This window comes from Oncorhynchus tshawytscha, linkage group LG20, assembly GCF_018296145.1.
Source record: "Oncorhynchus tshawytscha isolate Ot180627B linkage group LG20, Otsh_v2.0, whole genome shotgun sequence".
In the NCBI taxonomy this organism is placed as follows: Eukaryota; Metazoa; Chordata; class Actinopteri; order Salmoniformes; family Salmonidae; genus Oncorhynchus; species Oncorhynchus tshawytscha.
This window is the reverse complement of record NC_056448.1, coordinates 37770127-37914305: the sequence shown is the minus strand read 5'-3', so window position 1 is coordinate 37914305 and position 144179 is coordinate 37770127. Positions and strand designations below refer to the sequence as shown.

The 144179-nt window shown below is 42.7% G+C and overlaps 5 protein-coding genes across 11 annotated transcripts; 3 read left to right on the top strand and 2 right to left on the bottom strand.

Annotated features, from left to right (window-relative positions):
* Window positions 1-13917: 13917 nt before the first annotated feature.
* Window positions 13918-18103, bottom strand: zgc:55461 (beta-tubulin family protein). Of its 2 annotated transcripts, XM_024381617.2 has the most exons (4): window positions 17943-18103; window positions 17568-17676; window positions 15318-15428; window positions 13918-15128 (listed from the first exon to the last, which is right to left on the bottom strand). In XM_024381617.2, the coding sequence occupies exons 1-4, from the start codon at window positions 17997-17999 to the stop codon at window positions 14068-14070; spliced, it is 1338 nt and encodes a 445-aa protein (XP_024237385.1). In that variant the 5' UTR covers window positions 18000-18103; the 3' UTR covers window positions 13918-14067. The 2 variants fall into 2 exon arrangements, with proteins under 2 accessions (XP_024237385.1, XP_024237386.1); XM_024381618.2 differs by lacking the exons at window positions 17568-17676; window positions 17943-18103 and adding an exon at window positions 15794-15889.
* Window positions 18104-28098: 9995 nt separating this feature from the next.
* glipr2 (GLI pathogenesis-related 2) lies at window positions 28099-60694 on the bottom strand. Its single transcript, XM_024381619.2, has 23 exons — window positions 60559-60694; window positions 51542-51568; window positions 50938-51147; window positions 49992-50069; window positions 49434-49622; window positions 49129-49221; window positions 48695-48907; window positions 47956-48033; window positions 47192-47419; window positions 40182-40394; window positions 39511-39588; window positions 38747-38974; window positions 34561-34587; window positions 33958-34167; window positions 33017-33094; window positions 32459-32647; window positions 32154-32246; window positions 31711-31923; window positions 31036-31113; window positions 30272-30499; window positions 29873-30091; window positions 29510-29587; window positions 28099-29201 (listed from the first exon to the last, which is right to left on the bottom strand). Exons 1-23 carry the CDS (start codon window positions 60575-60577, stop codon window positions 29035-29037), a joined length of 3234 nt encoding a protein of 1077 aa, XP_024237387.2. The 5' UTR covers window positions 60578-60694; the 3' UTR covers window positions 28099-29034.
* A 12532-nt stretch (window positions 60695-73226) lies between these two features.
* LOC112220054 (folylpolyglutamate synthase, mitochondrial) lies at window positions 73227-84942 on the top strand. Its single transcript, XM_024381624.2, has 15 exons — window positions 73227-73426; window positions 74516-74644; window positions 74735-74788; window positions 74930-74994; window positions 76042-76156; window positions 76742-76819; window positions 77304-77365; window positions 78459-78561; window positions 78798-78875; window positions 79280-79427; window positions 79579-79662; window positions 80020-80170; window positions 80333-80408; window positions 81845-81911; window positions 82371-84942. Exons 1-15 carry the CDS (start codon window positions 73283-73285, stop codon window positions 82751-82753), a joined length of 1737 nt encoding a protein of 578 aa, XP_024237392.1. The 5' UTR covers window positions 73227-73282; the 3' UTR covers window positions 82754-84942.
* A 125-nt stretch (window positions 84943-85067) lies between these two features.
* On the top strand, window positions 85068-116671 carry gpr107 (G protein-coupled receptor 107). The gene is made up of 18 exons (XM_024381625.2): window positions 85068-85236; window positions 85642-85764; window positions 85941-85991; window positions 86121-86212; window positions 91691-91839; window positions 92061-92092; window positions 94810-94866; window positions 94954-95064; window positions 95395-95528; window positions 96133-96208; window positions 96374-96447; window positions 96557-96674; window positions 96919-97049; window positions 97230-97273; window positions 101339-101388; window positions 102221-102304; window positions 104115-104233; window positions 115333-116671. Exons 1-18 carry the CDS (start codon window positions 85138-85140, stop codon window positions 115421-115423), a joined length of 1635 nt encoding a protein of 544 aa, XP_024237393.1. The 5' UTR covers window positions 85068-85137; the 3' UTR covers window positions 115424-116671.
* Window positions 116672-122850: 6179 nt separating this feature from the next.
* On the top strand, window positions 122851-143785 carry ncs1a (neuronal calcium sensor 1a). Of its 6 annotated transcripts, none has more exons than XM_042302624.1 (9): window positions 122857-123373; window positions 131348-131372; window positions 137155-137293; window positions 138069-138147; window positions 139171-139259; window positions 139521-139541; window positions 140613-140690; window positions 141142-141278; window positions 141728-143785. In XM_042302624.1, the coding sequence occupies exons 1-8, from the start codon at window positions 123310-123312 to the stop codon at window positions 141238-141240; spliced, it is 594 nt and encodes a 197-aa protein (XP_042158558.1). In that variant the 5' UTR covers window positions 122857-123309; the 3' UTR covers window positions 141241-141278; window positions 141728-143785. The 6 variants fall into 6 exon arrangements, with proteins under 6 accessions (XP_024237400.1, XP_042158558.1, XP_024237396.1 ...); XM_024381628.2 differs by having other exon boundaries at window positions 122859-123373; window positions 141142-141242; XM_024381627.2 differs by having other exon boundaries at window positions 122859-123373; window positions 141142-141260.
* Window positions 143786-144179: the final 394 nt, after the last annotated feature.

Sequence of the window (144179 nt, the reverse complement as noted above, 5' to 3'; positions counted from 1 at the left end):
GTCCCTGTCTCTCTCCCTCTCTCAAATTCAAACAAGCTTTATTGGCATGAGAAGAGCAATGCAAATTGCAATTTTGGCTGAAGCAAACCCAAAATAGATCAATCATACAAAGTTACAGTAAAAAATAAAATATGCCCTAATACCTTAAGAGAAGTTTCCATCCCTGTGTCCTATTAACAAGTCCTTTCGTATCTGAAGTACTGCAGTAGCCTACTGTAGGTGGTCGGGCCGAGGTGACAAAATCAGGCCATCTTCTTTCCACATTTCAGTGACATCTAGGTATTATAATACAGGAAATAAAGCTTAAAAGTTTTTGGAGCGATAGCAAATCTCCTTTACATCTTTCTCTCTGTCCGTCTGTCAGGTCCTCCCTCCTTCCCTCACTTTTTCCTCAGAGGAGGGTTGTACAGTAAATTGGAAGATGTTCGCATTCGTCTGAGTTATCATCCCCTTTTCTGTCCCTTTGCGACCTCCGCCGACCTCGGAGCAAAGTCGAAAAAGGTGGCCACCTAGGAGACGCTCTTCACTGAATCCAGCTGATATCATCTCCTCTGACATTTCCCCCTCCATTCTATCTGAAAAGACCCAGCCACTGACATTACAGCTAAGCAGCTCAAAAGCCCAGTCAAAGCCCAGTCAAATGGCTCTTTCTCAGACTGCTGGCAGGTCAGTCCCTCTGGGGACCCTGGCTGAGGAATCACATAAAGGGAGATATGACAGGAAGCGTCTGGGTCTCAGAGGCTCAGAGACATCGCGCCAAAGCAGGATGGGTCACATGTAACATTGGGAGACCTCAGTTGTCCATAAATATTTTGCTGTGTGCATGGTTTCATTGCTGTATGGTTTGATATAGAGATAGATAGGCCTTGAGCGGCCTATGTTTTGACTTCCGGTTTGACCATGAAAACAGTGATAGTTTGTACCAATTTATTCCCACTAGGTTGATAAGGGACTAGGGAGTTTTAACTGTAAAACAGACACGTGGTGTCAAATATAAAACATAGAGATGCATTATGTACTATTGTAGACAACAAACTAACCCCTCATTTTAGCTCTTGTATGTGTCCAAGCTTACTCTCTAACCCTTCACTGCCCCCTGGTGGGAAGAAACACCTGTTCGTCACACTATAGAGTTGAGGTCAATTCAGCAGGAATGTCTCCATGGGAGAGCAATTGACTGGAATGTTGATGGAATTGCTCCCAACCTTTTGACTGTCAGCACACTCACGCCTGAACGTCATTTAAACCCCTCCACTCTGCTTGTCTCCATGTATGAGAAAACTTATTAGAAAACAGCTCTAACTGTTTTCTAAATCTCGCTTTGTGAGGTAACATGCGGTTACCACGGTTACTTTGTCTTGTTTTGATGAACAGCATTAAAATCTGCATAAGTCTGAATATGTGCTCTGAGACGGCATGTGCCATCTCCACACGAGGGATGGAAGGAAAAAGGGATGGAGGGAGGGATGATGAGCCCTGATGGGCGAGAGAAGATCAGTGCTTCTGAAAACAGCACGGGTCATTTCTCCTCGCTTCTCCCTTTCATTCCTCCCTCTTTTCTCATGGTGGCGTGGGAGGGTTCATGAGATGGGCAGACCCCGCTCCCCCCCCCTCCCTGGAGACAGATGGAGCGTTCCACTAGAGCTCCTTCCAACTGCAGGGGGCAGAGCAGTGAGAGTGTGACTGACAAGCCGCTCCAGGGGAAAAGACAGAATAGAAGAGAGGGGAAAAATAGAAGAGAGAGGGGAAGAGGGCGAGAAGAAAAAGGAAAGAGGAGGTGAGAAAAGATGAGAGGAGTAAAAGAGGGGAGAGGAAGTAAAATATGTGAAGATACATACACACTTTCTTCATCCTTGCAGAGGTCATTCCCCTTCAACACCAGAATAAACTTGAATACCAGAATACGGTTTGAAAGACCCTCAACCAAATGTACCATCTCTGGGATAAGCCACATCCCACAACAACCATAGATAAAGTAAAACCACACTGCAGCCTTACTCAGAATGTTTGCATTCTAAAGACGGGTGTGGTTTCACGTCAATATCCAATGGCAATGTCCACAAGGGGAACGCTTGTTGGGAGTGTTGGTTGTATAGTAACATGTCTGCCCCTTCCTATACAGAGTGGACATTCCAAGTCAGTGGTCACTTTTAGAGCTAAAAAGCAAGCCGAGATCTACCGCTCAGATTTTATTATACACGACTTATACACGACACAACCTAATAAAAACGGTTCTGTAGGAATGAGGTTTGTGCAGTACACCTAATACATTATCACAGCATATTGGCTATGCTTGTCCTGACAATAATGTTCTTCTCAGACCATATTATATTTCAAAACACTAGCATTAATAACAAAATAGATCAGTTGTTGTATCACTTGCAAGGCACAGCTGAGCATAAATGGGGGAAAAAATGCTATTTTATGTTACTGGACCGATGGTACCTGCATCTGATGGTCAGTCTCAGCAGAGGGAGGGAGAGAGCAGCAGAGGGTCCGCCTCTCTGTTCAAATCAAATCAAATTGTATTGGTCACATACATGTGTTTAGCAGATGTTATTGTGAGTGTAGCGAAATGCTTGTTCTTCTAGTTCCGACAGTGCAGCATTATCTAATAAGTAATATCTAACAATTCCACAACAAATACCTAATACACACACATCTAAGTAAATGGAATGGAATAAGAATATATAAATACATGGATGTGCAATTTCAGAGCACACAGACTAAGATACAGTAGATAGTATAGAATACAGTATATACATATGAGATGAGTAATGCAAGATATGTGAACATAATTCAAGTCAATTTATTAAAGTGGCCAATGATTTCAAGTCTGTATGTAGGCAGCAGCCTCTCTGTGCTGTTCTCTCCTTTCCTCAGGTAGGACTGACCAGAGATAGGGGACACTGTCTTCCACCTGATGGTAAAACTTGAGTCGCACCACATTATTTCTGCCTCATGTACAAATTCATGTTGTTCCTCTGACCAGAGAAAATGAAATTTTCCTCGATATTAAAGTGAGACAGGAAGAACAAGCTGCTATTAATAAAAATGCAAGCCTATTGATACACTTAACTATTCAATCATTGCAGCTGCAGCGCAAGTGGAAGTAGGTAAAGCGCGTTTTAAGTTTTGTAAAAGTGTTGAGTAAAAACAGTGTTGGCAGTGCTGAATAATAAATGTAAATATTAACTAAATTGTAAAAACAGCAGCTCTTTGCTCTATTCTTTAGTCTTTCTGATCATGGTTTTAAAAGTTATTAGATATTATGTAGGCTAGTGTGAAACTTTGCTGTGGGATTCGTGGAAATTGTAGGCACCGTGATTTGAGCTATTCGATTGGCCAGAAATGTAGGCGCACTGATTCAGCTCTCCTGGTCTGCCGGGGAGGCAGAGTTTGTCCCGTCAGATAAATGAAATAGTTAAAAATGGGAACAGTTTTCGTATCCAATGGCCAGGGCTTCTGAATGAAGTGCACCTACCACAACAGCGCAAGACGAATAAAAAAAAATAGGAGTGCAAGGCTTTCGTTGGCTTTTCTACAGAAACGTTTGTTGATCGACTAGGAATGCCTTGCGAACAACCGGTTGGTGACCAATGTTCTATGTGAACCATGGTGCTATTTTGCTTTATCTACATTTGATTGAATTTGGGCGTTTATGCGCTATCGGAAACGGAGAACCCGAAGTACTCAATTTAATGGTTTAGTTTATACTGTGCTTCCAAGTGGTATCAGTAGGAAATTCAGATATCGTCGTGTACCCCTGGAGTTTCCTAGTTCCCGAGTAGCACAAGAACGCAGCATTAGCCTCAATGATTCTGATTGACTGAACAAGAGGGAGGTGGGTTTCAACCCGAAGGGATTGAAAGAGCAGTCTTCTGCCTGAAGCTCTGAGTGTCACAATATTCCCATCTTAATCTCCTACTCCCATGAGTCCCAATCTTGCAGTGACACCATGGGCATTTCAGTAACACTTTCTATCAACCAACTGTGTGTAATGCATTGGGAATACATGTATGCATTTATGTAGGTTAGTATACGGAGTTGTGAACTAGGATAACGCTTACAGTAAGCCTTACAATGCAATATATTGTTCCAGTTTTTTTAAATTGTTCCAAGTGTTAGGCTTTTTGTGTTTGCAAGATTTGGAGTGTATGACATTGCGCTGCATGTTTGTGTACAGTGTTCATATGTCTGAATGTTTGTGTACAGTGTTCATATGTCTGAATGTTTGTGTACAGTGTTCATATGTCTGAATGTTTGTGTACAGTGTTCATATGTCTGAATGTTTGTGTACAGTGTTCATATGTCTGAATGTTTGTGTACAGTGTTCATATGTCTGAATGTTTGTGTACAGTGTTCATATGTCTGAATGTTTGTGTACAGTGTTCATATGTCTGAATGTTTGTGTACAGTGTTCATATGTCTGAATGTTTGTGAAGCATCTGAAAGTGCATCAGTGTAAGAGAGGGTGCCTTGGACAACATCTTCTCTGTATGATACAGACGTCTGGCATAACACACACACACACACACTGAACCCCAGGATTTCGACAGCTCCAGTGCGGCAGGCCTTGATTGATGAGCCCATTCCAAATGTTTTTTCATCCAAATCAGTGGGAGTTTAGCTGCTGCACGCATTTTAATACCAAACAAAACATTAGCCTGAGAGTCCCTGGGCTGCTTCCCTCTCCACGGATTTCATTAGTCATCTCTCTGTGGCGAACAAACGCTCCGCATGGCTCCGGGACACGGAGGGGTAGAGATGGAGAGATGAGAAGGAGGAAGGGAGGAGGTATGGAGAGATGGAGGGCAGGGGGCCATTAGAGGATGATAATCTCCTTCTGTGATGCTTCACCGATAGGGAAAATCCCAGAAATATTCTGTGGAGAATGTGTTCTTCTTTCCTGGAGCTGGTTTCAACCTGAGTTTTGGTTATTGTTTTTCACCTCAGGACCTCTCAGTTGCTGTTTTGAGGAACTCTCTTGTTTAGCCAAACAGAGTGGTTCTCCAACCCCTATTAGCAAAGGGGCCACGGCTAATAGGGCAATTGTAGAGGAGGGCTTTGGGTTTATTTATTATTATTTATTTTTTTACTTTATTGGCAAGAAGCACAGGAACAAAGTGCCCTGCTTGATTCCAGTGTCTCCTGAAAATAAAAATTCAAATGAAATCTCGACCCTATTCAACCACTTCCACTCTCCCAACTCTCTTTGTCACTGTGGAAAGGACAGCTTCAGCCAGCCAAGCCTGGCATAATATGATAATATATGCCACTCCACCACACAAGCCGTACGTGTATGACTGTGTGTGCCCCTCTGGAGCCCCAAAAATAAAAAAATAAAGAATTATGTGTGGGTAATGGCTCATATGGCCCCAGACTGGGTTCATTTCAGCATAAACACGCTCATTCTGTCCCTACTGGGCTCTAATGCAATTACACCCCCACATCTGCAGGGGGCTCTCTCTCCTCTCTGTTGCCCCGGCCCCCGTTTTTGAAGGGGCAAGTCGGGGAGGAGGTGGTGGAGGGTTTGAGGCGGGAGGTTCGCGTTCACGATTCGCGGTTAATCAATCATCGCGCCGCCTTAATGACGTCCCGCTGCTCCCCTAATGTCTTCTGGCAGGGGCGGCCGCCGCTGGCTCGGAGCTCACGCAGGCACACATATGGCCGCCGCGAGTGAGTGACAGGACCCCTTTTGCGCGTGGCGCCCCGCACGCCGGATGCCATCAGCCACACACAGCCGCCGCCGGCAAGGAGTGAAACGGTGGAGAAAAAAGAGAGGAAAGAGAAAGGAGAGGAGAGAGCCTCTTGAGTCCTGCGTGCCTGCCTGCTTCGCTGGGCTCCACTGTCAAAAGTGAGGTGTCAAGAACAATGCAAGTAGCGCATGTGAGAGACTTAGCGTATTATCTCCAACTTCTTTTTGTAACACCCCGAAGAAGTGTGAGCTCAGTTCATTAACTTTTTCACAGAATTAGTACAGAATATTACATGATTACATCCTCAGAGAGACTCATTTTGTGGTTTCTTTTTCAGAAGAAACATGGGAAGATACTTAAAATGTACAGTACCAGTCAAAAGTTTGGACACAATCATTCCAGGGCTTTTCTTTATTTTCGACTATTTTTACATAGAATAATAGTGAAGACATCAAAACTATGAAATAACACATATGGAATCATGTAGTTAAATAAGTTAAATTAATCAAAATATATTTTCTATTTGAGATTCTTCAAAGTTGCCACCCTTTGCCTTGATGACAGCTTTGCACACTCTTGGCATTCTCTCAACCAACTTCATGAGGTAGTCACCTGGAATGCATTTCAATTAACAGGTGTGCCTTCTTAAAAGTTAATTTGTGAAATTTCTTTCCTTCTTAATGCATTTGAGCCAATCAGTTGTGTTGTAACAAGGCAGGGGTGGTATACAGAAGATAGCCCTATTTGGTAAAATACCAAGTCCATATTATGGCAAGAACAGCTCACATAAGCAAAGAGAAACGACACTCCATCATTACTTTAAGACATGAAGGTTAGTCAATGCGGAAAATGTCATGAACTTTGAAAGTTTCTTTAAGTGCAGACGCAAAAACCGTCAAGAGCTATGATGAAACTGGCTCTCATGAGGACCACCACAGGAAAGGAAGACCCAGAGTTACCTCTGCTGCAGAGGATAAATTAGAGATTACCAGCCTCAGAAATTGCAGCCCAAATAAATGCTTCACAGAGTTCAAGTAACAGACCCATCTCAACATCAACTGTTCAGAGGAGACTGAGTGAATCAGGCTTTCATGGTCGAATTGCTGCAAAGAAACCACTACTAAAGGACACCAATAAGAAGAAGACACTTGCTTGGGCCAAGAAACATGAACAATGGACATTAGGCCGGTGGAAATTGTGAGACGCAGAGTAGGGGAACGGATAATCTCTGCATGTGTGGTTCCCACCGTGAAGCATGGAGGAGGTGTGGGGGTGCTTTGCTGGTGACACTGACTATGATTTATTTAGAATTCAAGCCACACTTAACCAGCATGGCTACCACAGCATTCTGCAGAGATACGCCATCCCATCTGGTTTGCGCTTAGTGAGACTAGCATTTGTTTTTCAACAAGACAATGACCCAAAACACACCTCCAGGCTGTGTAAGGGCTATTTGACCAAGAAGGAGAGTGATGTAGTGCTGCATCAGATGACCTGGCCTCCACAATCACCCGACCTCAACCCAATTGAGATGGTTTGGGATGAGTTGGACCGCAGAGTGAAGGAAAAGCAGCATGTAGGAACTCCTTCAAGACTGTTAGAAAAGCATTCCAGGTGAAGCTGGTTGAGAGAATGCCAAGAGTGTGCACTGTCATAAAGGAAGCGGGTGGCTACTTTGAAGCATCTCAAATACTACATGATTCCATATGTGTTATTTCATTGTTTTGATGTCTTCACTATTATTCTACAACGTAGAAAATAGTAAAAATAAAGAAAAACTATTGAATGAGTAGGTGTGTCCAAACTGTTTACTGGTACAGTAAGTGTGTGACATTTAATCCTGTTCATGTACAAATGGCCCTTTTCTTTCACATTCCTTTAGAATGGTAGGTAGTGGAAAGGTTAGAGCGGGTCAAATCCTCAGGTCCGACAGGAGAATATGGTGGCAGTGAGCCGGTGATGGTTTCTGGCATCAATCTCCTAGATGCCGTCCTCTGCCGTTGTGCCCTTGAGCAAGGTACGTAATTCCTTTCTTCTCCAGGGATGCTGCACTGCTAACATGATTGGGCTCAACTCCATTTTTATTCATTCCATTTGAGAACAGAGTTCAATTCAATAATTGAATTAAAAAATGGCATTAAAAATCCTCATAAAAAATCAATGCAACTTTTTGATCATGGAAAAGGAATTTCAAATTAATCTCCTGAACTGACTACAGTGAAATGGAAACAACCCCACAACCAGAAAAGCAAATGACCCAACAAGAAGAACACCAACACTGGCATTTGTGAGCAGTGGGCATCATTTTCCATCCTGGCCTCTCTCATTGGTGGAGATAATCCATAGTGCCGTTTCCATGGCGAGGTAGGAAGAGGGGGATGTAGGAGGGGAGGGGAGGGTGGGGGGTACTCTTTGGTCGTTGGCATTTGCATGCAGAGGGGGTGATGGTAAGCCCCATCTGTCCACCGGAACGCTTCCTAATTTATGTTAGCTGTTGTTGTCGTTGTTGTCACTGCTCTCCACATCCAACATCCCTTCCCATCTCTCTCTCCTTCTCTCTCTCCTCAGTGGTAGTGACAGCAAAGTAGCTCTGGCACTAAAAGAGCAATCCATCATCCGTTTAGAGCTCCACTTTGACACCATGAGCAGAACAGTGTGTGTTAACACTGGGAAGATTAAAACTAAGGGGCCTCAGGTGATCGCTAGAGAAATAGGAGACATCTGATGACAAATAGACTCCCACATCTGATACTGTCAAAAACAGAAAAGTAGTGGTCAAGGTTTAGCATGGACTACTATATGTTTGTAACCATTTCTGTAGCCTGATCCCAAATCTGTGTCATTTCAGCTCCTTGTGTGCCAAAGGAGTGGCAAGCAGTGGAATGATGGTACAAACATAGCCTTGTACCAAGGCTACCATTTCTGCAGTTACCATGCATGAACCATCATTGCAGGTTGGATATTTTATAAAGGGAAATTACTGGTTTGTTGTGATACAGAAGAAAGATTTTGGAAGAACTTGTCAGGGATGTGTCTCATTAAGTATTACAATGTGATGGTCATTGTATTGAACAGTGTGTCATCGAAACATGCTCAAGGCATGACCGCACATCATAAAAATGTTTTTAAAGAGTATCTGTTGCTTTTTTTCCAGTGAGAAGGTGACTTCAGCTTAAACAACAGAGACTAAGGGCTCAATTCGATCTGTATCGCGACAGTTCAGCACTATAGCGAGATTGAAATTGAAGGACAATGTTCCCGCGTTTGCGGAGACTGCATTCACAGTAAACACTGCATATAGTGCATTCGGAACGTATTCAGACCCCTAGACTTTTCCACATTTAGTTCCATTGCAGCCTTATTCTAAAATGGATTAAACATATTTTTCCCCCTCATCAATCTACACACAATACCACATAATGACAAAGGAAAAACGGGTTTTTAGACATTTTTGCACATTTATTAAATATAAAAAACTTATATCACATTCACATAAGTATTCAGACCCTTTACTCAGTACTTTGTTAAAGCCCATTTGGTAGCGATTACAGCCTAGAGTCTTCTTGGGTATGATGCTACAAGCTTGGCACACCTGTATTTGGGGAGTTTCTCACGTTCTTCTCTGCAGATCCTCTCAAGCTCTGTCAGGTTGGATGGGGAGCGTCGCTGCACAGCTATTTTCAGGTCTCCAGAGATGTTCGATTGTGTTCTAGTCAGGGCTCTGGCTGGGCCAATCAAGGACATTCAGAGACTTGTCCCGAAGACACTCCAGTGTTGTCTTGGCTGTGTGCTTAGGGTCGTTGTCCTGTTGGAAGGTGAACCTTCGCCCCAGTCCATGGCCCTGAGCGCTCTGGAGCAGGTTTTCATCAAGGATCTCTCTGTACTTTGCCCCATTCACCTTTTCCTCAAGCCTGACTAGTCTCCCAATATCTGCTGCTGAAAGACATCCCCACAGCATGATTCTGTCACCACCATGCTTCACCATAGGGATGGTGACAGGTTTCCTCTAGATGTGACGCTTGGCATTCATGTCAAAGTGTTCAATCTTGGTTTCATCAGACCAGAGAATCTTGTTTCTCATGGTCTAAGAGTCCTTTGTGTGCCTTTGGCAATCTCCAAGCTGGTTGTCATGTGTCTTTTACTGAGGACTGGTTTCCGTCTAGCCACTCTACCATAAAGGCCTGATTAGTGGAGTGCTGCAAAGATGGTTGTCCTTCTGGAAGGTTCTCCCATCAACACAGAGGAACTCTGGAGCTCTGTCAGAATGACCATCGGGATCTTGGTCACCTCCCTGACCGAGGCCCTTCTCCCCCATTGCTCAGTTTGGCCGGGCAGCCAGCTCTAGGAAGAGCCTTGGTGGTTCCAAACTTCTTCCATTTAATAATGATGGAGGCCACTGTGTTCTTGGGGACCTTCAATGCTGTAGACATTTTTTGGTACCCTTCCCCAGATCTGTGCTTCGACACAATCGTTTCTCTGAGCTCTATAGACAATTCCTTCAACCTCATGGCTTGGTTTTTGCTCAGACATGCACTGTCAGCTATGGGATCTTACATACAGTACCAGTCAAAAGTTTGGACACACCTACTCATTCCAGGGTTTTTCTTTATTTTTACTATTTTCTACATTGTAGAATAATAGTGAAGACTTCAAAAATATATTTATATTTGAGATTCTTTAAAGTAGCCACCCTTTGCCTTGATGATTGCCAAGAGTGTGCAAAGCTTTCTCTCAACCAGCTTCACTTGGAATGCTTTTCCAAAATGTGCAGACGTGCAGTTGCAAACCGTAGTCTGGCTTTTTTTATGGAGGTTTTGGAACAGTGGCTTCTTCCTTGCTGAGCGGCCTTTCAGGTTATGTCGATATAGGACTCGTTTTTACTCTGGATATAGATACCTTTGCACCTGTTTCCTCCAGCATCTTCACAAGGTCCTTTGCTGTTGTTCTGGTATTGATTTTCACTTTTTGCACCAAAGTACGTTCATCTCTAGGAGACAGAACGCGTCTCCTTCCTGAGCGGTATGACAGCTGCGTGGTCCCATGGTGTTTATACTTGCGTACTATTGTTTGTACAGATGAACGTGGTACCTTCATGCATTTGGAAATTGCTCCCAAGGATGAACCAGACTTGTGGAGGTCTACAATTCTTTTTATGAGGTCTTGGCTGATTTATTTTGATTTTCCCATGATGTCAAGCAAATATGCACTGAGTTTGAAGGTAGGCCTTGAAATACATCCACAGGTACACCTCCAATTGACTCATGATGTCAATTAGCCTATCAGAAGCTTCGAAAGCCATGACATCATTTTCTGGAATTTTCCAAGCTGTTTAAAGGCACAGTCAACTTAGTGTATGTAAACTTCTGACCCACTGGAATTGTGATACAGTGAATTATAAGTGAAATAATCTGTCTGTTAACAATTGTTGGAAAAATGACTTGTGTCATTTTGTGTCATGCACATGTAACGGATGTGAAACAGCTAGCTTAGTTAGCGGTGCGCGCTAAATAGCGTTTCAATCGGGTGACGTCACTTGCTCTGAGAGCTTGAAGTAGTGGTTCCCCTTGCTCTGCAAGGGCCGCGGCTTTTGTGTAGCGATGGGTAACGATGCTTCGTGGGTGACCGTTGTTGATGTGTGCAGAGGGTCCCTGGTTCGCGCCCGTGTATGGGCGAGGGGACGGTGTAAAGTTATACTGTTATATTGGTGCCGTGACCCAAATAACTGGTTGCTGCGGAAAAGGAGGAAGGTCAAAAGGGGGGTGAGTGTAACGGATGTGAAATTGCTAGCTAGGGTCCCTGGTTCGAGCGAGGGGACGGTGTAAAGTTATACTGTTACACACGAAGTAGATGTCCTAACCGACTTACTAAAACTATAGTTTGTTAACAAGAAATTTGTGGAGTGGTTGAAAACAAGTTGAAAACAAGTTTTATTAACTCCAACCTAAAGTGTATGGCTTCAACTGTATATACTGTATTCTATTCTACTGCATTTAGTCAATGCCATGCCGACATTGCTCGTTCTAATATTTCTTCATTCCATTCTTTTACTTTTATATTTGTGTGTATTGTTGTGAATTGTTAGATACAACTGCACTGTTGGAGCTAGGAACACAAGCATTTCGCTACACCCGCAATAACATCGGCTAAATATGTGTATGTGACCAGTGGTGGAAAAAGTACCCAATTGTCATACTTGAGTGAAAGTAAAGATACCTTAATAGAAAAGGACTCAACTAAAAGTGAGTCACCCAGTCACTATTACTTGAGTTAAAGTATTTGGTTTTAAATATACTTAAGTATCAAAAGTAAAAGTATAAATAATTTCAAATTCCTTAAGCAAACCAGACGGCACAATTTTCTTTTTTAAAATTACGGATAGCTAGGGGCGCTCCAACCCTCAGACATAATTTACAAACCAAGCATGTGTTTAGTGAGTCCACCAGATCAGAGGCAGTAGGAAGGACCAGGGATGTTCTCCTGATAAGTGTGTTGATTAGACCATTTTCCTGTCCTGCTAAGCATTCAAAATGTAACAAGCACTTTTGGGTGTCAGGGAAAATCTATGGAGTAAAAAGTGCATCATTTTCTTTAGGAATGTAAGTGAAGTAAAAGTATAAAGTTGTCGAAAATATAAATAGTAAAGTACAGACACCAAAAAACCCGACTTTCAAGTATTTTTACTTAAGTAATTTACATCCCTGTACGTGACCAATATCAAGTGATTTGATTTAGAAAGCTGAGGCTGAATAAGTAGACGTTTGAAGGCAGAAGGATATGCAGATTTCACATAAAATAAATAAAATAAAACTGATTATAAACAGCCCAATCATAAGAACCCTACTCATTAGTCAATGAAACTTTAGGAGAGATGCTATTCTATTCAATGTCTTCATTATTCATTCTTGTCTGGAGTAGTTCGACATTGTGATGGCGCCATCTGCTGGATGTGGTCTCTACACTTCTTTGGGGCTGCTGCAGTCCAATTCTCTACTCTTCTCATAGAAATGTGCACTTGCTAACCCTACCGCAATGATTGATAAGGCCTTGGATTGGTATGCTAGAGCAAGGGAGTTTCTTACCCCAGTCCATTTGCTGACACATGCCAGATCTTACAACGCATGGATGGGAATTTTAAGTATCAGGTAACCACATATGTTACAGCAACCTGTCAGTCGATGAAATGGCACGCAAGCATTGGTTATTGCGTGCAACGTCGGAGCAGGGGCAAGTTCCTCTGCCCAGGCGTGTCTGACGCATGCCAGATCTTACAACGGCTGGATAGGTATTTTACTTATCTAACCACATATGTTATAGCAATGGTCGAGTACGTTCGACGTGGCCTGGTGCCCCAGGTGGGCGGAGTTGGCGCATTTTAGACTATTCCATTGGTCTATAAGAGAAATCTCCATCCACTCGGGGCACTGGGCCATGCAAAACGAACTCCACCAATCAGTCAGTCGATAACGTGGCACTCTACCTTCTTGCCTTTGTGCTGTTGTCTGTGCCCTATAATGTTTGTACCATGTTTTGTGCTGCTACCATGCTTCCATATTGTGTTTATACCATGTGGTGTTGCTGCCATGCTGTGTTGTGCCTACCATGTTGTCGTAGGTCTTTATGTCATGTGGGTTTTGTCCTATATTTTTAATTCCCCATCCCCACAGGAGGCTTTTTGCCTTTTGGTAGGCCATCATAGTAAATAAGAATTGGTTCTTAACTGGCTTGCCTAGTTAAAGGTTAAATAAATAAAGCAGGGGAACACAACCTAAAACTGACACTAACCTTAACCAAACCCAACTTTAAACTATTCTGAAATTAAATAGGGCTTTGCCCTGCAGCCATGTCCACTTAGTCTTCCTCTATGCTTGGACAGATAAAAAGCAATTGGCAAAATACCTGGAAACAAATACTAGGCAAGTTTGACTGTTGAATAAATATGAAAGCTTACAAGTGGTAACAATTCCATTTTTTTTTTTAAAGTTAAAATTATGCACAAATGAGCTAAAATCCACCCTCCAAATTAAATTATCACTCAATTTTTCAAGACTCAGTCAAATATTTTTTGCAGGTGACTCATTCTATAGTTTTAGCACTTTACAACCTTAAATCACATTTCTATGTGGAAGTGGACCATTTGCAATGATTGTACCTAAAGTGTGTTTTATAATTGATTTGAAAACTGAGATGGATTGACTTATATAGAGTACAGGAGACAAAATGCTATCAAAGTTATGCCTTTAATAGAGATTTGGTTCAAAAGTTGGAATTTGACAGCTTGAGAAGGCCACAGTGAAAAGGGACAGACAAGACAAACAGGACAATGAAAAATGTCAGTAAGTTATGTGAAGTAAGTACACATGACACATCTTTACGCCAGCTCCTCCTCTCCTTCCTCCTCAAACTCTCCCTCCTCCTCGGCGGTGGCGTCCTGGTACTGCTGGTACTCAGACACCAGGTCGTTCATGTTGCTCTCAGCCTCAGTGAACTCCATCTCGTCCATACCCTCCCCGGTGTACCAATGGAGGAAGGCCTTACGACGGAACATGGCGGTGAACTGCTCGGAGATGCGCTTAAACAGCTCCTGGATGGCCGTACTGTTGCCGATGAAGGTGGCGGCCATCTTGAGGCCGCGGGGAGGAATGTCGCAGACAGCGGTCTTGACGTTGTTGGGGATCCATTCGACAAAGTAGCTGCTGTTCTTGTTCTGGACGTTCAGCATCTGCTCATCCACCTCCTTCATGGACATGCGGCCCCTGAACACTGCAGCTACGGTGAGGTAACGGCCGTGACGTGGGTCGCAAGCTGCCATCATGTTCTTGGCATCGAACATCTGCTGGGTGAGCTCGGGCACAGTGAGGGCCCTGTACTGCTGGCTCCCCCTGCTGGTCAGGGGGGCGAAGCCCGGCATGAAGAAGTGGAGACGGGGGAAGGGCACCATGTTGACAGCCAGTTTACGGAGGTCAGCGTTGAGCTGGCCAGGGAAGCGCAAGCAAGTGGTGACCCCGCTCATGGTGGCTGACACCAGGTGGTTGAGGTCGCCATAGGTGGGCGTGGTAAGTTTAAGGGTACGGAAGCAGATGTCATACAGAGCCTCGTTGTCAATACAGTAGGTCTCGTCGGTGTTCTCTACTAGCTGGTGGACTGACAGGGTGGCATTGTAGGGCTCCACCACAGTGTCTGATACTTTGGGCGAGGGCACTACACTGAACGTGTTCATGATACGATCGGGGTACTCCTCGCGGATTTTGCTGATGAGCAGGGTGCCCATGCCCGAGCCTGTGCCCCCGCCCAGGGAGTGGGTGAGCTGGAAACCCTGTAGACAGTCACAGCTCTCTGCCTCTTTCCTCACCACATCCAAAACAGAGTCCACCAGCTCTGCTCCCTCTGTGTAGTGGCCCTTGGCCCAGTTGTTTCCAGCTCCACTTTGGCCTGCAGACAAACAAAAGAGACCAGGTCTTTTGACAACATATAGTAATGCCCCAAATTAATACAATATCAATACAATATCCATTGTAGCAATATTAAGACGCCTCTTCCTTAGGATGTAGTATTCATGAATACAAGTTGTTGGATCAAATATCATTCTCAAAATCTCAAAAGCAGAAAGCCAGGGCTCACCGAAGACGAAGTTGTCTGGTCGGAAGATCTGTCCAAAGGGACCCGACCTCACAGAGTCCATTGTACCAGGCTCCAAGTCCACTAACACCGCACGGGGGACATACTTGCCTCCTGCAAAGCAAAAGAGAAATGTTTGAGGCATTGCATTGCCCACGAAACCATGAACAACCACCAAATGCATTGGTCACTAATTTTCTAATCATGTTCAACCAGTGGTGTTACGTGCGGGAGCGCGATTATTATCAACAAAACAAAAATTTAATCAGAATTTCTCAACGTTTGTACCGACAGATTTAATATTATTATTGAATATGCATAAAATTATTTATAATTATTCACGTTTTACCGGGGAAATGTCCAAACGGCATCTGCATGCTAATCATTTGATCTCAAATAGTTTAATGGGAATATGCGATTAGATCTTCTTGAATTACTGTTTCGTGAGCAAATTAGAGTATATGGTATTAAACTATTACCATTGTATTTTGTTTCAATCAAAGCATAGGCAGGGCCAGATTAATGCAGGGGCTTACTGGTGCTGAAAATGTTCTTCCTAAATAAGGAAAAAAAAACAATATAAATATAAATATATATATATATATATATATATACACACACACACACAACAAAAAAAATTAAGACACCCAGTAAAATACTACTTGAGTAAGAGTCTAAAAGTATTTTGTTTTTAAATATACTTAAGTCAAAATCAATCAATCAAAAGTAAATGTAATTGCTAAAATATACTTAAATATCAAGTATAAATCATTTAAAATGTATTATATTAAGCAAACCAGAGCCTCATTTTCTTGTTCTTGTTCTTTCTTTGCAGTGTGCCAGGGGTACACTGCAACACTAAGATATAATTCCACCAGATAGGTCCACCAGATCAGAGGCAGTAGGGATGACCAAGGATGTTCTCTTGATAGGCTCTCCAGAGGATGGTGGTGCGGTCTGCACAACGCATCACTGGGGTCAAACTACCTTCCCTCCATGACACCTACAGCACCCGATGTCACAGGAAGGCCAAAAAGATCAAGGACATCAACCACCCGAGCCACTGACTGTTCACAACGCTACCATCCAGAAGGCGAGGTCAGTACAGACCGAGAGACTGAAAAACAGCTCTCTCAAGGCCATCAGACTGCTAAACAGCAATCACTAACTCAGAGAAGCTGCTGTCTACATTGAGACCCAATCACCTGCCACTAATAAAATGGATAAATAGTCACTTTATACAATGCACTCTAAATAATACCACTTTAATAATGTTTACATATCTTACATTACTCATATATACTGTATTTTATATCATCTATTGCCCCTTCCCTATGCTGCTCGGCATTCGCTCATCCATATACTTACATATTCTCATTCACCCCTTTAAACTTGTGTATTAGTAGGTAGTTAGATATTACTGTACTGTCTGAACTAGAAGCACAAGCATTTCACAACACTCCATTAACATCTGCTAACCATGTGTATGTGACAAATAAAATGTAATATGTGCACAAATTGAACCATTTTCCTGTCCTGCTAAGCCTTCAAAATGTAACAAGTACTTTTGGGTGTCAGGGAAAATGTATGGAGTAAAAAGTACATCATTTTCTTTAGGAATGTAGTGAAGTAAAAGTTGTGAAAAATATAAATAGTAAAGTACAGATACCCCAAAAACACTACTTAAGTAGTACACCACTGAAAATAGGCCTACTAATCATTATGCGATCTTACAAGACACTCGGACAGCGTAGTACATGAGTCCCAAGTCCATAACAAGCTGCTGAGGACAACCCCTCGTAGTTCTGTCTGTGAAGTTGTTATTGGGTGGGATTTGGTCCGCTCAAAGTGTGCGCAGAGCGCTTCGAAGTTGGACCAGGAAAGAGCTCGCCACCCAGCGCGTTTCCATACGCGGCCTAGTTTTGGGTATTTTTGTGGTAATTTAGTATTATAACGACCCTGGGTTTATAAATACAGATAACGACTACCGCTTGAGCATGATTTTGCAGCACGGTCGATCGCGCGCTAGACTTCGGGCTAGAAGGTCGACGGTTCGAGACCTGCCCCCTGCCTGTTTCATTACAGTATAATATATTCATTTTTTATCAGAATACATTTTCCAAAAATATTTTTACCAGCTTCGTGTAGGCCCCTATTCTCAAATTGAAAAAATGTGATCTAGCAGCACTACAACCCTATTTTGTTTAAATGACTAGAGAATATATAGAACTAGCAGGCTAATAGAGGACCTACCCGTGGCTTCATTGTAATACACATTAATTCTCTCCAGCTGAAGGTCACTGTCCCCATGGTATGTGCCAGTGGGGTCGATGCCATGTTCGTCACTAATCACTTCCCAGAACTAGAGGAAAGAAATGGAACAGGTGTTAGCTCCAACTCACATCCCATAGCCATCCATAGATATGCCAGCGAAGCAATTTGCAGGGAATGAATCAAATACAGAGCAATTACAATACAGAAAACGTGCGTATGTAGCCTAATAGTAGTAGCCTAGCTAGATCATTTATTTAGAACTAACATTAGATAGATAAATTACAGACAATGCAAGGCAGGGCTACGTTACTGAGCTTTAATGAAGGGTGAAATAGTCTGGAAAGTTGAACCAACCTTTGCTCCAATTTGGTTACCGCACTGACCAGCCTGCAAATGCACAATTTCCCTCATTTTGAGTGAATTATTATTTATTTTTTAAACAGGTGAAGTATAACTGCCGCTCTCGCATACACTCTGAAACAAGAAAGAAGTATACGCGATTCAAAATCCGAGGACTGATTTATAATCAGTGGCAACGGAAGATTATGAACGCTATTGGTTTAAACACCCGTCAATCATAGTACAACTCTTTCATTGGATAACAAAAGTTGATTCCTAGTTTTGATTGGCTCTCACGATATAGTAACCTGTTGTCAATGGTTACAGAAATGGAAACATTGGAGAGCCGATCATCTCTTTATGTTCGTGGACTTTGGGGATACTTTTGTATTCTTTGTAACTAGGAAAGCTTGCAGGTGGTATCATTGAATGCGAAGCTGGCCAACAAGGTTTATTGCTACACACAAAATGTAACCAAACAGCACTCAAGATTTACATTTTCATATAAAAACATGTTAAAAGTTTTATAAGGCTGCCTCCATTTCTTCACTTTTGAAACAATGCATTACATGAAACTAATGCTCGCTAGGTATAAAAATATAAGGTCATAGCAATTCATCATGGGATATGTTGGAAAAGAAAATATAATTTATGACTGGAATGACATTTAAATTGTGCCAGATATTATTATCTTTGTATTACCTGCAAATACATTGTGAAGTAAAAAATAGTAAAGGGGCTATAAAAAATACAAAAATTAGTCATAATAGGCTAAACTTATTGACATTGGTGGCTGCATTGATGAAATAAGAAGAGCAACAATAATGATTGAAAAAACATTCAAGTCCACTTGCATATATAATAATCATACATTTTATTTGAAATATGCTTTTGTTTTATTTCATATCAGAATTTCCCTAGTAGTTTTAAGACCAGTTATTTTCTATCATTCTCTAAACATTGCATACAGGCTGCATCAAGTTAACACCCTCAAAGCACTTTGCTGCCATTGAGAGAGAGAGAGAGAGATGTGAATAACACAATGGCAATATATCGCTAATAGTAGACCTGGAAAACATCAGATTAACAAAACATGACTAAAATGTTCATCCTTGGGAAATAACTGATGGTTCCTGAGGCCAATGCTGTCCCAATATCCAGTGGAATGTGATTTAGGCTATGAAGTATTTGTTTTGTTTGGAGACAACTGATGGCGACCATGGTGATAGTCATGGTGATGACAGCTTTGGAGGAGGTTGTGCGTTGACTTTGGACAGAGTCCACCCGGCATAATAACTTGACATGCAGTATTGAAGTTCTTGACTTTTTACAACAACTTTCCAAATAAACTATGAATCATCAAGGTAGTTTAGTTTCACTGGAGAATGATTTTCTATGCCCACACTCTATAAATGTTTAAGTAATTTGTATGCAACTCAGACACATCAAGTTTATTAGATATACATTTGTAATTCAAGCAATGGAGATTTCCTGTGGATATGAATGAACTACAATACAGCTAAAGTACCCCGTTATTTTTGTATTTTACCTTTATTTAACTAGGCAAGTCAGTTAAGAACAAATTCTTATTTGCAATGACGGCCTAGGAACAGTGGGTTAACTGCCTTGTTCAGGGGAAGAACAACATATTTTTAAATTGTCAGCTCAGGGTTTCGATCCAGCATCCTTTCAGTTACTGGCCCAATGCTCTAACCACTAGGCTACCTGCCTAGTGATGCAGCTACCTGCAGGCTACCTGCTGCCTGCCTAGTATTAGCGATGCTTGACCATCTCACATTTCTCTTCTTCCTATAGGTATTTACTTTCCATTAACAAGACACCTGTATGACCAAGGCTATGCTAACAAGGAGTGCAGGGATTGACCATTGTGATGCAGAACATTTTCCAAAACGAGGACATGGGAAAATTGACTTGCCGTCCTTTGTTTCTATTCCAGGATGTTTCTATTGTCCTCGTTTAACCAGACTTCCTTTGAGTCACCACTTTTTATTGATGTTTAACCCATATTTTACCAGCGTTTTTATTATGAATAAATAAATACATTCACCACTACAGAGGTCAGTGATATGAACACAGTTGAATTCAGTAGCTTGGCTTAAACCTCACTACTGAATGTTGGGGTGGTAGAACATTTTGGCAAGACTGCAACAGGACTGTACCTTCTATATTAATCTTCACACCATATGTATGGGTACCTCATTTCATTGGTGAGAACAATACTGCCTTTATAAAGCACTTTAAAATGTTATAGAGAGGTTTGAAGGGCCTTCGACCCACTAGGAGTTGAATAATAATACATTAAGTATATAACTCTTTGTACTTAAGTCTCAAAGTACTTTAAACCGTATCCAGCACAATACTACATAAGGAGGACCTCCCTGAAAGTGATTACTATTTAGTGTGGCATACTTCACATTTCACTGGCCTCAGACTTTCATCGACAACCCTTGTTGGAGTACTGGTGCACTAGTGATTTCTAAGCAAATAATTATCCCAGATACTGGACTGCCGGACAACTGCTGAGCACTCTAGTACAAAATGGCTGCTAATCACCAAGTTGGCTGCTATACACATTGGAGGTGGATGGGGTGAGTGACCCACACAATGTAAATCAGTGGTTCCCAACCAGGGGTACTTGGCCTATGCACAGAGGGTACTTGAGAAGAATCACGAGACCATAGGCCTACTGGTAGAATGGACTTGAGGGTGTACTTCAGGGGTACACCGGGCAGAGCAAAATTCAGTTGGTGGTACAGTAACCGAAAAAGGTTAGGAACCACTGCTGTAAAGTACTTGTAGCGGTGAAAAAGTTGAAGACATTTAAATAGAATCCCTTACTATCACAATGACTAGAACCTGAACCACCCCTTCAGACAATCCCCTCTTTCCCCAACACAGTTTTATTGAGCTAAGGATCCATACCACTATTAGCTGGCAAGCTAATTGTCAACGCAGAGAGATCCCCTAGGCAACCCCCGGAGGTCCCAGTGCTGTGTTGTACATGTCGGTTCTGCTGTGTCATTTGGTTTCCCCTCAAGGCAGAAGCGTAGTGTGAGGCAGCACTTACATTATTCAGGGCTAACATGAGATGGGTGTGTGCGTACTTGTGCGTGTGTGTGAGGGAGAGCAGGTGCGGAGGAGACCTGAGCAGGCGCATCACAGCATCAGATGAAAGAAGGGAAGAGAAACCTGTCCTGGCAAGAGGTAATAAAGTAATTGAAGGCATTATATGCCACATGTTCGCATGCTTGGATGGAAGTGAACTTGTCAACTCATCTGATATGGGTAGGTTGTTGTCAACTCATCTGATATGGGTAGGTTGTTATCAACTCATCTGATATGGGTAGGTTGTTGTCAACTCATCTGATATGGGTATCGTTGTTGTCAACTCATCTGATATGGGTAGGTTGTTGTCAACCAGTGGAGGCTGCAGAGGGGAGGAAAGCTCATAAAAATGGCTGGAATGGAGTCAATGCAATGGTGTCAAACATGTGGTTTCCATGTGGTTGATACCGTTCCATTGACTCTATTCGAGCTATTATAATAAGCCGTCCTCCCCTCAGCAGCCTCCACTGTTGTCAACTCATCTGATATGGGTAGGGTTGTTGTCATCTCATCTGATGTGGGTAGGGTTGTTGTCATCTCATCTGATATGGGTAGGGTTGTTGTCATCTCATCTGATGTGGGTAGGGTTGTTGTCATCTCATCTGATATGGGTAGGGTTGTTGTCATCTCATCTGATATGGGTAGGTTGTTGTCATCTCATCTGATATGGGTAGGATTGTTGTCAACTCATCTGATATGGGTAGGATTGTTGTCAACTCATCTGATATGGGTAGGTTGTTGTTAACTCATCTGATATGGGTAGGATTGTTGTCCCGTTGATGTGGATAGGGGGCTGCTCCCTCTGCTTCAGGAAACAGCAGAGGGAGCAGCCCCCTATCCAAATCGACGGGACAGTAGTGGAGAAGGTGGAAAGATTTAAGTTCCTCGGCGTACACATCACAGACAAACAGAAATGGTCCACCCACACAGACAGCGTTGTGAAGAAGGCGCAGCAGCACCTCTTCAACCTCAGGAGGCTGAAGAAATTTGGCTTGTCACCAAAAACTCTCACAAACTTTTACAGATGCACAATCGAGAGCATCCTGTCAGGCTGTATCACCGCCTGGTACGGCAACTGCTCCGCCTACAGCTGTAAGGCTCTCCAGAGGGTAGTGAGGTCTGCACAACGCATCACCGGGGGCAAACTACCTGCCCTCCAAGACACCTACACCACCCGATGTCACAGGAAGGCCAAAAAGATCATCAAGGACAACAACCACCCGAGCCACTGCCTGTTCACCCCGCTACCATCCAGAAGGCGAGGTCTGTACAGGTGCATCAAAGCGGGGGCCGACAGACTGAAAAACAGCTTCTATCTCAAGGCCATCAGACTGTTAAACAGCCACCACTAACATTGAGTGGCTGCTGCCAGCATACTGACTCATCTCTAGCCACTTTAATAATGAAACATTTATGTAATAACTGTATCACTAGCCACTTTAACCAATGCCACTTTATATAATGTTTACATACCCTACATTACTCATCTCATATGTCTATACCATCTACTGCATCTTGCCTATGCCGTTCGGCCATCACTCATTCATATATCTTTATGTACATATTCTTATTCATTCCTTTACACGTGTGTGTATAAGGTAGTTGATGTGAAATTGTTAGATGACTTGTTAGATATTACTGCATGGTCGGAACTACAAAGCACAAGCATTTCGCTACACTCGCATTAACATCTGCTAACCATGGTCATGTGACAAATAACATTTGATTTGAACTCATCTGATATGGGTAGAGTTGTTGTCAACTCATCTGATATGGGTAGAGTTGTTATCAACTCATCTGATATGGGTAGGGTTGTTGTCAACTCATCTGATATGGGTAGGGTTGTTGTCAACTCATCTGATATGGGTAGGGTTGTTATCAACTCATCTGATATGGGTAGGGTTGTTGTCAACTCATCTGATATGGGTAGGGTTGTTGTCAACTCATCTGATATGGGTAGGGTTGTTGTCAACTCATCTGATATGGGTAGGGTTGTTGTCAACTCATCTGATATGGGTAGGGTTGTTGTCAACTCAACTCATCTGATATGGGTAGGTTGTTGTCAACTCATCTGATATAGGTAGGTTGTTGTCAACTCATCTGATATGGGTAGGTTGTCATCAACTCATCTGATATGGGTAGGGTTGTTATCAACTCATCTGATATGGGTAGGGTTGTTGTCAACTCATCTGATATGGGTAGGGTTGTTGTCAACTCATCTGATATGGGTAGGGTTGTTATCAACTCATCTGATAAGGGTAGGATGTAGTCAACTCATCTGATATGGGTAGGGTTGTTGTCAACTCAACTGATAAGGGTAGGGAGGTTGTCAACTCAACTGATAAGTGTAGGGAGGTTGTCAACTCAACTGATGAGGGTAGGATGTAGTCAACTCATCTGATAAGGGTAGGGTGGTTGTCAACTCATCTGATAAGTGTGGGGTTGTTGTCAACTCAACTGATAAGGGTAGGGAGGTTGTCAACTCAACTGATATGGGTGAGATGTAGTCAACTCATCTGATATGGGTAGGGTTGACAACCTGGTACAAGAGCTGCTGAAAGACAGTACACTCAGATTATCACACACGCACGCACGCACGCACACACACACACCCACGCCAACCTGAAGATAAGTAATTTAGCAGTAACTTCCCTGTAAATGTCTATTAATTTATCCAGATTTTTTATGTTTCGAAGTTGACCATATTCATGTATAGTCATCCTCTTCAGGGATGGGTATGTTACTTTCTGAATGTAATCCGTCACTAGTTACCTGTCCAAAATTGTAATCGGTAATGTAACTTTTGGATTCCCCAAACTCAGTAATGTAATGATCTGATCACTTTCAGTTACTTTTGGATTACTTCCCTCATAAAAGGCATTAGACGAAGACAAAAAGGATCCATCAAACACATTAGGTATGTGTTTGGGCTTGCTCAGGTGGAACAAACTTAAACTTGCATCTTTTTTCAAGAAAAAACAAATTTGCAAACATCCATTCTGAATTTAAAAGTAATCCTAGAAGTAATCATCTACTTTCTCAAAAGTATCTCTAATCTGATTACAATATTTTGCTGGTAAGGTAATATATTACAGTTACAGGTTTTGTTGTAATCAGATTACATGTAGCTGATTACATGTAGCTGATTACATGTTGCTGATTACATGTAGCTGATTACATGTTGCTGATTACATGTAGCTGATTACATGTAGCTGATTACATGTAGCTGATTACATGTAACTGATTACATGTAACTGATTACATATAGCTGATTACATATAGCTGATTACATGTGCTTACTACATATAGCTGATTACAAATAGCTGATTACATATGCTTATTACATATAGCTGATTACATATAGCTGATTACATGTAGCTGATTACATGGGCTTATTACATATAGCTGATTACATGGGATTATTACATATAGCTGATTACATGTAGCTGATTACATATAGCTGATTACATGTAGCTGATTACATGTAGCTGATTACATGGGCTTATTACATATAGCTGATTACATGTAACTGATTACATGTAGCTGATTGTATGTGCTGATTACATATAGCTGATTACATGTAGCGGATTACATGTAGCGGATTACATGTAGCGGATTACATGTAGCGGATTACATGTAGCGGATTACATGTAGCGGATTACATATAGCTGATTACATGTAGCTGATTACATATGCTTATTACATATAGCTGATTACATATAGCTGATTACATGTAGCCGATTACATGTAGCGGATTACATGTAGCTGATTACATGTAGCTGATTACATATAGCTGATTACATGTAGCGGATTACATGTAGCGGATTACATGTAGCTGATTACATATAGCTGATTACATATAGCTGATTACATGTAATCAGTTACTCCCCAGCCCTCATCCTCTTGTATTATACTGTACACTTATACTGTATTATCATGTATTATGTATTATCATGCAGACTTTTTAAACAAAAGGACCAAAGAAGGGTCTCTAACGAAGATAATGTTACATTGAGGGTCTGAGACTAGTCACAAGAGAGCGGCCTGCAGTGCAGACAATACTGCCAATGAGAAAGAGAGAGATAGAGACAAGCGGGAAACATTTGTTGAAATTACGTAATTGCAACATGAAACCGGTTGAAATGACATAATTGTGTAATTTTTAACCAGTTTTTACCAGTTTTGCCTACCAGGAGAGTGAGGGAGAGAGAAAGAGAGAGCGAACGTAAAAGAGAAGGGAGGGAATGAGAGAAAGAGAGAGGTTATCAATAATGTAAGCCTAGAGTGCGTTACGCTGTCCAACTGGCTCCACCACCCAGTGTTTGTGTGTGTGTGTGTGTGTGTGCAGGTCTTTAAAGCTCACTGGTATCGGCTGTTTCCATAGAGTTGTTTTTGTTTTGTCAGTCAGAGGGGAGCTTTTGTTCCCACCAAAGTAATTTCCTCTGGGGATCACCCACAATAGGGGAGAAAGAGAACAAGGTTGGAACACCTGCGCGCACGCACGTCAACACACACGCGCGCACACATGCACACACATACCACTCTAGCACAACTTTTCACACATGCATACACATACCACTCTAGCACAACATACCACTCTAGCACACACATACCACTCTAGCACACACATACCACTCTAGCACACACATACCACTCTAGCACACACATACCACTCTAGCACACACATACCACTCTAGCACAACTTTTCTAACCATCATGTTCTAAGTACTCAATTGTTTTATACTTGAAAAGCTGTTTAGATTATCCATGTATATTAATTACAGCAAAGTCTGTGTTAGTTATGCAGCAGTTGAGATGTAAATGTGACTCTTTATCCTCCTGTTTTATTTCCTAATTAGTCAAGTGAGCTGCCCGGCATTCCACAGTGTTCGTTACGGGTGGGATGTGTGTGTGTGTGCTGCTTGTGTGTGTGTGTGTGCTGCTTGTGTGTGCTGTCTGTGAGTTAAACAAAAATACCCAACTGTCAAACTTACTTAACTCACGTTTAAAAAAAAACTGTGCCCAATCCGGTTGCCCCTGAGCAGTCAGGGGAGGATCAATCATCACATTGCCCGCCAAGCTTGACTTACATTTCTGGCGGGCCAACGGATTGGCCAACGGAGCACCAGATACAGAACAGCTGGAGGCATTTTAGAGCAGGTCTCACCCTCGAATGGAAAAACATGTCTCACTGCCTACCTATTTAATAAGAGGACCTAATGTTTTTGTCTGACTTCTATTTGGGTGGTAAAGCTAGAATAATATGTTTAGGCATTATGAGAATTTTGGTCCAAAATGGGTCTAACAGGTCAAAGGAAAATATTATGTTATGTCCTGTCTTAATGTTCAAGACACACGCAATTTATATCAAATCGTTGCTGCACTGTTCACATTGTTAGTTATGTAGAGAATTTAAGATTCAAATGTGCCTCTCTCTTTACCTTCTTTTTTTTGTTTCCCAATCAGTAAAGTGAGCTGCCTGGTGTTTCACAGTGTTTTGTGTGTGTGTGTGTGTGTGTGTCGAGCGTGCGAGCACAAGGGGATCTCACCTATCAAACTGATTCAACTCAACTTAAAGGTAGAATAATATGCTTAGGTATTATTTGAAGCTGTTATAAGAATTTTGTTCCAAAATGGATTGGATATGTCAAAGGGAAATATTACGTTATATCCTGTTTTGATGTTCAACACACGTACAATTGATACCCAAACCATTGGTACACTGTTCACAGAATGTTTTTGGTTGGAATATTATGGACGAGTACCCATATATTTGGACAGATGGAAGTTTAAGGGAACAATTATTGACCTAAAACTTTCTGGGATTCGACAGTGTTGGCTGGCTAGCATCCCACTCACCCCTACCTTGGGAGGCATGGCCTCTGGCCCACATCCTATCCCCTGACACACTCTTAGCTTGTTTTCTTCTTGCACGCACACAAACATGTATTGTGTAACATGGGGACTAAATAGACCAGCCTGATCACTAGAAATAGGCTCTGATTTCGGACATCTGAAAAGGTCCTGAGAACAGGGCTCATCGCAAAAATGTAAAACTATTGCCACTGGCCCGAACTCATTATGCTTTGAGGTGGAGCTCGCCGCTTAGGCCGAAGCGTGCTGTTGTGACCACTGCGCCATGGCAGTTCATAGTGCTCTACCAAGCCAGGACAATAGATTATACTTGATGGAAACAGCATGTTGTTTTTCATTATTTTGTAGTAAGCCATCCCCAAACCTTACTCAGAATGAATACCTAAACTTAACACTTCAAGTTGTTTTCATTCTAACCCTGTAACCATGCAGATTTAATGCGTTAAAAATAAACGTTATTCATAAACATATCAGAATTTTGACTATTTAACTTTAAATTTGATCCCCTACTATTACTGATATCAGTGATCTTTAGTTACAAGGTTCAGAGTTAACAGGTTACAGTCAGGTGTTTTTCAAAGTGATAACAGAATGTTCTCGATCTTGTTTGTCATTACCAACTACGCTCAATTAATATTCCAAACTATAAACACAGTAGTTATAATCCTCAAGGATAATAATCCTCAACTGTAGAAAACAGTTTCATGCACCATATTCCTGCTTTATCGTTAGAATCCTATTTGACCCGTCTATTCAAACTAGAATGCAAAAACAAAAGCTTCTGAGCTTTTATCTGCTGACCTTGTTTAAAATGTGACTATGATGGCCCTTATATAACAGCACATCACTTTTTTTCAGAGAACAATGGTGTAATGTGATGCCATGCTATTCTAGTTTCTGTTTGCATTCCCCATGCAAAGCCTGTCTGTCCCTGTGGTTACAGAAGCGAGTAACAATTGTTCACCCTGTCTGTGTGTGTGTTTGTGTGTGTGAGACAGATTCTTTACATGTCTCCAGTTAGATTGCCTGTTTATTTGACAGGGAATACAGTGAAAGGTAACAAGCTGCTTCCCTCTGCTGGTGGAAGACGGCAGCAAGGATGCTAACTAGATGTAAGCTCTCGTTTAATATTTTTTTCAAAGTGTGGCACAAATGTTACAACCTACAAACATTTAATTCCACCATTTATTGCCCCTTGTCAACACAGTGCAGTCTCAGTCTGTATGTCAACATGTTTGATAAACATCAATGAATACATTTAAAAAGCGACATTTCTCTATTCATTGACAGTAAATGAAAAAAACGTGCACGAGATTAAAGGCATTACATATCGGGTTTTAAGTAACTGTCCAGCGTTTCCAGACTTCTACGAAATATGACCTACAGCTAATCGCATTAGCTCAACCGTCCCGCGGGTAGGACACCGATCTGTAGAGATCCTTATTATATGTGTTTGAATGGCGTGGACATACCCCAACAGAATGGTGTGGGAGTATACCGGTCATTAGAAATGTTCATGAAAGTTGACCACTGATTGGCCAGCTCAGCGAGCCAACGTGACATCGTGTTCTATGAGGAAATAGTGAGCATTTATGAAACTGTCTATTTGAGGTGGAGTTTTCTCCAGTTTATGCTTTGGCCACAAATACGATAATAGGACGAGTTCAAAGCCAAATAACTCGAGGTAACAGAAAAATGAACTTATAAAAGAAACTGTCCGGTGAAAATACCCATAACCATTAAAATGATTTCCTATTAAGACAACGTAAAAGCCATTTATACAGATTTCCCAAATTACTGTTGTTGGTTAGAAAATAACAATGTAAGGGTATCATTTGAGATAGAAGTTAAAAAAGTTAAGGTCAGGTTTGTCTCACATAAAACGGCCGCCTACACTGATGGCTCCTGGCAACTGCATGGCGCGTTCGAATGGCGCCATCAATGGAAAACAATGAACTAACAAAAAAAGATTCTTAGCCTTCCAAAAGAGGACAAATCATAGCAACAACCAAAGGTAACAGCAACAATGTGTTTGCCCAGATAAGCACCCGTTCCTATAGAAACCTTTGGGAGTGCTGGCATACATACTACATATATATGGCTCAGACTAAAGTATGCTTCCTTTGGTTTTCACGTTGTCATGGAAATAGCCTGGGTTGGTGATGTTGCCTGCTGGATCGTAGAACGCCACGGCGATAAACGTGCCCCGCCCACTGGTCGCCAAACCCACGCCTACTTGCTTTGAGGACTTCCAGACCATTTGAGTGAAATTACCTAGGACAAGAGAACCACCAATCAACTGATTTTCTTTTTCAAACAAACACCAAATGCAGAAAACAATACATTTTCGGCCAGCATGTCTCACTCCTAACATTTCTTATGGACTTTAATTGTGTTTCATGTCGTAGGTGTTATTGATTATGGTAAATTCACTGCCAGGGAGCACTGTTGTTTTCCTGATTTTGAGTTTGATTAAATACTTTCACAAAATACTTTCTATATTGTACAATGACTGTTGTGGTTGAGGTTATATATCAAAAGCATTGTGTTGTTATGAGGTGTCAGGGCACTGGACACCGTACCTGCTCCACTCTGAAAACCAGGGGATGAGAAGTTATACTTCTCAATCTCCTTGTACCAAGACTCGGCCACATCTGATCCTATAATTCATATGCAAGAGAAGGACAATATATAAATGAATGCACATTTTTTGGGAACTTCACAAGCATTGTGCAGAGCCTTTCCCTGCGACCCCATACAATAACAAACCACAGTTTTGGGCAATTGACAGACTTTGGATTGTCGACTACTATGTGAACATCATATCCAGTATCGGAGTTAGTTCATAATACTCATACTTCATATTGGAATTAGGCCCTTGACTTTCTTTTTACCCATTGGCCCTTATAAGTTGTATGTCAGTGCAGTGCAGGTATGTGCCTCACCAGTAGGGGTCGCTGTGCTGGAGCCAGAGCAGTAGAATATGTTCTCCCCGTGGCCTTTGCCGCTATTCATCAGTGTGTTGATGCTCACCAGGTGAGCCGCCCAATCCTGGGCCTCCCTAGTGAGGGCAGGGCTTAGCACCAGAGGTAATGCCCCGTGCTGGCTCCGGTATTGGTTGAGAGACTTCAGAAGAGCCCGGCCGAACTGGCCAAGCTCATTGGCTATACGGGACATGGAGAGTTACACGGTATATTAAGTCTTTATTAATCCTTTAAAATGTATGAGTGACACTTTGTCACCCCAACTCATAGTGCCTTCATAGCAATATCACAACAATGTCGTAAACCTGTCATAAAACATAATCACAAGGTTCACATTACACGCTCTGTGATGCTGCTCACCTGACAGTGAGTTCACGGCCAATGCCTGCATTCTCGAAGTGACGACCTCCACTGGCTTATCGGTAATTTTCGACCCTTTTGGCATCACATTCTGAGCGTGGTAACCGGGGTTGCTGATGTTGCCAGCCGGTTTAAAGTGTGCCACCACGACGAGCATTCCCGTGCCACCGTTTGCCATGCCGACGCCCACCTCCTTGGAGCTACGCCACACCAGTTGTGTGAACTGCCCTGAAACAGATGAACAAAGAAAAAGAGAGGGAGAGGAAATCAAAGAAAGGGAGCGATGATTGACAATGGAGCACAATTATCAGCAAATTCTTTTGGATTATCAATACGTTTAACATTGAGGAAAATATCAACGCAAGGCAGACTTTAAACATGACATGCTGTGGTCAGAGATGACCGTTTAAAGCAAGGTGTAATTTTTAGAGCTATTTTTTTAGACCTCTTTGGCGTAGCACATTACATTACTGTATACTCCCGAGTGGCTCCCGAGTGGCGCAGCGGTCTAAGGCACTGCATCTCAGTGCAAGAGGCGTCACTACAGTCCCTGTTTCGATTCCAGGCTGTATCACCTCCGGCCATGATTGGGAGTCCCATAGGGCAGCGCACAATTTGCCCAGCGTCATCCGGGTTTGGTCGGTGTACGCCGTCATTGTAAATAAGAATTTGTTCTTAACTGACTTGCCTAGTTAAATAAAGGTTACATTTATTTTTTAATTAAAAAAATAGTTGTCTTCTACTTTTAATGCTGAAAGGTTTACCTGTTTTGTCCTGATGTCCTGTTTTGGAGAAGTCATAGTTCTCCTCTTGTTTGTACCAGGCGTCCACCACCTCTTGACCTTATCGGAGAAATAAAGAAGTCATACATTAGGATCCCCTGGGAATGTACTTATTGAGAAAGAAGTGGATGTTCAGCCGGCAGATCCAAAGGTTAGGCATATCCAAAGGTTAGGCATATCCAAAGGTTAGGCATATCCAAAGGTTAGGCATATCCAATGGTTAGGCATATCCAAAGGTTAGGCATATCCAAAGGTTAGGCATATCCAAAGGTTAGGCATATCCAAAGGTTAGGCATATCCAATGGTTAGGCATATCCAAAGGTTAGGCATATCCAAAGGTTAGGCATATCCAAAGGTTAGGCATATCCAATGGTTAGGCATATCCAATGGTTAGGCATATCCAATGGTTAGGCATATCCAATGGTTAGGCATATCCAATGGTTAGGCATAGGGATCGAAATTGGTTAGGATTAAGGTTAGGCTTGGAGGGATGGGGTTGGTGAGGTTAGCGTCAACGTTAAGGTTATGGTAAGGGTTAAGGTTAGGCATAGGGTTAGCGATCCCCATCCGGAACCATTCAAAATATGCCCGCCGTATGTACTGCCTATTGAGAAATCCCTGTCCCTGCAGACCATCCGTCCTCCTGGTTCTCCCTACCCGTAGCAGTGATGCCCGCTGACCCCGTCTTGGCCCAGATATTTTCACCATGGGGGGAGGATGAGTTCTTCAGCACCCGCTCTCCCAGTAGAGTTTCTGCCCATGCCTGCGCCCCCTGACTCAGGGTTGGGTCCAGTGTGAGGGCTGGGGCTCCGTGTGCCATCCGCTGGTTGTTACACGCCCGTAGGAAGTCTCTGTGGAACTGGCCCAGGTCTTAGAGCAAGCACACAGACAGACAGATGGATGGACTGCATATTAAGTTAAAATACTTGTTCCAACTCCTAACGACCGAGACACTTGCGATGACTTGAAAGGATTGTATGGTTGTAAGATTTATGGCCAAAATTCAGAGGGCAAAATTGGGCCTACTACCTATCCAATATTATTATGTTATCTTTACATAATGGGAGACATTTACTGAAAATTCATTTAAAACATCTCACCAGTGCCGTTCGCCTGAGGAGGAGCCTTATATGCAGGTGAAGAGGATCTGGCAAATTTAGACTGGGGTACACTCAGGCCCCCTCCTTCTCCGGCTGTAGGAAAGAAAATATATTTGTCAGTTGAGAGATTGAGGTATCCGATGCTGTGTCATACAATGGGTTCATTCAGAGATACCTAGTTTATCTTTAGTAGTTGCTTATTTGCCGAGAGACAATCGTAACTGGGCTGTTGTATGGGATTTAAATCTAATTGTCTTTTTCAATTTTTGTTCACCAATCATTGCAACCAATCAATGATGTGTTACCTGTGGGGAAACATTTGGGGGCTCTAGAGGTGGAGCTACCAAGTGGTAGGACATTCTTCTCAAAGTAGCCCGCGTTGCACATGTTGCCAGCTGGGTGGTACTGGCCCACTACAAAGATCGTTTGCCCATCTGTGGCCAGGCCCACACCTACCTCGCTGCAGTCCTTCCAAACCACCTGGGTGAAGTGACCTGGAAATAACAGCAGGGGCTACTGTTAGTATAGAAGTCAGTATATGTATACGCTCAGTATGTCGAGGATGGAGAGCAACAGGTACTGTAGGAGGCCTATTTGGACACTGTTAGTGATTGGAAATAGAGTCAGATGTGGTCTATGAAATTAATCCAAATAAACGGGTGATTCATTAGCAAGGTTAAACTCCAGAAATTACTTTTTTTAAATTGTGGTGGCAGTAAAAATCTAATCAAATCAAATGTTATTTGTCACATACACATGGTTAGCAGATGTTAATGCGAGTGTAGCGAAATGCTTGTGCTTCTAGTTCCGACAATGTAGTACACACCTGTCGTACCCTAGATTCTGCAGATCGTGTATCTCACCTGTACTGGAGCTGAAGCCAGGCTTATTGAAGTGGTAATCTTTGATTTCACTGTACCAACTGTCCACTGCATCCTTCCCTTTAAAATGCATTCAGAAAAAGATAAAAAATGGAACCAATTTGTTATCAAATGAGCATTCAGGAAAATGATCCACTCAAAATCAGTCTGCATATGCTAGTTAATAAGTGGAGAGGATAAGTTGTGTACACAATATCCACTGTAGGCTCTATTCAATATTGTACTTTCCACTAGTTGAGCTGCATATTCTGTTACACAGGGTGGAGCAGGTGAACCCACGTGCAGACTCAGATGAGGAGACAGGGATAAGGTAACTAAGGTATTTATTGAAAAGCTTGGGGGAGATGGGGTGCAGGCCAGGGGAAGCTCGGGTGGGTAGCAGGGAACCAGGAACTGAGGCTGGGGCAAGTGGAGTAGGGGCAGGGTATGTAGTTCCGGAGCGGAATCCAAGTAAGCAGTAGAGCGGGGGTCCAGGGCAGGGAAGCAGGACTGACAAGACGAGGGACTGGAGGCAGGGACCAGGGTCAGAGTGGACGGAACTGTAGCGGAGCGAAAACCATGCACAACAATCTCTATGCAGGAACAAACAGCTTGAACCGCAGAGTGAGTTCGCAGAGGCTACAAACTGGCAGTGTGGAAATGGCAGGGCTGAGTATTTGTAGAGGCCTTGATTATGGAACAGATTGCAGCTGGTGGGGATCTCCAGCACACCTGTCTCCACTCACACAATCACATACACAGAGAGAGCGAGAGAGGGAGAGAGAGAGAGAGGGAGAGAGAGAGCACTAGGGGAGGGGTGGCATGTTAGGGAGACACAGGATGAGAAGTAGAGGGCATGGCAGGAGCAGATGTAACATGTTCAATGTATTGCACAATAAAGAATTTATTAGATTTTCTTTCTTTTTTTTCTGACATATGCTCACCAACAGGTTTTTTGGGGGTTGAGCTGTATGCGTAGTAAAGGTTTTCTCCGTGATTGGTGGAGCTGTGCTTCAGGCTTTTGATTGACAGAAGATGGTCTGCCCATTTCTGGGCGGAGTTACACAGGTCTCTGCTCAGAGCTAGGGGCGGGGCACCATGCTTCCTGCGATAGTCATTATGAGCATCCACAAACTGCCTCTCAAAACCACAGTCTGGAAGACAGACAGACAGACACACACACACAAAAGTTAACCGGTATTACAGATTGTGGTGTCCAATTACTATAACTAAGCAGTAAAACCATTTTTAAAACATCCCTCACAGCTACAGTTAGACTGAAATCATTTGATATTTTCCCTCAAAATCATTTATCTTTAAACTTCTTTACAGTTCAAAGGAAAATATTCATTCCTTCAAGGTACAACAATATTGAAGTTATGTTTGATTGAGGTTAGCTAACAGAATAACAAGACTAGTTAATGATGTAGCTAGTAAATAGGGTTGTCTATGAAAAACCAAAAAAGGAGGGACAAAAATAAATCCTTTGGCATAGAGAACAATAATGTCTGATGTCGTGGAATGATAGTGGAAAAATATTTACTCACCTGTCATTGTTTTGTTCTTCTGCTGAACTGCAACAGAGACAAGAGTCAACATTAGTAATTATCCAGATTATCTGTTGGAATGTATCATGTAGTAGTTTGTTTGAAGGCTTGACACCACCTTTAAAAACCACAGTAATTGTTGAGTTTACTTGTGTTTCATACCATGAATTTCATCCTGTATCCTTTGGTCTCACTATTGAGTGTGTGTGACAACATAAGTGATCATTCAAAACACTTGCTTGATACATCAGACATTTGCAAATGTACATTTATGGGGAAATCATACATTTTACAAAAAAAAATGTACATTATTGGTTTCCTTGAGTAGGGGAAAAGTAAATATTCAAAATATGTGATAACTCTTCACTAAAAGAAAATACTGAACAGTCCATATTGATATACAGCACCAGTCGAAACTTTGGACACACCTATTCATTTCAGGGATTTTCTACATTGTAGAATAATAGTAAAGACATCAGAACTATGAAATAACACATATGGAATCATGTAGTAACCAAAAAAGTGTAAAACAAATCTAAATCTATTTTAGATTCTTCAAAGTAGATTCTCCACCCTTTGCCTTGATGACAGCTTTACACACACTTGACATTCTCTCAACCAGCTTCATGAGGTAGTCACCTGGAATGCATTTTTTTTTACCCTTTTTTCGTGGTATCCAATTGTTTAGTAGCTACTATCTTGTCTCATCACTACAACTCCCGTACGGGCTCAGGAGAGACGAAGGTTGAAAGTCATGCGTCCTCCGATACACAACCCAACCAAGCCGCACTGCTTCTTAACACAGCGCCATCCAACCCAGAAGCCAGCCGCACCAATGTGTCAGAGGAAACACCGTGCACCTGGCAACCTTGGTTAGCACGCACTGCCCCCGGCCCACCACAGGAGTCGCTGGTGCGCGATGAGACTATTTGACCAAGAAGGAGAGTGATGTAGTGCTGCATCAGATGACCTGGCCTTTACAATCACCTGACCTCAACCCAATTGAGATAGTTTGGGATGAGTTGGACTGCAGAGTGAAGGAAAAACAGCCAACAAGTGCTCAGCATATGGGGAACTCCTTCAAGACAGTTGGAAAAGCATTCCAGGTGAAGCTGGTTGAGAGAATGCCAAGAGTGTGCAAAGCTGTCATAAAGGAAAAAGGTGGCTGCTTTTTGAAGAATCTAAAATCTAAAATATATTTTGATTTGTGTAACCCTTTTTGGTTACTACATGATTCCATTTGTGTTATTTCATAGTTTTGATGTCCTCACTATTATTCTGCAATTTAGAAAATAGTAAAAATAAAGAAAAACCCTTGAATGAGTAGGTGTGTCCAAACTTTTGACTAGTACTGTATATCTTAATTGATATATGGTGCTTGATTTTGGACCATATTATAGACCTAGACTCATTGATTTTTGTGATTTGTGTGACAGCCTGAGATCCCTACAAAGTCTCTTGATTATTGCTAGAGTGAGTCACCACTTAGCCCACCACCCTCTAGACAACCATCGGCATTCACTCACCCATATTCACACACACACACACACACACACACACACACACACACACACACACACACACACACACACACACACACACACACACACACACACACACACACACACTGCCACCACCCTATACAGTAACCTTCCCTATAGTTCTGTTGCGCATTAGACTGCTTCCCCCTCAGCATCTGCCTGTCCACACGTCACTTCTCATAGTCAAAAGATTAATGCTCCTCTTCCTGTTACCCTCCTCTTAACCCTCCATGCCTCAATTAGAGTGCCTCTAGACCAGCTGATCAATTCAATTGTTGGAGAATTGCCAGAGAAATTGGATTAGCCCAGTGTTGTGGGTCTGAATGAATGGTACGAGTATTTTCTCGACTGACATGCTCTATAGTCTGGCATCATTACAGTCCCTATCTGTTTTTAGAGCTTAGTGGGCAACGTATGATTTTTTAAAAATAAATATTTTCTAACTATCATTGTTATCTACACTCTTAGAAGTAAAGGTGCTTGGAAGAACCTTTTGGGTTGCCACACTGGCGGAACCTTTCCAGTTGAAAAATGTTCCTTGAGGAACCCCACTGAAAGGGTCTTCAACGAACCCCTGTGTAAAAGTTCAAACGGGAATCTTTTTGTGATGGGAGGGGTTCAATTTGGAACCTTTTTTAAATAATATATTGTAGAGGTGGCAGATTGGAGATGTGGCTTTTTGGAGGCATGGCTTTCAGATAGTTATTTTTGGTCACCCGTAAATGTCATTCCTGTTCATCATGTTAAGTTTGTACACTGCAAATTATAATGTTCCCTGAATATTTATGCACATTACATATTCTAATACAAAATGAATCATACTAACATTGCTGATTACATACAGTAATAAAGTGGTAACTATTCCAACTTTGGGATTTGCACAGACTCTTACAGTTCTCTGCTGCCAATGACTGGAACGAACTACAAAAATCTCTGAAACTGGAAACACTTATCTCCCTCACTAGCTTTAAGCACCAACTGTCAGAGCAGCTCAGAGATTACTGCACCTGTACATAGCCCACCTATAATTTAGCCCAAACAACTACCTCTTTCCCTACTGTATTTATTTATTTATTTTGCTCCTTTGCACCTCATTATTTTTATTTCTACTTTGCACATTCTTCTACTGCAAATCTACCATTCCAGTGTTTTACTTGCTATATTGTATTTACTTTACCACCATGGCCTTTTTTTGCCTTTACCTCCCTTATCTCACCTCATTTGCTCACATCGTATATAGACTTGTTTATACTGTATTATTGACTGTATGTTTGTTTTACTCCATGTGTAACTCTGTGTCGTTGTATGTGTCGAACTGCTTTGCTTTATCTTGGCCAGGTCGCAATTGTAAATGAGAACTTGTTCTCAACTTTCCTACCTGGTTAAATAAAGGTGAAATAAAATAAAAGACACCTCTCCACAACCTCAAACAGTCACACTCCAAACTCCACTATGCCCAAGACCAAAGAGCTGTCAAAGGACACCAGAAACAAAATTGTAGACCTGCACCAGGCTGGGAAGACTGAATCTGCAATAGGTAAGCAGCTTGGTTTGAAGAAATCAACTGTGGGAGCAATTATTAGGAAATGGAAGACATACAAGACCACTGATAATCTCCCTCGATCTGGGGCTCCACGCAAGATCTCACCCCGTGGGGTCAAAATGATCACAAGAACGGTGAGCAAAAATCCCAGAACCACACAGGGGGACCTAGTGAATGACCTGCAGAGAGCTGGGACCAAAGTAACAAAGCCTACCATCAGTAACACACTACGCCGCCAGGGACTCAAATCCTGCAGTGATAGACGTGTCCCCCTGCTTAAGCCAGTACATGTCCAGACCCGTCTGAAGTTTGCTAGAGAGCATTTGGATGATCCAGAAGAAGATTGGGAGAATGACATATGGTCAGGTGAAACCAAAATAGAACTTTTTGGTAAAAACTCAACTTGTCGTGTTTGGAGGACAAAGAATGCTGAGTTGCATCCAAAGAACACCATACGTACTGTGAAGCATGGGGGTGGAAACATCATGCTTTGGGGCTGTTTTTCTGCAAAGAGACCAGGACGACTGATCTGTGTAAAGGAAAGAATGAATGGCGCCATGTATCGTGAGATTTTGAGTGAAAACCTCCTTCCATCAGCAAGGACATTGATGATGAATTTGGCTGGGTCTTTCAGCATGACAATGATCCCAAACACACTGCCCGGGCAACGAAGGAGTGGCTTCGTAAGAAGCATTTCAAGGTCCTGGAGTGGCCTAGCCAGTCTCCAGATCTCAACCCCATAGAAAATCGTTGGAGGGAGTTGAAAGTCTGTGTTGCCCAGCAACAGACCCAAACATCACTGCTCTAGAGGAGATTTGCATGGAGGAATGGGCCAAAATACCAGCAACAGTGTGTGAAAACCTTGTGAAGACTTACAGAAAACGTTTGACCTCTGTCATTGCCAACAAAGGGTATATAACAAAGTATTGAGAAACTTTTGTTAGTGACCAAAAACTTATTTTCCACCATAATTTGCAAATAAATTCATTAAAAATCCTACAATGTGATTTTCTGGATTTTTTTTTCTCATTTATCACAACAATGTCGTAAACCTGTCATAAAGCATCATAACAAAGTTCACATTACATGTAATGCTGCTCACCTGACAGTGAGTTCACGGCCAAAGCCTGCATTCTCGAAGTGACGACCTCCACTGGTTTATCGGTAACTTTCGACCCTTTTGGCATCACATTCTGAGCGTGGTAACCGGGGTTGCTGATGTTGCCAGCCGGTTTAAAGTGTGCCACCACGACGAGCATTCCCGTGTCACCGTTTGCCATGCCGACGCCCACCTCCTTGGAGCTACGCCACACCAGTTGTGTGAACTGCCCTGAAACAGATGAACAAAGAAAAAGAGAGGGAGAGGAAATCAAAGAAAGGGAGCGATGATTGACAATGGAGCACAATTATCAGCAAATTCTTTTGGATTATCAATACGTTTAACATTGAGGAAAATATCAACGCAAGGCAGACTTTAAACATGACATGCTGTGGTCAGAGATGACCGTTTAAAGCAAGGTGTAATTTTTAGAGCTATTTTTTAGACCTCTTTGGCGTAGCACATTACATTACTGTATACTCCCGAGTGGCTCCCGAGTGGCGCAGCGGTCTAAGGCACTGCATCTCAGTGCAAGAGGCGTCACTACAGTCCCTGTTTCGATTCCAGGCTGTATCACCTCCGGCCATGATTGGGAGTCCCATAGGGCAGCGCACAATTTGCCCAGCGTCATCCGGGTTTGGTCGGTGTAAGCCATCATTGTAAATTAGAATTTGTTCTTAACTGACTTGCCTAGTTAAATAAAGGTTACATTTATTTTTTAATTAAAAAAAATACTTGTCTTCTACTTTTAATACTGAAAGGTTTACCTGTTTTGTCCTGATGTCCTGGTTTGGAGAAGTCATAGTTCTCCTCTTGTTTGTACCAGGCGTCCACCACCTCTTGACCTTATCGGAGAAATAAAGAAGTCATACATTAGATGATAAATGTGCACATCTTGAGGGATCCCCTGGGAATGTACTTATTGAGAAAGAAGTGGATGTTCAGCCAGTAGATCCAAAGGTTAGGCATATCCAATGGTTAGGCATATCCAAAGGTTAGGCATATCCAATGGTTAGGCATATCCAAAGGTTAGGCATATCCAATGGTTAGGCATATCCAAAGGTTAGGCATATCCAAAGGTTAGGCATATCCAAAGGTTAGGCATATCCAAAGGTTAGGCATATCCAAAGGTTAGGCATATCCAAAGGTTAGGCATATCCAAAGGTTAGGCATATCCAAAGGTTAGGCATATCCAATGGTTAGGCATATCCAAAGGTTAGGCATAGGGTTTGAAATTGGTTAGGGTTAGGATTAAGGTTAGGCTTGGAGGGATGGGGTTGGTGAGGTTAGCGTCAACGTTAAGGTTATGGTAAGGGTTAAGGTTAGGCATAGGTTTAGCAATCCCCATCCGGAACCATTCAAAATATGCCCGCAGTATGTACTGCCTATTGAGAAATCCCTGTCCCTGCAGACCATCCGTCCTCCTGGTTCTCCCTACCCGTAGCAGTGATGCCCGCTGACCCCGTCTTGGCCCAGATATTTTCACCATGGGGGGAGGATGAGTTCTTCAGCACCCGCTCTCCCAGTAGAGTTTCTGCCCATGCCTGCGCCCCCTGACTCAGGGCTGGGTCCAGTGTGAGGGCTGGGGCTCCATGTGCCATCCGCTGGTTGTTACACGCCCGTAGGAAGTCTAGGTGGAACTGGCCCAGGTCTTAGAGCAAGCAGACAGACAGATGGATGGACTGCACATTAAGTTAAAATACTTGTTCCAACTCCTAACGACCGAGACACTTGCGATGACTTGAAAGGATTGTATGGTTGTAAGATTTATGGCCAAAATTCAGAGGGCAAAATTGGGCCTACTACCTATCCAATATTATTATGTTATCATAATGGGAGACATTTACTGAAAATTCATTTAAAACATCTCACCAGTGCCGTTCGCCTGAGGAGGAGCCTTATATGCAGGTGAAGAGGATCTGGCAATTTTAGACTGGGGTACACTCAGGCCCCCTCCTTCTCCGGCTGTAGGAAAGAAAATATATTTGTCAGTTGAGAGATTGAGGTATCCGATGCTGTGTCATACAATGGGTTCATTCAGAGATACCTAGTTTATCTTTAGTAGTTGCTTATTTGCCGAGAGACAATCGTAACTGGGCTGTTGTATGGGATTTAAATCTAATTGTCTTTTTCAATTTTTGTTCACCAATCATTGCAACCAATCAATGATGTGTTACCTGTGGGGAAACATTTGGGGGCTCTAGAGGTGGAGCTACCAAGTGGTAGGACATTCTTCTCAAAGTAGCCCGCGTTGCACATGTTGCCAGCTGGGTGGTACTGGCCCACTACAAAGATCGTTTGCCCATCTGTGGCCAGGCCCACACCTACCTCGCTGCAGTCCTTCCAAACCACCTGGGTGAAGTGACCTGGAAATAACAGCAGGGGCTACTGTTAGTATAGAAGTCAGTATATGTATACGCTCAGTATGTCGAGGATGGAGAGCAACAGGTACTGTAGGAGGCCTATTTGGACACTGTTAGTGATTGGAAATAGAGTCAGATGTGGTCTATGAAATTAATCCAAATAAACGGGTGATTCATTAGCAAGGTTAAACTCCAGAAATTACTTTTTAAAATTGTGGTGGCAGTAAAAATCTAATCAAATCAAATGTTATTTGTCACATACACATGGTTAGCAGATGTTAATGCGAGTGTAGCGAAATGCTTGTGCTTCTAGTTCCGACAATGTAGTACACACCTGTCGTACCCTAGATTCTGCAGATCGTGTATCTCACCTGTACTGGAGCTGAAGCCAGGCTTATTGAAGTGGTAATCTTTGATTTCACTGTACCAACTGTCCACTGCATCCTTCCCTTTAAAATGCATTCAGAAAAAGATAAAAAATGGAACCAATTTGTTATCAAATGAGCATTCAGGAAAATGATCCACTCAAAATCAGTCTGCATATGCTAGTTAATAAGTGGAGAGGATAAGTTGTGTACACAATATCCACTGTAGGCTCTATTCAATATTGTACTTTCCACTAGTTGAGCTGCATATTCTGTTACACAGGGTGGAGCAGGTGAACCCACGTGCAGACTCAGATGAGGAGACAGGGATAAGGTAACTAAGGTATTTATTGAAAAGCTTGGGGGAGATGGGGTGCAGGCCAGGGGAAGCTCGGGTGGGTAGCAGGGAACCAGGAACTGAGGCTGGGGCAAGTGGAGTAGGGGCAGGGTATGTAGTTCCGGAGCGGAATCCAAGTAAGCAGTAGAGCGGGGGTCCAGGGCAGGGAAGCAGGACTGACAAGACGAGGGACTGGAGGCAGGGACCAGGGTCAGAGTGGACGGAACTGTAGCGGAGCGAAAACCATGCACAACAATCTCTATGCAGGAACAAACAGCTTGAACCGCAGAGTGAGTTCGCAGAGGCTACAAACTGGCAGTGTGGAAATGGCAGGGCTGAGTATTTGTAGAGGCCTTGATTATGGAACAGATTGCAGCTGGTGGGGATCTCCAGCACACCTGTCTCCACTCACACAATCACATACACAGAGAGAGCGAGAGAGGGAGAGAGAGAGAGAGGGAGAGAGAGAGCACTAGGGGAGGGGTGGCATGTTAGGGAGACACAGGATGAGAAGTAGAGGGCATGGCAGGAGCAGATGTAACATGTTCAATGTATTGCACAATAAAGAATTTATTAGATTTTCTTTCTTTTTTTCTGACATATGCTCACCAACAGGTTTTTGGGGGTTGAGCTGTATGCGTAGTAAAGGTTTTCTCCGTGATTGGTGGAGCTGTGCTTCAGGCTTTTGATTGACAGAAGATGGTCTGCCCATTTCTGGGCGGAGTTACACAGGTCTCTGCTCAGAGCTAGGGGCGGGGCACCATGCTTCCTGCGATAGTCATTATGAGCATCCACAAACTGCCTCTCAAAACCACAGTCTGGAAGACAGACAGACAGACACACACACACAAAAGTTAACCGGTATTACAGATTGTGGTGTCCAATTACTATAACTAAGCAGTAAAACCATTTTTAAAACATCCCTCACAGCTACAGTTAGACTGAAATCATTTGATATTTTCCCTCAAAATCATTTATCTTTAAACTTCTTTACAGTTCAAAGGAAAATATTCATTCCTTCAAGGTACAACAATATTGAAGTTATGTTTGATTGAGGTTAGCTAACAGAATAACAAGACTAGTTAATGATGTAGCTAGTAAATAGGGTTGTCTATAAAAAGCCAAAAAAAGGAGGGACAAAAATAAATCCTTTGGCATAGAGAACAATAATGTCTGATGTTGTGGAATGATAGTGGAAAAATATTTACTCACCTGTCATTGTTTTGTTCTTCTGCTGAACTGCAACAGAGACAAGAGTCAACATTAGTAATTATCCAGATTATCTGTTGGAATGTATCATGTAGTAGTTTGTTTGAAGGCTTGACACCACCTTTAAAAACCACAGTAATTGTTGAGTTTACTTGTGTTTCATACCATGAATTTCATCCTGTATCCTTTGGTCTCACTATTGAGTGTGTGTGACAACATAAGTGATCATTCAAAACACTTGCTTGATACATCAGACATTTGCAAATGTACATTTATGGGGAAATCATACATTTTACAAAAAAAATGTACATTATTGGTTTCCTTGAGTAGGGGAAAAGTAAATATTCAAAATATGTGATAACTCTTCACTAAAAGAAAATACTGAACAGTCCATATTGATATACAGCACCAGTCGAAACTTTGGACACACCTATTCATTTCAGGGATTTTCTACATTGTAGAATAATAGTAAAGACATCAGAACTATGAAATAACACATATGGAATCATGTAGTAACCAAAAAAGTGTAAAACAAATCTAAATCTATTTTAGATTCTTCAAAGTAGATTCTCCACCCTTTGCCTTGATGACAGCTTTACACACACTTGACATTCTCTCAACCAGCTTCATGAGGTAGTCACCTGGAATGCATTTTTTTTTACCCTTTTTTCGTGGTATCCAATTGTTTAGTAGCTACTATCTTGTCTCATCACTACAACTCCCGTACGGGCTCAGGAGAGACGAAGGTTGAAAGTCATGCGTCCTCCGATACACAACCCAACCAAGCCGCACTGCTTCTTAACACAGCGCCATCCAACCCAGAAGCCAGCCGCACCAATGTGTCAGAGGAAACACCGTGCACCTGGCAACCTTGGTTAGCACGCACTGCCCCCGGCCCACCACAGGAGTCGCTGGTGCGCGATGAGACTATTTGACCAAGAAGGAGAGTGATGTAGTGCTGCATCAGATGACCTGGCCTTTACAATCACCTGACCTCAACCCAATTGAGATAGTTTGGGATGAGTTGGACTGCAGAGTGAAGGAAAAACAGCCAACAAGTGCTCAGCATATGGGGGAACTCCTTCAAGACAGTTGGAAAAGCATTCCAGGTGAAGCTGGTTGAGAGAATGCCAAGAGTGTGCAAAGCTGTCATAAAGGAAAAAGGTGGCTGCTTTTTGAAGAATCTAAAATCTAAAATATATTTTGATTTGTGTAACCCTTTTTGGTTACTACATGATTCCATTTGTGTTATTTCATAGTTTTGATGTCCTCACTATTATTCTGCAATTTAGAAAATAGTAAAAATAAAGAAAAACCCTTGAATGAGTAGGTGTGTCCAAACTTTTGACTAGTACTGTATATCTTAATTGATATATGGTGCTTGATTTTGGACCATATTATAGACCTAGACTCATTGATTTTTGTGATTTGTGTGACAGCCTGAGATCCCTCCAAAGTCTCTTGATTATTGCTAGAGTGAGTCACCACTTAGCCCACCACCCTCTAGACAACCATCGGCATTCACTCACCCATATTCACACACACACACACACACACACACACACACACACACACACACACACACACACACACACACACACACACACACACACACACACTGCCACCACCCTATACAGTAACCTTCCCTATAGTTCTGTTGCGCATTAGACTGCTTCCCCCTCAGCATCTGCCTGTCCACACGTCACTTCTCATAGTCAAAAGATTAATGCTCCTCTTCCTGTTACCCTCCTCTTAACCCTCCATGCCTCAATTAGAGTGCCTCTAGACCAGCTGATCAATTCAATTGTTGGAGAATTGCCAGAGAAATTGGATTAGCCCAGTGTTGTGGGTCTGAATGAATGGTACGAGTATTTTCTCGACTGACATGCTCTATAGTCTGGCATCATTACAGTCCCTATCTGTTTTTAGAGCTTAGTGGGCAACGTATGATTTTTTAAAAATAAATATTTTCTAACTATCATTGTTATCTACACTCTTAGAAGTAAAGGTGCTTGGAAGAACCTTTTGGGTTGCCACACTGGCGGAACCTTTCCAGTTGAAAAATGTTCCTTGAGGAACCCCACTGAAAGGGTCTTCAACGAACCCCTGTGTAAAAGTTCAAACGGGAATCTTTTTGTGATGGGAGGGGTTCAATTTGGAACCTTTTTTAAATAATATATTGTAGAGGTGGCAGATTGGAGATGTGGCTTTTTGGAGGCATGGCTTTCAGATAGTTATTTTTGGTCACCCGTAAATGTAATTCCTGTTCATCATGTTAAGTTTGTACACTGCAAATTATAATGTTCCCTGAATATTTATGCATATTACATATTCTAATACAAAATGAATCATACTAACATTGCTGATTACATACAGTAATAAAGTGGTAACTATTCCAACTTTGGGATTTGCACAGACTCTTACAGTTCTCTGCTGCCAATGACTGGAACGAACTACAAAAATCTCTGAAACTGGAAACACTTATCTCCCTCACTAGCTTTAAGCACCAACTGTCAGAGCAGCTCAGAGATTACTGCACCTGTACATAGCCCACCTATAATTTAGCCCAAACAACTACCTCTTTCCCTACTGTATTTATTTATTTATTTTGCTCCTTTGCACCTCATTATTTTTATTTCTACTTTGCACATTCTTCTACTGCAAATCTACCATTCCAGTGTTTTACTTGCTATATTGTATTTACTTTACCACCATGGCCTTTTTTGCCTTTACCTCCCTTATCTCACCTCATTTGCTCACATCGTATATAGACTTGTTTATACTGTATTATTGACTGTATGTTTGTTTTACTCCATGTGTAACTCTGTTTCGTTGTATGTGTCGAACTGCTTTGCTTTATCTTGGCCAGGTCGCAATTGTAAATGAGAACTTGTTCTCAACTTTCCTACCTGGTTAAATAAAGGTGAAATAAAATAAAAGACACCTCTCCACAACCTCAAACAGTCACACTCCAAACTCCACTATGCCCAAGACCAAAGAGCTGTCAAAGGACACCAGAAACAAAATTGTAGACCTGCACCAGGCTGGGAAGACTGAATCTGCAATAGGTAAGCAGCTTGGTTTGAAGAAATCAACTGTGGGAGCAATTATTAGGAAATGGAAGACATACAAGACCACTGATAATCTCCCTCGATCTGGGGCTCCACGCAAGATCTCACCCCGTGGGGTCAAAATGATCACAAGAACGGTGAGCAAAAATCCCAGAACCACACAGGGGGACCTAGTGAATGACCTGCAGAGAGCTGGGACCAAAGTAACAAAGCCTACCATCAGTAACACACTACGCCGCCAGGGACTCAAATCCTGCAGTGATAGACGTGTCCCCCTGCTTAAGCCAGTACATGTCCAGACCCGTCTGAAGTTTGCTAGAGAGCATTTGGATGATCCAGAAGAAGATTGGGAGAATGACATATGGTCAGGTGAAACCAAAATAGAACTTTTTGGTAAAAACTCAACTTGTCGTGTTTGGAGGACAAAGAATGCTGAGTTGCATCCAAAGAACACCATACGTACTGTGAAGCATGGGGGTGGAAACATCATGCTTTGGGGCTGTTTTTCTGCAAAGAGACCAGGACGACTGATCTGTGTAAAGGAAAGAATGAATGGCGCCATGTATCGTGAGATTTTGAGTGAAAACCTCCTTCCATCAGCAAGGACATTGATGATGAATTTGGCTGGGTCTTTCAGCATGACAATGATCCCAAACACACCGCCCGGGCAACGAAGGAGTGGCTTCGTAAGAAGCATTTCAAGGTCCTGGAGTGGCCTAGCCAGTCTCCAGATCTCAACCCCATAGAAAATCGTTGGAGGGAGTTGAAAGTCTGTGTTGCCCAGCAACAGACCCAAACATCACTGCTCTAGAGGAGATTTGCATGGAGGAATGGGCCAAAATACCAGCAACAGTGTGTGAAAACCTTGTGAAGACTTACAGAAAACGTTTGACCTCTGTCATTGCCAACAAAGGGTATATAACAAAGTATTGAGAAACTTTTGTTAGTGACCAAAAACTTATTTTCCACCATAATTTGCAAATAAATTCATTAAAAATCCTACAATGTGATTTTCTGGATTTTTTTCCCATTTATCACAACAATGTCGTAAACCTGTCATAAAGCATCATAACAAAGTTCACATTACATGTAATGCTGCTCACCTGACAGTGAGTTCACGGCCAAAGCCTGCATTCTCGAAGTGACGACCTCCACTGGTTTATCGGTAACTTTCGACCCTTTTGGCATCACATTCTGAGCGTGGTAACCGGGGTTGCTGATGTTGCCAGCCGGTTTAAAGTGTGCCACCACGACGAGCATTCCCGTGTCACCGTTTGCCATGCCGACGCCCACCTCCTTGGAGCTACGCCACACCAGTTGTGTGAACTGCCCTGAAACAGATGAACAAAGAAAAAGAGAGGGAGAGGAAATCAAAGAAAGGGAGCGATGATTGACAATGGAGCACAATTATCAGCAAATTCTTTTGGATTATCAATACGTTTAACATTGAGGAAAATATCAACGCAAGGCAGACTTTAAACATGACATGCTGTGGTCAGAGATGACCGTTTAAAGCAAGGTGTAATTTTTAGAGCTATTTTTTAGACCTCTTTGGCGTAGCACATTACATTACTGTATACTCCCGAGTGGCTCCCGAGTGGCGCAGCGGTCTAAGGCACTGCATCTCAGTGCAAGAGGCGTCACTACAGTCCCTGTTTCGATTCCAGGCTGTATCACCTCCGGCCATGATTGGGAGTCCCATAGGGCAGCGCACAATTTGCCCAGCGTCATCCGGGTTTGGTCGGTGTAAGCCATCATTGTAAATTAGAATTTGTTCTTAACTGACTTGCCTAGTTAAATAAAGGTTACATTTATTTTTTAATTAAAAAAAATACTTGTCTTCTACTTTTAATACTGAAAGGTTTACCTGTTTTGTCCTGATGTCCTGGTTTGGAGAAGTCATAGTTCTCCTCTTGTTTGTACCAGGCGTCCACCACCTCTTGACCTTATCGGAGAAATAAAGAAGTCATACATTAGATGATAAATGTGCACATCTTGAGGGATCCCCTGGGAATGTACTTATTGAGAAAGAAGTGGATGTTCAGCCAGCAGATCCAAAGGTTAGGCATATCCAATGGTTAGGCATATCCAAAGGTTAGGCATATCCAAAGGTTAGGCATATCCAATGGTTAGGCATATCCAAAGGTTAGGCATATCCAATGGTTAGGCATATCCAAAGGTTAGGCATATCCAAAGGTTAGGCATATCCAATGGTTAGGCATATCCAAAGGTTAGGCATATCCAATGGTTAGGCATATCCAAAGGTTAGGCATATCCAAAGGTTAGGCATATCCAAAGGTTAGGCATATCCAAAGGTTAGGCATATCCAAAGGTTAGGCATATCCAAAGGTTAGGCATATCCAATGGTTAGGCATATCCAAAGGTTAGGCATAGGGTTTGAAATTGGTTAGGGTTAGGATTAAGGTTAGGCTTGGAGGGATGGGGTTGGTGAGGTTAGCGTCAACGTTAAGGTTATGGTAAGGGTTAAGGTTAGGCATAGGTTTAGCAATCCCCATCCGGAACCATTCAAAATATGCCCGCAGTATGTACTGCCTATTGAGAAATCCCTGTCCCTGCAGACCAACCGTCCTCCTGGTTCTCCCTACCCGTAGCAGTGATGCCCGCTGACCCCGTCTTGGCCCAGATATTTTCACCATGGGGGGAGGATGAGTTCTTCAGCACCCGCTCTCCCAGTAGAGTTTCTGCCCATGCCTGCGCCCCCTGACTCAGGGCTGGGTCCAGTGTGAGGGCTGGGGCTCCATGTGCCATCCGCTGGTTGTTACACGCCCGTAGGAAGTCTAGGTGGAACTGGCCCAGGTCTTAGAGCAAGCAGACAGACAGATGGATGGACTGCACATTAAGTTAAAATACTTGTTCCAACTCCTAACGACCGAGACACTTGCGATGACTTGAAAGGATTGTATGGTTGTAAGATTTATGGCCAAAATTCAGAGGGCAAAATTGGGCCTACTACCTATCCAATATTATTATGTTATCATAATGGGAGACATTTACTGAAAATTCATTTAAAACATCTCACCAGTGCCGTTCGCCTGAGGAGGAGCCTTATATGCAGGTGAAGAGGATCTGGCAAATTTAGACTGGGGTACACTCAGGCCCCCTCCTTCTCCGGCTGTAGGAAAGAAAATATATTTGTCAGTTGAGAGATTGAGGTATCCGATGCTGTGTCATACAATGGGTTCATTCAGAGATACCTAGTTTATCTTTAGTAGTTGCTTATTTGCCGAGAGACAATCGTAACTGGGCTGTTGTATGGGATTTAAATCTAATTGTCTTTTTCAATTTTTGTTCACCAATCATTGCAACCAATCAATGATGTGTTACCTGTGGGGAAACATTTGGGGGCTCTAGAGGTGGAGCTACCAAGTGGTAGGACATTCTTCTCAAAGTAGCCCGCGTTGCACATGTTGCCAGCTGGGTGGTACTGGCCCACTACAAAGATCGTTTGCCCATCTGTGGCCAGGCCCACACCTACCTCGCTGCAGTCCTTCCAAACCACCTGGGTGAAGTGACCTGGAAACAACAGCAGGGGCTACTGTTAGTATAGAAGTCAGTATATGTATACGCTCAGTATGTCGAGGATGGAGAGCAACAGGTACTGTAGGAGGCCTATTTGGACACTGTTAGTGATTGGAAATAGAGTCAGATGTGGTCTATGAAATTAATCCAAATAAACGGGTGATTCATTAGCAAGGTTAAACTCCAGAAATTACTTTTTTTAAATTGTGGTGGCAGTAAAAATCTAATCAAATCAAATGTTATTTGTCACATACACATGGTTAGCAGATGTTAATGCGAGTGTAGCGAAATGCTTGTGCTTCTAGTTCCGACAATGCAGTACACACCTGTCTTACCCTAGATTCTGCAGATCGTGTATCTCACCTGTACTGGAGCTGAAGCCAGGCTTATTGAAGTGGTAATCTTTGATTTCACTGTACCAACTGTCCACTGCATCCTTCCCTTTAAAATGCATTCAGAAAAAGATAAAAAGCGGAACCAATTTGTTATCAAATGAGCATTCAGGAAAATGATCCACTCAAAATCAGTCTGCATATGCTAGTTAATAAGTGGAGAGGATAAGTTGTGTACACAATATCCACTGTAGGCTCTATTCAATATTGTACTTTCCACTAGTTGAGCTGCATATTCTGTTACACAGGGTGGAGCAGGTGAACCCACGTGCAGACTCAGATGAGGAGACAGGGATAAGGTAACTAAGGTATTTATTGAAAAGCTTGGGGAGATGGGGTGCAGGCCAGGGGAAGCTCGGGTGGGTAGCAGGGAACCAGGAACTGAGGCTGGGGCAAGTGGAGTAGGGGCAGGGTATGTAGTTCCGGAGCGGAATCCAAGTAAGCAGTAGAGCGGGGGTCCAGGGCAGGGAAGCAGGACTGACAAGACGAGGGACTGGAGGCAGGGACCAGGGTCAGAGTGGACGGAACTGTAGCGGAGGCCAATCAAACAAACAAACAACAATCTCTATGCAGGAACAAACAGCTTGAACCGCAGAGTGAGTTCGCAGAGGCTACAAACTGGCAGTGTGGAAATGGCAGGGCTGAGTATTTGTAGAGGCCTTGATTATGGAACATATTGCAGCTGGTGGGGATCTCCAGCACACCTGTCTCCACTCACACAATCACATACACAGAGAGAGCGAGAGAGGGAGAGAGAGAGAGAGGGAGAGAGAGAGCACTAGGGGAGGGGGTGGCATGTTAGGGAGACACAGGATGAGAAGTAGAGGGCATGGCAGGAGCAGATGTAACATGTTCAATGTATTGCACAATAAAGAATTTATTAGATTTTCTTTCTTTTTTTTCTGACATATGCTCACCAACAGGTTTTTTGGGGGTTGAGCTGTATGCGTAGTAAAGGTTTTCTCCGTGATTGGTGGAGCTGTGCTTCAGGCTTTTGATTGACAGAAGATGGTCTGCCCATTTCTGGGCGGAGTTACACAGGTCTCTGCTCAGAGCTAGGGGCGGGGCACCATGCTTCCTGCGATAGTCATTATGAGCATCCACAAACTGCCTCTCAAAACCACAGTCTGGAAGACAGACAGACAGACACACACACACAAAAGTTAACCGGTATTACAGATTGTGGTGTCCAATTACTATAACTAAGCAGTAAAACCATTTTTAAAACATCCCTCACAGCTACAGTTAGACTGAAATCATTTGATATTTTCCCTCAAAATCATTTATCTTTAAACTTCTTTACAGTTCAAAGGAAAATATTCATTCCTTCAAGGTACAACAATATTGAAGTTATGTTTGATTGAGGTTAGCTAACAGAATAACAAGACTAGTTAATGATGTAGCTAGTAAATAGGGTTGTCTATGAAAAACCAAAAAAAGGAGGGACAAAAATAAATCCTTTGGCATAGAGAACAATAATGTCTGATGTCGTGGAATGATAGTGGAAAAATATTTACTCACCTGTCATTGTTTTGTTCTTCTGCTGAACTGCAACAGAGACAAGAGTCAACATTAGTAATTATCCAGATTATCTGTTGGAATGTATCATGTAGTAGTTTGTTTGAAGGCTTGACACCACCTTTAAAAACCACAGTAATTGTTGAGTTTACTTGTGTTTCATACCATGAATTTCATCCTGTATCCTTTGGTCTCACTATTGAGTGTGTGTGACAACATAAGTGATCATTCAAAACACTTGCTTGATACATCAGACATTTGCAAATGTACATTTATGGGGAAATCATACATTTTACAAAAAAATGTACATTATTGGTTTCCTTGAGTAGGGGAAAAGTAAATATTCAAAATATGTGATAACTCTTCACTAAAAGAAAATACTGAACAGTCCATATCGATATACAGCACCAGACGAAACTTTGGACACACCTATTCATTTCAGGGATTTTCTACATTGTAGAATAATAGTAAAGACATCAGAACTATGAAATAACACATATGGAATCATGTAGTAACCAAAAAAGTGTAAAACAAATCTAAATCTATTTTAGATTCTTCAAAGTAGATTCTCCACCCTTTGCCTTGATGACAGCTTTACACACACTTGACATTCTCTCAACCAGCTTCATGAGGTAGTCACCTGGAATGCATTTTTTTCTCTCCCCTTTTTCGTGGTATCCAATTGTTTAGTAGCTACTATCTTATCTCATCACTACAACTCCCGTACGGGCTCAGGAGAGACGAAGGTTGAAAGTCATGCGTCCTCCGATACACAACCCAACCAAGCCGCACTGCTTCTTAACACAGCACCATCCAACCCGGAAGCCAGCCGCACCAATGTGTCAGAGGAAACACCGTGCACCTGGCAACCTTGGTTAGCACGCACTGCGCCCGGCCCACCACAGGAGTCGCTGGTGCGTGATGAGACAAGGATTTCCCTACCGGTCAAGCCCTCCCTAACCCAGACGATGCTAGGCCAATTGTGCGTCGCCCCACGGACCTCGCGGTCACGGCCGGTTACGACAGAGCCTGGGCGCGAACCCAGAGTCTCTGGTGGCGCAGCTGGCGCTGCAGTATAGTGCCCTTAAGCACTGCGCCACCCGGGAGGCCAGAATGCATTTCAATTAACAGGTGTTCCTTGTTAATTTGTGGAATTTCTATCCTTCTTAATGCGTTTGAGCCAATCAGTTGTGTTGTGACAAGGTAGGGGTGGTATATAGAAGATAGCCCTATTTGGTAAAAGACCAAGTCCATATTATGGCAAGAACAGCTCAAATCAACAAAGAGAAATGACAGTCCATCATTATTTTAAGACATGAAGGTCAGTCAAATCTGAAAATTTCATGAACTTTCAAAGTTCTTCAAGTGCAGTCGCAAAACCATCAAGCACTGTGATGAAACTGACTCTCATGAGGACGGCCACAGGAAAGGAAGACCTAGAGTTACCTCTGCTGCAGAGGATAAGTTCATTAGAGTTTCCAGCCTCAGAAATTGCAACCCAAATAAATGCTTCACAGAGTTCAAGTAACAGACACATCTCAACAGCAACTGTTCAGAGGAGACTGTGTGAATCAGGCCTTCATGGTCGAATTGCTGCAAAGAAACCACTACTAAAGGACACCAATAATAAGAAGAGACTTGCTTGGGCCAAGAAATACGAGCAATGGACAGTAGACCGGTGGAAATCTGTGCTTTGGTCTGATAAGTCCAAATGTGACTGTGAGACACAGAGTAGGTGAACGGATGATCTCCGCATGTGTAATTCCCACTGTGAAGTATGGAGGAGGAGGTGTGATGGTGTGGGGGTACTTTGCTGGTGACACTGTCTGTGAATAATTTAGAATTCAAGGCACACTTAACCAGCATGGCAACCACACTATTTTGCAGCGATACGCAATAACATCTGGTTTGTGCTTAGTGGAACTATCATTTGTTTTTCAACAGGACAATGACCCAAAACACACCTCCAGGCTGTGTAAGGGCTATTTGACCAAGAAGGAGAGTGATGTAGTGCTGCATCAGATGACCTGGCCTTTACAATCACCTGACCTCAACCCAATTGAGATAGTTTGGGATGAGTTGGACTGCAGAGTGAAGGAAAAACAGCCAACAAGTGCTCAGCATATGGGGGAACTCCTTCAAGACAGTTGGAAAAGCATTCCAGGTGAAGCTGGTTGAGAGAATACCAAGAGTGTGCAAAGCTGTCATAAAGGAAAAAGGTGGCTGCTTTTTGAAGAATCTAAAATCTAAAATATATTTTGATTTGTGTAACCCTTTTTTGGTTACTACATGATTCCATTTGTGTTATTTCATAGTTTTGATGTCCTCACTATTATTCTGCAATTTAGAAAATAATAAAAATTAAAAAAAAACCTTGAATGAGTAGGTGTGTCCAAACTTTTGACTGGTACTGTATATCTTAATTGATATATGGTGCTTGATTTTGGACCATATTATAGACCTAGACTCATTGATTTTTGTGATTTGTGTGACAGCCTGAGATCCCTCCAAAGTCTCTTGCTTATTGCTAGAGTGAGTCACCACTTAGCCCACCACCCTCTAGACAACCATCGGCATTCACTCACCCATATTCACACACACACACACACACACACACACACACACACACACACACACACACACACACACACACACACACACACACACACACACACACACACACACACACACACACACACACACACACACACACACACACACACACACACACACTGCCACCACCCTATACAGTAACCTTCCCTATAGTTCTGTTGCGCATTAGACTGCTTCCCCCTCAGCATCTGCCTGTCCACACGTCACTTCTCATAGTCAAAAGATTAATGCTCCTCTTCCTGTTACCCTCCTCTTAACCCTCCATGCCTCAATTAGAGTGCCTCTAGACCAGCTGATCAATTCAATTGTTGGAGAATTGCCAGAGAAATTGGATTAGCCCAGTGTTGTGGGTCTGAATGAATGGTACGAGTATTTTCTCGACTGACATGCTCTATAGTCTGGCATCATTACAGTCCCTATCTGTTTTTAGAGCTTAGTGGGCAACGTATGATTTTTTTTGAAATAAATATTTTCTAACTATCATTATTATCTACACTCTTAGAAGTAAAGGTGCTTGGAAGAACATTTTGGGTTGCCACACTGGCGGAACCTTTCCAGTTGAAAAATGTTCCTTGAGGAACCCCACTGAAAGGGTCTTCAACGAACCCCTGTGTAAAAGTTCAAACGAGAATCTTTTTGTGATGGGAGGGGTTCAATTTGGAACCTTTTTTAAATAATATATTGTAGAGGTGGCAGATTGGAGATGTGGCTTTTTGGAGGCATGGCTTTCAGATAGTTATTTTTGGTCACCCGTAAATGTCATTCCTGTTCATCATGTTAAGTTTGTACACTGCAAATTATAATGTTCCCTGAATATTTATGCATATTACATATTCTAATATAATATGAATCATACTAACATTGCTGATTACATACAGTAATAAAGTGGTAACTATTCCAACTTTGGGATTTGCACAGACTCTTGAGGAACATATACACCTATGTTAGCCTCATTGAAGCTAAAACACTGTTAGTGTTCAACCTTAACATGTGACGACAATACAACAGAACAGACGATTAGCTTAAAGCCATGCCCCTACTAAGCCACGCCTCCACTCCAGGGATCCGACAGGAACCCACTGCTACATTGAACCAATAAAGATTCCTCCAAGAATCCCTCAAATAACCGAAGGTGCAAATATGAACCATTGACTAGCAATGGTTCCTTGAGGATCTCCAGGGTTCCTCAAGTCACCACTAATCCTAAGAGTGTACCTGGATTGTTATTATTGTATTTTCATTAGCAGTAGTGGTAGAAGTAGTGGTAGTGGTTGTAGTAGTAGTGGTTGTAGTAGTAGTGGTGGTAGTAGTAGTAGTTGTAGTAGTAGTAGTAGTAGTAGTAGTAGTGGTAGAAGTAGAAGTAGTGGTGGTAGTAGTAGTAGTAGTGGTAGTGGTTGTAGTAGTGGTGGTAGAAGTAGTGATAGAAGTAGTAGTAGTAGTAGTAGTAGTAGTAGTAGTAGTGGTAGTGGTAGTAGTAATAGCAGTAGTAGTAGTAGTAGTAGTAGTGGTAATGGTTGTAGTAGTGGTAGAAGTAGAAGTAGTGGTAGTAGTAGTAGTAGTAGTAGTAGTGGTAGTGGTTGTAGTAGTGGTGGTAGAAGTAGTGATAGAAGTAGTAGTAGTGGTGGTAGTGGTAGTAGTAGTGGTAGTGGTTGTAGTAGTGGTAGACGTAGTGGTAGTGGTAATAGTAATAGCAGTAGTGGTAGAAGTAGTGGTGGTAGTAGTGGTAGTAGTAGTAGTAGTAGTGGTAGTGGTAGTAGTAATAGCAGCAGTGGTAGTAGTGGTGGTAGTAGTAGTAGTAGTGGTAGTGGTTGTAGTAGTGGTATAAGTAGTGGTGGTAGTAGTAGTAGTAGTGGTAGTGGTTGTAGTAGTGGTGGTAGAAGTAGTGATATAAGTAGTAGTAGTGGTGGTAGTGGTAGTAGTAGTGGTTGTAGTAGTGGTAGAAGTAGTGGTTGTAGTAGTGGTAGAAGTAGTGGTAGTGGTAGTGGTTGTAGTAGTGGTAGAAGTAGTGGTGGTAGTAGTAGTAGTAGTGGTAGTGGTTGTAGTAGTGGTGGTAGAAGTAGTGATATAAGTAGTAGTAGTGGTGGTAGTGGTAGTAGTAGTGGTTGTAGTAGTGGTAGAAGTAGTGGTAGTGGTAGTGGTTGTAGTAGTGGTATAAGTAGTGGTGGTAGTAGTAGTAGTAGTGGTAGTGGTTGTAGTAGTGGTGGTAGAAGTAGTGATATAAGTAGTAGTAGTGGTGGTAGTGGTAGTAGTAGTGGTTGTAGTAGTGGTAGAAGTAGTGGTTGTAGTAGTGGTAGAAGTAGTGGTAGTGGTAGTGGTTGTAGTAGTGGTAGAAGTAGTGGTGGTAGTAGTAGTAGTAGTGGTAGTGGTTGTAGTAGTGGTGGTAGAAGTAGTGATATAAGTAGTAGTAGTGGTGGTAGTGGTAGTAGTAGTGGTTGTAGTAGTGGTAGAAGTAGTGGTAGTGGTAGTGGTAGTGGTTGTAGTAGTGGTAGAAGTAGTGGTGGTAGTAGTAGTAGTGGTAGTGGTTGTGGTAGTGGTTGTAGTAGTGGTATAAGTAGTGGTGGTAGTAGTAGTAGTGGTAGTGGTTGTAGTAGTGGTGGTAGAAGTAGTGGTAGTAGTGGTAGTGGTAGTAGTAGTGGTAGTAGTAGTGTAGTAGTGGTAGTAGTAGTGGTAGTAGTAGTAGTAGCAGTCATGGTCAAGGTAGTAGTGGTAGTGGTAGCAGAAGCTGGCAGTAATAGTAGTAATAGTATCTGTAGTAGTAGTGGTAGTAGTAGTAGTAGTAGTGGTAGTGGTAGTAGTAATAGCAGCAGTGGTAGAAGTAGTGGTGGTAGTAGTAGTAATAGTAGTCATGGAAGTAGTAGTAGTAGTAGTAGTGGTAGTGGTAGTGGTAACAGCAGTGGCAGTAGTCATGGTCGTGGGGGTGGTAGTAGTAGTAGTGGTAGTGGTAGAAGTAGTAGTGGTAGAAGTAGTAGTAGTAGTAGTAGTAGTAGTAGTAGTAGTAGTAGTGGTAGTGGTAGTACTAGTGGTAGTAGTAGTGGTAGTAGTCGTGGTAGTAGTGGTAGTAGTAGTGGTAGTAGTAGTGGTAGTAGTAGTAGTAGTAGTGGTAGTGGTAGTAGTAGTGGTAGTAGTAGTGTAGTAGTGGTAGTAGTAGTGGTAGTGGTAGAAGTAGTAGTGGTAGAAGTAGTAGTAGTAGTAGTAGTAGTAGTAGTAGTAGTAGTAGTGGTAGTGGTAGTACTAGTGGTAGTAGTAGTGGTAGTAGTCGTGGTAGTAGTGGTAGTAGTAGTGGTAGTAGTAGTGGTAGTAGTAGTAGTAGTAGTGGTAGTGGTAGTAGTAGTGGTAGTAGTAGTGTAGTAGTGGTAGTAGTAGTGGTAGTAGTAGTAGTAGCAGTCATGGTCAAGGTAGTAGTGGTAGTGGTAGCAGAAGCTGGCAGGAATAGTAGTAATAGTATCTGATTTCACAAACCAACTTCCTTACTTCCATTCCGTTGAAACACAATGTCCAATAGCCAAAGATGAAAGTAACCGAACACCATTATGCTTGCCATGCGGAATCGAAGAACAAAATAAATACATGAACTTTACACGATTGTCTTTCATCTTGCAGAGTACAAGCTTTGGCTACTCGAGAGCTTCACACACCCAATATTTTGTATTTGTTTTTATTAGATGTAGTCACTGTTTTTGCCTAACATAATAATAATTTGTTTACAAAAATATTGAAGATAAAAACTTAATGACATAAGCAGTTTTAGGTTGTGCAATACCAACTGCTAATATGTGTTTGTCACTGGTATCCCGGTACTATTGTATAATTAGTATATTCTGTATTGGTAAAATATATTCTCAAGCCCTGGCAGCAAAATACACTCTTACTGCATGATTACATGATTACATGTTTAATTGAATTGATTTTCCAATTTTTGCCATGTATGTACTTTGTAATTGACTAAATGTACTCATATTTCATTTAACATGATTATTTACATATTTCTATTTAGATTTAGATTTCACTCACAGTAAATCTGAGACATGCAGTCAGTCTAAAATACATTTCCAGCAAGTATAATAGCCTCATGCAGTGCTAGAGGCGTCACTATAGACCCTGGTTCGATCCCGGGCTGTATCACAACCGGACGTGATCGGGAGTCCCATAGGGCGGCTCACAATTGGCCCAGCATCGTCGGGGTTAGGGGAGGGTTAGGCTGGGACAGGTCGTCATTGTAAATAAGAATTTGTTCTTAACTGATTACCTAGTTAAATAAAGGTTAAATTAAAAATTAAAATGCGTACCTTATTAAGGTTCCCAGTGATACACCACTTCTTCCTCTGTCTCTCTCTCTCTTTTTCTCTCTTGTTGTTTCACTGATCTCTCCCTCTCTCTCTGTCATTGCTGTGTGTGGTGATAGCGCAGTCCTATATGTACAGCAGGACAACCCATCCTCCATTCCATCGAAGGAGAGATTCCATATAAGAGATATCGGCATTTACCAATAAATTAATACAAAAGAACACACACACACACACACGCTAGATGCATACACGCACATAATTGAATTGCTCATCTATTTAAACTGTACAACATCCCAAGAATAAATCTGCCTTCATTCTCCTTCATACAAGCTCTAACCTGCAGCATGAGTTCTATGCTGTTTCTTGTCTGTGTTGTCACTCTTACAATAGGAATTCCATCTCACTGACGATTATGTTGATAATGTTCTAGCTTGGTGATGGAAAACTTACTATAAACTGTCATTGTAGGAATCTGGAAAAGCAACACATTACCATGTATAGCTGCATAGCTGAATATTTATAACGTAATCTTAACTAGCTATTGGTCATTTTAATTTTGGTGTGACTGACAGAAAACAACCTAATAACTGAGTGCATTTATACAGCCCTTTTCCAGATACTCAAAGTGCTGGTAGGGGGAAATTCACCTCTTCCACCACCAATGTGTAGCACCCTAAGGTGATGCACGGCTACAATTTGTGCCAGAACTCTCACAGCACTTAAGCTATCAGGTGGAGAGGTGAGGAGAGGTATATTCCAATTGGGAATCAAGGGGATGATTAGTTGGCCATGATGGAAATGGGTCCGGTTCGGGAATTTAGCGAGGACACCAGGGTTAACATCCCTAATCTTGCGATAAGTGCAATGTTTTTTTTATGACCACAGAGAGTCAGTACACTCGTTTAATGTCCCATTCGAAAGGTGGGTGAAACAAAACACAACACAACAACACAACCACACCGACAAACAAACACTACCACAGAAACAAACAGTACAACCATACAGTGAACAACAGTTAAGAAACGAAACAATGCCCTATTATTTGTGCCAGAACGGAGAGGTGAGGAGTGATACAGTATATTCCAGAGTAAAGTGCTTGGAATTGACACCAATCTCTTCAATGTGGTCAACCAAGTATGGGGAAATGTGTGCACGGTATTATGTTTAAGGAAGTGCTTTGTGAGCGTGCACACCAAGAACACTTTACATTCATCAAACTACTAACATATAAAACCAACAACCAATGGAAATTATAGTACGCCTTTAAAATACATGCCCAAAGTCATTTCTAACCATGTCACTGGTCTGTCCATAATGCTTACAAGGTAAGTAGACAAATAAGAAACGTTGTAATTTGGGTGAATGTGCAATGGTATGTAACTGTGTTTGGGTTTGTTTTGTGTGTTCCATGTTGTACATTTCTATAAAAAATTTCACTACCATCGATCTATACAGGATCTAACAACTTCCTGACAGGAAACAGGAAATGAGTGACTCAAATTTGTAATAGCGCATCTCTTTATGCAGACTTAAGATTATATTTGACTTATGTTATCTGGTACACTCAAGGCTTACTATCTAGGTTAACATGGGTGCATAACAGTGGCATAAAGCCTTTGGTGAATTTCACATTGAAATGTTAAGCTTATATACACCAGATTTACCATCTCTGACTCACTGGGATGTTAACTCATCGACCCAGAGTGAAACTCAGACTGTTGTGAATATGGATATCAGTTTTGATCTGCCATCAGTTTTTAATCTGGCATCTAACATCAACCAGACATTCCTTCAACGAGGTTATACCTTGAAGGAATTATATTTTTCTTGGAACTGCCACACACACAGTAAATAAGTTACAGATGAACGATTCCAGGGAAAAGATGTTGTTTGAGACAGCCCTAGGGGTGTTTTTAATGTTCCTGTATTGTTAATACAGTAGTTTATCACACCCTGTCATACCGGTTACATTTGTGTGTTTGTGGTTGTGTGTGTGTGTGTGTGTGTGTGTGTGTGTGTGTGTGTGTGTGTGTGTGTGTGTGTGTGTGTGTGTGTGTGTGTGTGTATAAATGCTGATGTAGAAGTAATTCATATCTGCAAGGTGTGTTGGAGACCTCTCACCTGCAAATCGGAGAGCCATGTTGACACTGAAGCCTCAGCTTGGTCCTTTTGGGTGGGAGTAAAGTGTAGCGAAGTATATTCAGATTTCTTTTGCACCCTACATCTAGAGAGTACACTCTTCTGACACACAGGAAGGAAGCTGTGTCACCACTTGCGAACGTTCCTCTATTGTTCATAGCAACACACCGCAAAATGTGAACAAGAAAACAACACACACGTTAGTCAATGATACTTCTGATTCTGTTGTGACAGAGTGGCCTATTGAGATGTGATGCTGTCCGGCGTATTCAATCTAAACCCCTAACCAGGTTTACAGGAAAAATGAAAGAATAATCATTCCTGTCCAAACATCCTTTTATTGAGTTCATGATTTTCATTAATGTGCGTTCTTACAGAAAAAGGGAATTGTTTATAATGAAAATCTGGTTACCAGTTTTGGTCATGGAATTGAATAAATGGGAGAGAGTGCCAACTTAACCAATGCAAAATCCAGTAAAAATGTTCATTGAAATGGCGGATTTACACAAAAATCTATTCTTAAGTACAGTACTGGTACCTGTGCCATTAATTACAGCAGAAGGAAGGGGTCTTTTTACAAATACAATGCAGATTTACAGTAAAAATGTTATCCACTGTAGAGATAATACTGTATGCCAAGCCACCCTGTATGCAATCTGTATGCAATCTGTATACCTATCTCTGAGAAGGTGCTATTCACGTATAACATAAACGTCTAGTTAACTCTAGCCTTAACCCTTTACTCCTAACCCTAACCTTACCCTAACATTAACCCATAACCCTAACCTTAACCCTACTAAGCTAGCATATGGAATTATTGTAAGATGATCATAACAAGGGTCATTTAGATATTAAATATAAAATGGTATAGAATCAGCTTGCTGTTGAAGACACTTGGACCTTATTTTTTGATATTTTCAGTGGTATTGTTAACAAACACACCCCATAAAGAAAATGAGAATTAAAAACAAGTTCAGCCCCTGGTTTGACCGTGATCTTGCAGATTTACTCCACCTCATGAATTGTATTTGGCTAAAGGCTCGGCACACGCATACTGGCTCTCGTTCAGGCAAATGAGAAATAAGTGCACTCAGGCTATCCGGAAGGTAGTTACTTTAAGTGGCAGTTCTCTCTCTGTGGGTCTAACCCCAAGAAGTTCTGGAAAACGGTTAAAGACCAGGAGAATAAACCATCCTCCTCATCAGCTGCCCATGTCCCTTAAAGTTGATGATGTGGTTGTTACTGACAAGAAGCACATGGCTGAGCTCTTTAATCACCAGTTCATTAAATCAGGATTCCTATTTGACTCAGCCATGCCTCCTTGCCCTTCCAACATTTCCTAATTTCCCACCCCTTCTGATGCGACTATCCCAGATGCTTCTCCCTCTTTTTCCCCTGCCTCACAACAATGTTTCTCCCTGCAGGCAGTCACTGAGTCCGAGGTGCTAAAGGAGCTCCTGAAACTTGACCCCAAAAAAACATCTGGGTCAGATGGTTTAGACCCTTTCTTCTTTAAGGTTGCTGCCCCTATCATCACCAAGGGGAAGATCAAGCTGATGCTAATTGTTATAGGCCTATTTCTATTTTGCCCTGTTTATCAAAAGTGTTGGAAAAACTTGTCAACAATCAACTGACTGGCTTTCTTGATGTCTATAGAATTTTCCGCTCAGATTATGGATGTGTCACTGCAACCTTAAATGTCCTCAATGCTGCTATTTTTGTTGACTTGGCCAAAACTTTTGATACGCTAGACCATTCCATTCTTGTGGGCCGGCTACGGAGTATTGGTGTCTCTGAGTGGTCTTTGGCCTGGTTTGCTAACTACCTGCAGTGTATAAAGTCAGAAAATCTGCTGTCTCAGCCATTGCCTGTCACCAAGGAAGTAACCCAAGGTTCAACCCTAGGCCCCATGCTCTTCTCAATTTACAACAACAAGATAGCTCAAGCAGTAGGAAGCTCTCTTATCCATTTATATGCAGATGATACATAGTCTTATACTCAGCTGGCCCCTCCCCGGATATTGTGTTAAATGCTCTACAACAAAGCTTTCTTAGTGTCCTGCAGGCTAAAGTTAAATCTAGACTTGGTTTCCTCTATCATAATCATTCCTCTTTCACCCCAGCTGCCAAACTAACCCTGATTCAGATGATCCTACCCATGTTAGATTACGGAGACGTAATGTATAGATTGGCAGGTAAGTGTGCTCTCGAGCGGCTAGATGTTCTTTACCATTCGGACATCAGATTTGCCACCAATGCTCCTTATTGGACACATCACTGCACTCTATACTCCTCTGTAAACTGGTCATCTCTGTATACCCGTCACAAGACCCACTGGCTGATGCTTATTTATAAAACCCTCTTAGGCCTCACTCTCCCCTATCTGAGATATCTACTGCAGCCCTCATCCTACACATACAACACCTGTTCTGCCAGTCACATTCTGTTAAAGGTCCTGAAAGCACACACATCCCTGGGTCGCTCGTCTTTTCAGATCGCCTCAGCTAACGAAACAGGCTGCATCAAACACTCAAACTGGACAGTTTTATCTCAATCTCTTCATTCAAAGACAATCATGGACACTCTTACTGACAGTTGTGGCTGTTTTGCATGGTGTTTTGTTGTCTCTACCTCTACCTCTGCCCTTTGTGCTGTTGTCTTTGCCCAATGATGTTTGTACCATGTTTTGTGCTACTACCATGTTGTTGTCATGTTTTGTTGCTACCATGCTGTGTTGTCATGTGTTGCTGCCTTGCTATTTTGTTGTCTTAGGTCTCTCTTTATGTAGTCATCAAAAAGAAAGGAGGACCAAGGCCCTCTCATATAATTGATTAAAATGCCTTTATTAGTATGGCATGTTCAATAGAAACACAGTTTTTGTTTTAAACCGACGTGTTTCAGCTGCATGGCCTTCGTCAGGGAGTACAAAAAAAAAGGAATACAATGTTTTTTATTTTTTTTAATTTAACCAGGCAAGTCAGTTAAGAACACATTCTTATTTTCAATGACAGCCTGGGAACAGTGGGTTAACTGCCTGTTCATGGGCAGAACGACAGATTTGTACCTTGTCAGCTCAGGGGTTTGAACTCACAACCTTCCGGTTACTAGTCCATCGCTATAACCACTAGGCTACCCTGCCATCCTCTTTTGAACAGCTTTTCAATTAGCCCTAATTGGAAGAGGGAGTGGTTACACAATTGATTGGACACACCTGGTAAGCAATACTATACACATTAAAAGGTGAAATACTGTAGCTATGTTATCATAAAAATACAACTCCAAACTAGAAGTATCAGAACACTAAAAGGTAGTTCTAACCTTAAATATGACTGGGAGAAGTGTCAAGAATAAGAAAGCTATATATTCCATAGTACACTAGAACACAGCAAAACATGAACAACAGTCTAACCATAGCTGAGGGCAATTGAGCAAAATGTCCACTAGATGACAGCAAATGGACCAATCACAACCCTACAGGAAGGGTGAGAAATCCATATATTCATTTAAACCAGGGTATTTAGTGGCCTGTAGTTTGTAAATCCATATCTTCATTTAAACCAGGGGGAAAAAAGTGGTCTTGGGCTTAAAAGGTGTTTTATAGGGAACAGAAACTGCCTGACCTGAGACACTGGCGTCTGTAGTTGGAGAGATGTTTTGTTTGTACCAGGCCTTCAGATGTAGATTCCTGTAGAAACTAAATAGGTCAATCTTTGTATTAAATTCATTAGTTGAATATGTAGGGGCAAAGGACAGTCCTTTAGACAATACCCTTATGTAATCATCAGAAAGGGGTTCTCCAGAAATGTTGATCACAGCCTTGTTCTGGTCCTGCTCCGTGTGGTTAGATAGTCTTGATTTCTTCCTCCCCCTCTGGGTTGGCCTCTTCCGCGTCCTCTCCTGTTGTTGTGGAACCTGCGTTACTCCTCTTCCTGATCCCTTCTTGGGAGGAGCTGGCCTCTGAGCATCTGGGGTGATCCTCATCGTCACTGCTTGTAAAGTTGAAAGAAACAGCGTTCAGGGCTACAGCGTTCAGGTCCTGAAAGATGCAGGTATAAGGGCTGGATTACTTGACAGAGAGAACTTGTTGCGAAGGGGAGTGCCTCGTGATACATCGGAGAGAGTGTATTTTGTTACAAAATACAGCACTGAAGCAGAGAGCATTAAAATAATCATTAAAAATAATTGGGGAATCATCCAAAGTGATACGCTACTACGCCAAGTCTTTCCTGAGCCACCAGTCATAAGCTTTAAGAGATGTCCTAACCTAAATGACAATTTAGTCCACAGTTATCTTCCGGGTGACTCTCAAAAAACTTGTCTTGACCACAAACCCAGGGGCTCTTTTAAATGTAACCATGGCAACCATTGCAGTAATATTGCTCAGAAGAAGTATTTTGTTGACACAGCGTCCTAAATGGAGTATTACGTCAAGCATTTCATTAACTGTAAAACCACTTGTCATCTACAGATTGGAATGTCCACAGTGCAAGGTGTTCTACATTGGACGGGCAAAGAGACGCCTTCAAGACCGCTTAGCGGAACACAAGTATGCCATACGGGTAGGCAATGAAGACTACCCCATGGCAAGGCACTACAAGTCCCTACACCATGGCAACCCTGACTCCCTACAAGCTATGGGTATTGATCATATTCCGGCCGCTATTAGAAAAGGGGACCGTCTTAAACAGTTAAACCAAAGGGAAAGTTTTGGGATTTACAAACTACAGGCCACTAAATACTCTGGTTTAATTAAGATATGGATTTACAAACTACAGGCCACTAAATACCCTGGTTTAATGAAGATATGGATTTACAAACTACAGGCCACTAAATACCCTGGTTTAATGAAGATATAGATTTACAAACTACAGGCCACTAAATACCCTGGTTTAAATTAAGATATGGATTTACAGACTACAGGCCACTAAATACCCTGGTTTAAATTAAGATATGGATTTACAGACTACAGGCCACTAAATACCCTGGTTTAAATGAAGATATGGATTTACCCTGGTTTAAATGAAGATATGGATTTCTCACCCTTCCTGTACCCTGGTTTAAATGAAGATATGGATTTCTCACCCTTCCTGATGTGATGGTCCATTTGCTGTCATCTAGTGGACATTTTGCTCAATTGCCCTCAGCTATGGTTAGACTGTTGTTCATGTTTTGCTGTGTTCTAGTGTACTATGGAATATATAGCTTTCTTATTCTTGACACTTCTCCCAGTCATATTTAAGGTTAGAACTACCTTTTAGTGTTCTGATACTTCTAGTTTGGAGTTGTATTTTTATGATAACATAGCTACAGTATTTCACCTTTTAATGTGTATAGTATTGCTTACTAGGTGTGTCCAATCAATTGTGTAACCACTCCCTCTTCCAATTAGGGCTAATTGAAAAGCTGTTCAAAAGAGGACATTGTATTCCTTTTTTTGTTCTCCCTGACGAAGGCCATGCAGCCGAAACGCGTCGGTTTAAAACAAAAACTTTGTTTCTATTGAACATGCCATACTAATAAAGGCATTTTAATCAATTATATGTAGAGTGCCTTGGTCTTCCTTTCTTTTTGATGACCAATTTATCCCTTTTACCGAAGAGCACCTTCTATCTACCAAAATGTACTATTGTGTACCTTTAGTTTGGCTTCCCTTGCTCCTCTTTCTCTTTATGTAGTGTTGTGTTGTCTCTCTTGTCGTGATGTGTGTTTTGTCCTATGTTTATAATACATTTTTTATTTTTAATCCCAGCCCCCCTCCCCGCAGGAGGCCTTTTGCCTTTTGGTAGGCCGTCATTCTAAATAAGAATTTGTTCTTAACTGACTTGCCTAGTTAAATAAAGGGTAAATCCATTTTTGAACCCCTTTTGGTGTCAACAAATATATATTTAAAAAATATTTGATGAAAGAAAATGTGTACACTCAGTGTATACTTCCATTCATTTTTTAAAACTGGTACTGGGCTACATTCAGACCAGTTCTGTGAGGCTTCTGGGTGTCGAGCAATGTACATGTTCATGAGAGTCTCACCTTTCCATACAGTGGTCATTTTAGTGTGTAGCCCAAACTGTCCGAACACTACAGACTTCAGTTGGCAAATCGGCATTAGAGCAGAACGGAGAACACCATTGTGTTCGTGAGAGTCTCATCCTTCCATAGAGGGGTCATAACACATTGCAGGCCAAACTGTTCAGACGCTACAGATGTTTTCGTAAGAAGACAGGTTTTCACCTCAGATGCGGAAGGCTGACATCGGTGGATGAGGTGGATTGAGTTGCAGCCCATGCAAAAAAACATATCTCTAGTTTAAAACAGACAGATTTATTATTTTTTATTATTTACATTTTATTATGCAGGTGGTGGAACTCAGCGATGAGGGCTGGGTCCAGGATGTTCCAAGCGGGGACCTAGCACCCCTCCTCTGGGCCATAACCATCCCAGTCAACCAGGTACTGGAATCCCCTGCCCCGAAGTCGAGCACTCAGGAGGCGCCTCACCGGGTAAGCTGGATGTCCGTCAATGAGACGGGGGAGAGGGGTGGGCCTGGAAACAGGAGACAAAGGGCTGTGAGACAGAGGTTTAATCCTGGACACATGAAAAGTGGCATGTATACAGAGGCTAAGAATCTTAGCGATGTGGAAAGGGCTGATAAAACAGGGGGAAAGTTTATGGGACTCCACCCGGATGGGCAGATCCCGAGTGTACAGCCATACCCTCTGCCGAAGACAGTAGCGGGGAACAGTGGTCCGGTGGCGGTCCGCCTGTCGCCGATACCTGGAGGTAGTCTTGAGAAGAGCAGTTTGCTGAGCACACACACAGTGCGGGCGGTGACGAATGCAGAGACGTCAGGAACCATGGTGGGCCACAAAAAATGTTGTCGTACAAAGGTGTCGTGTCTTTGGCTATGCCGGATTAAGTAATATGACATGCTATTCTACAAAATGATTTCTCCGTAATTACTATTACCTGATTGAGATAATCATGTAAATGTAATTAACTAGAAAGAATATTTATAGAGCTGTTATCTTCCGAATAAACTCTTAAAGATCTAGTAATATTTTACATCAATAGCAGTCAACATTAATCTTCATCTTAATTCAGTCTCATCTGAAAGTTGTAAATTCTTGGTTATCTGCACGAACCCTGGCTTACAATTTGAATCAGCAATACAAAATTGGGTTTAATCATTTATTTACTAAATACCTAACTAATCACACAGAATTACACATACACATAATTAAATCATAACTTGATTACAAATTACTTCATAAAGGGAAACGTCCCTGGCGGGCAGAACAGATATGACGGCTTGTTACCCAAAAGAAAAGGGCAGGGTTTGAGTGAAGGAGCGGGAAGACTGAGGAACAAAGGCCAAAGCTGTGCTATCGTAAATACAGTATTTTATGTATTCTAAATTACCACCCATTTGGAAAAGGAAAATGCAATAAATATTTACTCTGAGCTGCGCTTCGGTAGGTTGATGGTAAATGGAAGGCCATGTTGCCCAAACGAGTCCTTTGAAGAATGTCTCTGGTGGTCAATTGTTCCTTCCTAACCCTTGTTTGCATCTGCTGTTGCTAACTCAACGGCTAGGAGGTATCACTTCTGCAGTGAATAAGAGTTCAATGTTCATACCATTCGCAACCAAAGCTCACGCTGATGTTGCATTCGTTCTGTAGTTATTATCTGAACCATTCTGACATAGGACCGTCGTCCTACATCCTCGGAACAGGAGGTTATATTGTCGTCAAGGGCTTATATAGGAAGGGAGAGGAGGGCGTGTTTGAAAAGTTTTATAGCCCATGTCCCTTCCCAGGGGCGGGCCACTGATTGAGCAGACCTATCTTATGAAGACCCAAATCTCACATTTTAGAAGCTAAAATCACATTTCATCCCATCACAAATAATTTCATATTCAAACATTTAAATTGAACAACAATTCCATGTGAATCCGATAACTCTGATGTTTAGACTTTCCACTGTAGGGTTTGTCATCTTATCATTGATGAGAATGTCTCAGATGACAACCGAACTGACATCATATTCATTAAGTACCACTGCATATGTTCAATTGTTCGGATTACCATAATATAGTTCATTTCCCCCCACCTACTGATGTTCCCAGAATCTATATGTTAACCAAGGGTTTTGAAAATGTAACCTCAGTAGGGTAGAGAGAGGGAAAAGGGGGGAAGAGGTATTTATGACTGTCATAAACCAAGGCAAACGTCATGACAAAGGCAAGGGTCCGACGGGAGCCAGGATGGCAGGCAAGTCTGGGGGAATGAGCCCATTCCAGGACCGGGGTACAGGCAGAGTCCAGGACAAACATCTGGTTAGGTCCAACTTCGAGAAGATTGTAGCCCCCAGAGAGGCTCAAAAACCGAGGAGATGAGTGGTAGCGGGTATTGTTTTAAACCGTGATACCATTAAGGCCCTGGCAGTTGATACACGGGTGCAGGGTTTTGTCCTTCTCCACAAAGAACCCTGCGCTGTCGGGGGAGACAGATGGACGGATACACCCTGCAGCCAGGGAGTCCCCAATGTACCCTTCCATCGCCTTGGTCTCCGGACCCGACTGGGAATAAAGCCACCCCCCTGAGGTGGTGTAGTACCCGGGAGAAGGTCGATAATGCAGTCATAGGGCCGATGCGGAGGAAGCGCTGTGGTCCGGGCCTTGTTGAAAACCTCCTGGAGATCCTGGTACTCCGTGGGAACAGCGGAGAGGGCGGAAGCTTTGCCAAGCCCGCAGGAAGATGTCCTGTGCCGACTTCAGACATGGAGCGTGGCAGAACTTGCTCCAACCCGAGATAGAACCAACAGTCCAGTCGATGAGGGGATTGTGCCTCTGAAGCCATGAAAACCCCAATACCACGGGTACCTGAGGAGATTCGATTAGCAGAAATTGCATAGACCCACTGCGGTTACCTGACACTCGCAGGTTGATAGGAACCGTGTTATGGGTGACTCTGCCAATAGAGTGACCGTCCGTCTCTGACGTTCATGGGAATGGAGAGGGGTTGAGTGGGGATACCCGAACTTTTGCACCAGGGTAGCGTCTATAAAACTCTAGTCAGGCCCAGAGTCAATAAGTACACGGAGAGATTTAGACCGGTCATCCCACAGCAGGATGGCATGGAGCGGGGTACAAGTAATGGGAGATTGGAAATTCTCTGCCTGGTCTTTTAATGGACAGTTAGAAATGAAATGTCCTGTAGTTCCACAATACAGGCAGCTCTTGGAGTTCAGTCTGGGTAAACATTCGGCAGGAGACAATCTAGCTTTGCCAAGTTGCATATGCTCCGTAGGAGGCAAGTCGGCAGACCTCTGTGATACTCGGGGGAACTCAGATTCTCTTGGTAATGTAGAGGCCGGGGACTTCCGGGATTCCTCTGAGGTAAGGTGGGATCCGTGGACGAACGAATGTGGCTGGGAACAGACCCCCCCCTCCCCTACGTTCCCGCCCATAAATCTGTATGGTAAAGGCGAGGAGAGAGTCTAGATCTATGGGCAGCTCCCGGGCAGTGAGCTCATTTAACCTCCTCCGATAATCGATGAAGGAACGTGTCGAACAGGGATTCCGTGTTCCAGAGACTCTTGGTGGCCAATGTGCGGAAAGCGACAGCATAGTCTGCAACACTACAGGAGTCTTGACATTGGAGGAGTAGCTTCTGAGCAGCGCCTCTCCCGAACAATGGAGAATCTACCATCTTTTTACCTCTGCCATGAACTCCTCCAGACTGAAGCACACGGTGGATTGTTGCTCCTACACCACCATAGCCCAGGCGAGAGCCCTCCGGACATCAGCGTTATCAGGTACTCTAACTTTGAGCGGTCCAGGGGGAAAAGAAGGGGGCTGCAGCTCGAAGATGAAGGAGCACTGGGAGATACGCCCAATTCTGGGAGATACGCCCAACGCCCAACAGGTTCCTGAATCTCCATTGTAAGCGCTCCGGAGGAGGTAACCCGGGTTCTCGAGGAGCCTGGGGAGACCCGCTGCTGACAGCGGGGTTACTGTGAGACTACTGTTATGGCTGGCTGGCTGCCTAATAGATAATCTGCGGAATTGCTCCTGTAATGTGTTGAAAGTGTGGTCATGACGTTCCACTAAGGTCTGGAATCCTTCCATAAGATTTGGAAGTAACTCCTTGTGTCTTCCAATGGTGGCTCCTTGGGAGGATACGGCGTTGCAGAGCTGGTCCGTGTCTGCTGGGTCAGTGATAGCCAGTTCGTACTGACAAGACTCAGGAAAAGACCCAGATGCAGACAAAGGAGGCAGACACAGAGTTCCAGTGACTGTCAACCCAACACCTCAGCCGTTACACCAAGAGATCCACACCTTTTGACAGGATCACTACGACATTAAGGTCGTTCCAATATCCTCTCTATCACCTGTGGCAAACACAATCAACCTGAAACAAACACACTCACAACATTGCCGATACTTGTCACCAGAAATCAATGTTACGGATTGCACTTTTAATCTCAGATGTTTATTAAAAAAACAGGGGCCAGGCAAATGGCAGCTCAAGGGCAGGCAGAGGTCAGTAATCCAAGGCAGAGTCAAACAGGGACAGAACGGCAGGCAGGCTCAGGGCAGGCAGAGGTCAGTGATCCAAGGCAGAGTCAAACAGGGACAGAACGGCAGGCAGTACACAGGGGATAATGGGAGAAAATGGGAGACACCTGGTGGGGGTTGGAGACAAGCACGACAGGTGAAACGGATCAGGGTGTGACAAAACATCACCTTTTATTGTGATATTGAAGTAATTAAAGGTGTTTTTATTTATTTAACTAGGCAAGTCATTTAAGAACAAATTCTTATTTTCAATGATGGCCTAGGAACAGTGGGTTAACTGTTCAGGGGCAGAATGACAGATTTGTACCTTGTCAGCTCAGGGGTTTGAACTTGCAACCTTCCAGTTACTAGTCCAATGCTCTAACCACTAGGCTACCCTGCCACCCCAAGAGAGAGAAACTATTTGAAAACTGACTTCAATATTAAATGATGCTATAAAAATGTCTTGCAGTGAGTTACAAAGTATTGGTTTAGAATGGCAATGAAATATTAAGTGTATTGTAACATCCAGCTCAGTCTCACATATTCATGGACAAATGGGACTTATATTACTTTGAATGCACAATGTTGTAACTACAATTTGGTGCCAATGCTTTTCTATAACAAGTCCCTCACATGTACACGCCTCTCCGATGGCCTTAATGACAGTTCCGACACCAATGTAGCAAACTTGGGGATAACCCTGACTGGGTCTCGAACCCAGTTCCAGTGACTGTCAACCCAACACCTCAGCCGTTACACCAAGAGATCCACACCTTTTGACAGGATCACTACGACATTAAGGTCGTTCCAATATCCTCTCTATCACCTGTGGCAAACACAATCAACCTGAAACAAACACACTCACAACATTGCCGATACTTGTCACCAGAAATCAATGTTACGGATTGCACTTTTAAGCATCTTTGACATGACCCATGACGCCAATTCAACGTCTACTCCACATTGGTTCGATGTAATTTTATTGAAATGACTTGGAAACAACGTTGATTCAACCAGTGTGTGCCCAGTGTGGAGGTTTCAAGATTGTTTCCTGTCCTGGATTTATTTTTTACATCCATTATACCACTGTATAATTAAGCAATAAGACCCAAGAGGGTGTGGCTGTTCTTAATCACAACATTGAAGCGGAGTGCCTGGACACAGACCGTAACTGTGGTATACTGGCCACATACCACAAACCCCAGAGGTCCTTTATTGCTGTAAAAAAAAGAACAGTAAACAAGTATTTTTGTGTCATACCCATGGTATCTGATATGCACACGGTTATAATTTCCAATTGAGAGACTAAAATTGGAATGTGCTGTATATGATTTGGATAAGGTCATGTTTTTATACCGCTCATAGTAGTATGGTGCCACCTTGTGGAATATTTCAAAAGGAAATACTTTTACACCAATTCCTCATCCATAACAGTAGATGACAGCAATTGATACAGCTAAAGAGAGAAAACAATACTAAAAAAGCCATGTCCAGGTCCTACAGAAATTTCTATGAATTGGCAGCTAATTAGCATTTCATTTTTGAGGGATAAATACAGGCAAATATATTGATAAAAGTCACCTTGGCCATGTGTAGGGTAAGCCTACACAAGACACACACCTTAGTTTAAGTGTTTCTAAAATCCCCCATGGGAAAAACGAATGGTGTAAAAATGATTGGAAACATTTCCCTGTTTGACCCTGAGGTTATATGGGTAGTATGACTCATAATGCGGTACTCTATAGATTCCTGCCAATGGTGTGGCTCTTTCACTGCTCCTGGCATCACTGCACCACCACTGTCCATATGATTCAATTAGCCACTGACTTGCTCATTTGCACCTTCACATCCACCTCCTCTCTCCTATGAGCATAATGTGTAGAACATCATTAGATACAGCTTCAAAAATGTTGCTGTCTTTTTTAAAGAGAAACGGGGCTGGCAGGTAGGATTTAGTTCCTCCTTGTTTCTGGCCCACACTCCAGTACAGTAAGTGGCGGTAATGCACCATAACGTTGGATGCCAACCGCCGATAAACCCCACAGAACAAGACATTTCTCTCAAGAGGCGTGGCGTGACGACACCACGTTCTGACAGGAATATCGCCCAAATTTGGCGGCAGTTTCCTGTCTGCGCTTACACAAGCCCCATGATGGTACGCTTTTCTCGCGTGTTGGAGCGGAGCTCCGTATTTGCCGCGTTCCTCCGCCAGAAGGACTGGTCGTCCAAGTTTACCACAGTGAAGTATTCAAGTACAAAGGCAGAACCGCGACTTCACAGAATGGAGTATCAGGTAAGATACTGTGGCTATCATCTGCTAGCCAATGTGCTAGCAAGTTAACGTACTATCTAACGTTACCTCGCTAGTTTGACAAGTTTATGGCTCACGTTCAACTTGATCAACAGCTTGCTATACATAAAAATAAATGAGAGCCATTCTACTTCGCCATCTATCTAGCAATCATTTACCTTCAAATCAACAAACTAGTGTTCGAGTGCAAGGGACAAATACTATTAAAACTCCCGAATGGACTGGCTTTGGGATGGACATTAGCTAATCTGCTCTCTGATGCAAGTTATGAGGCTAGGCAGCATGGCGCGGGTCAGTTTTAGCGAACTTCTCAGCATAAATGTTTTCCTCAAGTTATTTGTCAAAAATAATATTAAATACTCCGCTGAGCAGTTTGATATTTTGTTAGCCTACTTAAACTAGTTAATATGCAAACCCCAACGCCCCAATTAAAGAAGTGTGCACTGTTCAGACAGTAAACGTAGCTACTGTACCAACCATACCTGCTCAACTTTCACTTACTTGCAAGCTAGCCATCTCCACAAACGGTCTCTACTATCTAGCTGGATAGCTCAGCCCACAGGCTACGTGTGGCTGGTGAAGTCATGGTGCGAGATTATTAACAAAGTAAATATAGCTACCATGGTAAACTCATGCATTCAACAGACCGTGACAGTCTGCTTAAAGTTTAGACCGTTCCGTAGCATGTGAAATTATTTAGTTAAAATGTAAGCGTTTTCTCCCCGTTATCAACTATAGTCTTAATGAAACACGTGTGTGCATCAAACACTACAAAGTGGAATTGGCAAGGTTTTAATTTCACGGTCTTGTGTAAAAATTCTGGGGCGGCAGGTAGGCTAGTGGTTAGAGCGATGGACTTGTAACCGAAAGGTTGCAAGATCAAATCCCCGAGCTGGCAAGATAAAAATCTGTTTTCTACACAGAACAAGGCTGTCATTGAAAATAAGAATTTGTTCTTTAACTAACTTGCCTAGTTAACTAGGCAATAAAGGTCAAATCAAGTAAAATAAAAAGCCATCCAGAGATATTAAAAACTACATGCACTCTTGTGTTTTATTTCTGCCACTACAGGACGCAGTGTGCACCCTCAACACCCTGCAGACCAATGCCTGTGCCCTGGAGCAAGTGCGTCGAGAGCGCGGTCACCCTCAACTCCAGCTCCAGGCCATGAGGGGCTTCCTGGAGCGAGCAGGCCTGGTGGTAAATATATTCTACAGCAGTGTCTACCCCTAACATTTATTATGTATCGATTATCTCCTAATCTAAATGTTTTCGCATTTTGATTCCAAGGTGGAAGAACTTGACCATCTCAATATCATTCATGTCACAGGAACGAAAGGCAAGGTGTGTGTGTTTAAATCGACTAATCTATGAGATAGCCCCAAGCTTGTATCTTGAGCAAAGTTTGCCAAACAAATGTTGTAAACAACTTGATATGGCATTGTGGGAAGAAGGTGAGTAATGTTTCACATTTGTATCTTTCAGGGGTCAACGTGTGCCTTCACAGAACAAATACTGAGAAGTTATGGTTTTCGGACTGGATTTTACAGGTACATATCAAGAAGTGTCAAATCCAGAGCAGTCCTACCTACAGCTAATTAATTAATACATTTTTGATGCAGAGTTGAGGACATTTACTTGTGGTTACCAGCCTCATCCAGTTAACTCAGCCATAATCTGTCATCTGATTTCCTGCATGAAACATTATTCAGTAAGTTCACTGACTGCTGAGCCAACGTTCTTGTGTAGTAGTTACAGAGCAGTGGTCATGATCGACTGTGGCTAAATCGAGTGCGCCTATTGCGCTGACCAATCAAATAGCTCAAATCACCAGACAGCATCCACAGCCTATGTGTGATTTCATAACTTTTAAAACCATGGCCAGAGACTGTCAAAGAATATAACAAAGAGCTGTGGCTTTTGAGTGAGTTCATGTCTATTTTTATTCAACTCTGTTAACACCTTAATGTCATTAAACACTTACAAGCACAATGCACTTCTCCCTACATCCACTTGCACTGCAATTAATGATTAGCCAAGTGTATCGATAGCCCTGGGTTTCTATTGTTATTAGCAGTTTGTCTATTTTAATATTGAGGAATATTTCACTTTCTTTGGTCATAGGAACAGCATGAATTTGTGCAGGAACTCTGGGAACTCGGAAATCTCCACCTTCAGTGCGTTCAAGACAACTGAGAACTCAGAAAAAATTAACCCACTGGGAGAATTTGTTTTGAGCGGTCATCCAAGTCGGAAACTCTGCCATCTTTCTAGAGCTCAGACTTTCCGACCTGAAGATCAGATGTTATGATTTTACTTAATTTATTTTTTGCATAAACCTCATTCGTACAGAACTGCTTTTATTAGGTTAGTGTTAGGTAAACATTCCCATGGTTTGGATTTTTAACCCTTTTGAACATGTATTGGAGAAATGAGACTCATTTTAGTCATAAGAAATTGAGAAATGTTTCAGTGAATTTCTACTCTACTGCAAAGGTTCACTTACCATACCCCTTTTTTTAAGAATTAATCATCCTCAATTATATATCTTAAGTCATGTTTTTGACTGTTAACACATTGTTTTCTGTCGGTTGCAGTTCCCCACATTTGGTACAAGTCAGGGAGAGGATAAGAATTAATGGAAAACCAATCGGCAAAGAACTCTTCACAAAATATTTCTGGCAGGTGTATGGACGGCTGTATGAAACCAAGGTAGTTGTGGGAAAAGGTTCCGAATCCAATTGTAGTGACGGTTTGGAGTTCTGCTTTCTGTGCTCCTGGTCATTGACCTCCAAGGAGAAGGGTGTGTCTTTAATGTGTTTCAGAATATGACACATTCTCCAACCATGACAAGTTGTTCCTTTTCCTGTAGAGAAAATAAAATGTAATTAATAAATTCTTAAAATATCTTTAAGTTGGACGTACTAATAAAGTACCACTGTCTGAACTAGAAATTAAATGAGTTCTACTCATACATTTAAAATAGCAGGGCCCTTCACAATTTGCCTGTAACTGGTATACATCTGGGCTTGGGCCATTGCCTGAATTCAGCCCACTTTACCTTGTGTAGTATTCCTGTCTCTAGCCGTTAGAACTGATAATTGAGTTTAGGAAGAAAATGAAAAACCTCTCGTCCTATAATGACCAGTGCATGCATGTGTGTCATATGATTTGTTGTAGATGTCCCATGCTGTAGCTGTCGCCCTTAAATGAGATTGCGTATTTGCTCTTTGAGATGTTGAAGGGATACTACGACGCTGTTATAGTAATATCCTGTTGACCTTTGACACCTCTCAGGACACTCACGGGGGGAGTATGCCCGCTTACTTCCGCTTCCTGACAATCCTGGCCTTCCACATCTTCCTGCAGGAGAAGGTAGGTCGCTATAACCAGTGTACCACATCTCTCATATCAGGTCCTGTATTCCCATCATACCTCTGGTGTCCCTGTGCAGCATTGCTGGTGTGTCTAGGGCTGGTGGGTGCTCCCTTTCCCTTCTGTCCTTGTTCATTTCTTCACACACCTGATAGGTTTGGCACGAAAAAGGAGACAAGGGGCCCCTCATGTTTTGTTTTTACCCCTAATGCATAGTGGTAACCTTTTTTAAAAATATATATTGGTGTCTTCATGGCTACTAATGAGTCACAACCTGTACTGGTAAACATTTCTCCTGAGTTATGGCTTATCTGTCACAGGGTCAGATGATCGACTCATCTAATCAGGAAGTTACTTACATTTCATGACTCAATTCTTCTTGGTAAAAAAAAAAGGCACTCATCAATTCTTTCAATTGACCTCTTGAAATGACTGAATAGAAATGTGGGTTGAGCTCAGCCACCCATATTGTCTTGTGATGCAGGTGGACTTGGCAGTGATTGAGGTTGGGATTGGTGGAGCCTATGACTGCACAAACATAATCAGGTAAGAAGCATGTAGTTGGATCCTATGGGATGGGAAACTAACCGGATTTAGTTCAATGGTCCATAATCGCTGTTAATTAGAAATAGATCTCTTTGATGATGATGCAGCTGATGTAACCATTCCCTCATGGAATCCCCCTCTGTAGCATACCCTAATTCCCCTCACTGTACCCCCTGGCTCAGTTCCAAAGTCTCTAGTGACTGCTGCTGTGTGCCTAATGTCTCACTGAACTCACTCGACAAGCGCTTCCACCATTTTGTCCTATGGTGCGACCTCGTTAACAAAGCGTGACTGACTGTCTCGTCAAGCCTCCCATTTGTCAGCAGCCCCATTTTGCAATGAAAGGTCTCCATTTATTGTTAGTTGATAGAACGAGAGAGACATTAGGTGCTATTTGAAGAGGGTTGTTGAGAACAGACTTAAAAAAAATTTAACGAGCTAAAGACTTTCAAAGATGTGCAATGTAGGCACAAGCATTCAGGTTTGATATGCTTATCTAATTCTAACTATGTATGGAATACATTTTCTACGCTGGACAAATGATTAGTTTGACTTGCCCCTGTACTTTCCCATCATTGAGATGCAAATCAATCTCGCCTGTAGGACCTCTCCATGGTCAGATCAAAGCTAGTACTACACTAGATGGTCACCAACAAGAGAACTGGTGGATCTGACATGCAGTTCATTTCTGTTCTCACCCTTCACCCGCTGGTTACACTTTCAAAACAAGTAGCTAATACAAACTAGTTAAAGGTAGACTCAGCGCTATGACGCAGATGCAGAAAGTAAACCACCTAGTGGGTCTGCAACCACTAAGAGCGTTGAAACAGGAGGCTCAACTTCTCTGTTTTGTTCCCGTGGCTACCACGCTGTAACAGTGTTGCCTGTCGTTCACTTCTACCGCATGGCTATATCATTTAGTCTACCTTTAACATGAAATCTGTTTAAACATGTAATTTATGCCGCCTCTGCATGCAGTATCGTACAGACCATTTATCTCACATTCCCTGCTGTATAAACAGTTATTTTGTGTGACGATCCATTGAGTCCACTGAACTCTGTAGTCTATGCTCTGTATGTCCTCCTCTGACAGGAGGCCGTGGGTGTGTGGCATCGCCTCCCTGGGTATAGATCACACCTCAATACTGGGGGATACCATCGAGAAAATTGCCTGGCAGAAAGGGGGCATTTTTAAGGTTAGATTGCAGTACAGTTTAACTCTTGCTTTGTCAAGGCCGCACTTTTGATACATTCTGACACAGAACATTTTCAGAACAGCACCTCTAGAATGTTACAAAGTAGCCTCAATTGACGCGTGATTGTTTAATGCGTGTAGTAAAACACCAAGAAAGCCACAAGTGTTAATATTTTGACTATGCTGAAATAAACAGGAGTTACAGACAATATTTAATTATTTCTCGTGTCTCCTCAGCCAGGAGTTCCTGCCTTCACTGTGAAGCAACCAGACAGCCCTATGATGGTTCTCAAAGAGCGAGCGAAGGAGATTGGGGTGAGAGCCAATAAAGAAGTCATAAAACAAGATACAACATTGTCTGTAGACAGTTTGTAGATACCTGGCCTACAATGAAGTATGAACAGAATGTTTCCCCTGTATTTATATAGCAGTGGTGCCCCACCCTAATCATTGTGGAGTGAAATGTCCTTTTTAAAAAGTCACCAGAAGTGACCTCAGTGGTTTAATGAAAAAAATCATCCTGGGTGGGCATATGACAGTTTCAAAGAGCCTCCTAAGAATTCTATGATCTATGTAAGCAGTAAATGAGCAAATAGTTTAATGTCACATTTCAGGGTAACACAATGGCATAATATCAGACTTTGATGTGAATCTGTCCCTTGGACTGTCCTTGAATAACTTTGACTCTTTCTCCTACCCTCTCTCTTCTTCCTCCTCAGTGTCCTCTCTGGGTGTGCCCAGAACTGGAGGAGTACCCTGCTGACTCGGGACCTCTGCGTCTGGGCCTGGCTGGCCACCACCAGCGCTCCAACGCCTCCCTTGCCCTGCAGCTCAGCCACAGCTGGCTACAGAGACGCTGCCTTCCTGGTAGGTGGGAGTGAGTTTGAGGCTGGTCTGGGGGTGGTAGGGTAAAGGAACAACCTGGGTGTATACAGGTGTGAGATTATTGGACATGGTATGTTTTGATTGTGTGGTGATTTCAGGTCATGTGTATTCCTCATCTTCTACTCTTCTGTAGACCAGAGCATCCCTTCCCCCGCTGACGAGAGTAAAGGTGTGTCGCCGGCCGCTGGCTTCCAGCCAAGCCCCATTATGGCGAAAGGTCAGTTCAATAGAACAACTCCAACACACTCACCTGCAAAATAACAGCCTCTGGTGAAACCCACGGGGGTGAACACAATCACCTGAGCATTGATAGGTCATGAAAATACTACGTGTTTTTCTCTGAATTTGAGGATTGGGGGGTGGGGGTTGAATTACTAATGGCTTTATAGCAGAGGACTAGGTGGACTGTATATCAAGGTCCATGGTTCGTTCCCCTGTTTCAGCACCAACAACCAAGGAAGCCTCCAGCGCAACTTCCTGCTTACACCTATCCAATCATTTTAAATCTGCAGTAGATGCTAGGGTTCCATTTTGGTATTCAGCAACAGTACATCACTTTCCTCTTGGGCGGTAGGGCTGGAGGACACTGAATGGCCGGGGAGGACCCAGACTCTGAAGCATGGCCCAGTCACCTACTTCCTGGATGGGGCCCACACCACTCGTAGCATGCTGGCCTGTGTAAGCTGGTTCAGCGAGGTTGCCTCTCAACACGAAAGAACCACAGGGTCAGTATCTGCATGTGAGTTTGTGATCCACTAGGTCTGTGTTGTCCTGTCAATTGTAGTCTATGCACCTTACCATTTGTTGAGCTCTGCAATTCAAGCGAAGTCTGTCAGTTGATCATCTCTGGTATCCTAACCGTATACCTACCCCCTATGTCTCTACAGTGGTCCTGTGGTCAGAGTGCTACTGTTCAACGCCACAGGGGAGAGAGACTCTGCAGCCATGCTAAAGTTACTGGTTGTGAGTACCCTAGGCTAGGTTAACTGTCCAACAACGATAAGTACTAAACATTCAATCAATGTGTCCCAATCACAAATGATGTCAGCCCATCCTGTTGTGATGGTATTGTCATATACAGTGCATTCGGAAAGTTTTCAGACCCCTTCCCCTTTTCCACATTTTGTTACGTTACAGCCTTATTCACAGTGGTGAAACAATTATTTCATCCATCTACACACTACCCCATAATGAGAGGGAAAACGTGTTTTTAGAAACTTTTGCAAATTTATTACAAATAAACAGATGCATACAGTTGAAGTCGGAAGTTTACATACACTTAGGTTGGAGTCATTAACTCGTTTTTCAACCATTCCACAAATTTCTTGATAACAAACTATAGTTTTGTCAAGTTGGTTTGGATGTCTACTTTGCATGACATAAGTCATTTTTCCAACAATTGTTTACAGACAGATTATTTCACTTAATTCACTATCACAATTCCAGTGGGTCAGAAGTTTACATGCACTAAGTTGACTGTGCCTTTAAACAGCTTGGAAAATTCCAGAAAATGTCATGGCTTTAGAAGCTTCTGATAGGCTAATTGAAATAATTGGAGGTGTACCTGTGGATGTATTTCAAGGCCTACCTTCAAACTCAGTGGGGATGTTTTTCAGCAGTAGGGACTGGGAGACTTGTCAGGCTCGAGGGAAAGGTGAACGGAGCAAAGTACAGAGATGAAGGTTCACCTTCCAACACGACAACGACCCTAAGCACACAGCCAAGACAATGCAGGATTGGCTTCGGGACAAGTCTCTGAATGTCCTTGAGTGGCCCAGCCAGAGCCCGGACTTGAACCCGATCGAACATTTCTGGAGAGACCTGAAAATAGCTGTGCAGCGACGCTTCCCATCCAACGTGACAGGGCTTGAGAGGATCTGCAGAGCAGAATGGGAGAAACTCCCCAAATACAGCTGTGCCAAGCTTGTAGAGTCATACCCAAGAAGACCTTACTGGCAGCGATTTACAAAGGCGCGTCAAAAAAGTACTGAGTAAAGGGTCTAAATACTTACTTAAATATGAGATTTAAAATGTACAAACATTTCTAGACATGTTTTTGCTTTGTCATTATGGAGTATTGTGGGTGGGGGACAAAATAATTGAATACATTTGAGTAAGGTTGTAAAAAGGAAAGATTCTAGGCGTCTGAATACTTGACGAACGCACTGTATGGACAGCAGTTAGCGTAGTGGTTAAGGGCAGTAACAAAGGTCGCTGTTTCGAATCCCCAAGCCGACTAAGTGAAATCTCTATGTGCCCTTGAGCAAGGCATCTAACACTAATTGCTCCTGTTAGTCGCTCTGGTTAAGAGTGTTTGCTAAATGACTAAAATGTAAAAGTATATGCCATGTTTGTAGGACAACTAACTGATTTAGTTTTTTTCTATATTGGGATTTCAGCCATGCCATTTTGACTTTGCTGTGTTCTGCCCCAACATCACTGAGGCCATTGCATCATGTAACGCAGGTAAGGCTATCACATTGTGATTTTTAGCAAGGCATAACGTACATCAACTACTTTGTCAATGACTGCGGCTTGACAGATCAAACAGTAGCCTAGTATGACTAAATGAATAGCTCTGCTGTTGTAATTATGCGTCGCGATCTGTGTTAATCATTGGTGTGGATGTGAGCATGTTCTCACTTCACTGTCAATGGAAGGGCAAAGAAAGATGTTGCTGTGTTATTAACATGGTGTCCAAACCAGCAAACGTTGTCATAAATCTATTGGCCGAAGTGTTGCTTTTATGTTCTGGCTATTAATGTTTGAAAAGTGAAACTAAAATCAAATCGTTCTGCATGTGATTTCCCTTTGACGGTACGATCTGCCATTTTAAATTATACCCATTTTGATTCTGGAAGAATCTAGCATGGTAGCATTGTGTAACCTTTCTCCCTCCCCCGAACACCTTCCCTCTCTCCTCAGACCAACAAAACTTCAATGTCTCTGTGGAAAACATGCTCACCCGTTGCCTGGACAACCAGAGGAGCTGGCGCCTGCTCAACGGCCAGGAAGAGAAGCCCGGCGACCAGCTGCTCATCTCACGCGATGTTCTCCCACTGGTGGCAGCTGAGTGCTGCAGCAAAACTTTAGTTTTCCCCTGCATCCTCAGCGCCCTCCAGTGGCTCAGCCAGGGCAGGGACTCGGTCTTGGCACATCCAGACAAGAGGGTCATCCCCGTCAAGCCCAGCGTGACAGCCAAAGCCGCTCCGCTAAGAGATGCCACTGGCATCCACGTCCTCGTCGCTGGAAGCCTCCATCTGGTTGGGGGCGTCCTGAAACACCTTGACCCTTCCTTTGCCTCTTAAAGGGATGGTTCTGTCAGAACAGCAATAGATCAGATTGATTTGTCTGTTAAGCAGAATCAAGAAGAAACCCCCTCTGGAGAGAGCTACATGCTGGGATATCATGCAGCCTAAGGGAAAGCTTGTTAGCTATGCTTACTGGTAGGTTATTCAATTTGTACCAGGCAACAGGGTTTTGTGTCACCCCCAGTCCTTGGTAAGCATAATAGAAATGGCCATTGCATTTCAATTGATAAATAGAGAGCTCTGGCCAATACAAGTTCATGTCAAATGTTTTAGCCCGTACCACACAAAGCCTTACTGAGGATCACACGTTATTTTATTGTGACAGGGAGTCATTTTGAGACTGTGGTCTCTTTTACAGATGAGCCCAAAATGAAATTTTAAAATATATACACATCAGTACACTATGAAAAGAACCAGAGATACAGAACAATCAGTGGTTCTGGTACAAATTCCAGATAGACACCAAAGGAAGCTTAAACTATATGTATTACACAACTGGATGCTACAGCTCCATAGCACACAAACCGGTCACACATGCATATATATTTATGCCTTCTGGCTAGGTGGGGTCACCTCTTTGGGTCTAGGATAAACAGTCAGTCAGTCAGTGCTGGGCAAGAACTCTGTTCCCCCCCCTATTGATGTTAGCATGAGTCCAGATCCTTTGTGGGCAGGTGTGTGTAAGAGAGACTATAGTCTCTCACACACAATCTAGCCTCCCCTGCACTGCAATAAATCTCCAGTCCCAATATCCTAACCAATAAGTTATTACTACTAATTAATGGATTATGCAATTATAAACTGGCTCATGCAACACATGGATTCAAGTCAAATAGTCTCCAACAATAGAAAACAAATATTATCCTTAAGTCTTATATTTGAAGCCAAAACTGTTTACATGGCCTCTTGGGGGGGGTTAATTTGTGCGCCTTCTAGTATGACACGGGTGTTTACTGTTATTGTTTACGCAAAGTGGTGTTGTGCTTTAAAAGCGTTTGAGAAGAAGGCAGTGGGACGGGAGGCCCCGAAAATGACAGGTGGAAACGGTTAGTCAAAGGCCTCACTCTTTCCACCCAGTACGTTTCTTTGGGTTGTGTACAAGAATGGCTTTCTTTACTGTCCTTTCATTGCTACCAATTAGAGACACATAGGGAGAGGGTTGCAACATGAACTGGATTTCTTACAAAGAGAACAGTGTAAATTTTGTTTCACTATTTCTTAGTGAGCTCCTCATTTGCCGATCTCGCGGACTTGCATTATATGTTGACTGTTCTTACACATTTCAAATGTGCTTCGTGTAGCTGTCATCGTCTTGGTAAATCAGAGATTCTCCCTTGTTAAATCAAAATGTAACACCTCTACAATAAAACTAGACCTTTAGCGTTGAGCACGATGTAAACTAACATGTCTGTAAATTACTCTAAGCTGTCATAATTGATTAAGTCTTTTATACTGCAGTTGCTTTGTGACATTAACATTTCAAAATGTTCACTGCCTTGGAAATTTGTGTCTGAGAGTGCAATTGTACGTCCACTGTAAAGAAACACACAGACCCGTCTTAATCTAGGAACCCAACGGAATAAAACAGGGAGGGCTCTACATGAATTTGTCCAATAGAAAGTAGAAACTATTGTTTCCTGTTGCAAAACGTTTTGGACTAATGCTTATACCCAAAGTACCATGGAAATTAGCCCTTGATTTGAGTGATTGGCCCTGTTCTAGTCTGACTATATTGCAGTCATGCTGCAGTACACACAGCAACTAATGGGTGACCTATTATCGACTGCACAGCCAGGTATAAGATTGCTACATTATATGCTACAGGTAGCTGATATGATCCAGGCGTTGTACGATCTGGCAGGTGACTGCAATGTAGTTGGCCTGGAATGTAGCCAATATTTCTCTGGGGTTTAGAAACTGCTAGACTATTCCCAAATCTCTTTCAAAGTGGTCTTAACATTTCAGAGAAATTCTATAGTTTTAAATGTATGTGCACTTAATTAAATTCATCATTAACAGATGTGTTTTCTTATGCATCATATTGTCCTGTTTGGAAGCGCTAGTAATTGATGTGGTTACTGCATTTTCAACTCTTTCCATCATTGATATTTGGTGATTGACTTGCTTTGTACAGGGCCTTGGAATGTAGCCAATGTAATGAAGATTAAATTGTTTTACATTCTCAATGTTTCAAGCAGAACATGTAATTTGTTGTTAAACAAACGAGGAAAAGTACCAAAAACACAAGGAAAAATGTATTACCCAAAACACAAGATTAACGCAAAACAAGAAAAACGTACGACGTAGCAGCATTTTTTTTATGCGTCAGTGCGTAAATCCTGCCGGAAGTGTGTTGCTTGCAAGTATGCTTTTTTAGAAAAATGGCGACCGACAAAATATATATGTTTACGGCTACTATTGTGTTATTTTTGTTATTTCTCAGAGAAAGCCATTGCAGGTTACATCATCTTAAACTCGAGGTAGGTTTATTTGCCAGTTTCATATGGCCGCTTACTGGCATACAAGTGAATAGGGTTACATGCCAATCAGACCTAGCTGCTAGCTAGCTAGCGGTTCATCATAATAAATGCATCGTCTAGTGTAGCTAATTACGCGTGGATACGACATAAGGTCGCAATACTTGCTCGTCTCTAATTGTATTTAACATATTATCCACTGAGCGTTTTAGCTAACAAACAACACTTGTTAGCTATGTTGCTTTTGATTTAATAGCTGGTCACCTTGTACTATGATTTGAAAATGGTAGGCCACAGTTATTGACCAAGTGTGGTGGCCAGCTAATCTCTAATGCACTGATACTACAATGTCAATTAACAGTGACCTTGATCAAAATCAAATGTTGTTTGTCATGTACATTCTTTCAGGATGACATTCGACAGAAAGTCCACCTGAACACTTTTGGCTTCTACAAACATGGTTACATGATAGTGAATATGTCCAGTCTTACCCTTACTGGGGAGGATCTGGACAAGATTGACAGCTCCACGGTAAGATCAATTTCAATATCTGTCAGTGGTCTGTTCAATAACTGTTCTGGGAATTGTCATTGCATGAGAAGTCCCATTGGGAAATGATGTAGCCAGGTACATTTAATCTTATTATTAGCAAAATGCATGGCTCTGACCAACATCTATTTTGTCATCTTTGCCTGTTTCCTATTCAGGTTGGATTCAGTCTGGATAGGACAAGCAGCAATGGCTTCTCTACATATTTGGTGAGTATCCATTCTAGTCTAAGATCTGTTTGTTGTTATTACTGAAGCTTTTCAACATGGACTAGGCCTACACAGGAGGTACTCCTACTAACAGGATGAGATCAATAATGTGTGTGTGTGTGTGCACAGGATGATCAAGATCTGGACTACTGTGTCCTTAAGAAGTCTCCCAGCAGTGACGTCGCTGTGGCATTGCTGTTATTTGACTTCAAGAAAAATGAGTGAGTTTCTATCTGACCGCAGGGAACCCCATGTACCCTTCTACAAAGAGTTACCATTGTTTACAAATAGTTTTTGAAATTTAATCAGGCTAGTCAACTTGATGGCTGCGGTTTTACAGTCCACTAAACAATTGTGCTATTATGTTTTTTCCCCCACATTATTTCTAACTTGTTTTATACATAATGTTTCTGCCACCGTCTTTTATGACTGAAAAGAGCTTCTAGATATCAGGACAGCGATTACTCACCTCGTACCGAAAGAAGATTTTTTTCTTTAACGAGTCGGACACAAAGGATCTACTCCAGACACCCGACAAGGCCCTCATCATAATCTCATTCGCAGGAGAAAGAGACAAATATATATTGGGGATGTAGGTCTGGGTGCCTTGTAAGGATCTGACGACGAGTGGGTAGTCTGCCTTTGTACGTTGGCAATCATTGGATTAGAAAATAGACTCACTACGAGCACGTATATCCTACCAACAGGGCATTAAACTGTAATATCTTATGTTTCTCCGAGTCGTGGCTGAATGACGACATGAATAACATACAGCTGGTCAGTTTTACACTTTTTTTTTGTCAGGATAGAACAGCAGTCTCTTGTAAGACAAGGGGTAACGGTCTATGTATATTTGTAAACAACAGCTCATGCACGAAATATGAAGTCTCAAGTTTTGCTTGCCTGAGGTAGAGTTTCTCATAAGCTGTAGACCACACTATTTACCAAGAGAGTTCATCTATATTCTTCGTAGCTGTCTATTTACCACCACAAACCGAGTGCAGTCAATGAGCTGTATATGGCCATAAGCAAACAGGAAAATGCTCATCCAGTGGCGGTGCTCCTAGTGGCCGGGGACTTTATTGCAGGGAAACTTGAATCTGTTTTACCTCATTTCTACCAGCATGTTACATGTGCAACAAGAGGAAAAAAACTCTAGAACACCTTTACTCCACACACTCCACACACAGAGATGCACACGTACAAAGCTCACCATACATTTGGCAAATCTGACCATAATGCTATCCTCCTGGTTCCTGCTTACAAGCAAAAATGAAAGCAGGAAGCATCAGTGACTCGGTCAATAAAAAAGTGGTCAGATGAAGCAGATGCTAAGCTACAGGACTGTTTTGCTAACACAGACTGGAATATGTTCCGGGATTCTTCCGATGGCATTGAACGTGGTCCAAAAGACTTCTTAACAACTTCTACCCCCAAGCCATAAGACTCCTGAACGACTAATCAAATGTGTCATGTCTTTGGCTATGCCGGATTAAGTGATATGACATGCTATTCTATAAAATCCTTTCTCTGTAATGAATGTTACCTGATTGAGCTAATCGTGTAAATGTAATTAACTTCTTATGGCTGGGGGGCAGTATTGAGTAGATTGGATGAATAAGTTGCCCAAACTAAATGGCCTGCTCCTCAGTCTCAGTTGCTAATATATGCATATTATTATTAGTATTGGATAGAAAACACTCTAAAGTTTCCAAAACTGTCAAAATATTGTCTGTGAGTATAACAGAACTGATATTGCAGGCGAAAAACTGAGGAAAATCAAACCAGAAAGTGGCTTCTATTTTGAGAACTCCATAGCCTGCCTTTGCTCCATTTAAAGGGATATCAACCAGGTTCCCGTTCCTATCGCTTCCTCAAGGTGTCAACTGTCTTTAGACATAGTTTCAGGCTTTTATTTTGAAAAGTGAGCGAGAAAGATAACATCGTGTCATTATATGGCCGGGTGCCAGCAGCGTTTTGTATGCGTAACAGAATTTGGGCAGCCATTGCCTTTCCCTCTCCGACTGAAAAAGACATTTGCAGTTGATATATTATCGATTATATAGTTTATAAGCAACCTGAGGATTGATTATAAGAAACATTTGACATGTTTCTGTGGACTTTACGGATACTACTTGGAATTTGTCTCCGCTCTTTCCTGTGGATTTCTGAACATAACGCGCCAAACAAACGGAGGTATTTTGGATATAAAAATCATCTTTATGGAACAAAATAAACATTGTGTAACTGGGAGTCTCGTGAGTGAAATCATCTGAAGATCATCAAAGGTAAACAATTAATTTAATTGCTTTTCTGATTTTCGTGACCAAGCTACTTGATGCTAGGTGTACATAATGTTTTGTTGAGCGATCGATAAACTTACACATGCTTGGATTGCTTTCGCTGTAAAGCATATTTTCTAAATCTGACACGACAGGTGGATTAACAATAGGCTAAACTGTGTGTTGCAATATTGCACTTGTGATTTCATGAATATAAATATTTTTAGTAATATTATTTGAATGTGGCGCTATGCAATTCAGCGGTTGGTGACAACAATTATCCCGTTAACGGGATGGCAGCCATAAGAAGTTAACTAGAAAGTCGGGGCACCACGAAATAATATTTATAGAGCTGTTATCTTCCCAATAAACTCTTAAAGACCTAGTAATATTTTACATCAATAGCAGTCAATATTAATATTAATAATATTAATTAATAATATTAATATTAATAATTCAGTCTCATCTGAAAGTTGTAAATTCTTGGTTCTTCACGAACCCTGGCTAACAAGTTGAATCAGAAATACAAAATTGGGTTTAATTATTTATTTACTAAATAACTAACTAATCACACAGAATTACATATACACAGAATGAATCATACTTTGATTACAAATTATGTCAAAGGAAAACGTCCCTAGCGGATGGAACAGATATGACAACTGGTTACACAGAAAAGGGGGCTGGGTTTGAGTGAAAGACCGGGAAGACTGAAGAACAAAGGGAGAAGCGATGTCTCTATCGGCCGTAGGCAGCTACTCTATCACCCAAATGGGAAATTGGTTAGAATTTAGAATCATTTAGAATTACCGCCCATTTGGAAAAGGAAAATGCAATACATATTTACTCTGAGCTTCGGTAGGTTGGTTGAAAATGCTGGTCGTGTTGGCCAACAGAGATCTTCCTGTCCTCTGAAGAATGTCTCTGCTGGTAAATTGAATACGTTGTAGTAACGTCGTTGTGTGGTAGACGGGATACTCTGTCTGTTCTTTCCTAGCCCACGTTTGCAGCTGCTGTTGCTAACTCAACGGCTAGGAGGTATCACTTCTGTAGCGAATAAGAGTTCAAAGTTCATACCATTCGCAACCAAAGCTCACGCTGAGGTTGGCTTCGTTCTCTAGTTATTATCTGAACCCTTCTGACATCGGATTGTCATCCTAATGTACCCGGAACAGAAAGTTACATTTTCGTCAAGGGCTTATATAGTGGAGGGAGAAGGGTGTGTTTCAGTCTACAACCCATGTCTCTTCACAGGGGCGGGCCACTGATTTGAACAGAGCCCTAACCTTATGAAAACCTAAATCTCTCATTTGGAAGCTAAAATTACATTTCATCTGGTACCAAATAATTTTATATTTAAACAATTGAATTGCACAACAATTCCATGTGAATCTGATAACTATAATGTGTTGTAGACTTTCCCAGATACAGTCATCAGTCATAATGTCTCAGATGACAACCGAACTGACATCATATTCATTAAGTACCAACGCATATTTTCAACTGGTTCTATTACCGAAATATGGTTCTTTTCCCTCCACTTGTTTGATGTTTCACAGACTCTCTGTTTAACAAAGGCTAATCAAGAGTCCCTCTGTGTCAAGAGAGAGGGAGGGAGAAAGGTATTTATGGGGAGGGTCATAAACCTTACCCATAGGCCAACGTCATGACATGGCTACCCAGACTATTTTCATTGCCCCCCCCCCCACTTTTACGCTGCTACTCTGTTTATTATCTATGCATGGTCACACTAACTCTCTTCGACATCTATATATTACCTCGACTAACCGGTGCTCCCGCACATTGTCTCTGTACCGGTACCCCCTGTATATAGCCTCCTGCTATTGTTATTTTACTGCTGCTCTTTAATTATTTGTTACTTATTTTTTACTTAACCAACAATGCAGCTAAGAACAATAACTTAACTTCTTACGGCCGGAACCCTCGACAACATTCCGCTGAAAAGGCATTGCGCGAATTTCAAAAATATTTTTTAGAAATATGTAACTTTCTTACATTAACAAGTGCAATACACCAAATGAAAGAAACTTCTTGTTAATCTACCCATCGTGTCTGATTTCAAAAAGGCTTTACAGCGAAAGCACAACATATGTTAGGTCAGAACCAAGTCACAAAAACACATACAGCCATTTTTCCAGCCAAAGAGAGGAGTCACAAAAAGAAGAAATATAGATCAAATTAATCACTAACCTTTGATCTTCATCAGATGACACTCATAGGACGTCATGTTACACAATACATGTATGTTTTGTTCGATAAAGTGCATATTTATATCCAAAAATCTCAGTTTACATTGGTCCAGTAATGTTTTGCTTCCAAAACATACAGTGATTTTGCAGAGAGCCACATCAATTTACAGAAATACTCATAATAAACATTGATAAAAGATACAACTATTATACATGGAACTTTAGATAAACTTCTCCTTAATGCAACCGCTGTGTCATATTTCAAATAAACCTTACGGAAAAAGCATACCATGCAATAATCTGAGTACGGCGCTCAGAGACCAAAACAGCCAAAGAGATATCCGCCATGTTGTGGAGTCAACATTAGTCAGAAGTAGCATTATAAATATTCACTTACCTTTTAATCTTCATCAGAATGCACTCCCAGGAATCCCAGTTTCACAAATGTTTGATTTGTTCGATAAAGTTAATCATTTATGTCCAAATACCTCCTTTTGTTAGGGAGTTTGGTAAACAAATCCAAACGCGTGTGCAAGTCAAGCCGAAAGGTCTGACGAAAAGTCCAAAAAGTTATATTCCAGGTCGTAGAAACATGTCAAATGAAGTATAGAATCAATCTTTAGGATATTTTTATCATAAATCTTCAATAATATTCCAACCGGAGAATTCCTTTGTCTGTAGAAAAGCAATGGAACGCAAGCTAACTTTCACATGACCGTGCGTCACAAGCTCGTGGCAATCTGCCAGACACCTGGCTCAATCCCCTCTCATTCGGCCCTACTTCACAGTAGAAGCATCAAACAAGGTTCTAAAGACTGTTGACGTCTAGTGGAAGCCGTAGGAAGTGCAACATGACCAATATCACACTGTATCTTCAATGGGGAATGAGTTGAACAACGACCAACCTCAGATTTCCCACTTCCTGGTTGGATTTTTTCTCAGGTTTTCGCCTGCCATATGAGACTTTCAAACAGTTTTAGAAACTTCAGAGTGTTTTCTATCCAAATCTACTAATTATATGCATATTCTAGCTTTTATGGCTGAGTAGCAGGCAGTTTACTCTGGGCACCTTATTCATCTAAGCTACTCAATACTGCCCCCAGTCACCAAGAAGTTAAGCAGCCAAACATTTTTTTTAAAGTTATTGCCACCGGCATGTTATACCATAACTTTGGCTAAACATGTATTTTGTTTGTGTGTCACTCAGGGTAAAGATGAAGATGTCATCTGAGGATAATGTGTTCCCTGACATCCTCCCTGGCCTCAAAGAGACAATAGGCATTGAGACTGGAGCTGACCAACAGAAACATGTAAAGGGGAAAGATGACACAAACCCTGTGGGAGACCATGGTGATGGTATGGTTCCTCATTACAGTTCATACATTTTTATTTAGGGCTGAATAAATACTGACTTGAGATGAGGACATGTTTTAAACTTGCATTGATGGTAGATTTACGCCAAAGTTCGAGGTAGCTGAGAAATTATGCATTTGAGCAGTGTAAGTTATGACCAATGGTTGAATATATTGTTATCTGTTGTACTAAAGTTGTTCTCAATGTTGTCATTTGAATCGTAGGTGAGAGTAAACCCAAGCGGGATGTTGCAGAGGTAAGAATATTCATATAACATATCTGAACTCAAATATAAAAGCGATGTGAAACAATTTCAGATTTTTATGAGTTACAGTTCATATGAGACAATCAGTCAATTGAAATAAATTCATTAGGCCCTAATCTATGGATTTCACATGACTGGGAATACAGGCATGCATCTGTTGGTCACATATGCCTTTAAAAAAAAAAATGGGCCAGGATTTTGTCACAGTATTTTTGTGCATTCAAATTGCCATCGATAAAATGCTGTGTTTGTGGTCTGTAGCTTATGCCTGCCAATACCATAACCCCACCAATATGGGGCACTCTGTTCACAACGCCATAGACATGTTGTGAGGCCGGTTGAACATACTGCCAAATTTTCTAAAACAACATGCGGCTTATGGTAGAGAAATTAACATTACATTCTTTGGCAACAGCTCTGGTAGACATTCCTGGAGTCAGTATGCCAATTGCACGCTACCTTTTAAAACTGGCTTTGTGTTGTGTGACACAACTACACATTTTAGAGTGGCCTTTTATTGGCCCCAGTACCTGTGTAATGATCATTCTGCTTAATCAGCTTCTTAATCCATCTACCTGACAGGTGTGGCATATTATCTTGGCAAAGGAGAAATGCTCACTAACAGGGGTGTAAACAAATTTGTGCACAAAATTTGAAAGATAAGCTTTTTGTGCATATGGGAAACTTCTGGGATAATTTATTTCAGCTCATGAAACATGGGACCAACACTTTACATGTTGTATTTATACACTGCTCAAAAAAATAAAGGGAACACTTAAACAACACAATGTAACTCCAAGTCAATCACACTTCTGTGAAATCAAACTGTCCACTTAGGAAGCAACACTGATTGACAAAACATTTCACATGCTGTTGTGCAAATGGAATAGACAACAGGTGGAAATTATAGGCAATTAGCAAGACACCCCCAATAAAGGAGTGGTTCTGCAGGTGGGGACCACAGACCACTTCTCAGTTCCTATGCTTCTTGGCTGATGTTTTGGTCACTTTTGAATGCTGGCGGTGCTTTCACTCTAGTGGTAGCATGAGACGGAGTCTACAACCCACACAAGTGGCTCAGGTAGTGCAGCTCATCCAGGATGGCACATCAATGCGATCTGTGGCAAGAAGGTTTGCTGTGTCTGTCAGCGTAGTGTCCAGAGCATGGAGGTGCTACAAGGAGACAGGCCAGTATATCTGGAGACGTGGAGGAGGCCGTAGGAGCGCAACAACCCAGAAGCAGGGCCGCTACCTCCGCCTTTGTGCAAGGAGGAGCAGGAGGAGCACTGCCAGAGCCCTGCAAAATGACCTCCAGCAGGCCACAAATGTGCATGTGTCTGCTCAAACGGTCAGAAACAGACTCCATGAGGGTGGTATGAGGGCCCGACGTCCACAGGTGGGGGTTGTGCTTACAGCCCAAAACCGTGCAGGATGTTTGGCATTTGCCAGAGAACACCAAGATTGGCAAATTCGCCACTGGCGCCCTGTGCTCTTCACAGATGAAAGCAGGTTCACACTGAGCACATGTGACAGTCTGGAGACGCCGTGGAGAACGTTCTGCTGCCTGCAACATCCTCCAGCATTACCGGTTTGGCGGTGGGTCAGTCATGGTGTGGGGTGGCATTTCTTTGGGGAGCCGCACAGCTGAATCCAATTGAGCACATCTGGGACATCATGTCTTGCTCCATCCACCAACACCACGTTCAACCACAGACTATCCAGGATTTGGCGGATGCTTTAGTCCAAGTATGAGAGGTGATCCCTCAGGAGACCATCCGCCACCTCATCAGGAGCATGCCCAGGTGTTGTAGGGAGGTCATACAGGCACGTGGAGGCCACACGCACTACTGAGCCTCATTTTGACTTGTTTTAAGGACATTACATCAAAGTTGGATCAGCTTGTAGTGTGGTTTTCCACTTTAATTTTGAGTGTGACTCCAAATCCAGACCTCCATGGGTTGATAAATTTGATTTCCATTGATAATTTTTGTGTGATTTTGTTGTCAGCACATTCAACTATGTAAAGAAAAAAGTATTTCATAAGAATATTTCATTCAGATCTAGGATATGTTATTTTAGTGTTCCCTTTATTTTTTTGAGCAGTGTATTTTTGTTCAGTATAGATACTCTTTCACCCTTTGACCTCAACCAATATAAGAAAATAAGTATCTGGATCTCAATCTTGCTACCTCGTCCATTTACCCATGCCGACGGCACGCAATAAAAAGGTACATCTTTTTCATTGGAGCCCTGGTGTCTGACGGTTTTGTAAGCAAATTACAAAGCTCTTGGGGTCATACACCATTAAAATACGTGACTGTTTCCTGGGTCATAATTTATACAACTTTGCTCTTGCACATTTAAATTGAAGTATTATTCAACCAAACGTTTTGTGTAACAAGTTTATTTGCACAGCAATTCCAACATGCTTTATCTCTGGTTTGGACTGTCACTTTTTTTCCTCTGAAAACTGATTAAGTGGTTTTGATTCACCAAGGGACCTGTTCTCACTTATCTATGTCGGTCTGTCACCAAATAGAAATTGTACAGGAAAACCAGTTGCTCCCAAGGGCTGCATCCCAGATAAAGGGTTTTACCCAGTTACTAATTTAGCCAAGGGGTTGTGAATGAGGACTTTTTAAGGATTGCGATCCAGCCGTCGTTTCATCAACGCACGTCTTCTGATCCCACTCTCTTGATATTCACAGAAAAAGTCTGAAGTGCCTTTTCCACTCCATAGAAACAAAGAAGTCTTCTCCTTTCAGGTAAGGCTCGTTCACCAGGCTAATATAATTTCTTTAGCTTGAGTTGGGCTACACAGATCACAGGGTTTCCCCCCTCCCTGCGTGCAGTTTCACTTCAACGTCAGCACAGACGAGCAGCAAGGCCTGTACAACTTCTACTTCCACAACTGCTACAGCAAAGACACTCAGATGGTTAACCCCCTCCGCTTCAGCATTGAAGTGAGTGTGTTTCTTTCACCCTCTTCGTAGTTTTCTTTTGTTGCAAGTTGAAGTTTGTATCTGGTTTATCGGGTGGGATTTTTCCTGATTTGTCAGGAGGACATCATTCCCTATTCATACGTCATTGAAATGGACCTAGCCCTGTACCAATATCAACTTTTTCCTAATTTTCTATTTAGTCTAAATCACATCCTGAACATTGTTTAAAATCAAATTAAACATTATTCATTAGCCACACTTTTAGCTCATATTTTAGCTCATTTGTGTCTGAATGGTCAAATCTTCAGATGGTTATACAGTAGCTATAGCAAACATTTGTGATGCTTTCAGATCAACATCGAAGAGAAGAACCCCAACAGCTTCCTGTCTGCTGGGGAGATCCCCCTGCCCAAGCTCTACATCATCATGTCTATGTTCTTCTTTTTCCTCGGCACACTGTGGTTGCACGTTCTCCGCACTCAGCGGTGAGTTACCCAGGAGGAGGAGGAGGGGGGGCGGGGGGTGTAATTGAGGCACAGGAGATGTCAGCACTGTTTTGATAATGGCTGTGCCTTCCTTAAGACTTGAATAATAATTCATGACTATTGTATTTGTCCTGATTCAGAGGGGTTGGAAGACACATTTTGGTTGAATGCATTCAGTTGTGCAACTGACTAGGTATCTCATTTTCTTCACTAATCTGATCAGTCAGCATGCCACAGTGTGCTACCCTTTGTCTCATGTCATGACCTTCTACCTCAGAGTTCTTTGACTGCTCTATGAGCTCCTGAGCAAATGCTGTGGAAATACACTAACTGTAAGTTGGTCTAGAAAAGTACATCTGCTAAATGACTAAAATGTAAATGAATAGCAGTGGTCTTGCCTCAGTCACACCTGCATTGTTTTACATTGACCAGTAGAGGGCACCAGATAGCCACACATTTACCTCCATACCAACGTAAAATCATCATACTCTTATTTCCCTTGCTGAGATTAATTATTCATGTAATGGCATAAACCTAACCAATGTTAATTCCCTCTTTTTTTCTCTCTCTCTCTCTCTACCTCCTCTTGTTCTTTCTCTGGCAGTGCTGATGTCTATAAAATCCACTGGCTCATGACTGCTCTCCCCTTCACCAAGTCTCTGTCACTCATCTTCCACGCGGTGAGCACACGGACTACAATCCAAGCCTTGCTGTATTTAACTGCAAAAAAGGGGTGCTTCCAAGTTTTGAAGTAAAAATTCAATCAAATAGAATATAATTTAGTTTGTCCTTTTTTTTACATCCGCTTGAGTCATTAACTGATGTCTGAGACATTTGTCTTCCAGATTGACTACTACTACATCTCTAACCAGGGCTTCCCCATAGAAGGATGGGCTGTGGTCTACTACATCACTCACCTGTAAGTCTCACCAGTAAAATGGCCTCTGTCTCCGCTTCACCTGCACTGAAACTTATCAATGTCGTTTTGTCACTTGGTATGAGCGTGCAGTGCTTGTTTCTTCCTGCAGACTGAAGGGGGCACTCTTATTCATCACCATTGCTCTGATAGGGACCGGCTGGGCTTTTGTCAAGCACATCCTCTCGGATAAGGACAAGAAGATCTTCATGATTGTCATTCCACTACAGGTACAATACCATCCATCAAGAACCATCTAACTGTTGAGGCAAGATTACCATTGTACTTGATAACATCTACAATGACAAGGTAGGCTGATCCCAGATTTGTGCCAAAAGGCATGACTACCATGATGATGGGTCATATTTATATAGTGACAAGGGATAGGCTGATCTTAGAAATCTTTACCCAAAAAGCAACCTAGTGGGGAATGCAGTGGCACTGATGGGAGCACATGACCTTTGACCCCTCCAGGTGCTGGCCAACGTGGCGTACATCATCTTAGAGTCCACAGAGGAGGGCACCACGGAGTACGGCCTGTGGAAAGAGGTGCTCTTCCTGGTGGACCTGCTGTGCTGCGGCGCCATCCTCTTCCCCGTGGTCTGGTGAGTTCTGAGGTTCTCTATGGGCAGTGTTTCCCCAAGGTTTTGGTTTTCTAGGTGCCCCGCCCCAAAGTACCCAGAGACCAGCTGACTTCTTTGAAAGAGCGATTATTTTAGATAATGGCCACTCTCCTCCAGTTTTCCACTTGGTATGACATTTCTCCTTTTCTCACTTGTCCACAGGTCCATCAGACATTTACAAGAGGCCTCATCAACAGATGGGAAAGGTATGCTTCCTTTTCGCTTAAGAAAACATTCATTTTTGTGAGCCAGTGCTTCTCTGCAGTTGGCCACCTTACTGCGACAGCATATTCAATAACAAGGGCAAGCAGGGAGTTAAAATCTTTCATCTAATGGGACATTTCCACTTAAAATCAACTCCATATCCTCGTGTCCATGGTCCTACTCCCAACCACAGAGTATAAAACTGTGGTCTGGAATAGTTTTTCACCCCAGCTAGTTTCCTGTTACAACCCAAGTAACCTCTCATAAAAGTTTAAACAATTCCCAAAGTCTTTTGAGAAAAAGAACAAAGTAGTTTGGAGTGAAATGGTGGTCTGTGAATATTTTAAGGGCAAATCCTGATCTAGGTCATGGGCAGTGTTATTTTTGACTTTCTCCTAAAAGCTTAGTTTTACAGTGAGTGTTTTGCTCTGCCGTAGCTGGATGCTCTCTGACTAACTTATTCATTGCCCTTCACTGTTTGTACTTCACCCTGCATTCCTCATCATAGTCGGTCAGAGTTCAGCTTTATTTGAACCTTCACTCCCACACATTCAGATATTGAGGAAAGTTGGGACCCAAGGTGTTGTCATTGGGGTGGTTAATTTTGAGGTTTATAAGAGCTTTGATTGGTTAAATCTCTGATTGGCTTATGATGGTCAGGAGCTGTGGATGAGCTGCGGATGTGAATGAGAGAGCCTTTAACTATTTCCATGCCAGGGTTTACATGCTTATAGTTGCGCAGTTCCACACTCTTTTGTTGGTAAACCAATGTCTCGGTAGCTTGTGTGGCTCAGTTGGTAGAGCATGGCACTTGCAATGCCAGGGTTGTGGGTTCGATTTCCACAGGGGACCAGTACGAACATATGCCGCTGCCAAGTCATATTGCCTAGGAACTTGCTATAGCTCATACAAATGTGAAGGCTCCAGGTTTATTTTTTTTCATTTCAAAGAAAGATGGATGTCTCAGATGGATGAGTCAGGAGAGAACCAATAGAAGCTTTTTTTCTGACGAAGTTAACTGTAGGTTCCTATTCGGTTTTCTCGGTAAAGATATGCTGAAGCTAACATAACGGTGTCCTGTCCCCTTGCCAATATACTGCCAAATAGGGTCCTTTTTTAGCTTTTTGTTCTGTGAGCTTAGTCAGTCGAGAGCAATAAGGCCTCTCAAAGCATAGCAGGATACCCTATGGCAGGGGTAGGCAACTCTGTTCCTGGAGTGCCACAGTTACTGCAGGACTTTGTTCCAACTAGGCACCATACCTGGCCAACTGAGCTAATTGATCAGTTCAGTGATTGCCTTAATTTAACACACCTAGTCTTCTAGGTTGGTTAAATCAGAAACATGAAGAACCAGGGTTGCCGACCCCTGCCATATGTCCCCTAAGCGCTTGTCTTTAGAAAACGACACCAAGATCTAATGCCGTTGCCTTGGTGTACGAATTGGTTTTCTTTTCTTCCCGAAACGCTTTTTCTTTGTCCCCCCCCCAAAAATGGCCTGTTCCTGCTCACCAACATTTCCTCCATATGTGATATATAATATGGTCTAGTGCCTTTCAATGCCAGTTCCATTGCATTTTTTTTATCGATCCCCTCTAATCAGGGACTGCTTTAGACCAGGGACAACAGGTGTGTGCAATTATACTGAACATAAAACACAACATATAACAATTTTACTGAGTTACAGTTCATATAAGGAAATCAGTCAATTGAAATAATTTCATTAGGCCCTAATCTATGGATTTCACATGACTGACTGGGGCTGGCTCTCCAATCGGAAGGAGTTTTTCCCCACAAAAAGGCTTTATTACAGACAGAAATACTCCTCAGTTTCATCAGCTGTCCGGGTGCCTGGTCCCAGATGATCCTGCAGGTGAAGAAGCCGCATGTGGAGGTCCTGGGCTGGTGTGGTTACATATGGTCTGTGTTTGTGAGGCCGGTTGGGCGTACTGACATTTCTGTTAAACGGCGTTGGAGGCGGCTTATGGTAGAGAAATTAACATTACATTCTCTGTCAACAGCTCTGGTGGACATTCCTGCAGTCAGCATGCAAATTTCACACTCCCTCAGAACTTGAGACATCTGTGGCATTGTGTGACAAAACTGCACATTTTAGAGTGACCTATTGTCCCTGATTTAAATCATGCTGTTTAATTATCTTATGATATGCCGGACCTGTCAGTTGGGTGGATTATCTTGGCAAATGATAAATGCTCACTGACCGAGATGTAAACAAATTTGTGCACAAAATTTGGGAGAAATAAGCTTTTTGTGCGTATGGAAAATTTCGGGGATATCTTATTTCAGCTCATGAAACATGGGACCAACACTTTACATGTTTGCGTTTTTATAATTTTGTTCAGTTTATTTATTGGGTAGAACAAAAAACCATCACTCTCCGGAACTCTTAGGGTAACAGTAGAATACCACTGGCCTATTGTGCTCCCCTTCTCCTTGTTCCATGCAGAAGTTTTACTGTTGAAGTTATCAGCCACCTAATTAATTCCCCTTCTACTTGTGATTAGACCAGGCGAGGAAAGGGAAAAGCACAGCTACCAGATCTGTTTCATTACTGAAATGTCAGGCCATTTCACATACATTCAGGTTGGGCTCATCTTATAGCACTTGTCAATGAGCTGGCTCTCATGACATTCCTATCATGAATGGGAGCTCATAGAAGGTTCTGTCTGTGTGTGAATTGTGTCAAATGTCTCATTTTGTACAGACTCCATTCCACAGTTCTTTAATTGAACAATAGGCAGTATGATATAGGACAGACCTCACCAAATCCACAGCTGTTACAATCCACAAGAGATTTTTTGTGCCATTTCGACTGTAAAGAGAGAGTTCATACCATATATTCTTGGTGTTAGTGTTATAATTCCTAGTTGTTTAACAGATCAAATAGAAATGGGTTGCTGTCTGACCAAAACTATATCGGTTACAATTCAGTATGAGAAAAAGTCAATTTTCAGTCAACATTCATGAAGATTTAGGAATCGTGCCTTCAAGTTATTTTTTTCTCTCTGGGTGACCAGTTATAAAATGTAATTGATTGACCAGTTCCAATTCCACGTGGTTGCTCCTTAAAGTCAATGAACAGCCCATAGAGATAATGGAGTAACCATTTCAAATGAACAATCCACTGTTTGTTTCCATGCAGCTAATTGAGTTTAGTTTCCTCATCAGTGCACCTGTATCAACTCCCTTAGCGCGTCGCTTCTTAGTGTCGAAATTGTGTGTGCACAGTATGTGTGATATGATTTATTTATCAGAGCAAACGTTATCACTCAGAGCCACATGAATGTCTGTATGTCTACCTTGTCTGCTAGAAAGCGCAGGAGTCTTTCTATAAATGTTTTAGGGTTGAATAACCTAGTGTAGCTTCAGACGTCTGTCTCTATGGGTAGGTAACCACCACAGGCTGAGTAGATTACGGCACAAAGCGTTCAAATTCCTCGATTCCACACTAGGTTGTTATGGCACTTCCATAATTGCTCACCTGGTTTCAAAGTGGCTTGTTTTGTCCTAAGTAGGCCACAGTAAGATCCATACTTATAGCTTACTGTCCCCTTTTTGAAGTCCCACTTCTGTGGAGGAAGTTGTACAGTGTGAGAATGATGAATGACTGTACATGTCGCCCTCCATTTATTTCCCCTCGGGTCACATTTCTGTTGGAAGGGGTTCAGATTGCATCAAGGCACTTTGCAGCGTTATTACATCCAATACAGCCTTCTCTGATGGGCCTTTTTAGCCTTCTACGGATTTATATCGGGCCAAACGTCTTGGATCACTTGCTTTTTGAATCATCATGCAAAACTCCTCAAATTAGAGGTTCCCCTAACCTTTACCCGTCTGATTCATTCAATGTTCTTTTTAGAGGTGTTTTAATAAAAAGTGTCATACTCTACTTATAGAAAACCTTTTTCTTCATCTCCTAACTGCTCTAAAAGGTGTCTCAAATGAGCCATGTTTATTTTTGGAGGGGGATGACAGATGTGTGTGTTACTAAAAAGCTCTCACAGGTCTTTGCTATCTTACTAATAATGAATGTCATTTTTTTTTTGCAGCTGCTATCAACCTTGCCCAGTTGAAGCTCTTCAGGCACTACTATGTGATGGTAATGTTCCTCTTGTCATGCTCTTCAGACACTCTTTCTCCTCACACACAGCTCCATCAATACACACTGCAGGTGTGACGATAGGCCACACACACACACTTGCTTGCACACACACACATGCATACACACAGCCACATGTACGCCTTTTTAAATGGAAACAAACCCAGCATTGTGTCTACGTCTGTCTGTACAGAACTCCCTAAAAACACTCCACTTCGACACACGTGTCTTTTCGTAGCAGGTTTGGAGAGCATTTTCGCTAACCCCGCTACATTTAATTATCCTGACCTGCTAGGAAAAGTGATAGCTGTATTGAAGTGCCGTGTTCTTAGGGAGTCTGTACAGTATATGTGTGCACGGGTCTTACTTCATCTTTCATCCATTCCACTTCGGTGGAGTCATTACATCTCCCTCTTTGTATTAATTGAATCGTGAATAGCCACGTATGAAAACCCCTCCATAAAGATATTACAACTGTTGAGGTGTCTCGCTCTCGGACATTCTGTTTTTGATTTCTTTATCTGTCTTGTTGGTGTTTAACATGTTCATCTCTTATTGTAATGTCCTCTCTGCAGACCAAAGGGGTTGCGCTTTAGTTTTCTCGCTTTCTCCCCCTTCTCTCTCTGTTGTATCAACGTTCATATTGTCAGCCAATCTTCCTGATTATGCCTTGTAAACTTGTTTTTCTTTCTGTTTCCCCTTTTGCCTGTCTCTCTCGCTCTCTAAAAAGTGTGACTGAAAAGAAGGATCCCCCGGGTTTCTTATTAATATCTGTGTTTAGAAAATTGTTTATCATTTATCTAATGTCTGTATTTCTCTCTCTCTCCTTCAGATTGTATGCTATATTTATTTCACCCGTATAATCGCAATTCTCATCAAGTTCATTGTTCCCTTTCAGTGGAAGTGGCTGTACCAGGTGGGTGTGCACCTATGTTTTGTTTAACGGTAAAATAATACTTGGACTATATATATATATGTGTGTGTGTGTATATATATATATTAGTCCAAGTTAAATAAACTGCTCAAAAAAATAAAGGGAACACTTAAACAACACAATGTAACTCCAAGTCAATCACACTTCTGTGAAATCAAACTGTCCACTTAGGAAGCAACACTGATTGACAATAAATTTCACATGCTGTTGTGCAAATGGAATAGACAACAGGTGGAAATTATAGGCAATTAGCAAGACACCCCCCCCCAATAAAGGAGTGGTTCTGCAGGTGGTGACCACAGACCACTACTCAGTTCCTATGCTTCCTGGCTGATGTTTTGGTCACTTTTGAATGCTGGCAGTGCTTTCACTCTAGTGGTAGCATGAGACGGAGTCTACAACCCACCGAAGTGGCTCAGGTAGTGCAGCTCATCCAGGATGGCGCATCAATGCGATCTGTGGCAAGAAGGTTTGCTGTGTCTGTCAGCGTAGTGTCCAGAGCATGAAGGTGCTACCAAGAGACAGGCCAGTACATCAGGAGACGTGGAGGAGGCCGTAGGAGGGCAACAACCCAGCAGCAGGACCTCTACCTCCACCTTCGTGCAAGGTGGAGTAGGAGGAGCACTGCCAGAGCCCTGCAAAATGACCTCCAGCAGGCCACATGTGCATGTGTCTGCTCAAACGGTCAGAAACAGACTCCACGAGGGTGGTATGAGGGCCCGAGGCCCACAGGTGGGGGTTGTGCTTACAGCCTAACACCGTGCAGGACGTTTTTCATTTGCTAGAGAACACCAAGATTGGCAAATTCGCCACTGGCGCCCTGTGCTCTTCACAGATGAAAGCAGGTTCACACTGAGCACATGTGACAGTCTGGAGACGCCGTGGAGAACGTTGTGCTGCCTGCAACATCCTCCAGCATGACCGGTTTGGCGGTGGGTCAGTCATGGTGTGGGGTGGCATTTCTTTGGGGGGCCGCACAGCCCTCCATGTGCTCGCCAGAGGTAGCCTGACTGCCATTAGGTACCGAGATGAGATCCTCGGAACCCTTGTGAGACTATATGCTGGTGCGGTTGGCCCTGGGTTCCTCCTAATGCAAGACAATGCTAGACCTCATGTGGCTGGAGTGTCAGCAGTTCCTGCAAGAGGAAGGCATTGATACTATGGACTGGCCCACCCGTTCCCCAGACCTGAATCCAATTGAGCACATCTGGGACATCATGTCTCGCTACATCCACCAACGCCATGTTGCACCACAGACTGTCAGGGGTTGGCGGATGCTTTAGTCCAGGTCTGGGAGGAGATCCCTCAGGAGACTATCCGCCACCTCATCAGGAGCATGCCCAGGCGTTGTAGGGAGGTCATACAGGCACGTGGAGGCCACACGCACTACTGAGCCTCATTTTGACTTGTTTTAAGGACATTACATCAAAGTTGGATCAGCCTGTAGTGTGGTTTTCCACTTTTAATTTTGAGTGTGACTCCAAATCCAGACCTCCAGGGGGTTGATAAATTTGATTTCCATTGATAATATTTTTGTGTGATTTTGTTGTCAGCACATTCAACTATGTAAAGAAAAGTATTTAATAATAATATTTGATTCATTCAGATCTAGAATGTGTTATTTTAGTGTTCCCTTTTATTTTTTTTGAACAGTGTACTTTAAAACCAGTTTTGCTTGGGAAAAAAGCATTTTTGATCCACTTTGAAAGGCTTTTGTTTTTTTCGGTTACTATGTACTGACAACATTTTTCCTACTACCCATGTCTTTCTTGATCTCGCTCCTTGTCTTCAGCTATTGGATGAGCTGGCCACACTGGCATTCTTCTTCCTGACGGGCCATAAGTTCCGCCCGGCCTCCTACAACCCCTACTTGCTGCTCTCTGTGGAGGACGATGTGGAGATGGAGGAAGTGTGAGTCTGACTAGCACCAAATCATTATCAAGCACACATCAGCATCTTGGAACGTATAGTCAGAAGTTATAGTCAAAGCACAGACAAAGTGTGACCGACCGTCTCGATTCAGTCTTATGTAGCAAACTTTGAAATTGTGTTTTACATTGGATAAAAGTATAGACTCAGAGCTAGAAAATGGTATATCATACACTGCAGTTGAGGACGAAATGGAAATAAAATTCTGCTTTGAAAGTTAATAAACTTATAACCCCACTTTTGAGAAAATGGGCCTTGAATGTTGGGACATCTACTGGAAAGCTCTTTGTTTTAGCCCCACTCATCTCTTGAAGGATTCACATGAGGCCATGTGCTGAACGTGGAGTATTCCAAAGATTTCAAGATTTAAAGGCTGGTTTATATTAATTCTATCAACTTGTCTGTATACAGGTGTCGCAGTGACATACTAAATTCATGATATGTCAATCTACCAAACCAGGCAACTAAAAGCTACTTTCTAAACAATGTTTTTTATTTTTCTAGCTTTTTAGGTGTAAAGGATAGAGTGAAGTGGTTCCTTGCATAGTGGAGTCATTTGAACTTTAATCCCAACACATAATGTTACTGCATTAATCTACAGGTAGCTAAAGCTAACCAACTAGCTTGGTTCAATGTTAAGTAGCTAGCTAACTAGCAAGGCAAATGGATCTGAGATGCGAATAACATTACTGCACAGATCATACACGTAACGTTAGCTAGCTAGCGAGCCAGCCAGCTAACATTGGCTAGCCAGCTAACTGTACACTTTAACTTGCAATGAAGATAACCTTCTGACAAAATTAGAAACGTATAATATCTGAAAATGTATCTAGCTAGATTCTTACCCATATTCATGGATGAACGCTTATCCCTCTCTGTCACGGATGCCATGGTTGCCCTTAGTTTGAAGATGTAATCCAGACAGGTATTCTATACAACAATCTTCTGTTCTCTTTTCGACTCCCTCCGCGTTTGCAATCAAATGCCTGGATTTTCTCCATCTCCTTAGGTATCATACTCTGCTTCCACTTGGCATTCCAATGATTTCAAAACTCGGTCCTCCAGAAAGTGGAGAGCCTTAGCAACACTTGTGCAGTTCTTCGTAATATCTTTCAAAAAATCTGCTTTTAGGCCTCCCGGGTGGCGCAGTGGTTAAGGGCGCTGTACTGCAGCGCCAGCTGTGCCACCAGAGACTCTGGGTTCGCGCCCAGGCTCTGTCGTAACCGGCCGCGACCGGGAGGTCTGTGGGCCGACGCACAATTGGCATAGCGTCGTCCGGGTTAGGGAGGGTTTGGCCGGTAGGGATATCCTTGTCTCATCGCGACTCCTGTGGTGGGCCGGGCACAGTGCACTCTAACCAAGATTGCCAGGTGCACGGTGTTTCCTCCGACACATTGGTGCGGCTGGCTTCCGGGTTGGATGCGCGCTGTTAAGAAGCAGTGCGGCTTGGTAGGGTTGTGTATCGGAGGACGCATGAGCCCGTACGGGAGTTGTAGCGATGAGACAAGATGGTAGCTACTAACAATTGGATACCACGAAATTGGGGAGAAAAGGGGGGTAAAATTCACACACAAAAAAAAACTGCTTTAGAAGGGATTACCTGCACATACTGAGAAGCTCCTGTTACAGACAGAAGCATGCTACATGGCAAACTCATCTCTCATGTCCAGCCCATCCATTATCTCAGCCAATCATGGCTAGTGGGAAGGTCCTTTCTTTTTCTGTGGCTAAACCAACTAGGATTATAATTTAACAATTTTATTAGTATTTACAGATGGCATACAAAATTGTTTTTAAGGCACATGTAAGTTCCCCATGTTCCAGAAGGCATTTCTGCCAAAAATGCATTTTGATCAAATAAAATAACTTTCAAATGTCTGAAACTGTGAAGTAGTGACTCGCGACATATGCCTAGTTTCCTGAAACGAGTCACAAATGGCTATGGCTTTTGTCTCGAATTCGTCACTACGGGTCCAGGAGTATTGTATGCTTTTTCACACTGCTGAGCCGAATCAAGGGAGTCAAAGTGTACTGGTCTGGCCTGGTTATGCATCTACCATAGGGGCTCTTCATGCTGGAAAGGACAATATGAACCAAAAAATATCAGAGCCAGCACAGTACGGTTTGGGTTGGCATGATGGTGTCAAAATAGAACCCTCACTTACTGTAAACCAGGCACCTCGCTTTTTTCTACTTCCTCTATCCTTACTCGCCATTGTGGCCCACATGAAAAGCTGTGTCAGTTTTATCGCCTCCCCCTGTTGTTCTTAAGTGTCACCCCTCCCAATATGGTCTGTTCTGAGGACAGCTGTGTGACTTCTCCCTGTCAGCCTAGGTGCCACCTGTTCAACGCAGAGAGTTCTACCAAGGCCCCTGTGGCACCCAATGGGAGGAACCCAATTAAAGTGGAATTGACTGCATTTTAGTAACATGAAATCTTTTAAAATCTGTTCATATACACACCCAGCCAGAATTACATTTTTATTTTTAACATTTTCTGACAAGCGAGAACATAGCTGTGCAAGGCAGTTAACCCACTGTTCCCTGGGCGCTGAAGACGTGGATGTCGATTATGGCAGTCCCCCACACCTCTCTGATTCAGAGGTTGGGTTAAATGCGGAAGACACATTTCAGTTGAATGCATTCAGTTGTACAACTGACCGTTTTAAATATGGTCATTTTTTGTAAATTCGTAGAATGTTTGGGAAGGATGTATAGTAAGGCATTTGTGAAAATTCGAAGCAATATATTGGGAAAGCGGCCGTGCGTTTGAACAATTAATAGACACTGCAAAAAATCTGTGTTCAGGACCAGCGTCTACATAGACCGGTGCACCATAGCCACAGAGCTACAGTAGGCCTATATGCAATGAAGCGATTTGTCACACAGGCCTGCCATCTTTCACTTTGAACTGGATTGTGTGTTTACAGGCAGAAGCAACAGCGCGACTTTAAATCTTTAGAAAACATTCGCCAAAAGCCACAAAATATTACCTGAATGGATTCTGCAAATATGTAAATACCATGGGAGTCTTACAATTGGGAACATCACTATCCTATTTATTTATTTATCTAATTTAACCTTTATTTTAATAGGCAAGTCACTTAAGAACAAATTCTTATTTACAATGACGGCCAAACCCAGACAACGCTGGGCCAATTGTGCGTTGCTCTATGGGACTTCCAGTCACGGCCGGATGTAATGCAGCCTGAATTCGAATCAGGGACTCTAGTGACGCCTTTTGCACTGAGATGCAGTGCCTTAGACCGCTGCGCCACTCGGGAGCCTATTGATCAAACAACCATGAAAAGTTAGGCTAGCTGCCTATTCACATCAACAAGATCAACAACTAATGCGAGATGAGCTAAAATCAAACATTAGATAAACCTTCTCAACCTTCAACTAGTTAGCCGTCAAAATGGCACTGATGATGGGGACTAGTGGTCTGCTCGTCCTTCTGCAGCTTGCCTGCCAATGCATGCTTGTCCCAATCCATGTTTATACAACTGAATGGGAACTTCCCTGCCCGCTTATTTGATCGATGCCAAAAACATTTGATTGACAACTAAGAGATGCTAACTGTGGATAAGTCGTTCAAGTTCAGCATAGCAAGCTAGCTAGCAAAGCGATTGAACATTTCTTGCTCGCTAACCAAATGACACCTGCAGCATCTCTAGCTGTAGCCAATAAAAAATGATGAGGGGAAAAAGTCGGTCACTCACCCACTCCTCCTATAACATCTTCCCAGCAGCTAGCTAGCTAATGTTATGCTCCGGCTTTTTAGCTAGCCAGGGGTGTCAAAGTCAGGGTAGCCTAGTGGTTAGTGTTGGACTAGTAATGGAAAGGTTGCAAGTTCAAATCCCCGAGCTGATAAGGTACAAATCTGTCGTTCTGCCCCTGAACAGGCAGTTAACCCACTGTTCCTAGGCCGTCATTGAAAATAAGAATTTGTTCTTAACTGACTTGCCTAGTTAAATAAAGGTTAAAAATTAAATTTAAAAAGTCAATCAGCGCACAGACCATTTAAAAAATTTAAAAAAGACAACGAATTTGCGGGCCAGACATGGCCTATTTGTTTTTACAACAAAACGTTAAACTGTGACCTGAACATGGTCATTGTTTTATTTGTAAAAAATGGCCCTTTTATAATGTCCACATGATGCTGTGTATATAGGATTTTAACATATTAAAACAAGAAATAAATTATATTTGTCCAGCCTCTGCTGATATGCTTCCAAATGTGCATAATCTGCTGTGACCCTAATCGAAAAGTATTTAATAACACAAATGGAACTATAGGTCCATGTAAAACTTAAATGTGTAAATTTTTTTGCACAGAATGGATCACCGGTGTGGTTGAATTCAGCATTTCTGTATGGTGAACTCAAAATGTAGCTAGTTGAGTAGCCAACCTAGGCTACTGCTCAAATGTTTTTGTAATAGGCCTACATGCCTGTTGCATGGTGTTATTTGGTTAATTGTCTAGCTTTAAAAACCAAGTCAGCGTTTTAGTAGCCTAGCTAGGACTGTGGTATGTCTGTACACTTTCCCCACTGCTGCATGCTGTAAACGGGACACACGAAAGTAGCACAATTGAAGTTGCGAGTGCATCAGGCTGTAATTTTATAAAGTAGATGACTCAACTGTTGACTGATATTTTATATTCGGTCCATGGGCCTTGTTTGTCACGTACGCTAGTCTATTAGCCACGTTATGACTGACTTGTGATCATTTCCCTTACTAGTTTGAGTGTATTGACATTCCCAACCTTAGTTACAGTCATCTGTATTTGTCCAGAATATTGAGTAACTGAAACGGTGCATCCCGGCAGCAAACAATGTACCAGGCCAGCTGTGATTTACAACCTGATAACAATATTTTTTGGACTACCAAGAAATGTATAGGTGAATTATATTACTCATGCATTGAACTGCAATCATCTATTCTGCCAACAATACCTTACTGTACGTCATGGAATTTTGATCCAAATAGAATCTATTTTTAAAACCTCTTATGAAGTTGGTTTTGAAGCATAAACCGTGAATTTGATGTTTTTGACTAATATTATGATTTGTCTGTTTTCATATCTGCAAAGTAGTTAAAATGCTGTCAGTTCCACTTTAAAAGGAACATGGCTATTTGGTGCTCCAACCTACATACAGTACACCAGCAGACCTGCTTCCATTCACCTTGTCTACCGTTTTCTTATTTTAGACGCTTTTATCTTTTTTTTTACTCAATCTGTTTTTAGAGTGTCAGTATGTCGACGTCCCTGAGATACTTAATCAATGTCCTCTCGCCCTCCTCCCGAGCTTTCATCCTCCCCTCCCGCTCCATTTCTCTCTCTCTTCATCTCTCCATCCAGGTCACAATGGAGCCTGCCGCACTCATCCTCCTCCCTTGTTCCACCTCTCTCCAGGCTCTTCTACCTGTTTTCTCTCCTTTTTTTGTTCTTTATATCCAAAGTGTACCATGTGTCCTTGGTCCCTGTTCTCTCTCTACCTCCCTCTGTGTAGACTGTTGTATCTCACCCAAGGCGGCCAAATAGGATTTTGGAAACACTTCCCAGAACCAGCTGTATTTATGAATTATATATACTGAACAAAAATATAAACGGAACATGCAGCAATTTCAAAGATTTTACTGAGTTAGTTCATATAAGGAAATCAGTCAATTGAAATAAATAAATTAGTCTCTAATCTATGGATTTCACATGACTGGCAATACAGATATGCATTTGTTGGTCACAGATACTTTAAATAAATAAAGTAGGTTCGTGGATCAGAAAACTAGTCAGTATCCGGTGTGACCACCATTTGCCTTATGCAGCGTGACACATCTCCTTCGCATAGAGTTGATCAAGCTGTTGATTGTGTCCTGTGGAATGTTGTCCCACTCCTCAATGGCTGTGCAAAGTATCTGGATATTGTCAGGAACTGGAACATGCTGTCGATCCAGAGAATCCCACATATGCTCAATGGTTGACATGTCTGGTGAGTATGCAGGCCATGGAGTAACTGGGACATTTTCAGGAGTTGTGTACAGATCCTTGCGACATGGGGCCATGCATTATCATGCTAAAACATGAGGTGATGGCGGTCGATGAATGGCACTACAATGGGCCTCAGGATCTCATCACGGTATCGCTGTTCATTCAAATTGTCATCGATAAAATGCAATTGTGTTTGTTGTCCATATGTGAAGAAGCCGGATGTGGTTACACCTGGTTTGTGGTAATGAGGCTGGTTGGACGTACTGACATATTCTCTAAAACAACGTTTGAGGCAGCTTATGGTAGCAAAATGAACATTCATTTCTCTGGCAATAGCTCCGGTGGACATTCCTGCAGTCAACCTGCCAATTGCACGCTTCCTCAACTTGAGACTTCTGTGGAATTGTGTTGTGTGGCAAAACTACACATTTTAGTGGCCTTTTTTTGTCCACAGCACAGGGTGCACCTGTGTAAAGATCATGCTGGTTAATCAGCTTCTTGGTTTATCTTTGCAAAGGGGAAATGCACAGAAATGCCTGCACACACAACTGTAGCTCTCCTAGGAAGAAATTTGATCATTCTTGATTTAGGGCCTGAAATAATCTTGGTAAACCCAGAACAAAAATTTTATGTAATTTGGTCAGATCAATTATTTAATCAAGTTAAAAAATATATTAAGCACCTCCCTTAAACGGAAACTCTGCAAGTGTATGGACCCAATGTTCTTTCCAAAATTCGAAAGATGTGAGCACCTGCGAAATCGTGATTTGTCCAAATGATTCACAACAAAAAGATCTGCGTACTAGACCAAAGTTCCTCGTTAGTTGTCATATCTCAGTCTGTTGACAGTCGCTGCTATCATTTATGTTAGGTTCATCTGTCCACGAGAGATTAGGGCCTGAATGCCAGGAGTTGGCTGGGTGGAATAATGAGCCTATAGCACACCTAGCAAGACTGCTACAGCAATGGAGCGCGACAAAGGTTCAACTATTTGGGGCAAGGAGCAGGAGTGCCAGGTGCAGCTGGTTAACTGGGTCTAGGCTGCGCCGTCCTCCCCCTCCCTCTCCTGTCCGGCTTCTAGCGTCCTGCTCTCCTCTCGCCGGCCTGGATGCCCAGAATTGGGTCGCTCGCCTGGGGAGCTGGCACCAGACCCACAGACCAGGAGCTGAAGGGGGAGTGGACACACACAAGCGTACAGTAATGACTTTAAACTCAGGGCCGTATAATACAAACATACAGACTCGTTTACATGTACACAAAAAACAAATCCAATGCCTGTTGTCATGCATGCTAAACTGTGTTCAAATACATACTGTAGCATACACACACACAAACACAGACTCGGGCTCCACATTTTCTACACACTTCTTTCCCCCTATTTATTCCTGACGGGCGGGGCTTCAGTGGATGTTCTGAAAAGGAGTGTGGTATATAGTTGACTCAGCTGCCGGGTTTACGAAGATGTCTTCTCTTCCAAGCTGTTATTAAACATAATGTGGTGGTGGTTGCTTTTGAAATGTCTTTCTTGGCCTTGCGTTGATTATTCCAGCCACAACTCAACTTGCATTCAATACATCTTGTCAGTCCCAGTACACATGTTTACTGAGGCAAGTCAAGAAAATATGGCTTATGCGTTCTCAAGAGGACTTTAAATTATATATATTTTTCATTAAATGAAATGGAGGCCTGTATTCTTAACCACTCATACTCTGAGAGGCTTTAAGGTCCCCTCTGTCCATTCATCATAATCTACAGGCAAAACTGATCCTAGATCAACACTCCTCCGAGAGGCTTTATGAATATGGGCCCAGGTAATGTGCCTTGATTCTCTGGAGGTCAGGAACTTCCCTACAACTGTTTTGTTATATGCATGACCTAGTCTGTAACTGTTTTTTTTCTAGTGGCTCATCGAAGTGCATTAAACTAAGATAGTTTGGTTGTTTCTCCTATGTGATCAGAGTAAAATATACAATATGTTGCCATGGGTTATGCCCAACTGTGGGATCTCATGTGGTGTCCCTCAAGGCTCTATTTTAAGACCCATTCTATAAATAATCTACATGCTCTCTCTTGTCTCTTGCCCTCCTGTTGTGTTTGTTTCATGTTAATGAATTCTGTCTTCCTGGTCCAAAATGACCGCCCCATTATAGCTGATTCTAAATCCATAATAATACATATATTGTCAACTTAAGTTGTTGTGGACATTGCAAGTTTTTAACTTCTATTTGCTATTTATAGCCTGTAGGCCTCATTGACCTGAGTTCATACAACTTCTTTTTGAGTTTAAAAAAAAGCATAATGTATGGATTATTTTGACTATAACAAATACTCAGATGAAACGTATTGTGCTATTTATTACATACTACTTTGTATCAAAGTTTAACAAGGACTCTCCTCACCAGTGTCATGATCAAAGATATGATCAAGATCCTCAGATACAGTGTATCATTTGGTCATTATGCTGCCACAGAATGAATTGTGAGCAAGGCCTTAAAAATGCTTTATATACCAGAGCTGGGAGAAAAGTTGGATATATTATAGAAACAATGTTGTGATTGTGAGAATGCCAACAGGTGTGGTTCCCGTGGGGGGAAAGATTCTATTGAGGAAAGGTTCCTGTGGTGGTTGCCATGGAAGCCAAGAAGGGGAGTGAGGTGTGTGTGCGCTCAAACACATGCATGTGGGGGTCTGGGAGAGCTAGTGTGTCCATCTGATGAATGGGCATGTGCCTGAACTCAATTTTATACACTAATTGTAGTCTCACCCATTCACTTGTAATGACTGGTCATTTTTGACCGGGAACACCACAGCTGTAAAAAAGTTAAACAAAACACCCGAAATGTAATGAAAATCATCAAAATGTATTTATATTCAGATGTCCTGTGTGGACAAAGTTATGACAATCAGATTAACTACATTTTTCAGAGAGAACTCCAATTCGACCAGAACACAGGAGGTGGGTTAAAAATAATGGTGTTCACTTCTAATGTTAGACTGACGACACACAGATCTACATCAAAAGAGACCTGGACACCCTCGTGTACATAAAGAATCCCACACTGGAGGACTATACGCAATCTGTATTTATACTATACCATTTAAATACATACACTAAGTGTTAGGGACATTTTCAAAGTGGGACCACACACCGTATGAATTAAACATGGGCTGTATGTTTGTGGAGCAGCCCGAGGAGGCTTTCAAAGAAAGTGGAACATTCTGAATATTTCAAAAATTCCTTCGGGTTCTTTAGATGGTACTCCCATTTTGTGTGCTTGAGGCAGGTATTTGGTCAAACTCTACCTAGAGGTAAGCCTTGATTTGGATGCCTAGATTATGATTTTTTTTTTTCACACATATATTTCACCTTTTATTTAACCAGGTAGGCCAGTTGAGAAAAAGTTCTCATTTACAACTGCGACCCGGCCAAGATAAAGCAAAGCAGTGCGACAAAAACAACAGAGTTACACATGGGATAAACAAATGTACAGTCAATAACACAATAGAAAAATCTGTATACAGTGTGTGCTAAGGAGGTAAGGCAATAAATAGGCCAATAGTGGCGAAGTAATTACAATTTAGCGATTTACACTGGAGTGATTATGTGCAGATGAGGATGTGCAAGTAGAAATACTGGTGTGCAAAAGAGCAGAAAAACAAATATGGGGATGAGGTAGGTAGTTGGTTGGATGGGCTATTTACAGATGGGCTGTGTACAGCTACAGTGATCGGTAAGCTGCTTTGACAGCTGATGCTTAAAGTTCATGATGGAGATATGTCTCCAACTTCAGTGATTTTTTTTGCAATTAGTTCCAGTCATTGGCAGCAGAGAACTGGAAGGAAAGGTGGCCAAATTAGGTGTTTGGGGATGACCAGTGAAATATACCTGCTGGAGCGTGTGCTACGGGTGGGTGTTGCTATGGTGACCAGTGAGCTGAGATAAGGTGGAACTTATAGATGACCTGGAGCCAGTGAGTTTGGTGACGAATATGTAGCGAGGACCAGCCAACGAGAGCATACAGGTCGCAGTGGTGGGTAGTATATGGGGCTTTGGTGACAAAACGGATGGCACTGTGATAGATTGCATCCAATTTGCTGAGTAGAGTGTTGGAGGCTGTAAAGGACGTCGCCGAAGTCAAGGATGAGTTGGATGGTCAGTTTTACGAGGGTATGTTTGGGAGCATGAGTGAAGGCTTTGTTGCGAAATAGGAAGCTAATTCTAGATTTAACTTTGGATTGGAGATGCTTAATGTGAGTCTGGAAGGAGAGTTTACAGTCTAGCCAGACAACTAGGTATTTATAGTTGTCCACATCAGTCCGAACCGTCCAGAGTAGAGATGCTAGTCGGGCAGGCAGGTGTGGGCAGCGATCGTTTGAAGAGCATGCATTTTGTTTTACTAGCATTTTAAGAGCAGTTGGAGGCCACGAAAGGAGTGTTGTATGGGGTTGAAGCTCATTTGGAGGTTTATTAACAGTGTCCAAAGAAGGGCCAGATGTATACAGAATGGTGTCTTCTGCGTAGAGGTGGATCAAAGAATCACCGCAGCAAGAGCGACATTTATTATACATAGAGAAAATAGTCGGCCCGAGAATTGAACCCTGTGGCACCCCCATAGACTGCCAGCGGTCCAGACAACAGGCCCTCCGATTTGACACACTGAACTCTATTTGAGAAGTAGTTAGTGAACCAGGCGAGGCAGTCATTAAAGAAACCAAGGCTGTTGAGTCTGCCAATAAGAATACGGTGATTGATTATCTTATTAAATGTCAACTGTCTGCAACATGCAGCTGTTTCTTATGCTGGTTGGGTGGCTAGGGATGGTTAATAAACCTAGTTAATTGGGTAATTTAATGGTCTGCGGCCAGTTTATCATAGTACTTAATCCAAATCCAATGGTCCTGAGCTGTCCGGGTGAGGGACTATCCAAAGGGACAATCCAAATTAAGTTAGACCAATGTTTCAAGATGCTTGTTCCATCTGTACTGAATGTTGGGATGTGGTGGAGGTTTTCAGGGTTGACATTTTTTTATTTAACAAAATATATATTTGGGGGACTAAATCCTATGCCTTTTTCTGCTGCCGCTTCAGAATAATGACCTCAACGGCGATGGGGGATGGAGTGAAGAAAGTGAAGAGGAGTGCAAATGGACCGACGGAAGAGCGGGAGAGCATGGCCTGATGGGAGATGTAGTACCCCAGCTCAGCCAAATACAGCGTTTCTGGACTATGTGGTCACAAGTGTGGCGACGGACACTCATTGCCCAGACATGAATTCTTAACCCACTTCACTTGTGTGGGTAGCAGCCCAATATTAACTGGGGAACCCCCAACTATGGTTTAACAATGGTGGTTCTAACTGTATCTATGTGTATGTTAATGTATATCAATGAAATGACCCTCTGAATCAGAATTATCCTTTGATGTTAGAGTGAAGGAAATGTGGGGACTCCAAGTAACTAAGTCCACAATTCCTTGTCTGTTTTAATTGATACACTGAGGCTGCTGTGCTTGGTAATTATTTATCTTTGTTATTATTTATTTTCTAATGTACATGCAGCATGATATCTCCTGTGACTCGCCATCTGCCACACACACTCACAACCAGATACATTCTGATGAGACAATGTCAAAACCCAGTGGTAAAGAACACTATATTTATTTATCCCTTCTTGCAAACCATAAAGTGGAAAAATTTAACTTATAGTTTTAATGAAATACAGCATCTCACAAACTGATGGATCACTTTTTTAAATATATTTTTTAAGTTATTTGTGTTGTGCATCAGATTATTGCTGTTTTCCCTATTCTTCCTTAAATTGTGGTGCTTCATCTGCAGTGGAGTGGTACTGTGACTTATGTTTGTGAGATGCTTACAGATGCCCATTTGGGTCAAGGTTTCCTGCCTCGTGTGAGTCTAGCTTGTGGGTTGCAATTTGTTTTGTCAGCAAGTCATTTTCAGGGAAAAATCCATTGGCCCGTCAAGTTTTATTTTTGGTAGCAATGAAACTTGTCTAACTGCTTGAGAAACTGAGGCGCCATATAGAATATCCAATATCTTGATGTACTTTTACTTCTCCATATACCAACCATATGGTCAGAGGTGACTGATAAATGTATTTAAAGTCAGTATGGCCAAAGCGGAAGACCAAATCTTCAGTGGCGGAGAGGGGTATATTGACCGATGATGCCATTATTTGTTGATCAAGATGTTGCTATGTCTATATTTTGTTTATATAACAGTAATGCAAAACACATTGGCCTCCAGACCAGAAAGCAATGGGAGATAGATCATTATTTTTGCTGATGTTTGATGTTGCACATAAGCTGTGTTTGTTTAAAGACTCCATATATCATTAAATTACAAAAGGAGATGAACAACCATGTAAATACTTTATCCTCTGTTCATAAAGGCTTTTTTGATCCTCAATTGACGTCTTTTGTTTTTAAAGCTGTCTTATTAATTGTCCCTAAATGCATCACATTTTCAGAGCTCAATTAGAATTTTGATGGGGACATGTTTAAAAGGGGGTCTGGAAGAGAGGCATGTAACAAAAGCCCTCGCCCACCCTTTCTTGTTTCTTGTTTCTTGGCTTTTTTGATTTCTGTGGCGTTTGAGGGAGACAGATGGATGCTTTCAATAATACATTGACAGGCTTGAGATGTGTGGGAGGTTGGTTAGTCTGGCAGCACAATTCGGATGGACTGCTCTCTCGCCATGTACAGGAGGCTACTGAGGGGAGAACGGCTCATAGTAATGTCCGGAACGGCGCAAATGAAAGGGCATCAAACACCTGGAAACCATGCGTTTGATGTATTTGATTCCATTCCACAAACTCCGCTCCAGCCATTACCACAAGAACATTATCTCAAGGTTCCACCAACTTCCTGTGTTTTGTGCCACTGAAAGCAGTTTTACAGATTTGTTAGAACTAAAAACAATATATACACAAAATGTATACATTGATAAAATGACAGATAACGGACCTATATACCAACCCAAATCACTTTTTGCAAAGTAGATAACAATAGAAAAGTCTAGTGGACATTGCTAGTCGTCTATCCTTGTAAACATCTGCCAAAAGTATTTAATTACGAATAGGCTTTTTTTTTCTCAATTTGCTTTGAATAAAGCATCTTTGTTTAACATGAGCCCTACACATTGCGGATTCTGTAGTAGCCTGATATCAAGAAAAATATAGGTGTCCATTATGCTTGAATTTATTCAAATGCATGTATTTTGGTATTGCTTTTCGAATGAGACGAGAAATGAGAGAACGGGTCATGCGACCTTTGCATGGCATTGAAAGGGGAGATTCCATTAAAACACGCCACTTCGATACAGCTAGGACTGGAAGTTAATTTTTTGTAGCAGGTTAGGAGAATTAGTTTAAGGTTAAGAAAAGAGTTAGGGTTTGCGTAAATGTTCTCCTAACCTGCTATGAAAGGTAACTTGCGGTTGTAGCTGTATAGAAGTGAGGGGAGACTATAAGGACACAGATTACGTTCGGCGTCAGCCGTGTCCTTATGGCCTTTTCCATAGAAGAGCCATGGTGCATACTTTTAGGGAGTCCCATTGAAGGGGTCGAAGGATCCACGTGATGTCAGACTAGGGGACACACTCACTTCAAGCCACTTTGATATAAAGTGATTTTGAGAGCATTTTTCCTAAACTTAATTTAAGTCTCCTAACCTGCTATGTTAATTATCTTAGCCTGCTGTGTAAATTTCTCCTAACCTGATACGAAAAAGTCACTTCGGTATCGGTGTTTCATGTCAGACAAGATGAGCCGGAGAGCAGTTCAGCCAGTTGGCGACTTGGCAGAAGTGGACAGAGAGGGACAAGAGTCGGCACCGACAGGACAGGTGGCACTGACCGTGCAGAAGGGATGAATGAATATGCCTACCCACATTATCTGCTTCAAAGGCGAAGACTGTCCAAAGCCTAAAAAGTTCCTATTTTGTTTTAATTAATGAAGAGGTGAGCTTGATGAGGTGAACAGCAAGTAAGGTAAACATTTGACAACAACAAAAACATGTTTTTGAAAATGACACTTTTTGGCAGGGTCCATAGGCTAGGCCTACAGAATAGAGCCCAGTCTAGCACGAAGATAATTTTGAAATAATAATGTTTAAATTTCTTTCTTATATTATGTCTATAATGTGGTGTGGGGGCTGTGCTTTGGCAAAGTGGGTGGGGTTATATCCTTCCTGTTTGGCCCTGTCCGGGGGTATCATCGGATGGGTCCACAGTGTCTCCTGACCCCTCCTGTCTCAGCCTCCAGTATTTATGCTGCAGTAGTTTATGTGTCGGGGGGCTAGGGTCAGTTTGTTATATCTGGAGTACTTCTCCTGTCTTATCCGGTGTCCTGTGTGAATTTAAGTATGCTCTCTCTAATTCTCTTTCTCTCTCTCGGAGGACCTGAACCGTAGGACCATGCCTTAGGACTACCTGGCATGATGACTCCTTGCTGTCCCCAGTCCACCTGGCCGTGCTGCTGCTCCAGTTTCAACTGTTCTGCCTGCGGCTATGGAATCCTGACCTGTTCACTGGACGTGCTACCTGTCCCAGACCTATTATTTGACCATGCTGGTCATTTAAGAACATTTCAACATCTTGGCCATGTTCTGTTATAATCTCCACCCAGCACAGCCAGGAGAGGACTGGCCACCCCTCATAGCCTGGTTCCTCTCTAGGTTTCTTCCTAGGTTTTGGCCTTTCTAGGGAGTTTTTCCTAGCCAACGTGCTTCAACACCTGCATTGCTTGCTGTTTGGGGTTTTAGGCTGGGTTTCTGTACAGCACTTTGAGATATCAGCTGATGTATGAAGGGCTATATAAATACATTTGATTTGGATTTGATTTGAATGGCTTGAAACTTCAATATTGCTCCAAGCTTGCTATGCAGTCAAATGTACTAGTTTTGACCACCTTGACCAACATGCAGCCTACATTCTCTTGTAGGTCTATTTTGGTTCAATTACATTTTTATTACATAATTGCATTCATATTTAGTATAGAGCCCTTGAAGGCACCCTCTGATAGACTTCTCATGATTTTCATTTAATCTCTTGAAATAACTGAATTAAAATGCATTCCCAAACATACTCAAGACTTGCCTCTTGTATTAGGCTATTTACCCATTAAACAGGCAAAAATATGCCATCATATAATATGCATTTTGTTTTTACATCAACCCAACATTTAATGCCCCCCTCCCCCACAAACTCTATTTCAAGATGAGCATGTCTATTCTCGGATTACCCTACTTTGCTCATCTCTCTTTCTGTTCAAAGTGTGTGTACTCATCTTTTTAAGGCACACTAATTGTGTGGTAGGCTGCTTAACCAGCTCAGACCACAGCAAAGTAGTGTCAATTGTCAGCTGTGCCTCTTTCCTGGCCAGGCTGGATTAAAGGGTAAATAGCATAAACATAACCACATGTAACATATGGATTTGCATTAGTATACACATCAAAAGTCCCAATACAATGTTACACCTCACATTTCTATTTTTGGAGTTACTTAAAACCGATCATAATTCCGAAGAATGTGTGATGTAATAGGGAGGACCCGGCAAGCCAGCCTGTTCCCTATAATGCTATAATGTAAACTCCAGCAAAAATGACTCCAAATTAAACCAAATTGTTTGCACTCATGACTACTGGTTTCAATAACATTTTCAGCCAATTTATAAGCAAATACTTTATGAATTTGTTACAAATTAACTTGCAAGGTTGCTAGCCAACTAGCCTGCTAAAGTTAGGCCCACTAACCTCCTAATGTTAACCCTACCGGCCTGCTAACGTTACATCAGAATGAGTTAGCCAGTCAGCCCGGCTACGGTCGGCATGCTAGAACCCAACTACTGGAGACCAGTTAGAACACAACTAACACAACACAACTCAGGGAAAATGCAATAGCTAAATACAAAATAGATAGATTTCAGATGTCAGTCAAGTCTAGCACTTAGCCAAGATGGAAAAAGTTACAAAAGTCCCATAGCCTACTTCACAGAGAACATGCCGAAAAGTTGACAAAACAAAAAGGAGAACCTACGAGGTACGTTACACAATTAGAGCAAGCAGGTATGAATTGTATTTTATTCGTTTTGAGCCCACGGCAAGAACGTACCAAAGGATTCCCACTAGATAATACAGCCACAAAGTCTGTGAAGAGCATGAGGTGTGGCTAATGTTAGCCTGCTTGAGCTAGCTACAGAGCTAGCATACAAACTCAATAGCACAGAGTAGATCCTCCATATGACATTGAGAAATACTGCAATGTGGGTAGTTCGGAAGATATCCCGGTAAATAAGTTAATAAATATGTAAAAATAAACATAACTATGTTTGTAGTGTTAGGGCAAAAACCAAATCGTGCACCCCTTGCGATCCCGAGGACCGAGTTTGGGAAACGCTGATCTAAGACATTGGTTGCTCCCGTGGGAGACCCGGGTCCATATTCCACATGTTACACATGCAAGCCAGGTCCCTTGGAGAGGGCGATTAGTAGATTTGAGGCTTCTCCACGGGCAAGTGGTTCAATGACAAAGATGGACTGTCCCTCTCGTCATGTCGCGTGGTGAGGACTGTGTTCCTGCCATGAAACATGCAAAGCTTCATCAGTTCAGTTGCGAGCCGTAAAGCCTCTCCCCAATGATAAGAACCTCTGCAGCAATAACCGGTTGGCTTTGACAGGCAGCTGTTTGTCAGATGTATCATGGTCTATCGCTGGAATCTGCCAGTGTAAACAGAAATTCAATCTGGCAACAAAAAAAACTATGATTTTCTGCAGCGAATCCATACAACATAAGCACTAAGCATTTTGTGACATCTGCTGATGTCAAAAGGACTTTATAAATACATTTGAACAACATATGACATTATATGATACAACATAGGCCTATGCCAAATGTAAAATGCCCATTCCTAAAAAATCTGAGCTCGTCTAGTAGCATGATACACAATGACCCCCCATAAGGTGTCACTGTAGCTTTAAGTCTCTTTCATAACCCCTTTAAATCATTGTTCTATCAGTGACCTACTTACAAAGGTGGAACATTTTTGAAATACAGTGAGCTTCACAGGTATTGGGACAGGGACACATTTTTGGTTGTCTTGGCTCTGTACTCCAGCACTTTGGATTTGAAATGATACAATCACTATGAGGTTCAAGTGCAGACTGTCAGCTTTAATTTGAGGGTATTTCATCCATATCGGGTGAATCGTTTAGTAACGACTGCACTTTTTGTACACAGTCCCTCCATTTTAGGGGACCAAAAGTATTGAGACAAATTCACTTATGTGTATTAAAGTAGTCAAAAGTTTAGTATTTGGTCCCATATTCCTAGCACGCAATGATAATATTAAGTGTATGTTTCTACAAATTGTTGGATGCATTTCTATGTTTGTCTCTGTGACTTTCTCACGCCTCATTATTTCTCGCTGTCCCAATACTTTTGGAGCTCACTGTAGTCTACCGTGTATAACAACAAAGTCCTCCTGTTATAGATTATTCTGGGAGGAATATAGACAGGTGGGATGGGCTTTAGCCAACCGGGGCTTTTTTGTTCTGATGATTTTCTGCATGGTTTAGTTATACATAGAACCTCAAAGGTACAAACCTCAGTTACGGAGAAAACTGAAGCCCTGTGCTCAGGTAGTAGGAGAAGCACTTTTGGATTATTCCTTTGAGATGTAGCCTGCCAGTCAATATCTTATTAAAATGGGTACCATACAAACATTTTATTTCTCATAGGCCTATACTCTTGTTGAAGTCAACTGGAAAATCTAAAGGTTTTCTTTCAATAGCCACACATATCCCTGGTGTTTATTGGAAGATACTTTAGTGCACATTTTGTCAAGCTCAATTACCCCCTTGTTTTCAAGCATGGTGGCGGATGCATCATGTTATGGGTATGCTTGTCATTGGCAAGGACTAGGAAGTTTTTTTTAGGATAAAAAGAAACCGAATAGAGCTAAGCACAGGCAAAATCCTAGAGGATAAATTGGTTCAGTCTGCTTTTTAACAGACACTGGGAGACAAATTCAACTTTCAGCAGGACAATAACCTAAAAGACAATGGCAAATATACGCTGGAGTTGCTTACTAAGTCAACATTGAATGTTCCTGAGTGGCCGAGTTACAGTTTTGACTTAAATCGGCTTGAAAATTGATGGCAAGACTTGAAAATGGCTGTCTAGCTATGACCAACAACCAACTTGACAGAGCTAGAAGAATTTTAACAAGAATAATGTGCAAATATTTTACAATCCAGGTGTGCAAAGCTCTTAGAGACTTACTCAGAAAGACTGTAATCATTGCCAAAAGGGATTCTAACATGTATTGACTCAGGTGGTTAAATACTTATCTAACCAATATATATTAGTGTTTTATTTAATTTGTTTTTACAATGTTAGAATTTTTCTTCCTTTTTGATATTACAGATAATTTTGTGTAGATTGTTGACAAAAAATGACAAATCCATTTGAATCCCAGTTTGTAACACAACAAAATGTAGAAAAAGTCAAGGGGTGTGAATACTTTCTGAAGGCACTGTATATATAGAGAGAGAGAGTACATGAGGAGGAGTGGCTCCTGTTGCCAGGGGTGAACAGTATCAACACATTCCCGGCTGGCCACACACACATACTGTATACACACACTCACACACTCCCTCCTCTCTTCCACCCTATTCCCAGTAGGGTGTTCCAGCAGCAGCAAGCCAGGATTGCAGGAAGCAGGAGTAACACGGCTGAGTGGTTTACAGGCTACAGCCCTCCTCTCTCCAGACTCATCCTGCTACGCCGAGAGGAGAGACTAACGCTACTGCTGCTCTAACGCTACTGCTGCTCTTTCATAGTATTCTTTGCCTTTTCCTGATCGTTTTTTCCCTTTTTTTCTATAATTCCACGTAATTTTATGTCTGCTACTTGAAGAGCAAGACTTTAAGAAGTATTTTTTGATTGTATATATATATATATATTTTTTTTTTAATGGTAATGAAGGTAGCAGAACTGGGAGTCTTTTAAAGCACGTGGAGAAAGGCTTAAAGGCATATGCTTGAGCTATGGGGAAGTCCAACAGCAAACTAAAGCCTGAAATGGTGGAGGAGCTGACCAGGAAAACCTACTGTAAGTATAGCACTCTGTTTCTATATCTTTAGGTTAGACTCTTTTCATTTATCCCTTTCTTTTCTGCCAGTCTGTCTTGATATAGCAGACCGTTTTCCTTTTTTTTAACACTAATTTATTTTTAGACTTTCTCATTCCCTCTCCAACCGCCACTGTTCTGTGCTGTCTTTGATGGCCCAACCTTAAAAAAACATTAACATTTGATTGCTACAGAAGAGGATGCCTTGAAATGAATCTAGCATTTTACAATAGAGCCTTAGGTAAAATGACATGACTTACCCGTTGGTTGCGATCCTTGACTTTAAAACAGGCTATCAGCACACTGTTGTTGAGAGACAGCCAAGTGATCATCGGGTAAGGTGCTTTGTCCAAGTCTTGGATAGTGATTAATTGTATGCAAAAGCCAAATAAATAGAAAGAAAGACACATTTGTAATGGCGATCCTATGGTGGGAGACAATTATGCAACTTTCTTTGCGATGTAAACTTTTCAGCTACTCCTGCCATACTACACATTTGGACATTAAGATGTTAACGAGCAAATCTCAAATCCTAAAACTAAAGAGAGACTCATTAAATCATATATATTGAATATCTGAAAAGTATTTCAGTTTATTACACTGTTGTAAATTGGTCGTCCAGCCTTTGGAAGGTGATAGCCATTCGGTAATGTGTTTTGAAGACATGGACACAGCAACCATTGTAGTACATCTTCCTCTCAGATTGAATGGCTTTCCCTCAGGTGTGCTAATACACGTTAGAGACTCAGTAGTCACTCGAAATCCGCTTAGCGCTTGATGCAATACTTCTAATGAAGATTATGAAGCCATGCTTTAGAACAATGTCGACCAAATAATGTGCTGCACTAAATCAGAGTAGGATAAAATGTAATCAAGCAATAACTAAATAGCTGTATCTGTCCTTTTGAGAAACCTTTACAGGCAATAGATATGTCTACATGGTGAGAGCGGAATGCTTTCCCCTACAGTAGTGTGTGTGGTTTGTTTATCACTCACCACCATACTAACAGAGATAAACTCTGACCTTTAGCAGGGTCAAAGGTTGAACCAGACCTCGAGGAACACCCCCACGGAGTGAAGGTAAACTCTTGCGGATAACGATAAAAGCCGACTACCATGTCTGTTATGTCTCACTGTTTCTCTGGTCAAGAACACTCAATGAGATGGCTGAAATTATCAAAAGCTACCTTCTTTTGTATCTTCTGAAAAAACACAATATTTAAAGCTGCAATATGTAACGTTTTGGGTGACCTGACCAAATTCATTCAGAAATGTGTGTTATAGATCTGTCATTCTCATTGCAAGCAAGTCTAAGAAGCAGTATATCTGGCCTATGTGCGCTATTTCTATGCTTCCCATTATTAAAGAGCTGTTTAGATACAATCATTCTCTACAGCAACTCTTAACCTACGAGGTCCAGAGCCTGCTAGTTTTCTGTTCTACCTGATATTTTTTTTGTCTTTATTTAACTATGCAAGTCAGTTAACAATAAATTCTTATTTTCAATGACAGCCTAGGAACAGTGGGTTAACTTGTTCAGGGGCAGAACAACAGATTTTTTAACCTTGTCAGCTCGGGGATTCAATGCTAATCCAACGCTCTAACCACTAGGCTACCTGCCGCCCCAATTAATAGCACACACCTGGTGTCCCAGATCCAAATCAGTCCCTGATTAAAGGGGGAAAATGAAAAAATGCAGTGGAACCAGTTTCGAGGTCCAGAGATGAGTTCAATTTTCATTGTTGGATATAAAAAACGTTAAAATCACTAGGAAATCAGCATCAAGTGATTTTAATTTGGCAAATCTGTTCCCATGTATTTCCATGAATAATAGAAAGACACATGATCATAAACAAATGTAAGTAAGGTTTGAAATAATTATGTTTTATTCCAATATTATATCTGTTTGGGCTTCTTGCGCTTCATTTGCAGTCTACAAATTATTTGTAATTATGTTCCGGCCCCCCGACCATTTGCTCAAGAAAAAAAATTGCCCGCAGCTGAATCTAGTTGATGATCCCCGCTCTACACTGTACTTCCTTGTTTTGTCACATAAACTGAAATTAGGCAAATTATTCTAATTTTAGGAACCAGGAAATGACGGTGCGATTTCTGCATAGTGCATCTTTAAAGGTGCTGTATGCAACAATTTCACCTGACAATAGTAATACATTGGGCGGTAAGGATGTCACCATAATCGTTGTTGTTATGAAAAATGCTTTTTAAATCAAATATATTATTGTCATCATTAACTATTTGGAGTTGACATTTATTACCAGACAATTACTGATGTACAGTATATGTCCTGCTGGTAGTGTTAGATATTAAAGCTGAAATATGTCCCTTTTTGTGCACCCCAACCAAATTCACATAGAAATGTGTGTTATAGACCTGTCATTCTCATTGAAAGCAAGTCTAAGAAGCTTTTCTGGTTAAATAAAGGTGAAAAAATAAAAAATAAAAGTCTAAGAAGCGGTAGATCTGTTCTTTGTGCTCTATTTCTATCCTTCCCGTTATTTCATTTTTGCATTTACATTAAGTTTTTAACACCAGCTTCAAACAGCTGAAAATAAAATGACTTTGGTTATGGAAAAGATATATCACAGCAGCTTAGATGGTACAATGATTCTCTACATTGTGCGAACTATACACATTTTTGCAACCAGGAAATGGAGGAGCGATTTCCGCATAGTGCATATTTAAGCTTCTCTGCTCAGCCTTGATAATTTGTTAGCTAGTTAGAATATAGAAGAGATTTCACAGAAATATATCAGAATATTATGTTCCTGTGTTTGAATGTGTGTAATGGCAAGAGACATCTTTCATGGTGAGGTGTAGCATGTGAACTAGTGTGTGTGTGTATGTGTGGATGAAGACGCCCCCCATTGAGAAGGGAAGTGAGCATGTCAAACGGGCTAATTTCATGCTCTCACACGGGGTCTCGCGTTTCCTAATTATAGCAGTATGTGTGCCAACCTAAAGTGCTGTCGGGTAGAGGGTGCGGTTGAGACATCACTCTTTGGTTCTGAATGCAACTTCATCGCAGGGAGATCACTTCCATATAGTCTCATTGCCTCAGCAATCAGCATTCACCACAGTCAATGTTTCAGTTTTAATACAGGGTGATAGCGATATGACGAGAAGCACCTAAGATGGCTCTCATGTACTCTGGAGAGTGAATTTGTCATGGAAGTCTATTCAGTCCTGAGGAGGAAAGTGCTGGGCATGCAAAAAGGAATGACGAGAAAGCAGCTTTTGTTTACTACACATCTCTCACTGAGGTAATTTAGTCTAGGGTTTCCCAAACTCGGTCCTGGGGTTCCCCCCCCTGGGTGCACGTTTTGGTTTTTGTTCTAGCACTACACAGCTGATTCAAATCATCAAAGCTTGATGATGAGTTGGTTATTTGAGTCAGCTGCATAGTGAGTGCTGGGGCAGAAAACTAATGGTGCACCAAGAGAGAGTGCCCCAGGACCGAGTCTGGGAAACACTGATTTAGTCCACTAAGACATGACAAATCAATCAGATAAAATCAACATTTATTTGTCAAGTACACAGGATACAACAGGTGTAATCACAACAGGTGTACAGTGAAATGCTTACTTGCAAGCTCTTTCCCTACAATGCCGTACTAAATATCTAAGGTAAGAAGATAAGATACAAATAATCAAATCAGGTTTTATTGGTCAATGCAGTAATAATAAAAACACACAAGAAATAAAACCACACGAGAATATACTCTATATACAGGGTCAGTACCAAATCAATGTGCAGGGTTACTGGTGATAACCTAGGGGGCTGGCGTAAATGCGTTTTGAGTTATCTTATTTAGTTGGTTGACTTGTTGAAATCAGTCAAATGTATTTATAAAGCCCTTTTTTGCAGTCTTGCATGATCTTGCTGTTGTCAGATTATGCAAGCTTCTCCTGTTTTCTGCTCTGTTTCTTTTGACCCTGTAATTGTTTTTCCTTGAGAAATGGAAGGGTATAATTAGGTTCTCATTGGCATAGCTCTAAGAACCAGCCTCCGCTAAAGCCATTAACACGCCCACCCACACACACACACAGTACACACACTCTCCATACTGCACACACACAGTACACACACTCTCTCCATACTGCACACACACAGTACACACATTCTCTCCATACTGCACACACACAGTACACACACTCTCTCCATACTGCACACACACAGTACATACATTCTCTCCATACTGCACACACACAGTACACACACTCTCTCCATACTGCACACACACAGTCACACACATTGGCTCAAAGGATCATATTGCCTCAATCCATCTGCACAAGCAACAGTCAAACTCACTATACCATGCACACGTGCACACACTCATCCACAAAGCTTTCGATAGCTCTGCACTATGCAGGTTCTAGGTCTAGTCCTCCTTCCTGCTTCTAACTCCCCTTCTCCCCTTTCCATCTAGCTCTTCCTCTGTTCTTCCCTTTTTCTCTGTCTGCCTCTTTGTTGTTGCTTCCTCTCCCTACTCTCTTCCACTCTGTCCTCTTCTTCTTTTCAGCATGACTGCAGCTCGTCTTATTTCTTATTGCTCTGCCCTTCGCTTGGAGAGGCTCACTCCATATCTTTTCTCCTTTTAAACCCTCCCTCTTTCTTTGTTTCCCCCTACTGTCCTCTTCCCTTCCTCCTCCCCCTAATTTCCTCCTCCCAGTACTCTCCTCCTCCTACACTCTTAGGAAAAAAAGGAGCTATTTAGAACCTAAAAGGGTTCTTTGGCTGTTCCCATAGGAGAACCCTTTGAAGAACCCTTTTTGGTTGCAGGTAGAATATATATATATATTTGACCATAAACAGTGAGTATTGTTTAACAACAGCATAACATCCCACTGCTGCCACCAATTGCAGGCTAATAACTCAATATTCACTCACAGTCAGAATATTTCTTATTGTCTACTACAGCTCTACCCTTTGTTCCCCCTGGTATGCATATGTTCTCTGGTTTCCATGGAGATGAATTGCTTCCGAGAGCCCACAAGGCTTTTTTCCCCCGGACCCAAGGTAGTAGATTTTATTTAATGAAGTTGGATGTTTTTTTTCTTCCACCCGTACGACTGAGTAAAGGAAATTAGGGAGTATGGAGATCTGTTATTTTAAGGTAGACTTCGTATCTCTATGAAATCATGTCAGAAATCTTCACATTTGAACTGTAGTTCCACTGTTCTTGATCCACTATTAGCTCAAGTGCGGTCTCAATATCACTTGAGTTTTAAACACTCTGATGCTATGCAAACATCTGTCTCTTTCTGAAGAACAGAGGCAGCCCATTAAGTTGATTTCATCACTAAGCTGCTGTCACAATCGTTATAAGAAGTGGACCAAGATGCAGCGTGGTATGTTTCCATCCTTTATTTTGGAATAGAAAACTCAATAGGGGTGGGTCCGGGTGGGCATCTACCGTCGGGGGCAGCTCCGGTGCAGGGCGAAGTACCCACTCCGCTCGTGGACACGTCATCGGAGGAACCGGACCGTGGCTCGTTGCCGGAAGAACCGGACTGTGGATCGTCGCCAGAGGAACTGGACTATAGATTGTCGCCGGGGACTCCGGACCGTAGATTGTCGCCGGGGACTCCGGACCGTGGTTCTTCGCCGGGGACTCCAGACCGTAGATCGTCGCCGGGGACTCCAGACCGTAGATTGTCGCCGGGGACTCCGGACCGTGGTTCTTCGCCGGGGACTCCAGACCGTAGATTGTCGCCGGAGGCTCCGGACCGGGAACCCTCACAGGAGGCTCCTGCCTGAGAACCCCCGCTGGAGGCCCTGGACCGCAGATCGTCTCAGGAGGCTCCGACCCGCGGACCGTCTCAGGAGGTTCCGGACCGCGGATCGTCTCAGGAGGTTCCGGACCGCGGACCGCCTCAGGAGGTTCCGGACCGCGGACCGTCTCAGGAGGTTCCGGACTGCGGACCGTCTCAGGAAGTTCCGGACCATGGACCATCGTAGGAGGTTCCGGACCGTGGACCGTCTCAGGAGGTTCCGGACCGTGGACCGTCTCAGGAGGTTCCGGACCGTGGACCGTCTCAGGAGGTTCCGGACCGTGGACCGTCGTAGGAGGTTCCGGACCATGGACCGTCGTAGGAGGTTCCGGACCCGGAAGTGCTGGACTGTGGAGGCGCACTGAAGGCCTGATGTGTGGGACCGGTACAGGTGGCACCGGGCTGATGACACGCACCTCATGGCGAGTGTGGGGAGGAGGCACAGGACGTACTGGACTGTGGAGATGCACTTGAGGCCTGATGCGTGGGACCAGTATAGGTGGCACCGGGCTCATGACACGCACCTCATGGCGAGTGCGGGGAGGAGGCACAGGACGTACTGGACTGTGGAGGCGCACTGGAGACACAGTACGTATGGCCGGCGCAGGATATACTGGGCCGTGGAGGCGCACTGGAGGTCTGGAGCGTAGAGCTGGAACAACGCGTCCTGGCTGGATGCTCACTTTAGCCCGGCAAGTGCGGGGCGCTGGCACAGGACGCACCGGGCTGTGGATGCGCACTGAAGACACATTGTGTATCTCCGCAAAACTGGTCCCACGCTCCTCATGGCGACTGTCTTGCTCCAGACACCAAAACATCCACTCTACCTCATCACTCCCCTCAACTATCTCACAATACTCCTCGCTCAGTCTATCCCAATATTCCTCTTTGCTCTCAGACTAGCCCCTCGGCTCCGCCGACCAACCCGTGTGCCCCACCCCCCCCAAAAATTGGGGTGCTGCCTCTGGGGCTTCCGTCGTGGTCATGAACTTCAGAGTCGCCGTTGATCCTCCTGTGTCTGCTTCCATGGAAGGCTTTCGTCTCCTGCCATTATCTCCTCCCAAGTCCAGGATGTCTTCTCCTCCTGGCCACACTGTTTGGTCCGTTTGTGGCGGGATCTTCTGTCATGATTGTTATAAGAAGTGGACCAAGATGCAGCGTGGTATGTTTCCATCCTTTATTTTGGAATAGAAAACTTTAAAGAACAAAAGAACAAAACGAACAAACGAAACGTGACGCTAATATAATGCTCACAGGCAACTATACATAGACAAGATCCCACAAAGGACAATGGGAAAATGGCTACCTAAATATGATCCCCAATCAGAGACAACGATAAACAGCTGCCTCTGATTGGGAACCATACTAGGCCAACATAGAAATATAATTCACCTAGATAACCCACCCTTAAATCACACCCCAACCTAACCAACATAGAAAATAAAAGCTCTCTATGGTCAGGGCGTGACAGCTGCCTGTGCTGTCAACAGAATGGTGATGGAGGCCCGTGCAAGCCCATCCAAATAGTGGACTTGTGGTGCTGTTGCTTCTCCATTTGTCAGGAACTAATAGTTTGTCAGAAAATACCTATGTTTTAACAAATGCAGTTGACTCCTGAAAAATACAATTGGTGCACGCTGATATCTGGAGTAATAACAGAATAATAACAGAATATACACTTGTTGACAGTGCACATGGTGTTAACATTCATGATGTATTGATGTTCGTTCTTATAGGGGGGGAAACACAGCTATGGTAAACCAGGATGGTATAGAGATGTATGGATGGTATGTATGTATGGATGGTATAGAGATGTATGGAGTTATATTAGTTGCACCAGAAATCTAATCAGAATTTCTTCATTTTGAATTTGTGTTAAGAAATAGACTTTCTGTTGGCACTAAAATCACTCCATAGGGGGTTTCATTATTCATACATTCTCTACCTTTTATTTTGGCTTTTTATGTTTATATATTATCTTTAAATGATTAAGATGAGCAGGGTTACACATAGCATTTCACTCCCAGCAGATGTAAGTTATTTCAGCGACTGAATAACATATGAAGCAGCCATCAGTGAAAACCTCCTGTCGGTCTTGTGTGTTGTCTTTATGTCAATTGTTTTTCTTCTAACAATCTCCTTTTCTCTGTTTTCTGTCTGCAGTCACAGAAAAAGAGGTACAACAATGGTAAGTTCCTCTTATTGTCTCAGCTAACAACTAAGTCAACCCCGTATTGCAAATGCTCCATTATACTTGTGTACCGTCAGTCAACAACAATGCAATACATCTGTGAAAACCTCCGGTTCAACTGCAAAGCTGCAATGCACCCCTGGAGCAGGTTAGGGGTAAAGTGCCTTGCTCAAGGGCACAACAGCTGTAGGTGGTGAGTCAGCTGGCATTATAGTCGGCACCAGAACTCAGTGGCACTCTCTGTTTTGTTGATTTTGCATCAACCATATTTGTGGAACGCTAAAAACTTCAGCAAACTCCTACAGTGTTTATGTTACAGCAACCTTCCTGTTCAGCCCTCGTTACCATGGACACCCAATGCATCACCAGGCTTTCATAACCACATCTTGAAATAGAAGGCTCTTTGTAAGGCGTTACAGCTTTCAAAGTATTGTAGCTGATGCCTCGAGTTGAATTTGGACAGACACCGTCCTTCGAATGAAACGTTAAATTGAGGTGGTTGGTAAAGATCCTGTGACATCGCAAGACAATGGGTGTCCTTTCTACATTTCATACCTGGCCTGTCACAGTAATGTAGTAGCAATGCCCTATAACTATCCCCTGCCTGCGAAATCACTGCTTTCTCCTCCACTATAAAGTGTGGTGAGCGCTCGGGCACAAAATGGCTGCCGTGTTTCGAAAGAACACTGTGAAGCCTAGTGAAAAGGGCTTGATGAAAACAATCTATCATTGGCCATCCTCTGAGGAATGGTGGTGGGCTGGCCAGGCTCTGTGCCCAGACTCAGTGTGTTGGCTGAGGTGTCAGGCCACACACATATGTACGTGGGCCAGGTACCACAACAGAGCCCAGTGGCACAGCTCTCCTGCCTGAGACTTTGCTGGCACCGCCACTAGTTGTGGCAGCTGCAGACATAACCTCGCTAGACCAGCCTGGCCCTCAGCCTGTAGCCAGAGGTCCACACCCTGAGAAGCTGCTGCCTTGGTAGCCGTATACAACCCTGTTGTTATCTCCTCATAGTCATTATAACCTCTGGCTAGTCTCTGGGTTTATGAAGGTGGTGCCGTGTTCTGATGTTGCGGCCAGCTTCCGATTGGTTACCCGTTTTGCCGGTCGCCAAATTCATTACTATATTTAGGCAGAACTCACTGTTTAAAAAAAAATAAAACATGCACGATTGGCCGTAGGACAACTTAAATAAGTAAAAATATCAACGAGTATTGAGTGAAGTTTATAGAAACGGGCCATAAGAGCAGAATATAAGAGATGTGGTGTCGCAAAAGCAGCTAAACATTTATGTTTGACATAGCCAATCAAAACAAAGGACGTTTCTGTCACAACGCATCACTTCAGACCAGTGCTAGGTTATTTTGACCTCATAACCTTTCTGTGCCAAGTTCTGTGGCTCCCCCTCTTGTGGCTCCCCGTACACACCACAGATTTAGAGCTGTTGACACTGGGTCGAGTTCCCACTCTGATAAGAAACTTATCGAAAACCGCGGAGAGACATGTTACTGAACGACATGACATGTAGACTCAAAGAAGGAAGAGCAGTCAGAAGGAGAAGGAGAGAGAAAATGACCCCTCACATGCCCCATCCCCAGTCATGTCCCTGTCCCCAGTCATGTCCCTGTCCCCAGTCATGTCCCTGTCCCCAGTCATGCCCCCCCAGTCCCCCAGTCATGCCCCATCCCCAGTCATGTCCCTGTCCCCAGTCATGCCCCCCCAGTCAGTCATGTCATGCCCCATCCCCAGTCATGTCCCTGTCCCCAGTCATGCCCCTGTCCCCAGTCATGCCCCATCCCCAGTCATGTCCCTGTCCCCAGTCATGCCCCAGTCATGCCCCTGTCCCCAGTCATGTCCCTGTCCCCAGTCATGTCCCTATCCCCAGTCATGTCCCTGTCCCCAGTCATGTCCCTGTCCCCGTCCCCAGTCATTTCCCCTGTCCCCAGTCATGTGTCCCCAGTCATGCCCCAGTCCCCAGTCATGCCCCATCCCCAGTCATGTCCCTGTCCCCAGTCATGCCCCAGTCCCCAGTCATGTCCCTGTCCCCAGTCATGCCCCAGTCCCCAGTCATGTCCCTGTCCCCAGTCATGCCCCCCCAGTCATGCCCCGTCCCCAGTCATGTCCCTGTCCCCAGTCATGCCCCTGTCATGCCCCTGTCCCCAGTCATGTCCCTGTCCCCAGTCATGCCCCAATCCCAGTCATGCCCCAGTCAGTCCCAGTCATGCCCCCCCAGTCATGCCCCATCCCCAGTCATGACCCTGTCCCCAGTCATGCCCCAATCCCAGTCATGCCCCAGTCCCAGTCATGCCCCATCCCCAGTCATGTCCCTGTCCCCAGTCATGCCCCAGTCATGTCCCTGTCCCCAGTCATGTCCCTATCCCCAGTCATGTCCCTGTCCCCAGTCATGTCCCTGTCCCCAGTCCCCCTGTCCCCAGTCATTTCCCTGTCCCCAGTCATGCCCCAGTCCCCAGTCATGCCCCATCCCCAGTCATGTCCCTGTCCCCAGTCATGCCCCAGTCCCCAGTCATGTCCCTGTCCCCAGTCATGCCCCAGTCCCCAGTCATGTCCCTGTCCCCAGTCATGCCCCAGTCATGCCCCGTCCCCAGTCATGTCCCTGTCCCCAGTCATGCCCCTGTCATGCCCCCCCAGTCCCCAGTCATGCCCCAATCCCAGTCATGCCCCAGTCCCAGTCATGCCCCAGTCATGCCCCATCCCCAGTCATGACCCTGTCCCCAGTCATGCCCCAGTCATGCCCCGTCCCCAGTCATGCCCCAATCCCAGTCATGCCCCCCAGTCCCAGTCATGCCCCATCCCCAGTCATGTCCCTGTCCCCAGTCATGCCCCAGTCATGCCCCGTCCCCAGTCATGCCCCAATCCCAGTCATGCCCCAGTCCCAGTCATGCCCCAGTCCCAGTTATGCCCCAGTCCCCAGTCATGCCCCGTCCCCAGTCATGCCCCAATCCCAGTCATGCTCCAGTCCCAGTCATGCCCCCCCAGTCCCCAGTCATACCCCAGTCATGCCCCATCCCCAGTCATGCCCCCCCAGTCCCCAGTCATGCCCCAGTCCCAGTCCCATGCCCCCCCAGTCCCCAGTCATGCCCCAGTCCCAGTCATGCCCCAGTCCCAGTCATGCCCCAGTCCCCAGTCATGCCCCAGTCCCGCCCCTGTCCCCAGGCATGCCCCTGTACCCAGTACCATGCCCCTGTCCCCAGTACCCATTCATATCTTTGTGAGTTGGGCTAGACTTAAATGTGTTTGTCTCTGTCTATAGCTGCAAAAAGGCCTACGAGAGCTTCTATCTCAGCTCACAGATCATACTGTGAGAGGAAGCCATTGGAAAGAGACAACACACCCACACACAAACTTCTCTGCCCGCCACCAACCACAATACCCTGCCGATCCCTATTTTGCCTCGCTTGTCTTTGAAGTGATTTTGCATCACCCCGTGCTGTGAAGTCAGTGCTGGAAGAAGACTCTCACCCAAAGCGTTTACAGTGCTAGCTAGCTGACATGAATAGAGCCGAGCGAGAGATTACAAATCACAATGCCAGGGGATCGTTCTGTCTGCCGAGTAGGCAAACAACACATCAAACGGTAATAAAACAGGGGCTGTCGCTGTCATCCACTAGTGAGCCTACTGCTTACACCCTTGTGTGGGAGCAGTGTCAGTCCCTCATCTCTTCCTCGCTCAGATACAGTGTGGGAAAGTAAAAGACCTGAACAGTGTGGTTTTGGATGAAAGACTGGTCTTTCTCAAGGCTAGGAGTAGTTTTGTTTGAGTAGCAGTAAGGTAAGAGCGCCGGGAGTTTGATCAACGGCATTGGCACTTGGCTTAGAACCAGTGCAAAGGTGACATGAACATAGAGCTCTTTGGCCAAGCACACCAGTGATGGGTTTGGCGTTGAAGAATAGAAGCTTATGCAGAAAAGTAACTCATACCTACAGTTAAAATAGGGTGGTGGGTGGTCCTCCCGGGTGGCGCAGTGGTCTAAGGCACTGCATCGCAGTGCTAGCTGTGCCACCAGAGACCCTGGGTTCGAGCCCAGGCTCTGTCGCAGCCGGCCGCGACCGGGAGGTCCATGGGGCGACGCACAATTGGCCTAGCGTCGTCCTGGTTTGGCCGGTAGGGATATCATTGTCTCATCGTGCACTAGCAACTCCTGTGGCGGGCCGGGTGCAGTGCACTGCACTAACCAGGTCGCCAGGTGCAGGTGCACGGTGTTTCCTCCGACACATTGGTGCGGCTGGCTTCCGGGTTGGATGCGCGCTGTGTTAAGAAGCATTGCGGCTTGGTTGGGTTGTGTTTCGGAGGACGCATGGCTTTCGACCTTCGTCTCTCCCGAGCCTGTACGGGAGTTGTAGCGATGAGACTACTAACAATTGGATACCACGAAAAAGGGGGGTAAAACTAAAATATAAATATAAAAAAATATTTTATGTAATGGGGCTATTTTGCATCCGTTCTGGGGCACAATGGACTTTACCAAGGACATTTTAGCCCAAAACCTGGTTGCCTTTGCGAGGATGCTGAAACTACCAGCAAGATAATAACCCCAAGCACCAATCAAAATCCACAAAGAAATTGTTAATTGACCATAAAATCAGCATTTTGCAATGGCCATATCAGTCTCTGGACTTTAACCCCATTGAAAACCTGTGGTTTGAATTGAAGAGGACAGTCCATAAGAACAAACAAACGATGAAGGATCTGAAAATATTCTGGATGGAGGAATGGTCTAAGATCCCTCCCAATGTGATCCCTCCAATCTCATAAAACATTTTAGAAAAAGGCTCAGTATCATGCTAGAGCAGTGGTTCTCAATCCTGTGCTAGAGTATTGAAAAAAGGGGTGCGGGCCTACCGAGGGACGAAGCAGTCTAAGGCACTGCAACGCAGTGCTTGAGGCTTCACTACAGACCGGGGTTCGATCCCAGGCTGGGTCACAACCGGCCGTGGCCGGGAGTCCCATAGGGGGGCGCACAATTGGCCCAGCGTTGTCTGGGTTAGGGGAGGGTTTGGCTTTACTTGCTCTAGCGACTCCTTGTGGCGGGCCGGGGGCCTGCAGGCTGACTTGTTGTCAGTTGAACAGTGTTTCCTCCGACACATTGGTGCAGCTGGCTTCCAGGTTAAGTGGGCGGGTGTTAAGAAGGGCAGTTTGGCCGGTCATGTTTTGGAGAACGCATGACTTGACCTCTGCCTCTCCCGAGCCCGTTGGGGAGTTGCAGCAATGAGGTAAGATCGTAATTGGGGAGAAAAAGGGTGTAAAAAAATAAATAACAATAAAAGGGGTGCTAATCATTTTGACCCCTATCTTTTTGAGAATTGTTTTTATACTTGTTAAACAAAATCTCTTTCTCTGAGCAATTGTATTAGTATAAAATAATATAATTTCCCAACTTTTTAAGCATATAATATAGCTTAGTATTTGTAATTATTATTATATACATTATTTCTTTAATCATTTTCTTTTAGATGCTATTTCTTCATAGTGAATGTCAGAAAAATTCAAAATATCAAATATGTTTGGGATATTTGATTTGTTTATTATGCCTCCTTTCATGCAGACAACACTCTTATCATTGTGCTACTTGATAGCAGGACGTTCTTTATCCAATCTTTCTAGCAGGCCTCAGGGATCCTTACTTTAGGAATGAGTTTCATCAGTCACACTGAATGCAGTAATTGTTCCATTCATCGATTCACCGCTCACCACCTCTCTCTTTTCTCTCCACCCCTCTTCTTCCTTTCCTCATTCCTCCCTCCATCCACCCCCAGGTACAAGGGTTTTATTAAGGACTGTCCTAGTGGTCAGTTGGATTCAGCTGGCTTCCAGAAGATCTACAAGCAATTCTTCCCCTTCGGTGACCCCACCAAGTTCGCCAGCTTCGTTTTCAATGTGTTTGACGAGAACAAGGTAACAGGCTGCCTGCGGAACGCATTTATGTTCACTTTATTTTCTTAGAAACTAGGACAACAGTAAACCAATTAACAACCTTACTGGCTTAGTGTATGAAAGGACATCACTTAACATCCCTTATAAAATGCTTGGATTGGGTTCCATTGCATAACTGAAATGTTTATGTCATGGCTAATGTACTGGTCCTCTGTAGCGCAGTTGGTTGAGCATGCCGATTGCACTATGGGTTTGATTCCTGGGACCACCCAAAGTAAATGCTGTATGCACGCAAGACTAAGTCTCTTTGGATAAAAGCGTTTGCTAAATGGCTTCATTTTTTTTGCTTGCTTTAAGTGTCCTCTCAGTCTGCAGTCATTTCCATTGAGAAGCCAGACTTTAGTTCTTTCCTAGAGATTGTGAGATTAGATTGAATGGTTGGTCTCTCTCACTCTTCTGTGGAGAAAATAGCCTGTTTCTGTGTCTGGTCGATTATTTTCTACTGTCTGGCTGTGACTGTTTCTTTGGTTATGCGTCTATCACTTTCATGATCTTCTCTCTATATCCTTCTTCCCTCTTTCAAACATGCTTTACCATAGTCGGGGGGCTATATCGGTCCACTAAAACAGGACTATTAAAGACCCAGTATACTACTTTTTGAACAATTTCATTGTGTTTTATTTGGAGGGGGGTGCACCCTGAGCTCCCCTACTTCTTCCCTCCACGATCTCTCTCCTTCCCTCCACTTTTCTTGTACTAACTCTTTATCTCCCTCTTTCCTTCTGTTTCTCTGCAGGATGGACGTATTGAGTTTGCCGAGTTCATCCAGGCCCTGTCGGTCACCTCCAGAGGGACCCTGGACGAGAAGCTCAGATGTAAGCCTGGAGAAAATATCCTAGGGCCTAAACTTTAGCTCAGCAGGCTAGCACAGTCTTGAGGCGCGCAGTCGACCCAGGTTCAAACCCAGTCAGCCACAGCATTAAAAATAACACACCAATTCACACTCTTTCTCTCTCCCTATCCCATTCTCTCACTGCTTTGCATTACCATTTCCTCACACTGACCTTTGACCCAGTCATGTTGGCTCCTGCATCAACAAGGTGATCTCTAATCTTCCCAGACGCCTGTATGTGGTCACAGCTGTCGTTGTAGATGAACGGCAGGGATAACAGGAATAAACGCTATGTATGCAGTGTCGAGATATACTGACACACACCCTGTTTCACACATGCTGATACTGTCACACACACCCACACCCCTGCACGCCTCAGGTCAATAGCAGGAGTTGATCAACTGCTGACAGTTGTTGATGCAGTAATTGGCTAACAGGTAAAGAGGTATTAGAATGCATTTCAATCGTAGTGAAATTAGGTGTCACCTTACTGTATATATTAGCTGTCCTAAGGAATATATAACAAGTTTCCTCTGGGCCTCCCGAGTGGCGCAGTGGTCTAAGACACTGCATCGCTGTGCCACTAGATTCTGGGTTTGAGTCCAGGCTCTGTCGCAGCCAGCCGCGACCAGGAGACCCATGGGGTGGCGCACAATTGGCCCAGTGTCGTCCGGGTTAGGGGAGGGTTTGGCCGGCAGGGATGTCCTCGTCCCATCGCGCACTAGTGACTCCTGTGGTGGGCCGTGTGCAGTACACGGTCGCCAGGTGCAATGTGTTTCCTCTGACACATTGGTGCTTCCGGGTTAAGTGGAAATTGTGTCAAGAGGCAGTGCGGCTTGGCTGGGTTGTGTTTTGGGGGATGCACGGCTCTCGACCTTTGCCGAGTCTGTACGGGAGTTGCAGCGATCAAACAAGACTGTAACTACCAATTGGATACCACGAAATTGGGGAGAAAAACGGGGTTAAAAAAAAAGTTTCCTCCATGTGCTGTTTATGGCTTTTGCAGGGGCCTTCAAACTTTACGACCTGGATAACGACGGTTACATAACTCGGGACGAGATGCTGAATATTGTGGACGCCATTTACCAGATGGTGGTAAGTTCTTCCTCGGTTGTCTCAACATCAAATATTCAGCTTTGATCTATTCTCGTAATTTAGTTGATGGGTACGGAGCATCATAATCAGTATTTCAACATTTCAATGGGAACATCTGGTTGTTGTTCTTAAGTGAGCCATTTTGAGACAGTTTAGATGATACCTTGTCCCGTGTAGTGTTTAGCATTTAAAGAAATATTCCGTAATTTCATGCAGGTAACAGGCATTTATGTGTGTGTGTGTTTGTTTGTTTGCGCGCAGCCGCGCGTACAGGGGACCACGGTGGGTACAACGTCAACATAATTTACCAGGGACCTCTTTTTGTTTATTTGCAGCTATGGGCAGCGCTCCGGGCTTATGGTGCACCATGGGGAACAGAGCTAACTACGAATCCTGTAACAAAAAACTATGCTTGATCAACTGCTCATTGGATTCAGTTCGATCTCACTTTGTCAATTATGCACCTTTTAAAGGCAATGTTCCCGGATTTGCGGAGACTTTATTCAGGTAAATGCTGCATACCTCGGCTCAATTGGAAATTAGGACTACCTTTAAAATGTCAAGCGTGCTATAACACAGCTCTTCCTCTGATCGGATTGAATCCCAGCCTTAGTCTATAAATTATATACATACTTTCTGACAGCTGCAAATAAACCTCTATCCCTTAACACACAATGGTGTAGGGCTCTATCCTTACTAGACTGCCATCAACCGCTGCTCGGTCTGTTCCAACATCTCATTATCATCAAGAAATCACAATCATCAGATGACCGATTTTTATTTCATACATCGACTATACACCACACCACGTCAAATATTTCCTGTACCAAATTGTTTGCTCTTTCCCCCATGGTTCCCAAGGCACTTTTTTGCATATGGTTTCATGAATGTCCAGAGGTCTCCTCATTTTCAAATCAGGTTTTGATGTCTTTATCCACCATTGTTGCAAAAGAATATTCCCTTTTCACCAACACCACTACTGTCAATCACGGTTCTTCCGTGGCTCTTACTGTTTGTGAAAAGCGAATATGTCTTGCCAGAATTACAGCAGCGCAAAAAATGATTGCTTTACGTTGGCAGGAACTTTACTCTCTGCCATTATGTCAATGTGTGCTTTCATTTATGAACATTGCAAACTGGATCTTTCTGTGTCCTGCATGCATGGTGCTAAAGAGGCAAATGTAGAGTTATTAACTTCTGTTGTTAAAAAAATAGAATTGTTATGACCTGCGATTTGTGATATTTTCTGTAAACGAGGGCCTGTGAGTGTGTGTGTGGGTGGGGGGTTGCCTGTTGTCTGTGTTACCATGCATATGTTAAATCAAATAAAATGTAACATTTGGTCACAAAAAGGGGAACACGGTGGAATTGCCTGAGGAAGAAAACACACCAGAGAAAAGAGTGGACCGAATCTTTGCCATGATGGACAAGGTAGAGTAAACCAATCACACACACCTGTCTAATGCATGTGAAAGATAGGCCAGTGGCTCCAATGTATCTTCCTAGCCTCCTCAGTAGGATACATGTGCCCTGTGCGGCTGGCACTGCTCACATAGAAGGCCTGTTTTCAGTCAGAAAACTCTGATGCCCCCCTCAAGGAGACACTAGCTAGCCCAAGCCCCGAGGCTTTTTGTCAGAGAGACTCCTTATCAAACCCAATGGAGAGTTAGATACTCTCTCAAGAGGCATTCGGAACTGGGCCAGACCAACGCTGACTGATTGGGTTGTATAAGGGTGCATTAAATAGGCTGTTATACACTATGCTGAGACTGACGAAGAGTGCCCTCTACTGGTTTAAATATTGAACAGCAGTCCAGCCATTATCCATGTGGTAATATGTAATAAAAGTATTATTCAAATGTGAGGATTTGTCGTTTTTCAGAACGCAGACGGATTGTTGACCCTGAAGGAATTCCAGGAGGGCTCCAAAGCAGACCCGTCCATCGTCCAGGCTCTATCGCTGTACGACGGGCTGGTTTAGCAGTGAGTACACTCCCCACAGTGAGTACACTCCCCACAGTGAGTACACTCCCCACAGTGAGTACACTCCCCACAGTGAGTACACTCCCCACAGTGAGTACACTCCCCACAGTGAGTACACTCCCCACAGTGAGTACACTCCCCACAGTGAGTACACTCCCCACAGTGAGTACACTCCCCACAGTGAGTACACTCCCCACAGTGAGTACACTCCCCACAGTGAGTACACTCCCCACAGTGAGTACACTCCCCACAGTGAGTACACTCCCCACAGTGAGTACACTCCCCACAGTGAGTACACTCCCCACAGTGAGTACACTCCCCACAGTGAGTACACTCCCCACAGTGAGTACACTCCCCACAGTGAGTACACTCCCCACAGTGAGTACACTCCCCACAGTGAGTACCGCATCCTCTCAAATGATGATTTACATGAACATTTGACAGTTTCTCCTCCTATACATGTATCTCTTTTCTTCCCACGACAGTTGTCCGTGATGGCCTGTTAACGTGGTGTTACCCTGCTAAGTGAGTGATGGAGTCTGCTACCTGTCTCGTCCTCTGACTCCTGCTCAGCCTTTTAGTGAAGCTGACAATGGTGGGCCGCTGCTGTCAATCATTCATCATCATCATGGTTTCCAGGATTAGAGTCAATTCAACAACCACAAACTCGTTTGCCTTCGCAGAAGCTAGTGCCGTCGATGTGCTTACAAGACATTTCTCTGAGAGACAGAAGGAAGTTAGGTACTTTTCTGTGGGAGGAAGAAGGGCCAGGGTTCATTAGGCACCAAACAGGAAAAGTAGACAAACAGGGTGGGACTACCTGGACTTTGTCCAATAAGAAATTTTCATTTTGTTGCGAAACATCTTTTTAAAAATTCCGTTGCAAAGCCTAATGAACATTGAACAACATGGGACTGAACACAGGCTACTAGTCTACGGACCATGGATCTAAGCAGTTACCATCTTTATATATTTATGTTCTGTGATACAGAGCATCAGTTTAATATGCTGCAGCCAACGACAAGAAACTGCTAATGACACGCTGACTGTCTTTTAGAACGCTTGGGAAAGTCAACCTTATTTATTTAATTGGATTTAAATAACAGCAGCTCATGTTCGACATCAGCATGAATTAATATTGATTCTGTGTTCCTGCCGCACAAAGCTTTAATTGTTGAAGTACGTTTTTGATTTCAACACCAACTAAAAACTGCGAAGCGAACAGGGCCCAATTACAGATGCTGTATGAGTTTGAGCCAACTATTACATAGAGATGCATAGAAATTAAATGCTGAGCAGTTGCTTGTCTATGAGCAGTCCGAGAGGCTTACACTACCGAATTGCGGACACTATAATCAGTGTATTCTCTCAAATTCCCATCATAACTGAACCGTTGTGCGGTCATGCGACATACAATATACATTTATGAGATGGAAAAGGGTGGAACGACACGGATTGTGGATCATTTGAAACTTGATTGAAATCTTTAACGCTGGGTCAACAAGTACGATGCAAAATAAGTGTTCAAATAGATGTCTTTGCAAATGACTTGAAATGCATGTTAGACGCATTATGTTTGTGTGTAAATACTAAGGTGACTATATGCACTGTCGCCATAATCGTCAGGTTGGTTATTTTAAGTCAGTACCCTGATATGTAAAACATCCTCGGTGGTAGAAAAGCATTTTGTGACCCTTTTTACTTATCACTCCATTGAACCAGACAATGTACCGACAATGAACATTTCACAACAAAGGAAATCCCTCCCTCTATAATGGGTGTTGTTCATCACTATATGGTAATGACTGGGGCACAATTTGCTTGTCATTCCATCGCTACTGCTTCAGTGAAATAGATTTTCCTTTGATTTGTTTTATACTGTGCACAAACTGTTCTCTCACAAATATCAATTGAATAGGTGTTTTTAAGAGTTTGAGAGAAGTTGCAACTGCTGTAGTCGAGGGAATGGTGAGAGAAGTGTTTAAATTAGCTGTATAAAAAGTCATCTTACCTGTACATAGATAAACCTGTTGGCAAATTGAAGGTCTTTTGATTGGCCTTGTATGTTGATATCCGCAAATTGCAGATTTCATTCAGTATTTTTCACCATGATGCATCTGGAGTGACCCAATGTACAGTATGTGGCATGCTGTGTGATTAGAAACAAGCTGCAAGTCATGTAGGCTCAATCAGTATGAATTTTAGTTTATCGCTGTTGACAAATTTTTCAATTAAATTCAGTATCATATGATTAGACAGGGTTTGTCAAATTGCCTTGGTATCAAACCAATTCTCACAGCATTTAAGGACACTATACTGTAAATAATATAAACTGTTAACCTCACAGTATACATAAAAGTGCTCATTGTTGACAAGAATATGAACAGACTATTGTTAATATTGAAAGTGAAAACATTGACTGACCATCCCAAATCCAAATGGCATACAAATGTAAATGTCAGTTGGTCTCCTTACTCAGTACATGACAGAGGTAGTTGTTTTTGTCTTCAGTGCTTTTGAAATAAAAGAGCTGCTTTCCTTCATTTGCCCCATGCTTTTGTATGCACACTAGCTGATTCAGTTTCCACTAGCATTGCTGTAAAAATGCGACCCAGAAGATTTTGGACGTTGCTAAATAACCAGCAAACTTTAAAAATAAAAACTGTTCAAAACCCTGGGTGTCAGAAATAAGCTACAACTTCAACAATGTGAACACAAAATCCATATTTTCAAAGTGACCACCCAAACCTCGAAAAGGAATTCTGTGAGACACTAAGAAAATAAATGAACAGTATGGACACATATTTTTCTTTTGGTAGGTTACATTAGCTGTACACGGCGTAGCCTATTGAACAGAAAAATGGTCTGAAAAACTCAGCACATCTGCTACTATGGAATAATTATTAGTATGTTTCAGTGGGAAAAGTTCAACCAATC

What these genes read in the sequence shown, in the direction of transcription:
- LOC112220054 (XM_024381624.2), top strand. Translation starts at nt 73,283, where the DNA reads ATGATGGTACGCTTTTCTCGCGTGTTGGAGCGGAGCTCCGTATTTGCC. An exon ending in GACTGCACAAACATAATCAG is followed by an intron (nt 77,366 to 78,458) that starts GTAAGAAGCATG and finishes CTCCTCTGACAG; the next exon opens with GAGGCCGTGGGTGTGTGGCA. An exon ending in ACAGAGACGCTGCCTTCCTG is followed by an intron (nt 79,428 to 79,578) that starts GTAGGTGGGAGT and finishes ACTCTTCTGTAG; the next exon opens with ACCAGAGCATCCCTTCCCCC.
- gpr107 (XM_024381625.2), top strand. Translation starts at nt 85,138, where the DNA reads ATGGCGACCGACAAAATATATATGTTTACGGCTACTATTGTGTTATTT. An exon ending in GTCTACTACATCACTCACCT is followed by an intron (nt 96,448 to 96,556) that starts GTAAGTCTCACC and finishes TTCTTCCTGCAG; the next exon opens with ACTGAAGGGGGCACTCTTAT. An exon ending in CTCATCAACAGATGGGAAAG is followed by an intron (nt 97,274 to 101,338) that starts GTATGCTTCCTT and finishes TTTTTTTTGCAG; the next exon opens with CTGCTATCAACCTTGCCCAG.
- zgc:55461 (XM_024381617.2), bottom strand. Translation starts at nt 17,999, where the DNA reads ATGAGGGAAATTGTGCATTTGCAGGCTGGTCAGTGCGGTAACCAAATT. An exon ending in GTAACCAAATTGGAGCAAAG is followed by an intron (nt 17,677 to 17,942) that starts GTTGGTTCAACT and finishes TCTTTCCTCTAG; the next exon opens with TTCTGGGAAGTGATTAGTGA. An exon ending in GTATTACAATGAAGCCACGG is followed by an intron (nt 15,429 to 17,567) that starts GTAGGTCCTCTA and finishes TTTGCTTTGCAG; the next exon opens with GAGGCAAGTATGTCCCCCGT.
- glipr2 (XM_024381619.2), bottom strand. An exon ending in AGCGGGCATCACTGCTACGG is followed by an intron (nt 48,034 to 48,694) that starts GTAGGGAGAACC and finishes TTCTCCGATAAG; the next exon opens with GTCAAGAGGTGGTGGACGCC. An exon ending in TCCTCAGGCGAACGGCACTG is followed by an intron (nt 31,924 to 32,153) that starts GTGAGATGTTTT and finishes GCTTGCTCTAAG; the next exon opens with ACCTGGGCCAGTTCCACAGA.
- ncs1a (XM_042302624.1), top strand. Translation starts at nt 123,310, where the DNA reads ATGGGGAAGTCCAACAGCAAACTAAAGCCTGAAATGGTGGAGGAGCTG. An exon ending in GCTGACCAGGAAAACCTACT is followed by an intron (nt 123,374 to 131,347) that starts GTAAGTATAGCA and finishes TTCTGTCTGCAG; the next exon opens with TCACAGAAAAAGAGGTACAA. An exon ending in CCTGGACGAGAAGCTCAGAT is followed by an intron (nt 138,148 to 139,170) that starts GTAAGCCTGGAG and finishes TGGCTTTTGCAG; the next exon opens with GGGCCTTCAAACTTTACGAC.